Source organism: Tachypleus tridentatus, chromosome 13 (genome assembly GCF_004210375.1).
Source record: "Tachypleus tridentatus isolate NWPU-2018 chromosome 13, ASM421037v1, whole genome shotgun sequence".
Classification (NCBI taxonomy): domain Eukaryota; kingdom Metazoa; phylum Arthropoda; class Merostomata; order Xiphosura; family Limulidae; genus Tachypleus; species Tachypleus tridentatus.
The window spans coordinates 64,858,612-65,002,790 of record NC_134837.1 but is presented as its reverse complement, the minus strand read 5'-3'; the positions used below and the strand labels follow the sequence as shown (position 1 = coordinate 65,002,790).

Below are 144,179 nucleotides of genomic sequence, written 5' to 3'. Positions count from 1 at the left end.
CACCACCTACGTTTTTCTCTACTATCAGACGCACAGATGATGAATACCTTTATTTATAAGATTATTTTCAACGTCAGAATGCAGGCGCGAAGCGTCATGCATCCATTCAGTTTCATACTTGATCAGCTATGACAGTAAAACACAATATATAAACATTAGTTTGGAAGAGCGCAACGCGCTAAGGAGCCGTTGCCTCACTTATGCTTAAGACCTGCATTTCGTATATAAATAAGTTTGTTTCTTGTTATAAGTTATATATATTTATGTGTGAGTAGAAACATCTTCAGTTGCCTCCCGTCCAGCATACGCCCTTCACTCACTTTCATTGTTCAGAAAGGCAGTAATCATACGTATAAAACGAATCTGTGAAACGATATCATGTATTTGTTAGAGTGTAATCAGGAACAACAATCTGTATTTTTAATTAATTGTCTCTTCAGGGCTATACAAAGCTGAATTAACGCCGAGTTTGCCTTGGTTATAATACAGATAATTGTGAAATATGTGCAATCATACGTTTAAATAAATGAATAGTTCTAATGATATCGGACGCATTTAATGTCAGTAGGCGATTAAATTAACACTATGAAACTAATAAAATTAATACACATCAGACATTACAATTAAGCTGTAAGTTCAAGAATTATTTTTCTACTATCAGTTCTTGTTGAAATCATTAAATGATAAGTTAAAATATATATAATAGTTTGTTATAACCAAAAACAAGCTGAAACAAAAATAAAAGACGCTACACTAATTAAAAGAATCCCAGGGTACAAGTTATAATGTTTTAATCTAATTTACTTAACTCTATCGGTATTAACATTCCTTAAATATATATACCTGTATATGTATACCCATGCACACATACATGAATACATACATTTATTTATACAGGCTCGCGTACAAACATATATACGTATTATTACAAAGTTATATCTATCAAGTGTTAACTTAAATGTTCAATTCAAGCATTATGAAGAAACGAGGGGGGGATACTAGTAACTATTAAATGCACCTATCGTACCATGTATTCGTATAATACTTTTATTTAAAAGCATGGGGGAACCTCAGTAGTTGAGGCTGTAATTAGATCTAAAATTGGTCAAGAGATGGAGCCATGAGCTAAATGTTTCAACATGATAAAAAACAAAAATCAGTCCGTTCTATAAGCTTTTATGCCGCGGCTAAAAACAACTTCAATATCAACAGGACGGAGCTTTATATTTATTCAAAACTTTTGAAAGCAACCAAATTCACTATACACATGAACGTGGCAGTAATCTCAGTTTATCAAGTCCCGGTGATTTCTCCAAGCCCGTTCCCTTGGCTGTGGTTTCGCTAAGATAAAAATGCACTAACTTTTATGTACCGCACATTATCTACGTGTCAATAGTGACGTAAGGTGCTTTGTTTGTTTGTTTTGGAATTTCGCACAAAGCTACTCGAGGGCTATCTGTGCTAGCCATCTCTAATTTAGCAGTGTAAGACTAAAGGGAAGGCAGCTAGTCATCACCACCCACCGCCAACTCTTGGGCTACTCTTTTACCAACGAATAGTGGGATTGGCCGTCACATTATAACGCCCCCACGGCTGGGAGGGCGAGCATGTTTGGCGCGATGCGGGCACGAACCCGCGACCCTCGGATTACGAGTCGCACGCCTTACGCGCTAGGCCATGCCAGGCCTACGTAAGGTGCTACAGACGTGAATATTATACTTTCATCCGAATTCTGAAGAATGTATTTTTGAAACTAATTATTTGCAGTTTTAATATTTTATGCTCTACTGGTGAAGACGGATTTAAATATTGTCTGTCCTGGTAACTATGTAATTTTCTTCCTGCAGGAAATAAGTTTAAATCTAACAAATAATTTACATGGAAATTGAATGTCGCTTCCAATGATCAGTTCGGAGCTGATACTTAGACCATAATTACCAGACAGAGTAGTTCACTTTAGATTATCTTTAAAAGGCTACGAGCTCGAGAGTAAATGTTTATTTCACTAATCAGTAGAATCACTTTCACAGCATTAAAATTGCTCTTCAGCTAATAAGGTACAGTTTTAAAAAAATATATGAACGGTGAGGAGAAATAATATAAAATCAAGCTCTATAGGAATGCTACTTCTTTATTGTATGAAAATAAACTGCGCTGAAATATAATCGAATCGACAATTCAGTGTTACACCAGTATAAAGGCTATAAGCGTAGAGGCAGCCATAATGTGCCCAGTAGTAGTAGTGTAATTCCAGTCGTGGCTTTCAGGATAAAAATAGCACATGAAAAACATATAGAAATGAATTGGCTGTTTAAGGATACTGTTTCAAAAAATTGCAGAGAACTTTATGCTTCAGTAGGAGATGTAACTAAGATTCAAAAGCTGAATCTGACAGTGTTAATAATTATTTATAGAAGTGGTCAAGGTAAAAAACCAAAACTCTCTAAAAGTGTTGTTTGTAATTAAGCACAAAGTTACACAATGGGCTATCTATGCTCTGTTCACCACAGGTATCGAAACCCTGATTCTAGCGCTGTGAGTCCGCAAATATATATCCTGTGCCACTGGCTTCAAAAGTGATACCAGCCATCTAATTGTACGTTCTTTGCAGATGGTCATCGGTTGGTTACAAATCTTGTCAACAACTTTGCTTTGCTGTAAATGTAAGTATGAGTATTACGTTTTGAACAGTAAGATACACATCAGGATAAAATAATTTTAACGAATATGTAGCTTGTTGAAAAATGCTGCTGAGAAAAGATAACTAAACTGAAAGTTTCAAATGGACGTTGGATTGAACACTATGGAGTAAACAAAGCTGGAGGAGGGTGCTTGCTCTTTAACATATGAATACAACTTTTAACCGTTTATAAACATTAAATGACAACGTGTTAGAAGATGCAGAGGAGAATGGAGTCATACTGAATGTATGACATCTACAGTGAAGCATGGCGGGGATTAGAACGCATTTGAGGCTGCATCTTAGCCAAACTTGTCGATGATCTACACAGAATTGGTGGCACCCTGACTGCTGAAACGTACAGTTAAATCCTGATCTATCGTACCATTCCCTTAGAAGGAATACTCATTTTCAAGAAAGAAAACGATATCGTGACGATAAAGGAGTAACTGAAACGAATATAACCGTAGCTCAGCTTGCACATTGTCTCAGTATAAACATTCTTGACCGTATGTGCGCTTTATGAAATGTTGAGAAGATCAAAGATAGATAAAAAAATTCCGATCTTTTCAGAAGTTTTTTATTTTATTTTTTATGTACAAAGCTACATAATGGGCTATTTATACTGTGCCCATAACAAGTATCGAAACTGCGATTTTAGCATCATACGTCCAGAAGCTTACCACTGAGCCATTGTGGGGGATGAGGCAATCTCTGATTTATAAACTGCATAGCATAATGTAAAAAGCAAATAATCAGAAAAGGCAAAGGAACCATATACAAAGGAACATATTTTATAACTGATCCTCTTTTCTTTTGTATGTACTTATATTTTAATAACATTTCATACCATTAATAAATACATCATCTAGTCACTATTACTCATTGCTTGTTACTGTATCTGTGTCGCTTGCGTGCTTCCGTAATTATTTCCATTACGGAAAACGTACATTTAGGTGCCCCCTAGTGGCACAGCGGCATGTCTGCAGACTTACAACGCTAGATTTGCCAGTTCTGTTTAGAATTGTGTTAAAATACGTTTATTAGTTTTCAGACCGCCCATATAGGTTTTCCTCGCTTAATCTACTTTGATTGTAATCACCACGTAAATAAGTAGTTTCGTTTGTAAGAAGTTTCTTTTACATCAATATTTCTTTCAGGGGATAATTCGTGATTATATGGTATCTACGACCAAACAAAAATAACATACGTAATTTTAAAACTATATATATTTGTATATTAGAAATTGAAGTTGGAGCTACAAGTTATGTTTTTCGGTTTGACAAAATATCAGCGATTTGGAGTGTTTTATCTTTACTTGAAACTACAGTTGACTGATTGTAGGAACTGTATAATTCTTCTTCTCTGATTTATTTCTGTCACCATGGAAGTCATAAGTGAAAAAATTGTTGTCGTTAGAGGAAAACTTAGGCTTTCTGAATTGCTTGTTGTTTAAAAGAACCGACTTACAATTACTGAAAACTGTTCCAACAGATATACCACTTTCCACGAGTATGATCTGTTAGTTCTAGTTTTGTGGGCGTGACTTTGATGGCTAAATGATTAACTTTCTAAAGAAGATCTGAAGTTGAGCTGCGTGAAATTGCCGAGAGAACTTTTCACTCATACTTAAGTTGTAAACAAGAATAGGCTTGTTTTACTCCTCAATATCTGGTTGTCTTAAGCCTCATTTCACTTTAGTTTACAGTATGCATTTTCCCCCTACATTTAAGTTGAGACAAATGCATGGTTCTTAAATCACTAAAATAATTATTTTTTTAAAATAATTACATGATAAATAGTTTAATTTGACGTTCACGCTAATATCTAGATGGCTTAACCCTCATCACAGTCCAGTTTATATAATGCATTTTTGTTCTACATATAAAATATTGTCAAAATCGCACTTAAATCACTAAAATTATTGTTGTTGTAATAAACACATAATAGAAAGTTTAATTTGATGTTTACAATAATTTTATGGCAAGGTTCTGTTAATCACAGCCAGTCTCATAATCTGCAATACTTTTAGCCCATAGTCATTGTTCCTCTTTTGATATTAGTTTAACGTATCACTTTAGGATTTATACGGGATTATTAACATCTGTAAAATCATTATTTTGTGATCCAATATTAACATTAAAGGTTTTATAAAGTTCAAACCAAAAAAAATATAAACATTTTTATTTTTTGCTTTGTTTTTAACTTCCTTCTTGTCCATTTCTATCGCGTTAAACAAGTTAATAAAAGTGGTTATTGGTTCTTATAAACTGAAAGTTGGTTGGCTGTTTTCTTCTATTTTTCTATTCAAAATTGCAGTTTTAACCTTTAGTATTACTTTGTATTAAAGGAAGAATTTATAAGCAGAAAGAGACTGGAGATTAGTTTTCAGGTTCTACGTCGTCATTTTTATAGCTTTTTGTGATTCAAACTTCTTTTCAATTAACTAAAATGTTTTACTCTGTGGCAATTTTAGGCATAGAAATCGCGTAAAGAAATGCCAGAAAAACGTTAATCAATCTGAAGTTATTCGATTCCTATGTAAATTGTTGCTAAGGTTTAGCACGAGCTAGATTATTGGTTACTTGAAAGTGAAAGAAAATTGTAAATTGAAGATAAATGAGATTTTATATTGTCGGTTTTTCGCGTTTCATAAGTTCATTGAAAAAAACAACTAATATCCAAAGAGAATGTCTAAATTATGGAAATTCCGTTTTGCGAGATCAGTAAAAAATATGATTTATTATAGTTATTGAAAATACTCTTGTACGAAAACATCTGGAACAGTTAAATGAAAATAAATACAATGTTGATGTAATAACAACGTTATGTTACGTGAGCGAATTTTTGAGGGATCGGTTTTAGATTCAAAATAATTAATTTTCCTCTCACACACATAAAAGTTAGCTTAACTTTTCACTAGAACACGAGACGTATTCCGCGAGGATATTTTAAATTTCTGAACTTTATCTCGGCGCGAGCAAAAATAACATTCTTATCAATTTACCGACTTTTCTTGACTAACGCACATTTAAAGCAATTTTGAATTTTACGTAGTGAAACTTTGCAAAGGCTTATACTATATAGAGAAAGATTAACAATGTATCGTTGTGGGAACATTGTCAGTATTCTTCTGGTCTTGTACAATTCACTTCAAAATTAGCACAATTCACATTTTAGGAAGAATTAATAAAAGCCTGTCACATGTGCTTTGTTTCTTACTTATTAGTTCGCTCAGTCAACTGTGTATCATTTGTCCACATTAAGGTATAAGCAACAGATCTTTCAAACGCTCAATGAGTGAGTCTTCGCGCCTTTTATGGACTTTCTACGTGCCAGTTTCAGGTTGTCCTCTTCCAAATCTTTGATTGCTCATTCGTATTTTAATATTAACTCGAATTATTTTGCTGAAGATAAATTTGCTATAAAACAAATACGCTTGGGGACGCTGATGTCACAAAGATGAACAAAATATATAAATTTCCGGCAAATTTTAATTACAATTTCAAAGTTAAACACATTTCCTTATTTAATATAGGGTTTAATAAATTATAACTAACATCACTTTTCTACTCTTATAATTTTCTGGAATTTTTTTCTTATAATTTTTCTAGAATTAGTGCTTATAGGCTAAAAGATACTGGGTTTATCGTGGTTATTTCAAGAAGTAGAACAAATATATACAACAAAACCAAAACGTACAAATCGAAATAAATCCTTTCCTAGAATGAACTTAAAACAAATTGTATAAATTACGTGAATTATTTACAAGTACGGAGGTATAGCAAAAGGTATACATTAAATGAAGTCATCTTCAAATAAGTGATAAATAATAGGTATTGGTCAAATGCAATTCTCCCCAAATATGAAGGTAAAAGAAAAGAAAAGGAAAAGATCAGACTCAACCATCTCCAATTATGATGGAAACAAGTAGCAGATCAAACACAAACATCTCCAAGAATGAAGGTACGAGAAAACAAGGAGATCAAACACAACCATCTCCAAGTATGAAGGTAAAAGATAAAAAGTAGATCAAACACAACCACTTACTAGTGTGAAGGTAAAAGAAAAGGAGTAGATCAAATACAATCATTTCCAAGTATGAAGGAAAAGAAAAGGAGGAGATCAAATACAGCCATCTTCTAATATCAAGGTAAAAGAAAAGTAAGAGATCACAAACAACCGTCTCCAGGTATGTAAATATCAAAAAAGAAGGAGATCATAAACAACTATCTCGAAGTATGAAGTTTAAAAGAAAAGAAAGAGATCAAACAAAACAATCTTCAACTATAAACGTAAAAAGGAAAGCAGAAGATGAAACACAACCTTCTCGAAGTATCAAGAAGAAAGAAAAAGAGGTGATCAAACTTAACCATCTCAAGACTGAGGATAAAAGAAGAGGAATAGATTCAGCACAATCACTTCCAAGTAGGAAGGAAGAGAAAACAAGGAGATCAAATACATTCATCTCCAAGTATTAAAATGAAAAAAAGGAGAAGATCAAAGACAGCCATCTCCAAGTATGAAAGCAAAAGAAAAGGCGATCAAACACAACCATCTCCAAGAATGGAGGTAAAAGAAGAGGAAGAGATTAAACACAATCACTTCCAAATAGAAATGAAAAGAAAACGAGTAGATCAAAGACCACCATTTCCAACTATGAAGGTAAAAGAAAAGAAGGAGATTAAACAGCACCATCTTGAAGTATGAAGGCAACAGGAAAGAAGAAGATCAAAGACAGCCATCTCCAAGTATGAAGGTAAAAGAAAAAGAGGAAGTCAAACACAACAATCTAAATTATGAAGACAACAGAAAAAAAGTAGAGCAAACACAACTATCTCCACATATGAAGGAAAAGAAAAGAAATAGATCAAACACAGTCATCTCCAATTATGAAGACAAAAGAAAAGGAGATCAAACACAACCTTCTCGAAGTATGAAGTTAAAAGAGAAAAAGGAGATGAAACACAACCATCTCCAGGTATGAAGTGAAAAGAACATGAGGAGATCAAACACAACCATGCCCAAGTTTCAAGGTAAAAGAAGAGAAAGGGATTAAACACAATCACTTCCAAGTAGTAAGGAAAAGTAAAAGAGGAAATCAAAAACAACTATCTCCAAGTATGAAGTTAAAAAAGGAGGAGATCAAACACAACAATCTTGAAATATGAACGTAAAAGAAAACTAGTACTACAAACATCACCATTTTCAAGTATGAAAGTAAAAAAAAAAGGAGGAAATCAAACACAACCACTTCCAAGTATGAAAGGAAAGGAAAGGATGAGATCAAACACAACGGAGATATCAAATATAATCATCTCTAAGTATGAAGGTAAAAGAAAAGGAAAAGATTGAACACAATCACTTCCAAGTAGGAAGGAAAAGAAAAGGAGGAGATCAAACACAACCATCTACAAGTATGAAGGTAAAAGAAAAGAAGGAGTTTAAACACAAAGATGTCAATGTATGAAGGTAAAATAAAAGGAGTAGAGCAAACACAACCATCTCAAAGTATCGAGTTAAAAGAAAAGAAGGAGACCAAACACAGCCATCTCCAACTATAAAGGAAAAAGAAGAGGAGAAGATCAAACACAACTATTCCAAAGTATGAAGGTAAAAGAAAAGAAATAGATTAAACGCAATCACTTCCAAGTAGGAAGGAAAAGAAAAGGAGGAGATCAAACATAACAATCTCGAAATATGAAGGAAAGAAAACTAGTAGATCAAAATTCTCCATTTCCAACTATATACGTAAAAGAAAAGCAGAAGATCAAACACAATCTTCTCCAAGTATGAAGTTAAGAGAAAAAGGAGATGAAACGCAACCATCTTTAGGTATGAAGTGAAGAGAACATGAGGATATCAAACACAACCATTCCCAAGTTTGAAGGTAAAAGAAAAAGAGAAGATCAAACACAACAATCTAAATTATGAAGGCAACAGAAAAGGAGTATAGCAAACATCGCCATTTCTAAATATGAAGGTAAAAGAAAAGGAGAAAATCAAACACAACCATCTTTAAGTTTTGAAGGTTAAAGAAAAGGAGGAGATCAAAAACAAGCACTTTCAAGTGTGAAGGAAAAGAAAAAGAGGAAATCAAACACAACCATCTCCAAGTATGAAAGTAAAAGAAAAGAAGGAGATCAATCACAACCATATTCTAATATCAACGTAAAAGAAAAGTAAGAGATCAAACACAACGTACACAAAGTACGAACATATCAGAAGAGGAGAAGATCATAAACAACTGTCTCGAAGTATAAAGTTAAAAGAAAAGGAAGAGATCAAACAAAACCATTTCCAAGTATGAATAAAAAAGGAGTAGATCAAACAAACCATCTCCAAGTATGAAGGAAAAGAAAAGAAATAGATCAAACACAGTCATCTCCAACTATGAAGGCAAAAGAAAAGGGAGATATCAAATATAACAATCTCTAAGTATGAAGGTAAAAAAAAAGGAAAAGATTAAACACAATCACTTCCAAGTAGGAAGGAAAAGAAAAGAAGGAGATCAAATACAACCATCTCCAAATATGAAGGTAAAAGAAAAGAAGGAGTTTGAACACAAAGATGTCAATGTATGAAGGTAAAATAAAAGGAGTAGAGCAAACAGAACCACCTTCAAGTATCGAGTTAAAAGAAAAGAAGAAGATCAAACACACCCATCTTCAACTATGAAGGGAAAAGAAGAGAAGAAGATCAAATACAACTACCCTAAAGTATGAAAGTAAGAGAAAAGAAAGAGATTAAACACAATCACTTCCAAGTGGGAAGGAAAAGAAAAGGAGGAGATCAAACACAACCATCTCCAAGTATGAAGGAAAAAAGGAGGAGATCGAACATAACAATCTCAAAATATGAACGTAAAAGAAAACTAGTAGATCAAAACTCATCATTTCAAACTATAAACGTAAAAGGAAATTGAAGGTCAAACACAACCTTCTCGAAGTATGAAGTTAAAAGAGAAAAAGGAGATGAAACACAACCATCTCTAGGTATGAAATGAAAAGAACATGAGGAGATCAAACACAATCATTTCCAAGTTTGAAGGTAAAAGAAAAGTGAGAGATCACATATAATCATCTCCAAGTACGAAGGTAAAAGAAAAAAAGGAGGTCAAACACAACAATCTAAATTATGAAGGCAACAGAAAAGGAGTAGAGCAAACATCACTATTTTCAAGTGTCAAGGTAAAAGAAAAGGAGGAACTCAAACACAACCATCTTTAAGTTATGAAAGTTAAAGAAAAGGAGGAGATCAAACACAGCCATCTCCAAGTATGAAAGTAAAAGAAAAGGAGATCAATCACAACCATAATCTAATATCAACGTAAAAGAAAAGTAAGAGATCAAACACAACGTACACAAAGTACGAAAATATTAAAAAAGGAGTAGATCATGAACAACTGTCTCGAAGTATAAAGTTAAAAGAAAAGGAAGAGATCGAACAAAACCATTTCCAAGTATGAATAAAAAAGGAGTAGATCAAGCACAACCATCTTCAAGTATGAAAGCAAAAGAAAAATAGGAGATCAAAGACAACCATCTAAATTATGAAGGCAACAGAAAAGAAGTAGAGCAAACACAACTATCTCCATATATGAAGGAAAAGAAAAGAAATAGATCAAACACAGCCATCTCCAACTATGAAGGCAAAAGAAAAGGAGATCAAACACAATCATGTCGAAGTTTGAAGGAAAAAAAAGAGAAAGAGGTTAAACACAATCACTTCCAAGTAGGAAGGAAAATAAAAAAAGGAGGTCAAAAATAATTATCTCCAAGAATGAAGTTAAAAAAGGAGAAGATCAAATACAACAATCTCGAAATATGAAGGTAAAAGGAAACTAGAAGATCAGACATCACCATTTCCAAGTATGAAAGTAAAAGAAAAGGAGGAGATAAAACACAACCACTTCCAAGTATGAAGGAAAAGAAAAGGAGGAGATCAAACACATCCCTCTCCAAGTATGAAATAAAAGAAAAGAAGGAGATCAATCACAACCATCTTCTCATACTAAGGTAAAAGAAACTTAAGAGATCACACACAGCCGTCTCCAATTACGAAAATATCAGAAAAGAAGGAGATCATAAACAATTATATCGAAGCATGAAGTTAAAAGAAAAGAAAGAAATCAAACAAAACCATCTCCAAGTATGAACGTGAAAGAAAAGGAGGAGATCAGAGACATCCATCTTCAATATGAAGGTAAAAGAAGAAGAGGCGAATAACACAACAATATAAATTATGAAGGCAACAGAAAAGGAGTAGAGCAAACATCACCATTTCCAAGTATGAATGTAAAAAAAGGAGATCAAACACCGCCATCTTGAACTACGAAGGTAAAAGAAAAGGAGAAGATCAAACACAACCATCTTCAAGTGTGAAGGTAAAAGAAAAGAAGGAGATCAAACACAACTATCTCCAAGTATGAAGGTAAAAAAGGATTTCATCAAACACAACTATCTCCAAGTATGAAGGTAAAAAAGGATTTCATCAAACACAACATTCTCGAAATATGAAGGAAATAGAACACGGGTAGATCAAACATCACAATTTTTAAGTAGGAAGTTAAAGAAAAGAAAGAGATCAAACACAACCACTTCCAACTATGAAAAAAGGAAAGAATTTCAAACATAACCATCTCCAACTATGGAGGCAAAAGAAAAAGAGGAGGTCAAACACAACGATCTAAATTATGAAGGCAACAGAAAAGTAGTAGATCAAACATCACCATTTCCAAGTATGAAGATAAAAGAAAAGGATGAACTTAAACACAACCATCTTTAAGTTATGAAGGTTAAAGAAAATAAGGAGATCAATCACAACCATCTTCTTATACCAAGGTAAAAGAAACTTAAGAGATCACAAATACCGGTCTCCAAGTATGAAAATATCAGAAAATAAGGAGATCATAAACAATTATATCGAAGTATGATGTTAATAGAAAAGAAAGAAATCAAACAAAACCATCTCCAAGTATGAACGTAAAAATAAGCAGGATATCAAACACAGCCATCTCAAACTATGAAGGAAAAAGAAAAGGAGGATATCAAACATAACCATCTCCAAGTTTGAAGGTAAAAGAAAAGAGAGAGTTCAAATACAACCATCTCCAAGTATGAAGATAAAAGAGGAAAAGATAAAATTAAATTATCTCAGGTATGAAGATAAAATAAAAGGAGTAGATCAAACACAACCATCTCCAAGTATGAAGTTAAAAGAAAAGGGAGAGATTAAATACAACCATCTTCAATTATAGAGGTAAAAGAAGCGGAAGAGATTAAACACAATCACTTTCAAGAAGGAAGAAAGAGAAAACGGGGAGATGAAACACATCAATCTCCAATTATTAAGGTAAAAGGAAGGAGAAGATCAAACACAGCTATCACGAAATATGAAGGTAAAAGAAAACGAGTAGATCAAAGACCACCATTTCCAAGTATGAAGGTAAAAAAAAAGAAGGAGATCAAATACAAGCATTTTCTGGATTATGAAGATTACAGAAAATGAAGAAATCAAACACCACCATATTCAAGTATGAAGGCAAAAGGAAAGAAGTGGATCAAAGACAGCCATCTTAAAGTATGAAGGTAAACGAAAAAGAGGAGGTCAAACACAGCAATCTAAATTATGAAGGCAACAGAAATGTAATAAATCAAACATCACCATTTCCAAGTATGAAGATAAAAGAAAAGGAGGAAATGAAACACAACCATCTTTAAGTTATGAAGGTTAAAGAATAGGAGGAGATCAAACACAACAATCTCGAAATATAAAGGAAAGAGAACACGGGTAGATCAAACATCACCATTTCCAAGTAGGAAGTTAAAGAAAAGGAAGAGATGAAACACAACCACTTCCAAGTATGAAAAAAGGAAAGAATTTCAAACACAATCATCTCCAACTACGAAGGTAAAAGACAAGGAGAAGATCAAACACAACCATCACCAAGTGTGAAGGTAAAAGAAAAGAAGAAGATCAAACACAACTATCTCCAAGTATGAAGGAAAGAAAACACTAACATCTATGAAGGTGAAAGAAGAAAAGGAGATCAAGTACATCCATGTCTAGGAATGAAGTTAAAAGAAAATGAGTAGATCAAACACCATCATCTTCAAGTATGAAGACAATAGGAAAGGAATAAATCAATGACAGCCCTCTCCAACTGTAAAGGCAAAGAAAGGTGGAGATTAAACACATTTATCTCCAAGTATGAAGGCAAAAGGAAAGGAGGAGATTAAACACATTTATCTCCAAGTATGAAGGTAAAAAAAGGAGGAGATCAAAAACGACTATCTCGAAATATGAAGGTAAAAGAAAACAAGTAGATCAAATTCCATTATTTCCAAGTAGGAAGGTAAGAGACAAGAAGAAGATCAAACACAATCATCTTTAAGTTATGAAGGTTAAAGAAAAGGAGGAGAACAAACACAATCATTTTCAAGTATGAAGGAAAAAAAAGGAGATCAAAGACAACCATTTCCAAATATGAAAGTAAATAAAAAGAAGGAAATCAATCACAACCATATTCTAATATGAAGGTAAAAGAAAAGTAAGAGATTACACACAAGTCTCAAAGTACTAAAATATCAGAAAAGGAGAAGATCATAAACAACTATCTCGAAGTATGAAGTTAAAAAAAAAAGAAGTAGATCAAACACAACCTTCTCGAAGTATCAAGAAAAAAGAAACAGAGAGGATCAAACTTAACCATCTCAAGTATGAAGGTAAAAGAAGAGGAAGAGATTAAACACAATCATTTCCAGGTAGGAATGAAAAGCAAAGGATGAGATCAAACACATTCATCTCCAAATTTGAAAAAAAAGGGGTAGATCAAACAAACCATCACCAAGTATGAAGTTAAAAGAAAAGAAAGAGATCAAACACAACCATCTCTAAGTATGAAGTAAAAAGGAAATGAGGAGATCAAACACATTCTTCTCCAACTATGAAGGTATAAAACAGGAGAATATCCCACACAACCATCTCCAAGTATGGAGATAACATAAAAGAAGGAGATGAAACACAACTATCTCGAAATATAAAGGTAAAAGAAAAGGAGTAGATCGAACTTCACCATTTCTAAGTATGAATGTAAAAGAAAACTTGGAGATCAAAGACAGCCATCTCCAACTATAAAGACAAAAGAAAAAGAGTAGATCAAACACAAGAATCTAAATTATGAAGGCAACAGAAAAGGAGGAGATCAAACACAACCATCTCCAAGTTTGAAGGTAAAAGAAAAGGGAGAGATCAAATACAACCATCTCCAAGTATGAAGGCAAAAGGAAAGGAGTTGATCAAAGACAACCATCTCCAAGTATGAAGGGAAAAGAAAAGAAGGAGATCAAACACAAATATCTCTTCGTATGAAGTTAAAAGGAAATAAAGAAATCGAACCCCACCATCTTCAAGTATGGAGGTAAAAGAAGAGGAAGAGATTAAATTCAATTACTTCCAAGTAGGAAGAAAAGAAAAGGAAAAGATCAAACACAACTATTACCAAGTATGAAGGTAAAAGAAAATGAGTAGATCAAACACAACAATTTCCAAGTGCGAAGGTAAAAGAAAAGCAGGACATCAAATACAACCATTTTTAATTTATGAAAGTTAAAGAAAAGGAAGAGATCAAATACAACCACTTCCAAGTGTGAAAAAAAGAAAAGGAGGAGATCAAATACATCCATCTCCAACTATGAAGGGAAAAGAAAAGGAGGAGATCAAACACAACTATCTCAAAATATGAAGGTAAGAGAAAACGAGTAGATCAAGCATAACCATTTTCAAGTATAAAGGTAAAAGAAAAGGAGGAGATCAAACACAACCATTTTTAAGTTATTAAGGTTAAAGAAGAGGAGGAGATCAAATACATCTATCTCCAAGTATGAAAGTGAAAGAAAAGAAGGAGATGAATAACAACCATCTTCTAATATTAAGGTAAAAGAAAAGTAAGAGATCATACTCAACTGTCTCCAAGTATGAAAATATCTGTAAAGAAGGAGATCATAAACAACTCTCTTGAAGTATGAAGTTAAAAGAAAATGAAGAGATCAAACAGAATCATCTCTAAGTATGAAGGTTAAAAAAAGGAATAGATCAAACTTAACTATTTTCTTGTGAGAAGGTAAAAAAACAAAAACAGAAAAGGAGGAAATTAAACACAACCATCCTCAGTATGAAGATAAAAGAAATGCTGTATATCAAACACAACCGTCTTCAATTATGGTGGTTAGCCAAAAGTTTAAGCCCAATACAACCATTTTAAGTTTAGTGAACAAAACTCAAGTGTAACCATCTCAAGATGTAGAGATAAGTCAAGAAATGTAAGTAAAATGTAGTCACATAAATGATTCGATCATATGTTTATAATTTTGATGTATAATGTTGGAGACAGCGGTTCAAAGTGAAGGAAATATTGAAACTTTTCTGTTCCTTATACAATAAGATAAGAAGTGGCTTCATTGGAAATACTCAAGTCATAAGATTGTACATGTATAACACCTAAAAATTGCGTGAGCTAATTTCCTGTTTCCTACACCATAAAATTTTGAAAATACATTTTGTTCGTTCCCTACGATAAGGCTAATGGAATGATACAATAAAAACAAAATAAAAATGTATTTTTGGAATATATAAAATGGATTTTACTTGAATAGTATAGACACGAGTAGTTTCACCACGAGATCTCAAATACTGCGTCAGTTGAAACGAAAGAAAGGTTGCTACTCACAAACAGATGTAAACAATTAGCTTTGAAAACAATGTGATAGGAAGAACACTAAAGGTGTAGACACTTTCTATCTCTCATATATATATGTGGTGCTTTTCAAAGGGGTTTTCAATGTTGCATAAGTTAGTTTGATACGGTTTATTTATTACTTATAAGTTTAAAATTTGTTGTTTCCTCTTTCGTTTAGGGCTAATGTTTACAGAACTAGGTAATATCAAACTTGAGTTTTGTGTAAAAGGTTTACTTTTTGAACTAATGTTCACTTTACTAGACAATGATATACTTGAGTTTTGTGTAAAAGATTTACTATTTGGGACTAATGTTCACTTTACTAGACAGTGATATACTTGAGTTTTGTGTAAAACGTTCACTTTGTTCTGGGGCTAACGTTCACTGTATCTTATAAGATTATAATTCATTTAAATTATTTTTAAACTGAGATCAGAGCTACTTTGAGCTATCTGCTGTATCCACCGCCTGAAATCGAATTCCGGATTTTAGTGTTGTATATCCATCAACTTATCGCTGTACCACCGGGAGACATAATTCAGTTCGTATGTGTAAGAAAGCATCCCAACACTCGTGATGGCACCAAGTCAACATGACAGGTGCTCGTTATATAGTTGGTTAAATTTGTTTTTTCACTTGATGCTCTTGTCAAACGTCTCCTTAGGGAGAAAGGTACGTCGTATTATCTTTGTTACGTAGAGGCGGCTTACTTCAGCAGAAGAATCTGAAAGTAGAAAAGTCAGAAAAGAGACAAAAATACCTTGTTCTGTTTTATGGTTGTTTTATTATTTTCAGTCAACCCATCCAATACAATCCTTACAACAAATTTTAAAGCTAACAAGAATATTGGAATTTTTAACGAATTTCAAGACATAACGAAAGAAAAACACACGTTTGGAACAAAATATCATCGCAAAGACCAGGAAACTAGCTTCGATACTTTCACGTGTTCTATTCAGTACTACAGAATTTGCTGAAAAAAGTTTGCCGTCATATTTTTCTAATGTCAGATTGTGAAATTACCTTAACGAATCGCGTGTCTCCAGGAAACGGTTGGACCTTAAGGGATCTAATAGTGGGTATTCTTTTGATGCCTTTGTTTCAGGTGTGTTTTTGATTTCATTGCAGTTTACGGTATTGTGTTTTTTACTCTGTAAGGCATAAGAATTTATGGTTAAGTTCAAAAATCCAAGGGCTAAATCATGTAGGATTTGTTCATGTGTACAATACTTTAATATTTTGCGTATGGAACTAATGAATTCACTTGCGTTTCTCATATTCGAGGTTTCTCATGGCGAGCGTATTAAACACACAATTTATTCATTTACATCGCTCATTTATGGTTAAACACAAAGGTACATAATGGGTTATCTGTGATGTGCCCACCACGAGTATCAAAGTCTGGTTTTTAGCGCTGTAAGTCTTCAAACTTGTCATTGTGTCACCAGAGGCGCATGTATTCAGTTATGTGGAAATGTTTTTGCTAAAAGTTATAAGTTTGGAAGCTTTACAGAATATCATAATCCTTTAGAAATTTTCACATCCACATTTTACATCCTAGGATATTTTTTCAGGTTAACAGCATCAGTGTATTATATTATTATATCCAGTTAGTACTAGTTATTTAGCAGCTCCACATATATGGTATGACTTTGCGTCACGAGGAAGTTATTTTTGTTTCCATGACTATTTTCCTTGTCGTATTAACGCCTCTCATGTCTTCCCTTTCCTTGTATTATTTGTCATTTTTATCGAACTTTTATGATGTTAGAAGCTTATGATATTTGATTTTCGTATATTACAAACATATTAACGTAGTTCCCCGGTGGGACAGCGGTATGTTTACGAACATCCAACGCTAAAATACGTGAATCGATTGCTCGTGATGAACAGAGCAGATAGTCAAATGTGGCTTTGCTCTAACACCAACAGATGTAACGTACTTTGTTGTCTCCTACAGTCAAACTCTATGTATTTGTTACACGCGTCAGTTAAAGTTTATTTGACTCATTGCTACTATATTTTAATATTGTTGTCTTTGCATTACATTTAACGCCTGTTGCATTTTCTTCGATACCCCAGTTCTTTTTTTTTTCTTCATATATATCAGTTTTTAACCATTAATGTTTTAATATAGGTATTGCAACAGTCTGAAGCTACACTTTAAAGGTGATATAATGGTCAAAAAGATAAGTTCATGTTTTTCAAACAATGTCTTCTACCACAGCACTTCGGGCAGACAGCGAATGTTTCTATATCCAGTGCCTACGAGGTCTTTCGCCTGGTACTAAAGCTTCTTAGGCTTGCTGGGATACGACAAACATGCTAATGGTTCAAGCGCTAATTATATCATCAAATTTCACGAATAATGGCTATTACCATGTGGAACTTGTTAAGTAAATAATTATTATTTTTTAACAGGCACAATGTGCTACTATATTAAGAGTACATAACTCCAAAACCGACTTTTTATGTTTGTTTGTTTTTGGCACAATGAAAGGTAAAATACACAGTATTAGCTACAGCTTACTAATCTTGGTAACATAATTACCATCATAAGGGTTACTATCTACTGTAAGTACTTTACCTTTCACTGTTTATGTGTTTTTACTCTTAATAAGTGAATCGTTATTATCAGTTTTATTTATGTCATTTACAAGTCAGATTTATAGGCTAAACAGTGCTAACCCAATATGATATATTGGTCTTTATATATGATATCTATTATTTGTGTTGTCATCGTTGTTATTTTATTTAAATTAATTGTACTATCTTCAGAAGAGTAGACGAACTAGGAATCCATCCTTCTTGTTCTCGAAGAAGGTCTGCAACCATGGCACCAAAGGAAAAACAAAAGAACAAACAAAAACTGTTTACAATTCAGAGAATTAATGAGTGACAGTAAGGAAAAATATATTTATAATACGTCAACACACCACCATCACGAAATCGAAACCTTTTGCCAAACATGCTCGCCATATCAGTCGCATGGGTAAAAACATCCCAATAGTTATTGGTGTTGTTAACTGCGTTCCCTTCTTGTCCATCACTTTAAAATTAGGTACTGTAAGCACAACTAACGTTTCACATGTTTGCAATTAACATAATGCGTTAGGCGCGGCATAGCCAGGTGGTGGTTAATAGTGCTCGACTTGTAATCCGAGGGTCGCGAGTTTGAATCCACGATGCGCCAAACATGCTCTCCCTTTCATTCGTGGGGGTGTCATAATTCTACAGTCAATCCCACTATTTGTTGGTAAGAGAATAATAGCCCAAGTGTTGGCTATGAGTGGTGATGACTAGCTGCCTTCACTGCTAAATTAGGGACGACTAGCGCAGAAAAAAAGCCCTCGTGTAGCTTTGCGCGAAATAAAAAATCAACAAAAAAGTTAATATTTCATAATATGACTTTAAGTTCAGAGCGCTAATGTTTTTCTTGTTTACGACACATTCGATAAGAGAGCCAGGTCAGCATGCTTCAGAAAATCTGTGCAAGTGAGCGGAATTATTTTCTTTCTGTTCCCTCCCTCCACACGCTGCGTCAAAGCTCTTTTCATACCTCTTGAACGGCTACGTGTTATTGACAACTTGAGTAGAATGAAAGTTTTGAATGATCTTTATAAAAGAAACCGCCCGTTACTTAAAAAAAAGCAATACAAAGTTAGTCTTAAACATAATAATTACACAGTTAATACAGTAGCTATGTTAACGTCACGTACAACTGATGTTTGTGACTAACAGGGTTCTCTCTGGTTGAGTAGAGATGTTTATGTACAAGTTTCAAGTTGAATTACAAAATATCAAACGCAGAAAAAAATCACGATAAACATGTTATTAGTTTATGCGTCTTCGAAACCGTAAAAAATGAACATAAGACGTAGTGCATAAAACTTGTTATGTGTTTTAAATGTACGTAATGAATAAACTATACTAACTGCATAATATGTGTTATTTAAACCTAGAGAAGATAGCATAAGTACACAAGTTGCGCGAAGCACGCTAAGCAACTAATTACACAAAAGATACTAGTTAGGCTTAGTGTGCAAAGTACGTTAAGAAGCTAATTACACAAAGGATATTACGAGGTCTGTTCAAAAAATACGCGGACAGACGTCATAAAACAAAAGGTACTTTATTTAGAAGTTACAGGTCTGGGACCCCTTCAAAGTACTCTCCTCCCCAACGCACACACTTATCCCAACGGTGTTTCCACTTGTTGAAACAGTCCTGGCACTCTTCTTTTGTAATGTCCTCCAGCTCCTTCGTCGCATTTGCCTTAATCTCGAGAATCATCTCAAATCTTCCTTTCAAGGGTCTTTTGAGTTTGGGGAACAAGGAAAAATCGCAAGGAGCAAGGTCAGGTGAGTAGGGGGGGGGAAGAACAGTGATCGAGTGTTTGGCCAAAAACACACGAGTTCTGAGGGCTGAATTTCGAAGCAACGCGGTGCATCTTCAATTTTTCGGTCAAAATCTCGTAACAAGATCCAACTGATATCCCACACTCTTCAGCAAGCTCCCTGACAGTCAGACGTCGATTTGCCCGCACCAGGGTGTTGATTTTGTCGACGTGTGGGTCGTCAGTTGACGTGGAAGGACGTCCAGGACGCTCATCACCTTCAATGGACTGTCGACCATCCTTAAAACGTTCATGCCACTTGAAACATGCCGTAAGCCGTGTTAAGCATAGCAAAAGTTTCAGTCGCAGATGTTCCAAGTTTAACACAAAATTTCACAGCAAGTTGTTGCTCCTTCAGGTCATTCAATCTGAAATCCGCCAAACGAAAAATCGCACTTCACTTAAAACCGCGTAGCTAATACACAAATAAAGATATCTGCAATCGGGAAATGGCGTCGTAATCAGCTGATCTGTGCGAACCTAGCGACATCAAGCGGATTCCCCTGGAACCAACTGGAGCCGCGCAATTCAAACAGTCCGCGTATTTTTTGAACAGCCCTCGTACTTAGGCATAGTGTGCAAAGTTTATTAAGTAAATTGAATGCACAAAGTTTATTAAGTACAGTGCACACAGAGTATAATAAATACATTAAATGTAAAAAAGTATATTAAATAAATTAAGTTAACAAAACATATTAAGCTGGCTAGGTGCATAAAACATATTAAGGTTAAGTGCGTAAAGTACATTAAGTGACTAAGTGCATGAAGTAATGTGAGAAGATCACAACGTAGGTCCATTGGGCGTAGTTCTATGAGCACACCGGGTATGTTAACAGACTGTTTTTACAAGGTATATTAAGTAGGTTAAATGTGCAAAATGTACTGTGTTGTGTAATGACAACATTAAATAACTTACTTACGGAACTTGTTCTTGTTAAGTTCCTTGTAATTATTGTGTTTGAAAAACAAGATCTACTGAAGCACAAATGTTAAAAACAATGCCTAAAACTTTTTTTTGAATCACATTAACAGAGATGATGATCATCAGTCATTGGTGCTTGCCATTTAGTAAACAATACTATTGGTTTAATTCAAGTGAGTCTTAGGTATATCTTGTTGTGTTGGGCGATGAAATAACTGTATAGCTGTTGTAGAACAACCGGTCATCGTGGTTAACAACCATTCATGGAGGCGTTTAAATTAGTTTGTTTCGAATTTCGCGTAAAGCCACACGAGGACTATCTTTGCTAGTCGTCCCTAATTTAACAGTGACAGACCAGGGAGAAATCAGCCAATAAACACCACCCACTGCTAATTATTAGGGTACTCCTTTACCAACGAATAGTGAGACTAATGTCCATCACATTAAAACACCCCCACAGGTGAAAGGACGAGCACCTTTAAGACGGGGATTCGATCCCGCGACCCTCAGAATGTGAATCGAGAACTTTAACTACCATGCCTTTTCAGGACAGGAGGCGTTTGAATAAGCTGCTAACGTTTCAAGAACATATTATAAGTTACTTTTGTAGTAACAGAAACGCCCTTCAGAGCCATGCGAAATATAAACCAATAGACTACTGGCTACGTATTATCTGCAGCACTTTTTTTTTTCCGTGTCCAGCTGTGTCTGTTACAGAAATATCGACTCCTCCGATTTCGATCTTTGGAAACTACAATTGTGAGCCAAATTCATAATCTCTCTATATGTATAGTTTATGTGTGTTATGTCTTATGTGGTGGAGTCCAACGTGTTATTCCAGATATAAATAACTGAGACCGATAAGGGATAATCTTTGCTTGTGAAGAGCTTTCCGATCGGTGCAGCTTATATTACAGTACGATAAGACTTTTTTTTTTTTACCCTTTATGGACTACATCAACTAATATCGTTTCTATTTCCAGAAAAATATGTATAAATATTGCAACAGTGATATGCCTGTTTACATATATAAAAAAATATAGCTTACGGAAATCAAATTTATTCACAGACATTTCAAAATGTTGGTATCTGTCTCTAGCTTAGTCATTTCAGTAATTATAGTGGTTTTGATTTAATCACTGCGCCCTGCGGAAGTACATGGTCGAGTATACGTTATTGTTCAAACCCATGTTTTGTCTACTTGTGGGATTGTTTTAGTCTAACACAATGATGAGGTGTCGTGTATAGAAGTCTCCGGAATAGCTAAAATAATTAATTCAAAAATACAATAACAGCAACTTTTAATGTAGTCAAGTTTTGATTATAATGATTACAATGTTTCAACTCAAAGTATCGAGTCATAATCAGTACGCAATTTAACAAGTACAAGTTAGAGAGAGTTAATTCAGTCAATGAGTTGCTTAGTAATTCAGATGGTGAGTAAGTTAGTTAGATAGTTTGTCATGATACAAAATTAATGCCACCCAATTCAGAAACAAACATATTATGACAGGAAAAATACCGTAGTAGGCATATTAGGCTCAATTCGAAACATTTTTTAAGTCCAAGCATGGCTAGGTGGTTAGGTAGCTCAATTCGCAATCTGAGGATCGCGGGTTCAAATCCTCATTCTATCAAAGACTTTCGCCTTTTTAGCCGTAAGGGCGTTATAATGGTACGGTCACTCCCACTACTTATTGTTAAAATAGTTGCCCAAGAGTTGGCGATGGGTGATAATGAATAGCTGCTTTCCCTCTAGTCCTTCACTTCTAAATGTCAGGGATTCGAATTCCCGTCACACCAAACATGCTCGCCCTTTCAGCCGTTGTGGCGTTATAATGTGATGGTAATTCCCACTATTCATTGGTGAAAGAGTAGCCCAAGAGTTGGCGGTGGGTGGTGATGACTAGCTGCCTTCCCTTTAGTCTTACACTGCTAAATTAGGGACGACTAGCACGAATAGCCCTCGTGTAGCTTTGCACGAAATTCAAAACAAACGAATCCCTTGAACTTAGACTGCTGCGAAATTAAATTTATTTATTATTAGTACGACTCTGCAGAACCTATAAGTGTAAATTAATGTATGAGATCCTTTTTATTAGCTTTTTTTTATGCTCCAGTGATGCTAAGCGTGGGGTGCGCGTATACCAGATTCGAATTTATTACCTACCAGCGATTTTTTTTACCTCCTAATTCAAAACTGTAATCAGGTATCAAATAGGTCAAGAGGTGACGGAGCTATGAGCTAAATATTTTTATTTGGACAACACAGAACCACTTTGTGAGCCGATATGCCTCAGGTGGCATACGAACTTTTGTTGTTAGTCTGACCTTAGACAATTTGGGAAATGACTTTTATTTACTAGTTCATTTACAAACCAGATCATCATGTTTATCACTGACATATTTCTTTACAAAGAAAACTCTCCATAAAAATTAATAACACTATATTAATATGTGTTTTTTCAATAAATTGCTTCGTTCCCCGGTAGGACAGTGTTAAGTTTACAGACTTACAACACTAAAATTCGAGGTTCACACATCTACAATAGTCAACCAAAGACACAGCTCAATGGCTCCAGTTTTTAAAATTTAATGAAAATTATTTTCTTCGTGTTTGTCATCATCATCTTAGAAGATTCGAGAACTGGAGAACAAAAATGGCCTCTTCAAAACTGAGAGATCAATGTACTTTTCTTCGCCTTTTTTTAAATTTTCACCCATCACTGAAGTATTTGTGAATAATATCCTTCTTGGAACAAAACCAGGTTTAACCCATTATAAAAAAAATGCGTGCACATATATTCGGAAAGATAACTAAGTAGACAGGGAAATAGGATATTGTATTAAATGTTTTTTTCTTACCCTTCTACTTGTCTTATCATGTCTTAGAATTAAACAAGATCAATGATATTCAACACTTTCATTCTCTTTATACATTTAAGAGAGAGTCTTTATGTTGCTTTTTACGTACGCATAATATATACAGATGATGTTAAAACCCAGTTATCAACAGCTACCAGCTTTCATTGGTTGATATGTGAATATTCAACTTTGATAAAGTTACAGCTGGTAAAGACTTATATGGCTCACTTCAGGCTATAGAGTTAATGTGATTTACTGATATGTAGACGAGACGTCTAATGAAATCCTACAAAAACGGGTGAATAAAATTTAAGCTCGATGAATGTAAGCGCTATGAAATGGAATTCTCTTCATCTCCAGGGCGTAAAGAAACTTGTGAGGCGTAATGGGTACATTATGAAATCTGAATGCTTTCTTACCAACGTTGATAGCTTTCAACCATTAGTAAACATTACCTGGTGTTTGTACGCTTGCAAGTCATAAAGCAAAGTTGTGGACGTTTAAAGAAATAGTGTTGTATTTTTGTTCGCGTTATTTAACCGCCTGCGTTCACTTTTACTCTATCCTCGCTATCCCTTATCTATTGAAAATAAACCAATCACTAAAATGTATTCGAAAGATTTATAATCTATAAATGAAACAGAAAAATAACAACAACTGGGTTAACTACTCGGGTAGAAAGGAGGAATATTGGTCTAGTCATTGTTTATTGGGTGGGGGAAATATAGGTCTACTCGTTGTATATTGGTCTATTCGTTATATATCAGGAGGGAATAACGGTTTAGTCATTGTATATCGTGGAGGGATATTGGTCTATTCGTTGTATACCAAAGGGAATAACGGTCTAGTCATTGTATATCGGGTAGGGATATCGGTCTATTTGTTGTATACCAGGGGGAATAACGGTCTAGTCGTTGTATATCGGGTAGGGATATCGGTCTATTTGTTGTATACCAGGGGGGAATAACGGTCTAGTCATTGTATATCGGGTAGGGATATCGGTCTATTCGTTGCATATCAAGGAGGAACAACGGCCTAGTCGTTGTATATAGGGTAGGGATATCGGTCTATTTGTTGTATACCAGGGGGGAATAACGGTCTAGTCGTTGAATATCGGATAGGAATATCGGTCTAGCTATTGCATATCAAGAGATGGGAGAAATATTGGTATATTCGTTGTATATCAGAGGGGAATAACGGTCTAATCGTTGTATATCGGGTAGGGATATCGGTCTGGCCATTCTATATCAGAAGAGGGGAGAAATATCGGTCTAGTCATTGTATATCCCTTTTTTGCTTTTAACTTACCGAATGTTTTGATATCCCGCAGTACACTAGTTTGAGAACTCAGTAAAAACATAAACCCTCGAAAAATTAACTCTCATTTATGAATGAAAGAGATCATTGAAAGTTTCTTGTTAAATCATCCTAGTTAAGTGTGTAGTGGATCTCTCATGATTCAGGTTTCAGATTGGCGAACGTAATGAATTTGAGCACGACCATAGTTATAAAGCTGTGATGTTTTATATCACTTTGATAAAGATTTACTGACCTATAATGCCTGAAAAACGGTTCAACGGACAGTTTACAGACTTACGACAAAAAATCCGAGGTTCGATTCCATGCGGTGGATAAAGCAGATAACTCAATGTGGTTTTATTTTAAAAACAAACAAAATCGCCTGAAAACGTTTGCTGATGAATATTTTTCCTGATAAAGCTTCCTAAATCTATATCCTTCTGATAAACCTCTGCTAATCAATGTTTCTCTAGTGAAGCGTCCTGAATCTACATTACTCTGATAAACCTATATTAATCTATAAGGTTTTAATGAAAGATGTTAATCTGTATGATTCTGATATAATGTCGATAGTTTACTCCAAAACTCATAAAATATATTTCCTGTCATCTGTAAGAACCAACCACGATGTTCCTAACAACTTTCCATACCAGTTGATAGAAACTCTTAGCCTTAGGTCCAACAAGATGTTTCGTTCGTATCAGATGAAAATCAATTAATTAGAGTTCCCTTATTCAAGTGGAAAAATAATTATATTAAATACCTTAGGGCCTTAAGGTTTCTTTCTGAGATTATGAGCTAATTTTTTTTTAAATTTTATTTTGATAACAATTTTCTGTTAGTTTGATTGTTGTTAAGCACAAAGCTACACAACGGGCTGTCTGCGTTCTGCCCATCACGGGTAGCAAAATCAGATTTCTAGCGGTATAAGTCCGCATATATAGCACTGAGGCACTGAGGGGCATTTTTGTGTTTGTAAACGTACTTGTTAAAATGTAAAACAAAAACGGAGTGTTTTTTTAGAAAGAAAGCAGAGCATATATTTATGACAATTGTCTTGATGTAGGATTTTCATTTATCAAAGGTGCGAGGAGATTATTTGATTTCCATTTTTCGAAGTAGACGGAAGACTGGAATTTAACTTAATGGAAAAGAATGTAACAGTAACCATCCTTTAACTTAAAACTGACATTCTTTGTCATTTGAATATACATTATTTGAATTTTTTCATACTACTAACGTTATCTGATTTTTAGTTTTGCTTTAAGTAAATAGTTTGTTCTGATCGGAAGTTAATATTAATTATAATTGAAGGTTTTGCAGTTGAAAGTGTGTCTGAAGAAAACTGCTCAGCTAACGATTCAATTGAAGTTCGTCGTGATACTAGTGATACTATAAGATATTATTACCATTGCTCGTCAAAACTCGTGATCGAAAACGTGAATGTTTTTAGTATTCTTGATGTATAGGATTTGACTTTAATATACCTGAGTCAGCGCGTTCCATACTATGATAAATACACCTGTTTTGTTTTGTTTTTCCTTCTTCTCGTAAGTCAGGTCTATCGTACAGTAAGATAATCTAGTTAATAATTCAAATAGTTCAGAAGCCAAGCAGGATAACATTTTTATTGTCAGGAGATTGAACTCTTTCGACAACGTTTCGTTATAATTTTGTCTCAAACCGGTAATTCAAGTTTCCAGTTCCTGAGATCATGTCTTTAGATTGTTCGATAATAATTTTCAGCCACTGATGAAAGTTAAGTCTATGTCGGTTACCTTTAATGGCTTCCGTTTTAACCACCAGGTTCTCTAAATCAATACAGGTTTGTTTGTTTCAGAATTTCGCGCAAATCCAATCGAAGACTATGCTAATTAATGTTAGTTCATACAAGTATTCCATTATGATTAGAATTCAATGTATTAATTTAAGACCCTGTCTTTTCCACTTTTGTTTTTATTATTAGGAACACTAATTGTTAATAGTATTTTCATATTTAGAACTATTGAATATTCCAAAAAGAAAGTAAAATGCTTAATAGTTTGTTTAAGGAGAGATATAATTTACTTAACTAACACCCTTTGTTTTCCAAGGTAGATATTGATAGTTGTTATCACCTATTTATTTTCTGTTTTTGTTTTTAAATTTACACGAAAAATATGAAAATAAATTATATAAAATAGCATAGGTTGAATCGATTATTGTTCGTGGAATTAGCTGGGCCTCGCTTGCAATTTGCTTATGCTATTAACCTGTAGAAGGAATTTATTGCGTCTATAAATGTTTCACGGTATGTAAAACTAGACCAGACTTCCTTTTGATATTAAATTTCAGTTTCATAGATATACTTTGATTCATAGATGGATGTGATTGTTCTATTGTGGAACAAATAATAAACAAACAAAACTACTGCTAGAAGTGCGGATTCTACTGGCTTTTGTTTTGGGCTTTTATATTACGCCTGGCATGGCCAGGTGGGTTAAAGCGTTCAACTCCTAATCTGAGGGACGCGGGTTTGACTCCCCGTCGCACCAAATATGCTCGCCCTTTCAGCCGTGGGGGCGTTATAATGTTATGGTTAATCCTACTATTAGTTAGTAAAAAAGTATCCCACGAGTTAGCGGTGAGTGGTGATGACTAGCTCCCTTCCCTCTAAATTAGAGACGGCTAGCGCAGATAACCCTCGTGTAGCTTTGCACGAAATTCAACAACAGCATGTATGTTCCTCAAAAGTCTATTTTGGTTTATTCTGCTTCGCATTTATAAGTAAAAAAATAATTTCAAAGGATTTAAATCTGCATTTTAAATATTTAATGAGCAAAAGTTCATTTATGTCATTGTTTTTTTTAAAGTATGACACTACTCAGTGGGTTGACTATGTTTTACTAACTGCAGAGAACTGAACCTTGGAATTAAGCGTTGAAGATTTTCATGTTTTTAAGAGATGAAAGAGACTTAACAGACAACTTGACACTTAGTTTTTGTAATTATGATTTTTATATGTTGTTGAAGTAAAAGATGCATCAATAAGAAAAACTCAAAGTGTTAGACTAAAAAAGTACCTTAACCAAAAGAAAAACTTAAAGTGTTAGACTAAAAAGTACCCTAACCAAGAGAACAGCTGAAAATGTTAGATTAAAAGGTGCACTAACCAAGAGAACAGCTGAAAGTATTAGATACCCAAACTGAGAGAATAGCTGAAACTGTTAGACCATGAAGTACCCTAACCAAGAGAACAGCTGTAACTGTTAGACCAAAAAGTACCCTAGCCAAGAGAACAGCTGAAAGTGTTAGACTAAAAAAGTACTCTAACCAAGAGAGAGTTAAAGTTGTGAGTCTGAAGATAGCTCCATCCAAGAGAATAGCTGAAAGTGATGGTCTGAAGAAGGCCTTCAAGGCAGAAACTGAACGTCTTTGCCTGAAGATGGCTCCATCCAAGAAAATAATTGAAAGTCTTAGTCTAAAGACTGATCCTAAAGTGGAGCTGATGAGTTAGCGTAAAAAAGGTCCCATCCTAGAGAAGAACTGTCCCCTATTTTTTTTTGTCAGTTTAAGAAAACTCATTAATTCTCTGATCAGAATATTTGATTATTGTATCATTGAATAAAATACGCTTGATTTTGAATAGTTTAATGATTGAAATAGTGCATATGAAACGCTCTTAAAACGTATACGAAAGACGGACTCCTCGTTTCTGATATAATTAATATATCTATTATAGCGCTACCTTTTGGTTATCTGACACACTAAATATATGAACGAATAAAGCCAAGTCATTACAGTTAATGGAAATTGTTAACCACATGACGGATGTGCTTCTTTCTTAATAATTATATTTATGTAATACATTTATTTAAATAAATTATGCTGCGATGGTTTATTATAGTTTAGATGAGGTTGAATCTGGAAAGAGAGTATACGAACCTTTATCACATGTGCATGAAAATATGCTTACGTCATATATACCCATAATTACATAACTGCCAAATAATGTTGTACTCACAATTACATCATGGTGTATTCATAATTGCATCAGGTACATCAAAACAAGATGTTTTGATGATGTTTTAACATCTTAAACATTTACATCCCAGTGAGCAAACACGCTTTCTTTTTGCTTCATTACCTTATACTTTTAATTTTAATTTAAAATTTTAGAAAGCCCAAAGTACGGTTTCTTTATGGATTCACCTCCCTCGGCTTAGTATGGAGCTCTTTCATTGGCTAGTGTGTTTAATATGCGGCTAGCAACAAGCTACTTGATAAGTATACTGCCGATATAAGTCGGTGACATTCTTTTGCCATAGCGATGATCAACAAACACCCTGGTGGGTTACAACACGAGCGCGTGAGCAACAGTAATAACCAATCCCAGGCAAACCTACCTTTCATAGATCAGGCTGTTCCTGCTAGCTCTCTGAAGCCGCAGTAAACTAGCTGCTCATCTCAAAGTTTCCCCACACCGCAACCGAAACAACCAGTTCAAGAGAGGTACCTCTCAGCATCAACGCCCGTCGTCAAGCGAACGTGTGAGTACAATTCTAAACTTTATGTCCAATAATATACGAGACAGACTGTAGAAACTAAAAATATTGTAAAAAAATATATACACTCCAAACGTTGTTTCTATTGTTCCGTAACAATATTACTTTAAAGCATGAGATAAAGCGTTTTAGAAAGTGTTAGATTATATGGCTTCACATGACGTCATAACTATTAACGTTATGAAATAACTCAGTGGGTTGACTACGTTTTACTAACTGCAGAGAACTGAGTCTTGGAATTAAGCGTTGAAGATTTTCATGTTTTTAAGAGATGAAAGAGACTTAACAGACAACTTGACACTTAGTTTTTTATAATAATGATTTTTATATGTTGTTGAAGTAAAAGATGCATCAATAAGAAAAACTCAAAGTGTTAGACTAAAAACGTACCTTAACCAAAAGAAAAACTGAAAGTGTTAGATTAAAAAGTACCCTAACCAAGAGAACAGCTGAAAATGTTAGATTAAAAGGTACACTAACCAAGAGAACAGCTGAAAGTACTAGATACCCAAACCGAGAGAACAGCTGAAACTGTTAGATCAAAAAGTACCCTAACCAAGAGAACAGCTGAAACTGTTAGATCAAAAAGTACCCTAACCAAGAGAACAGCTGAAAGTGTTAGACTAAAAAAGTACCCTAACCAAGAGAACAACTGAAAGTGTTATCTGACACACTAAATATATTTAGTTAAATATATCAAGAACATTCTTGATAACAGTAATTTATTGTTACGCAAGAAGTAACAATACGTCAGTATTGAAAGACCTTCAAACTTGTGCTAAATTAAGGACGGCTGGCGCAGATAGTCCTGGTGTAGCCTTGCGCGAAATTCAAATACAAACAAATAAAACAAATTATTTAACACGTGACGTCAAGAATTCACGTCAGCCGTGAATATTATATCAAGGTATAATTGGTGTTAGTTGACAATAACACTCTGTCAACGTTAATAATATTGTCTAAAATGTATTCACAACGCTGGTAATCCTTATTTTCTACATTCTACAAGATATCTGGGCGAGTTACATTCTCAGTAATTTATAAAAGATACAAAACGTTCAACTACGCTAATATTTCATTAGAAAAGTAAGGAAAAGCGCTTTCATTAGTCAATGCTTAGGGCGTTTTACTTTCTACCATTTTTCAAGAGTTTATTAGAAATTGACCAATGAACGTGTTCTTAGTTTTGTACTTAAGAAACTAAAAACATTTCATTACTAAAGAATGTTTTTCTCACTTTTGTACAAAACAGTCTTACTCTCACGCTAAAGATTCCACATTTTGTTTATGGTGTAACCTAATATGTCAAAAGCCTAGCAAGCAAAGTTCTAAGTCTTCCAAGTTGAACTTATACAAAATCAACCACCGCCTACGATGTTGTTTTCGCTGTAGTACACAGTAAAAACAACGTCGGTAACAAGATTCAGAGACTAAACGTCAGCAGGTAACTCACAAGTCGATTAATATTAAACAATCTGGTGTTTTCAGTGTACTTTTTGTCTGAGATTTTCCCGGTTTAATTCGAAGCGTTTTAAGAAACTACAGGTTTCACAGCCTTCCGAAGCGTGTCATTGGTTCGAATGTTAACTGGAAGAAAATGTACTAACTTGATGACTATATAACATGGCCAGGTGGTTAAGGCACTCGACTCGTAATCTGAGGGTCGTGAGTTCGAATCCTCGCCACACCAAATATGTTTGCCCTTTCAGCCGTGGGGGCGTTATAATGTTCAGTGAATCCAACTATTCGCTAGTAAAAGAGTAGCTCAAGAGTTGGCGGTGGGTGATGATGACTAGTTGCTTTCCCTCTAGTCTTACACTGCTAAATTAGGGACGGCTAGCGCAGATAGTCCTCGTGTAGCTTTGCGCGAAATTCAAACACAAACAAACAAAACAAATTATATAACACGTGACATCAAGAATTAGCAGGAGGTAGATTAAATCTTTTTCAATAAAGTAATGGACAGTGAAGAACCGTTCTGACTTTTAACTTTCTTGAAGGTTTGTCTTATTTATTCGTAGTTAAGCGCTTAGCTAAACTATGGGCTATCTGTGCTGTACTCACCACGAGTTCGTAACCTGGCTTTTAGGACCATAAACCTTCAAACTTGCCACCAAATCACTGTGGGACTTTCTAAAGGTTTGACTTTAAAACTGTCAATTATAACTGTTTGTGTATATTAGTAATTAAGCTTTGGATTATACTTTTATTAAAACACGCATACAGTAGGTTTTTAATCAATTATTTTGCGTGTGTGTGTTTTCCGTATAACAAAGCCACACTAGGCGATCTGCTCACTCCACCGATTGGAATCGAAACCCTGATTTTAACATTGTAAATCCGTAGAGTTACCACTGTACCAGTGGGGGACTATTATTTTGTAAATTGAATGTCAAGAAAACCGAGACATTCAGGTGTACCGTAGACATTGAATACACGTATTATGAGAATAAAGTATTTTCTTGTCATTATACAGTATTATTTGTGAAAAAAAGGAATTCAGTATTTTGTAGGCTGTCTTTTTATTACGAAACGCCTTCTCTATTTTAAAACATGCTAGTGCTGTGTGTCAAAAAGACCTTCAGTCATTTCGTAGACTTCGGATAGTTGTCATGAGAAGTGATTTTCTTATCTTATCAGCAATCAGCATTAATTTTCAAAAAACACAAAAATGGAATTGCGTTGTAGACTCCTTCATAATACGGTACGATTAAGAACATTGGTTTACGTGACTTCTAGACTCTGCCATTCGTCTATTGCGAAGGTTTCTTAGCCAAATTAAACAATTATATTGCAAAAACACGTATAGAAGTTAACGGTATATTATGTTGTTCTTAGGATAACAATATGACAATGTTTTACTAAAAGGACGTTTTGGTTACTTTTGTGTATTTTATATATTCAAAGATTGTGTTTTTGAATTAAAAATCAGTAATCGTGTTTAATGGTAATGAAGTGAAAATTACGATAGAAAGGTTTCCCGACAATAAGCTCTTTGTTGTACTCTATTGTAAAATAAAATCATAAATTCTATACTCACGTGGCAACTTTATAAGGTTATGTTGCTCTTAAGCCATTTAAGAAAGTGAGTGGCCCAGCATATCCTGGTGGCTGAGGCATTCGACTTGTAATCCGAGGGTCGCGGGTTCAAATCCCCGTCACACCAAACATGCTCGCCCTTTCAACCGTGGGGGCGTTATAAGTGCGATCAATCCCACTTTCGTTAGTAAAAGAGTAGCTCAAGAGTTGGCGGTGGGTGGTGATGACTAGTTACTTTCCTTTTAGTCTTACACTACTAAATAGCAGATAGCCCTCGTGTAGCTTTGCGCGAAATTAAATTAAAAAAAAAAGAAATTGAGTCTTACTCTAACAAACCATATTATTTTAAGGTAAACAACACTGTAGATCGCTACAAAGCGAGTATAGAGGTAGTAATAATTCATAATAATAATTTTAATGTCTTCAAAGGTTTGGTTTGACTTTCATGCAAAGTTAAACAAGGGCTAGCTGTGTTAGCCGTATCTAATTTAGCAGTAGTAAACTAGAGGGAAAACAGCTAATTAACACCACCCACCGCCAACTTTTGTACCAAAGAATAGTGGGATTGATTGTACATTATAACACCTCTCACGGCTGAAAGGACAAGCATGTTTGATATGACGAGGATTCGAACCTGCGACCCACAGATAGCAAATAGAGCGTCCCGATCACTAGATCATACCATTTTGGAAGCATTGGTATGGTTCTTACTAAACGTTGGAGTATTCGGATTTTTTATATTCCTAATTATATCAAATAAGTTAATTAACCACAGGATCCTTTCACTTTATTCTGATTAAACATAATCGAAGGAGAATTTAACGTAAAATATAATGACTTCTTCCTAACATAATTTTAATATTTCTTCTAAAAATGAATTCTGTCAGCAATAAAATTTTAACGCTAAAACTCGAGTTGTTTTCCTTAATCACTAATATTAAAGCACGTGTGGAAGGATACACAGGAGATGATTATTATTCTACAGATAAAACATCTCTCTGTTTCAGTTCTATATTTAATAGCGGACTGATACAGCTGTGTCGTTTAAACATCGAAAATGACTTAAGATTCTAATTTATCAGGTTATAATTAATCTGTTTCTTCCTACATACTATGTATGTTGTAGTATATAACGACTATCGCTCCCCTCCACGAGTACAGCGGTAAGTCTACGGACTTACAACACTAAAATCGGGGGGTAAATTCCCCTTAGGGGGGCTCAGCAGCTAGCCCAAGGTGGCTTTACTATCGGAAAACACACACACACATAATGATTATTAAAATTGTACTTACTAAACCTTACGTAATTTTATAAATATTGTACAAGGTGAAAATAATAATGGAAATCGTTTTAGGTTACTTGTCTCAGGATAACGCATGTATTTTTCACCCTTGTAGGTATTCGCTTGAACACCAACATAAACCGAATACAGTTATCCCTTTTATAGTATATCTTGTTAAATGTTTTCAAGCACGTGACTTGTGGAAAAGTTTGTTAGCAATAATCTCTGTCAAAAATCGGTATAAACTACTTAGGTATTTGATGTTATGGTTTATGCAAAGGTAAATAAATTATACATTTAAATGTTACAGTTTAAAAGTCGAAAGTTGTCGGAGCATTGGAAAACAATAAGCCGAACGTTAGTGACAAAAATCACGCAAATTGCAAATATAAGAACTTTTTATTTCTAGTTTTTTCTCTAGATTTCAGCAATTTAGTAGTAAATTTTATAAAATTCTGACATAGCATACATATATTTAGTTACACACATAAACTTTTGTCCCTCATTGTCCAGCGACGCCCGCGATGTGTGGTATTGTACGAATGGCCTCTTGGGCAGTGACCTGTGGGAGACAAAAAATAAATTAATAAATGCCACCTTTATATACCTCTGATTTTGAATACTAAAAAGCTGTATTTACATACGAAACAGAACGTATATTATGTTAATCTATATTTGCGTGCAGGGAGTTTTTTGAATAAACGTGTTTGTTTCGTTTTGAGTTTTGCGCAAAGCTACATGAGGGTTATCTGTATTAGCTTTTAATAATTTAGCGGCGTAAGACTAGAGGGAGGACAGCTAGTCATCACCACCCACCGCCAACTCTTGGGCTACTCTTTTACTAATGAATATAGTGTGACTGACCGAGACGTTATAACGCCCCCACAGCCAATAATTAAGTAAACTCTATTGTTTGTTGTTTAGCACAAAGCCACACAATGAGCTATCAGTGCTCTGCCCACCACGGGTATCGAAATATAGTTTCTAGCGTTGTAAGTGGCACAGACATACTGCTGTGCCATTGGAGGACTTTAAGTTAGCACCATAAAATGATTAAGTAGTACTAAATGTTTTTTTTTTTAAATCAGTGTAAGACTTGGTAGTTTAAAAAGAGGGGAGGATATATGTAGATAGGCATTGATGGAAAAGTAAAATAAATTTAGAATAAGCTAAACGGATCACGTGAAAGCACTCGGGAGAGCGTGTGAAAAAAGCGTTACTGGAACAGTTTTGTAATTATGAGTGAATATATATCATGACTGAAAAGTCATGTTTATTTTGAGCCATTTTCCCAAGTTTAGTCATGCTGTCTGTTTCACTCCTGAGTAAATTTCATTTTCTGTTATTGTTAGAAAGATGGAAAATACAGAAAATTGAAATAAAAGCTGTGTTACAAACTGCCTATTCTGTTTAGTTTTTGTAAAGCCTTTAGTTCATTTATGCTGACGTACTCCATTAATCACGGTCAATAGACTGGCTGTTAAAGTAAATAATCCATCCTTGTTACAATTAGTACATTAATTATCACTGTAAACCACGCACCCTGGTTGCGGTCATTGGCCTAATTGAAAACGTAACCCAACCACCCTACTTTCGGTCTCTTCACTGGTTGTCAGTGTAACTCATCTACCCGAGTTACGGGTAGAAGATTGATAGTGAAAGTAACTCACCTTCCTAGTTACGCTGAGTACAACCGTTTTGGAAATCATCAACTTGCGGGGAACATTCTTTGGAATAACACGGATTCTTTCGCGGCTCGCCAGCTTCGAACTTCAGAGTTCTTTCCACCTCAGGGTTAACTCGCTCGTATATTTCGTAAATAAAATAATTTTAAAGATTTGTTTGTCAGAGAAGATTTAATACAAATTAATCACTTTCTTCTTTATTTATTTTTACTCAGAATTTTTTCGTATCAAAACCTGCTAACCCTAGTTCCATTAACGTTCATCACAGATGAAATGTTGGAATAAACTTGTACATGTTATATTTAAACGCGTTGTACAAATTCTGTTTTTATTGTTTGGAATTTCCACTTTTGTAAGCAAATGTGCCTTATTCTCTTTTCACGAAGACCTGCTTTATTACAAAGACCATTGGTGAAAAAGAACCTAATAATAGTTATGGTATCAAAAACCTTTTCTGCTATTCATTTGGCCCGGCATGGTGAAGCGCGTTAAGGCGTGCGACTCGTAATCTGGGGTCGCGGGTTCGCATCCGCGTCGCGCCAAACATGCTCGCCCTCCCAGCCGTGGGGAGTTATAATGTTACGGTCAGTCCCACTATTCGTTGGTAAAAGAGTAGCTCAGGAGTTGGCGGTGGGTGGTGATGACTAGCTGCCTCTAGTCTTACACTGCTAAATTAGGGACGGCTAGCACAGATAGCCCTCGAGTAGCTTTGTGCGAAATTCCAAAACAAACAAACAAACAAGCTATTCATTTGTCTCGCTCCTTGTCGGATTGATCTGAACTTCAAGTCTCACAGCATTGATGCAGCGGGTCCCTGGAAACGCAGAAGTATCTTTTGAAACGTCCAGTGTTTATCTCTGTGATTGAAGTCATCTTTGTGTGTGTAACATGCGACATTTCTTTCCTACGTACTTTGTTTATTTTGAATTAAAACTGTGAACATGTATTACGGCCCGGCACGGCCAGGTGGGTTAAAGCGTTTAACTCGTAATCTGAGGGCCGCGAATCCGAATCCTCGTCACACCAAACATACTCGCCCTTTCAGCCGTGGGGGTCTTAAACAGTGACGGCCAATCCCACTATTCATTGGTAAAAGAGTAGCCCAAGAGTTGGCGATGGGTGGTGATGACTAGCTGCCTTCCCTCTAGTCTTACACTGCTAAATTAGGGACGGCTAGCACGAATAGCCCTCGTGTGGCTTTGCGCCAAATTCAAAAAAACATACAAACGTAATAGGTCAACGTAAACTTCCAGTTTCTATACCATATTTCTTTTTTTCAAAATATTTTTACTTCATGATCGTTTTTCCTTTCTAGTGTTACTTATCTCTTTCAACGTACTTTTTTTTTTCTTCTCATCATTGGAAAGATAAAACAGATTCAAGAATATTTTTTTCCATTATCTTTATTTCCTTAGGGTAGCAGCCAATATTTCTCTTTCATCAACATGCCACCTGTAGCTACTTTGTACCTTTTTATTTAGTTAGTTTAATAACGGACCAAAGGTTAAAATAACAATAATGGATCTATTTCTAGGAACATTTTTTTTCTTTTGTTAGAAAGACGAGGTTTAGAAAAATATGTTTTCACAAACTTTTTCTTCAAACAGGTAAAAACGCGTTCTTATCAAAACTATCCGTAAGGTACAAAATCACTTACAAGTAATGTTGACAGTATCAGAATTTCATTAAACAATAATTATGTTTTTGTTGAGACTTATAAACACCTCCAGATAGCTTTGAAAAGGTTGGGTCAACGGTTACTTTAAGGAATTACAACACAAAACTCTGTGGTTCGATTCTGCGCGGATTTTTGAGGATTGAATAACGTTAATTTTTCAATTGCAAAGACATCTAAGTGTGTTTAACAAATGTCAAGAGTCTAATTTGTATTTTAAAATAACTGTTACTTCTGTTATACAGATACCGACAGTTAAATCACTCATAAAATTGTAACGAATTTATTTCTTAAAAACAAATCGAAAACCATTAAAGGAAAAAAAATTACCCATGTGTCGATATCTTTTATCATATTTAAAAGCTGAATTTCTACTTATGGTGTGGTTTTATAGCTATTTTACTGTTTTCTAATGCCCTCTTTTGTTCAGGAAATATGTTTCATGTTTTAGTTTTTATTTTCGGACAAAGCCACAGAGGTATTTCTGCGCTAGCTGTCCACAATTTATTAGCATAAGACTAAAGGGAAGGTAGCTATTCATTACCACCTCTATGTGTGTGTGTTTTTTATTAGCAAAGCCACATCGGGCTATCTGCTGAGCCCACCGAGGGAAATCGATCCCCTGATTTTGGCGTTGTAAATCCGTAAACTTATCGCTGTACTAGCGGGGGGGCTCATCACTACCTACTAACAACTTTTGACGTACTTTATAAACAACGAATAGTGAAATTAAATGTTACATTATAACTCCCTCACGGCTGAAAGGGCGAGCAGATTGCGAGTCAAACATCCTGATCACTTATTTATACGGGACTGTTGTTGTTCTTATCGAGCTCTGAAACTAAGGGTCATGATCTCTAAAACTATTGCCCCAGAACCACCAGGGGGCCAAGGAATCGGAGGCAAAAAAACACACAAAAACTATAATTTTATTTTTCTGATTGGTTAATTGAATTCTTTCGTCACTAGTGTTGTCTTCATGTCACTTATTCATTTAAGATGATTCGCTTTAAAAACAAAAGCGCAACGTTGAATGTAGAGCATACTTTCGGGACATATGTATTCATTAGTAATAGCTGTAAAGGCTTAGAGCAATCTTCTAATCATTCTATAAAGATGTATTGTCGCGATGACTTTTATTATGTTTCCAAACCGTGCACGATTCTCTGCTTCACTCTTTAATTATTAGGAGACTTCGTGTAAGTATGAAACTTTGTTATATATTGATTAGGTGGGGTTTGTGTGCACATGAAACGTCGTCCTGAGAGTTACAAAAAATAATAAATGTGTAGTATCTTTTAGTTGAATAGAAATTGAAATCAGACTAATCATGACAGGACAGATGTTACTTTATTTTTCCACTTCTAACCTGTACAAATAACTATGTACAGTTCTCTCATCTTTTATCTTACACACACACACACACCAACTTTCACATCTTTAATGGTGTGCATTATAAATAAAAATAAACATAGAATGTACAGGTTTATCTGAATTATGACCATCTGAATAAATACTGAATACAGCAGCTTGATATGAATTATGGCTACGTGAATAGATACTGAATACAACAGATTGATCTGAATTATGGTCATCTGAGTAAATAAAAAACTACAGTAGCCCGATCTGAGTTATGGCCACCTGAATAAATACAGAATGATGATGGCATACATGAGCTTTGAAGATCTGAATATATGCAGAATACGAATATTTATGAATATTCTTCATTGTTTATCTAATTCATTATAACTGTTTTCGAACAAAGCAAAATAAACCTTAAACAGAATAGGACATATGTAACACAGGCCTGCGACAGTTTTATTGTCTCGAAATTTTTACATGTTCTACAGCAATTCCTCTATGTTGAATCTTAGATTGATATCCATTTTTCTGCGTCACGTATAGATTTTTTACAAAACGCAATACATAAAGAAAGACCACAACAAGTAGTTTTGAAACTAAGGGACGTAAATTTCGCACAAATAATAGGATGAATGAGGATATATACTAGTTTGTCATCAGTGTTCTTTTCTTTTCTTTAGTTTGTTTGTATTTTAGCTAACAAACATAACGATTAAAAATGTTATATGTTGAAACGAAATAATAATTTGATCTAAGCAAGACTTTTTCATCTCGATTTGTAGAAAATTTCTCACGTAATAGAAAAAATGAATATTACTTTCGAAATTTTCGAAGGTGAATTACGTAAAATTATGTAAAATCCATTTTTGAAACCAAAACAACTTTTATGAAATTTAAATTCGCAGGCCTGTATAATATCATATAAATTTAGTTTTGTGCCCCCACCAGTAGCACAGTGATATATTTGTGAACTTACAACAAATAGCCCGTTGTGTAACTTTGTGCTTAACTACAAACAATTAGATTTGTGATCAAACGAATGTTATGTTAATATACAACTTTATATTTATATTAAACGAAAACTCATTGCATACGTCCAGTTTCAAATTATTTTCAATGACGTTTATTATATGCAAACATTTTAGCAATTTTCTGACGTCACGTTTATTAAAAACAGAGAGAAAAGAGCTGAAAAAAAACATCAGAACAGCAACTTGTTTCCTTAAGTTTTTTATTACGTCCAGTAATCGATACTTTACATTATTTGTACAACTAACAACATTTATAATTCCTTTCTGGCAAAGATTATTGTACCTAATTAAAGGGAACAAGCACTCGAGTAAAAGATGAAAAAACAAGTTCCTGCTTCGTTGTCTCTTAATACTGTAATAACACCTGATTGCCTGCAAACAGTGCAGATAACGTATTCTTCCATTCACTTAGTGTTTGTGTGCACACCTTCAAAGTTTGTAATTACATATAACCAGTTCCAATTCCCAACTTTTCATTTTATTATTGTATTCTACATTCTTGTTGACTCTCTAACTGTTCTTCTTTGGTAGCTGTTTTAGTTCTCTAGATTAAGTATTGCTATAATTTTCTTTCTAAGTTAATGTATTTATAATCATTATAGTTCTTTGGAATTTGTTGCTATTAAACATCCTTCTCTTTGATGTAAGTATGCTTGTAAATTTCTTTTAATTCTCTGAGATTATTATTCAAATCTCGTTATTTTAATTTCTGAGATTTCATTTGCTTGTAATTTACTGTTTCACCTTTTCGTTATTTGTAGTAGAAGCTTTCCTAGTAAATACATTGAACGCTTATTTGTTTTTGTAGAAACAAAACTGTAGTGTTCTACATCTCTCTGTTTCCTTATATATCTATAAGTTTGAGTTTAAATTTTTATAGCTGTTTATTTGATAATGTATTTGATTACATTTCATAATTTTTTATAACTTTCCTATGAATCGTTTCGTTTTTAATTGGACAGGTTTCACATTTATAATTGCTGTTTTTAATTCATTTTTGCACATATATTTACTAGATTATTTTGATATACTAGGATTGCACAGCACTGTAATTTTATAACTTTCGCTTTCTATTACTAGGCGGTTTCTTTGTTTTACTAGACTATGATTAAACAAGTTTGTAGATGAATTATTTCAATGTTCTATGATTATATATAATTATAATTAATATAATGCTCGTAGATAGTTCTCACCTCTTAAATTTATTTTTGAGTTTCTAGAGTAGTTTCAAACATTTTGCTTCTCAGGATCATATATATATTATGTTTCCAGATATTATATTTGGTGCTGTTTCACAGTTATAAATACTTTAAGTTTATTCTAATTTCTTAAACAATGTTTATGTTTATGTTTTTTTTTTATTTAAACTTCCTACACTTTTATTTTGTGGATTTTTTTATGTTTGTTTTTAAATTCTGTAAGATAATTACAACAATTTTCTTGTTTTGTGTATCTTTATAAATTAACCATTTTACCTTTTAGGATTATGTGTGTTTTATACCCTCAATTATTTTCTTTGATTTTGAATTCCATGCAAAGCTACACGAAGGCTATCTGTGCTAGCCGTCACTAACTTAACAGTGTAAGACTAGAAGGAAGGCAGGTAGTCATCACTATTCACCGCTAATTATTGTGCTTATTTTTTACCTGCGAATAGTGGGTTTGACCGTAACGTTATAACGCCCCCACGGCTGAAAGAGCGAGCATGTTTGATGGAACGGAGTTTGGAATCAGCTACTCACAAGTTGCGAGTCAAGTACCCTACCATGTCCAGCCTTTCAGAAAATGCTTACATTCTTAAAACGTATAGACCAATTCAACGCTGATATGGTATATATATATATATAGTTAAACATACGCTAACAAAATCTATTTTGTGAATACTTTTTATCTCAACTAAAAAGATGCTAACACTTCTGTTATTGTGTGGGACTTTTATAAGTTCACATATACTTACTTTTCTAATAGCTACTATATAAACCACCATTGGAGGGTCAGCGATAGCCCCCCGCTAGTACAGCGGTATGTCTTCGGATTTACAACGCTAAAATCAGGGGTTCGATTCCCCTCGGTGGGCTGAGCAGATAGCCCGATGTGGCTTTGCTATTAGACAAAACAGAACAGGGTCAGCGATAAGTCTGAAGGCTTATAAAGCTACAAATTAGGTTTCGATACCCACAGCGGGTAGAGCACTGAGAGCCAATTGAACAACTTTGCACTTAACAACAAATAAAATATTATATTTTTAATCTCTTTTTTGTCTAAGTTATACAAAATAATAATGTTTAAAGATATATAGCCAGATTTAGTGGGGGAGGTGGTGATGACATGGTGAGGTTTCAAAGGCGGTGGATACAAATTTTAATCTAATAAAAGATAAGAAAAATAACAGAGACGATTAATACTAAGACAAGGCAAATCTTTTTTACTGGGTTTATATGAGTTTCATGTAGAGCTTAAGCGACATCGAGCCATCTGCTAAGGACATTGAGTAAAGAGATAGAAACGTTTCTGATAAATGAAAGACATTTCTCACTAGTAGTTACAGCTGTAAAAGGGACAAATGTCAATATCTGTATAATTTTGTGAGACATACTTGGCTCAACTGACTAGCATGACAAGCGGGAAATTGTTATTACGGAACGCTTTCAACTGTAACTGTTTTATTTCGGTTTTATTTATACAGAATCACTTGAAGAATATATAAAAACAATTCTAAGATTGTATTTTTATCTGTTAAGGTTCTTCTGGTAGCAGAACCAAGTTTGCCAAAATAAAATAATCGTAAATGCTCATACATATATATATATAGAGGTAATATGCATTACAGTCGAAACGAAATGAAATGCCACTTCAGTCTGACGTTTAACTGTTTTCAGCATTTGGTGGCGGCCTCTGGTGAGAGAGAACTCGTGCATAATTATGTGAGTAGAAAGACAAGGCTTTCCATATATCATATTCGATGCTAAGGAACTAAGATACTTGATTTTTCCCTTGATAAGCAAAAGTTTTAAATAACATTTCGAGTAAAACGATTGTTATAACTACTCAAAATGATTGTGATTAGCAAGCCTTTTAGTCAATAAGTTCTTTTTTCTTTACTGATTATCCAGCAATTCTTTAAAGTATATTTTAAAATATTTCTTTGAAACAAGAAAACTTCACCGTCTATAAAATCTGTAAAGCAACAAGACTTTGCTTGGAAATATTGGATATATTTACATTATACGTCACACACGCTTGACAAAATCCGTGAAATATGTCAAAGTTTAAAAACAACAAAATAAACATGATTTTGTTCGGTTGACGGCCATCTAAAAGTTCAGTGAATAATTCGTAAAGATCGTTACGGTTGTCAAAAAAGTAATCTTACACAGTTACTTTTCAAAAGACACTTTACGTGCATGGAATAGACTTAGCTGTGAAAACGTATAGATATGTGTACATATATGAAATAGTCTTAACTGTGAAGATTTATAGCTACGTTTACATATATGAACTAGGCTTAGCTGTGAAGACTGATGTCTGCACTACGAAATAGGTTTAGCTATGAAGACCTAAATAGCTGTGTTGCGTATATTTTCACAGAAAAAAAAGGAAATATTACATGCGTTGCGTATAATCTTAAACAATAGTTTAAGTATATAAAACTGTCGACCGTTACCCGTTAAAGTTAAACTGCTATCGTGTTCGGTATTTATCTTTCATCACAAATCCTCATGCTTTAATACTTTAATTTCTGTTATTACATTTAAATCTATCAAGAAGTTGTTGTTTTTTTCATACAAATTTCACGTTTTAAAACGTTTTCACGGCATTCCTAATCTCTGGACACATAAACTTTCATCACTTTTCTGTGCAGACGACTTGAATAAAGTGTTTTGAACAGAAGCTGGTACATGAAATCATATACATTTATGAACTGGGAAATGTCAAAAGCCAGGCAGAAAAATGATTAAATATTTCATTTCTTAATCCTTCGAAGAGGCAAGAGGGTAACCTTTACTTCGTGTTTGATTTCAAGCTAGCATCATGTTATATATCTTTAATATTCTCCGTCGTGTTAAATTTTCAAAGAGTGGTTAAAGCTAGTTATAAATGCATTGCGAATATTTCTGCGTATTAGAGGAACAAAGTAATATTCTTCTGATAATCTGCGACGGCTAAGTCCTGGAACACCGTTCTTATGTGATGTATTTCTACCTAAAAGGAATCTCTTCTTTTCTGTGATCTATTTTTACACCAATGCTACAAATATAACTTAACAAACTCTGATTAAGAAATGTTCTTGGGAAGGAAGCTGTGTAATATAAATAAGATGGATGTCTATTGGTTTTGACATCGCCCAATCTCATGAACCGTCACAATACATGTGGAGAGCAGGAAGAAAGTCATGTTCTGCCAAGTGATAATACTATTTCATACGAACGATTTTTATATACTAGTGCAGCGGATTGAAGCAACTGGCTACATGTTTAGTACCTTTATATTTGATTCGCGGTGAATCCCTAGTTGATGGACGGTGCAATGCTGAAAAGGGTGTCTTATGGCTAAAATAATATATGGGTCACAAGTGTTTCGACGAAGCACGTTCGTGCAGTGAGATTATTAACGTAGAGATAAAGAGCTAGAAATTATGAAGAAGAAAGCCTTCCTTGTTCTACGTGGAAGATAAGAGCGTTTAGGATAACAACAGACTTTGAAATCAGACACCTCAAGAAATTTAGAGAAATGCACTCACTCTCAGAATGAAGGTATATTTAGGAAGGAGAACCCTCCAACCCCAAAAGCCATTACGATTAAGTAAACCATTAGAAAGGTAATAAACGTTTTGATTTAAGGATTTTAATACGCTCAAAATCCCAAAGTTTATATGGTTACAAAATCAACAATTGTTGTCACGAAAAGGTCAAATAAACTGAGATCTCAAAAATTCAATTTAAGCACTTTCCAGTTAATTGCAACAATACTATTATGAGGAAAAGAAAAAATAGTCCTTTTCTTAAGAAAATAAAAACAAACAAACCTGAGTACCGGAGTTATGGTTTTACCGTGTATGTTGTGTAGCCACTGTAAAACTTAATATATAGTCACATATTATTACATTATCTCTGTAAAAATATAAATAAAATGAAAAGCTTAAAAGCTTTTATAACAATTTCTACCTCTACCCCCCAAATGGATCCACATGGCTTTGTTAGCCTTGTCCCTTCCAATGGATTTTCTTGAAGTTCGTCGAGAAAGTCATTGCAATGAGTAGTACCATTAAAACTTTAGTTCTTAAACAAATGTTATTCGTGGCATGAAAGATCGCATCTTTAGAAACACACCACTGCATTAAGATATGCAAATAGCTTTTATTAAATACGATCAACCCTAACAGAGCTAGTTACTAATGGCTAACTTGTAGCTGCTGTGAAAGATATATTCGCAAGTATCATTGGTTTCGTCAAAGAACGTCATACAAAACAATCTTAAATACACAAATAATTCACTACCGTCCCTTCTCTAATGATTTCTAAATTTTAGACGTTATTCTAACGTTAATTGTTAACGGGAAAAAATTCAAATACTTTATCTTTAACGGATTGCACTCTCCACAAACTAGAACCTTTATAATAAAACAAAAAAAAACTGTTATCAACTCCCAATTTTTTACTCGTAATCGACACAAACGTCTTTATTTATTAGGGCTAACAAATGCGATTCTCAAAATAGTTTGCAATATAACAACTTATCGACTTCGAATCTCTGCTGAACTTATCAGTGTTCAGATCTCTGAAAGATTTGCCATCTCTTTTTCGCGTTTCTTTCCCCGCCCATTCAACCACCCCACTTTTCGTGTGTGCTCAATAAATAATGTCTTTAATCTTTAGAAGAAGACATTTATGTCAGTATACTTTACTTTGTAAGGTCGATTATGTAACCTTTAAGTGTATAACACTACTACATGCCTTATCGAATTGTTTTAGTAAACCAGTATTTGTTAAGCGAATGTGGTTTACAATAATTTGTATGAGCGAAGAAAAATAGGTTTATTTCAAAGACACAAGGAAATGGGCTACTTTTAGAAGTAATCAGCTTAATATTGTACTTGTAATTTACTACTTCCACGACATCCCCTGTCCAGACTCATATAATTTGATTTTTTTTCAGTGAACATCCTAAATACATCTTACCTGTTCGGTAAAAATGTTTCGTTCCTAATGTTAGTTTTTCGGTAGTTTCTGTTATGTGTTCAGTTGATCATCTTCCTGTCAGTGATGATAGGAAAAACTTCTCTACCTACAGTATCTGCCTGCTACAGCATTAGCCTGACTCCTGTTAATTCGACATTAAGACTTGATTAATTACCGTAATCTGCTAATGACATTCTTAATGACGCATGAACTTGGAGAGAGAAAGTAATCATTTTTTAACGTTGCTTCATTCCTGTTCCTCAAAAGAACCTTTAAGTCAGCAGAGAGTTCTTCAGTCAAGAGAATGAGCTTCTCCTAGAAGGGTGTTGTATAGAATGTATTGGTGTAGAGATAAACTGTAAAAACTTGGCAATGATTAATAGAAAATATCAGGTGAAGAAAATCCAAATTCGTTATACATTATCCGTGGAGCACCTTAGACAGTTTAATCATATTGTTTACTAGCAGGTAATTGTTGTTGTTTTTTTAATTTCGCGCAAAGCTACACGAGGGCTATCAGCGCTAGCCGTCCGTAATTTAGAGGGAAGGCAGCTAGTCATCACTACCCAATACCAACTCTTGGGATACTCTTATAACAACGAATAGTGGGATTGACCGCACATTATAACTCCCCTACGACTGAAAGGGTGAGCATGTTTGTTGTGACGGGGGCTCAAACCCGCTACTCTCAGCTTACGAAACGAGCACCTTAACCACTTGGCTATGCTAGGCCATGGACATATTGAACCTCCGTATTAAATTTGGAGAAGATCCATCAACAAGGTGCAAGCAGTTGTAAAAAAAAAGCGCCCAAAGAACTGCTTAACGCACTGAAAATTTGTTCGTGTCTCTACCTGGACCCAGTACCTCAATATCACATTTGTTGAATGAATGGCTATCCACAGAAGGTGAGGTAGAGGGGTAAAAAAGGCAAAACTTCCTATAAAACTCTCAAAACTAACAATTTGTATGTGTCTCCCCAAGGGTCAAATGAACCCCCATACCAAGTTTGGTAAATATCCATGCACATCCTGCGAAGTAGTTACATGAACATACAACAGACAGTGCTATTATATTTATATAGATGCATTGTATTACATAGATATAGTAAGACTAGCTGTGAACCACAAAAATTTTTTTTTGCGGTAGTTTTAATATCTTTCACATAAAATTTCCTTATTCTATAATTTTCACACATGCCATTTACGCTACCCATTCTTGCATGCATTACTTGTTAGATCATTAAATCCTGCTCTATTTGAAAAAAAAAAAAAAAAACACCGTCGGATAAACAAACTCAGAGTGAAGTAACTTAATTTTTAAAAAGTAGCTAAAAGGTTTTTATAGCAATTCATGAAACGAACTGCAGCTAAAAGCATTCCAAAATAAAGTAAATGTGATGTTGTAATAAAGGCAAGCTTAGGTGTATATACAGAAACGTCTGGATACACGATCACAAAATGAAGAACAAACGATTGCCAAAGAATTGCACAGGCGTATTTCAGAATGAAACATGTCGAGAAAACCCGTAGAAATGGTATTAATTGTAATGGTCATTTTTAAGGAAATTACACGCGGGTTAAGTGTTGTTTGTATGTGAAATACTTTATAAATAAAAACAAACAAATAAAAATTGAAATAAAAGCCAGTGGTATATGATGACATCGACAATGTGCCTTCGTGTATCCTACTGGCTACATTAAAATATTTGACGAAGCAAAAAGCAGGTAAAGTGATTCTAAGTGGAAAACTAATCGGCAATGATTCCTCGGATAAAGTCCTTTCTAACAATGTGAGATTTAGATTGTATAATCAGAAATGTGCGAGAAACGCAAATGGGTTATTTATAAAGATAAGTAGCCATTTTTTGGCATTATGACCACGATCAGTTATAAAAAGGGGCATCAAGTACATATTTAGAGGTTAATTAAGGGGTGGAAATAAATTCCTTTAACAATCACCCTTTTTTCCGATCGAGTCATGAAAAATATAATATTGGAGTTTTAAATCACAAATAATATTGTTGGGTATAAATCTGAAAAAGGTATTTGATCAGATATAGGGTTGTGTGGGTCCAGGAGCTAATCATTTTTGTAGCCTCTACATTCCATGTAATTTTACACAGAATAAAATTATCAATGGACCCTGGTGCTTAGCCCCTACCTAAATACGTCACTGTGTTTGAGGAGGGGTTAGAAGGTGGTACCATCAGATGATGTTTTCTAGAGAACGTTTAGCACTCTAACACGATTTCTCTTATTTAGTACTACTCCCGTGAGACAGTAGAAAGTCTATGGATTAAAAACGCTAAAATCTGGGGTCCGATTCCCCGCGTTGAACGCAGCAGATAACCCAATGTGCCTTTGCTCTAAAGTAAAGAAACTATTCTCAAACTTATTGACTTATACAACCAGAAACGTTAAAACCTATCATAAATACAAACAGTGAAATAACATTTACATAACACATTTAAAAATAGATTTATCTAGCCCAAAAATAATAAGTATTTTAGAATTGTGCCCTAAAATATGTTTTGTGAAATATTCCTGTCTCGAGGGTCTTGTTAGCCCTGTGCTACTATTTGTTGATAAAAGAGTAGCCCAAGAGTTGGCGGTGGGTGGTGATGACTAGCTGCCTTCCCTTTAGTCTTACACTACTAAATTAGGGACTTCTAGCGCAGATAGCCCTCGTGTAGCTCTGCACGAAATTAAAAACAAACAAACGAAGCTACGGGTTATTTTATCTCTCGTGCTTTAAAATCACGCTGTGGATTTTAATGTTTTCTTTCATTGGTAATAGTTTAAACTGGTTCCATATTTATTAACCTTTCCGCTCGATAACAAAGATCGTGCTTTATTTCAATGCTTAATTGTGTTTTTGCTAGGTAACCCGTTTCTAGATTTCTAGGTATTGGAATTCTGTTGTTTTGCATTATGGATTTACAGCAATAAAGAATGTCTTCTACATATGTTACTTGGATAAAAATGTTCTTTCATTTATGAAAATAAGTACGTAGACGGTTTGTGACTGAAATCAGTTTAGAAGCTTTTAGAATTTCTCTGTAATCCAATCCTGTTTCCAAATTTTTCTTTTGGTTACCAGCAAAAGTTACCGTGCTAAAAGACTGACGTATAATGTCCGTGCTAAGAGGATTGTTATTGTTATTTTGAATTTCGCACAAAGCTACTCGAGGGCTATCTGCGCTAGCCGTCCCTAATTTAGCAGTGTAAGACTAAAGGGAAGGCAGCTAGTCATCACCACCCACCGCCAATTCTTGGGTTACTTTTTACCAATGAATGGTGGGATTGACCGTAACTTTATAACGCCCCCACGGCTGAAAGGGCGAGCATGTTTGGTGCAACCGGGATTTGAGCCCGCGACCCTCGGCTTACGAGTTGAACGCCTTAACCCACGTGGCCATGCCGGGCCATTGCTTAGAGGAGATATGGACAATGTTTCACACATATAATGTCCGTGCTAAGAGGAGATACGGATAATATTTCACCAGGTTTTGGAACAAAACAAGACAATGTTTCATCCAAATGTTTTTTATACAGTCTACGTTTTTATATATTTGTTTATTACTTTTTAAGATATCTTGAAAGTTTGTTTGTTTGCAGTTTTAGGTATGTTGGTTTCAAAGTGAGAATCTAATTAGGTAAGTAATTATTGCTTGTATTTTTCAAGATGAGAAAATTACATATTGTTGAAAAAAATTCAGCACTTTGTTCATAAAATTGGCGTCTCATTAGAAAGAAATGGTTCTATTTCAATAAAACAATTATCAAACACATTTTCAGTCCAATACAAAATACTAAAAACTTTCAAAATATGGTTAGAAAATGCAAAATAGAGAAGACATACTTATGCAAGAAAAACTTTTTCTCATAGCTCCGTCATATGTTCGCCGATTTGAGATCTCATTTCAGTTTTGGACCCAAGAGCTCAAACTCTTTCCATTGATGTATTTGACACACCCAATGTCTTGCTCCCCGCTAATACAGCGGTAATTCTACGAATATACAACGCTAAAATCACGGGTTCGATTCCTCTCGGTGGGCTCAGCAGATAGCCCAATGTGGCTTTGCTATAAGAAAAACACACACCCACACACCTACGGTCTTATAGATTGATATACTCTAATCCTGTTTGAAATTATTTCACTTTGAGGGTAGGCTTGTGGAGATTCTGATGAGTAATAAAATCGAATCTGGTTCATGCGCGTTCCACTCTTGGCATTGTTGGCCCAAAAATGTAGTTAATAAAGAGGGAAACGAAATTCTCATTGGCTAATTTACTCTAACCCTGCTTTAAAGATTTCAAGAGCAGCGGCTATTGAGGATTTTCTCTTGATTGAGAAAAATGGTTTGGTTGTTGTGCGCAAAGCAACACAATGGAATATTCGTGTTGTGCCCCAACGAAAAAAAAGGTAAGTTCTTTGTACTGTTCACTGTGATTTTTTGTGTTACTAAGATCTCAACAGATAACCCGAAAAAAATAGGTTAAAGTGTGAACAGAATGTTAAAAATTTGGATTCATGATTGTTCTTAACTTCTGTGACATTTGAAAGCTGAGCAAAATATAGGTAAATTAGAATATGGGTAAATCAAAATGAAGGTAAATTTCCTTCGATAGGAGGAGGTTTTATGTCTATGTTCCAAAAATGTTCATAAACACATTATAGTTAGGCATAATCGTATGATATATCACTTAAGCCATTTCTTTAACCCTCACTCTTTTCACATAGTAGCTCGGCATGGCCAGATCGGTTAAGGCGTGCGAGCCGTAATCTGAGAGTCGCGGGTTCGTAGCCCTGTCGCACCAAACATTGCTCGCCCTTTCAGCCGTAGGGGCGTTATAATGTGACGGTCATTCCCACTATTCCTTGGTAAAAGAGTAGCCCAAGAGTTGGCGGTGGATGGTGATGACTAGCTGCCTTTCCTCTAGTCTTATACTGCTAAATTAGGGAAAGCTAGCGCAGATAGCCTTCGTGTAGCTTTGCGCGAAATTCAAAACAAACCAAAACCAAATTGATTTGCTGAAGCGTTTAGAGAGAACCAGAAATGTCATCATCTCTGTTTCGGAGAAGTTTAACGAATCCTCTAGAGAGGAGAAAATGTCCACATCTTTATATATAATATTCAGCTTTTGTTTCTTTACATTTTGCGCAAAGCTACACACGGGCTATCTGCGTTTCAGTGAAAATATCGAGAAATTTCAAAACTAAAGATAAAGTAGACCACTAATGGTTTGTCCATCATTACCAACACTGTACTCGAATGATTAGATACAGCTCAACAGGCTGACTGCGTCCTAGCGGTGAATCTGAGAGTTCATAGTTTGCGTCCATTTGTTGTAAAATCGCACTCCACACTTTGGAGCTGTGGGGCGTGTGATGTAAATGAGAAATAAATAACACTTTTCGATTAGAGAACGAATGTTGTTGTGTAGCTAATCTATAAGTTCGAAATTAGGGAAAGATAGCACAGGTAATAAATACTTGTACAGTTCTATGATAATATTCGAAACAAACAAACAACCTTATAACTCAGTATTAAATACATATAATATTACATAACATACATCCAGGATTCCGAAAAATAGCTTAAACATTTTTGTTGTTTTTTTGCATGACCATTAATCTTGATGATGGTGAACAAATAATAATAATGGCTTACAAAGAAAAACTCTTGTAAACTATTTCATGAAAGAAAATGATATACCAGCAAACTCAGGAAATATTGTTTTACTGGAGAATACAAATAAACCTACTTCAAAGTAATTTGCTTATGGGTGTTTTATAACACGAGTAAGGTGAGATGTCTAAAACCAAGCACGTTACGAAGTCGAGTTTAATTTGCAAATGAATGAGTTCGTCCATCATAATATAATACATTTTTATGTGTCCTCTCCAGGGGGAGGATATAAATCATTTTAGCATTTAAGGTATTTCAAAAGGTGGAATTTAAGGATTACCGCGGAAGTCTTGTTTTCTAAAGAAACTAATCTAAAATTTCATGTCTTTAACTATTCAAAACTAGCTAATGCTTTTGTTTCAGCCACACATGACGTTTGCACTTTTAACTATAGCCATTTGAAAAGAAAAATCTTTTAGCTTCAAAACTTAGAAACGTCTGAATTTAATTCAACGTTTAATTCCTTTCTTTTTAAGGAATTTTGAAGTTTAATACTTTTTGATGTGCTCTTGGTACAATGGCAGAAACCTTGGAATATCAGGAATTTCAGAAGGTTCTCTTTTTTCACATGGTTGTGAAAGATCATTTAGGGAAGACGAAGAAGAAAGAGATTTATTTCCTGCGATGTACTATAATTTATTTCTTGTTGATAGAAAAAAAAACCCTACTATTTAAGCATGCAAATCGAGATACGTATACCTAATTTGTTTTCCTTTTGTTGCTAAACACAAAACATGGTCATTGTATTAGGCCCTAGCTTGATCTAGACAAGATTAGCAAAGGGTTAGCAGTGAATGCTATTGAATACACACTGAAAGAAGGCGCGACTTTACTTTTAAGGGGGCGATAGAAATATTGATACAGGAGTGACAGTCAAAAGAAGTATGAATTCCCATCATCTGAAAAAGTAAATTCAGTCTCATTCAAATATTCTGAGAACCCGTACTTCATACCAGATAAGCTTAGTTTTAAATGCAAACATTTCGAAGAGTTATTGTCTTACAAAACAAAAGGGAATTTTCATTAATCACGGCTGTAATTAGATTTCAAATCGATCAAGAGATGGAGCTAAGAGCTAAAAGTTTGTATTTAAAAACAAAAAACTCGGAGCTATATCATGAGCCGCTATGCTGCGGCTGAAAATTATATTCATAAATCTATGTAGAAATTGTAAACTTATCTTCATGTAAGTTATTCTTTGAGATTTCGTTTTCAATTCTGTATTACTTTCACACTAAACATAATTGGTTTGCCAGTCTGTTTACAAAATCACAAATTTACGTACATAACTGGAGTGTGGATTTTTATTTGTTCTAAATGTACACCTTTAAGGACCTGAATTCTAACCTTATCAGCAATACAGAATGCATCTTACAGAATCACACCTTTTTATCTTGAGCTGAAATCTAAGTAGTGGGAATTTCAACAACTTCTCTCACATGACTGCCAGGTAATCCATTACTGCTTAGTGAAAACATTACAAAAATTAAATATTCGAAATTTCGCGTCGAAAATTGTGAGCATTCAACTAGGGGCATTGTGAAAAGTGGAATAACATATTCTATGGAAAACCGTGAGGGGGCAGACGAACCAGAGTATGTCGCCATATGCATTGTGGAAAATGAGGATACATATTTCATTTAACACTATAAACAGCAGAGGTAGGTACTCTATTCCATAATGTCTCACATCTGCAGTTCATACATGTAGAGAATTATAGAAATGTCATTGAACCTCTCTTAAATCAATAAGGTGCAACTTGTTATGAAAGGGAAGAAACGGTTGTGTAAGTTGCACAATAGGAAATTTTTTGTGAACTATACAAAGACACAGAAAAATAATTTTGTTGAATCTAAAACTGTGTAAAACATTTCACAGTATAATGGTATAGCTAATAAGATCGTTATTATTGAGATGAAATGAAAATACACTTAATGTTGTCAAACTTAGAGACCCATGTTATATTAAACATCTACATATGTAGTTTGTATAACGAGGCAAGTTCTATGGATACCGTGAACGATTTATTACAAAAATAAACAATTTTATGAGACACCTGTAGAAAGATTTGTAATTTCCACACTACATCTGGTGGCATACTCTTGTTGATTTGTCCCTCACGGTCTTCCAGGGAATATGTAGCCTCACTTTCCATACATCAGTACTTTGTTGGGTTTCCTCTTACTCTAATAACTCCGTAAGGTGACGGGACATGCTGTCGATGAGGCTATTGATGTAATATGTTGTGATTTAATCTCAACGTTTCACTAGAAGGCGCTGAAACTCTACTACAGTAGCTGTTGTAGGGTCGTGGTTAGCAATTTTCCATCTCATTTCTGCCCAACAGTTTAAATGGGATTACATTTTGGAGACTTTGCCAGCCATTACCTTCTTGTAACGTTCTCCTGATGGAGTTAACATGCGTACAATATGCGCAATGTGAGCACTGGCATTGTTATTCTGGGACAGGAAGTTATTGCAAAACCTTGCACTAGCATGTGGCAGAAATATGGTCTTCATGTGATGTCTGTAGGTGTCATTGACGTTTCCCTGGAGAATATGAAGAGCAATTTTTTCAACATGATGAATAGATGCCCAAACACGTACTGCACCATCTCCTGTGTCCTCTTCCTTCATTTTTTATTAGGTAAATGATGAACAGAAATTCTACTATTAGCTTTAATAAGCCAGAAATAGGCATCATCAGAAAAGACGAGATGTCGCCAATGTCTTAACTGTAAATTATCATACTGTTTAATTCTACTAACATGGTGACGCAATGAAGTCTAGCTAATATCGGTTTTCAGGTAGTCCTTCTTGCAAAATAACCTTGTTTAGTCAGTTTTTTTTATTCACTGTTTTATAGGTATTCTGGAATAAATGTCTTCATGCTATTCCTGTGGTAAGGTGTTGTAAGATTTCTTTCAACCTTGAAATGTTAATCTGATCCAAACAAGATCACTTCGGGCAGTAGTTTTTAAGCGTATACCAGTAGTCTTTCCAGGAACAACATTTCAGGATTTTAGATACAGTACAATGGGGGCATGGCACTGTTCCAGCATGTCCATTTGCTTCATATAATTTCTGGGCAGTCGAAAAATTTGATGTCTTGTAAAAAGAACATTGATCTGTTTCGAAAAATATTACATCAAAACCACACTTTTTTAAATACAAAACATGTGTATATCGGTGTTCCTTATAAGCTGCTGGGTTGCATGGTCGTACATCAACCAATCAGGTGCCGCGCACATTTTCGTTAATAGTGAGGAGTTTTCAACACTTTGATAGCCTTAATGACCCTCACAGTCGATAGGCCTAAGGACCAAATAACTAACTGGTAGTACTGCAAAGCGGCCTATTCATCCAATAAGGTCGATGGTGTAAAAATACCCCCCCCCCAAGAGAATAAACAACTCATATCGCACTTCTGCACATTATTTTGATAATGGTGGACAAGAAAATTAATTTTGTACATGGATTGAAAAATATTAGAGGGATGATTGATGTAGATGGGTGGCTTGACGAACAACTGATCAAAACAGCTGATATAGACCAGAAAATATGTGTTTTTTCTTACAGCAAACCCATGTCGAGCTATCTGCTGAGTCCACCGAGGGGAATCGAACCACTGATTTTAGCGTTAAAATTCATAGATTTACCGCTGTACCAGCGGGGGACAGACCAGAGTAACAACTAGTAGATGTTTGTCCAATCATACAATACTTTCTCTATTACTACTCTAGCATTTGCTCAATAACTTCTCGTGCATGTAGACGACAATATCAATATAGAAGGTTCCGGCATGGCCAGGTGGGTTAAGGCGTTCGACTTGTAATCCGAGGGTGGCGGATCTGAATCACCGTCGCACCAAACATGCTCGCCTTTTCAGCCGTAGGGGCGTTATAAGTGATGGCCAATCCCACTGTTCGTTGGTAAAAGAGTAGCCCAAGAGTTGGCGGTGGGTAGTGATGACTAGCTGCTATCCCTCTAGTTTTACACTACTAAATTAGGGACGGCTAGCGCAGATAGCCCTCGTGTAGCTATACGCGAAATTCAAAAGCAAAAACAAACAAACAATTTAGAAGAGTATGATGGTGTCCAACTATCTTGTGTGTTTTTTTTAAACTAGCTATTGGCTTTTTTAATTTTATTTAAATCTTTTATTCGAGTTTTGGACATTGTTTCGTTTTCACTTAATCTATTTTTACAATTTGTAATAATTTTACTTTTACATTTTTTACCGGTTGTTTGGCGCAGATCATCTCGTTGCTTTGCTCCAATAAACGCAAACCAACCAACCTTATGAATCTCCAAACACGTCACACCATGCATGAGTTATCAAAGCTCAGATCCAAAAAAATGTGATATGGCACTAATGTAATAACCATGGAAAATAATGACAGTTTAGTGATAAAAATAACAGAAAATGCTTAGTTTAAGTAAAACTTATTGTTCTTATTATTAGAAATTTCAATTAAACAGATTTTTCATTTTAAAGAAATAATTAAATTGGCCCGGTATGGCCAGGTAATTAAGGCACTCAACTCGCAATCGGAGGATCGCAGGTTCGAATCCCCGTCACACTAAACATGCTCGCCCTTTCAGCCGTGGGAGCGTTATAATGTGACAGTCAATCCCACTATTTGTTGCTAAAAGAGTAACTTAAGAGTTGGCGGTGGATGGTAACGACTAGCTGCTTTCCCTCTAGTCTCACACTGCTAACTTAGGAACGATTAGCGCAGATAGCCCTCGTGTAGCTTTGCGCGAAATTCAGACCAAACCAATAATTCAATATGCCCCCATCCTGTTGCTCAACAGTTATCATTGATTGATTATTTGCGATTAAGCACAAAGCCGCACAATGGGATATTTTTGCTCTGCTCACCACGGGTATCGAAACCCGATTTCCGGCAGTGTGAGTCCGCATACATACTGCGAAGTGATAAGTCCAAAAGATTATAGCACTACAGTCCAGTGTGTAGTTTTGTGTTAAATATTAATCAAACAAGCAAAATAATTTCTCATAATTCAATGATTTGTTGCGAGCAATAAAATAGTCAGAAGTCCCCTCGGTGGGACAGATGTAAGTCTAGGGACTAAACAATACTAAACTCCGAGATTCGATTCCCCGAGTCCAACGTGGCGTTATTTTACACAAAGAAAGGCAAAGATTAGTGAGTGATTATTAAGACAAATCTAAATTAAAAGTTTTTTCTTATAATAAGAGGGAATTCTCAATAGCCGTGGCAGTTGAAATTATTTTAAGTAGAATTAGAGCAAATTAATCTATAGAAAAATGGATTAATCGCAAAACCATTTTTTGAGCCGATATGCCGCGACTAAATATTAATGAACCAAATAATATAGTAGGTTGTTATGGTTTGAACGCCTTTTCTAAGTTGGCAAAGTGTGGTTATGGAACTGGGTGCCATTGGGATTTCTTTTTTTAATTAATTGTGTGTTGTATTTTTTCATATATATAAAATCAATAACAATGTTGTCATGATTGTATATAAAAGCTGAGTTAAGTTCATTCAGGTTAGTATAATTTTTTTCTTATTCATGTTACGTTTATAAAGATGTAATCCTACCATGACAAAGGTGAACCAGAATAAGTTGAACCTAAAAGCATTCTTAATAGCGCGTACGCATCCATCATATTTGAAAAGTCTTTATTGATAATATATAAGCTTTTCGCCTTTTTTTTATTTTAATCAGAAAGATTACTTTAAATTAATACGTGTTTTTGTGTGAAAATTGCTGCAGAAACTCAGTTTAAGCAAACCTCATTAACATAATTATGAGTTAATTAGTGCTGTTACTTTATTGTCGTTTGTGATTAAAAAATCGTAAAAATCTTTGTTTTTGCTCTATTATTTGTCGCCCAGTACGTCTGTGGATTCACAACGTTAGAAACCGGATTTCGATTAGTGGGCAGAGCACAGATAGCCCATTGTGTAGCTTTGTGTTAAAGTTCCCTAACTTTTATTATTATATGAATTAAAAGTGCGAGTTAACAATATACTTTTTAATTGTCCTCAGTTATATACCCCCACTTTGGTCATCAGCAGTAAGCATGAATGTTTATAACAGTAACAAGCCATCCAATGGAATAGCAGTATACTTGCGGACTTAAAATGCTAGAAATTGGGTTTCGATATCCGTGGTGGGCAGATCATCACAATATTGTCAGTTCATTTTTAGAATGTCAATATTTTTGCAATCTGTAATGGCGTTTCATTGACATAGATATTACAGAAACTAAAAATACATAGACAAATTAAAGTGTGCATAGTGGAATGAATAGGAACAACAAATAAATGTGATCATCATAACTGGAAGAGTGAAATTATTATTACACATCAGTGATCTATTTCAAACTCACGACCAACAACATTATTTTAGTTAGCATGAAGATGTGAACTGTTCCATTGAAAATTAAAATCAGTTCATTTGTATTACTTTTTGTTTTCTGTTAGGCTAATCTGTAAGATATTCTTTTATGTTTTAGAATATAAAGTTCATAAAAACCCAGTTACCCCTCAGATTGGCAATAGAGCATTTTTGTACGAACACTTTTGTTACATTCATGGGTTAGAGTGTAAAATACGTAAAGATCCTTCCATTATACAGGGTATCCCGCTGGGACAGCAGTACGATTACGGATCTACTGGTGATGACTAGCTACCTTCCCTCTACTCCTTTATTGCTAAATTATGGACGGTTAGCGCAGATAGCCCTCGAGTAGCTTTGCGCGAAATTCAAAACAAACCGAACCAAACCAAAATACAGTTAATAAACACGTGCCTGCTAATAAACAATGTATGACAAGTATCAATATTATTCAAAATAATAAATTCAGGAAAAATATCAGAAAGTAAAAACCTAATTTAATAATGAATATAGGAAACACAACATTCTCAAAATACCTTTCAATATTAATAACAATATCGATTAATATACAGCAATAGTTCCCTAACTGTATTGTTGACTATCTGTTTGGTGACTCTCTCTGTTGTTTAGTAAAGCTTCTGTCAGGGTATTTATTCACTGAGTATGTCACGAGAGTACATTTCATGTGACTATAACTTTACGTAATCGTTTGCTACGTTATAGAATCTGTGTTTTACTGGTAGGAAAGCTGGTGTCAGTTTCACCATACGTACATACAGTAAATAGAAATAATTAACTATAAGGTGTGTTGACGTTTCAATACATCAAAAAATCCATAGATAAACTAATCGATAAAAGAAGTAATAAATGAAAGACAAACACAACCATAATCATAAAAAAGAACAACATAAGCTGCTATCTTACAAGGAAAAACAAAAACAAAACTCTGTAGTTTGCAAAACTATTTCTTCATTGGAAATTTATTTATTAGGTTGTAAACCACGAGATGTCGCCAATTGAGTAACCAATTACAACCATTGTTACATTTAAATATATCAGATGTTCGCGTAGTGAAGCGAAACAGTAACATGGACCAGTTTAGTTGGTTAAATGTGGTTTATTACGTGTAATAAATTGATTGGACAGCGCGTGTTGTTGGAAATGCTGCTCACGTTTAGCGTTATAGAATTGGTTTGTTTCTGGAATGTAGATTATATCCTGTTTCAGTCAATAGTCATAACTACGTAGAGAATAATAACGCATTCAGAATGGTTATATATTAACAGCAATTTCCTGGAGAAACTACATTTTATCAAACGCGCGTTGTAATCATAATTATAAGTTTTATTTAGGAAAGTTTGCACAAAACCTGTTCAATACGGTTACCGTTATTCTTAAACGGCATTACTATGATTATCTCTAAATGTTACATTTATCATATATTGTGAAAAGCACTATTTGGTTTTAGTAACCACACTGACACGCAATTTATACAAACCAGCAGCCTCATTTTGTTGAAAGGAAAAAAGATAGTAAAGAAATTAATGTTATGGTGTGTATGCCTTTTAGAAAATGTTTGTTTTGTTTGTTTTTGAATTTCCCGCAAAGCTACTCGAGGGCTTTCTGCGCTAGCCGTTCCTAATTTAGCAGTGGAAGGCTAGAGGGAAGACAGCTATTCATCACCACCCACCGCCACCTCTTGGGCTACTCTTTTACCAACGAATAGTGGGATTGACCGTACATTATTACATCCCTACGGCTGAAAAGGCGAACATGTTTGGTGTGGCGGGGATGCGGACCCGCGAGCCTCAAATCACACTGCATAACAATATTTTTGAAAAGTTTTGCTTTCTGAAAAGTTTTTGCTGATTGTGACAAGTGCCTAGTAGGTATGCACAAATATAGTTTTAGTTTTGCTTCATCACGTAGTAACTCTGAGAAATAGACAGTTAACTGTTTACCGGCAATTACGTATTTAATTGCGTTTATGTTTCTAATACGCTATTAAGTTCAACATAATTAAAAGTGTTTTGCTCCTGATTTTTATTTGTATTCAATGTCCGGTGCATCACGTTGCAGTGTCCAACAGTAGTCAGCAAGCATTGACGGATTCCAATTGCCCTGATATCGTTTTTCCATTGTAGCAATGTCCTGGTGAAACCTTTCACCGTGTTCGTCACTGACAGCACCGAGATTTGCGGGAAGAAGTCCAAGTGTGAGTGAAGGAAATGAATATTGAGTGACATGTTGCACTTCATTGTTTTGTATGCTTTGAGAAGTTTGTCTACCATCTGAATGTAATGTGGGGCTCTGTAATTGCCAAGAAAATTGTCAACAACGTCTTTGAAGGCTTTCCAGGCAATATTTTCCGGCCCAACTAACAGATCTTCGAACAGCTTGTCACTCGTAACATGTCTGATCTGAGAGACAACAAAAATGCCCTCTTTGATCTTGGCTTCAGTTATTCTTGGGAACAACTGTCTTAAATAACGAAAACCTTCGCCTTCTTTGTTCATTGCTTTCACGAAATTCTTCATAAGCCCCAATTTTATGTGAAGAGTAGGCAAAAAAATCTTTGCTGGGTCGAAAAGCGATTCATGCGCCACGTTTTTCTATTCTGGAACTATCTTTTTACGGAGTGACCAGCTCTATCTAGAATAATGTGACTCTTTGGCACGACTGTTCCATTTACAGATAAAACAACATATAGCCGAGTTGCAGTCCCAGTAACAGAGCAACGACTTTCAGATCTACACAGTTGTACTTGCTGTACTTGATGTGCTTCAGCAACATTTACATGTTCTTGTAGGTTTCTTTCATGTGTGATGCATAGCCAACAGATATTGAAGGGTGAACGTTGTCATTGTGTAACAGAACAGCTTTGAGGTTTAATATTGATGAATAAATAAAGAGACGCTACTCTTGCGGGTCATGGTCACAACCCAAAGCAGAGAACAATCCTTCGATGTCAACACAGAAACAGATATTGTCAACTTGTGCAAAAAATTTAGTTATATCATCTAGGCGGCTTCGAAAAACAGAAAGTTTTGTACCTGGTGACAGCAAACACCATTTCTGTAGTCTCAAACCCAGCAATTTGGCTTTTGCTTTTGACAGACTCAAATCTCTGACCAGATCGTTTAATTCTCACTGTGTTATGAAATGTGGTTTGCCTGAGAAGCATGGTTAAAAATCCGGATCAATGTCACTACCAATTCCCTGCATTGCAGTTTCTTCATCTGGTTCGTCTAAGGTCCATTCCTCTGGTGGTTTCGGAATTGGAAGACTGTTGTCATGTGGTACGGGTCTCATTCCTGAAGGCAAATTAAGGTATTCAATTGACTTCTTGTTTTTTGGCAGAGAAACGAGACACATTAGTCAAACAGAAGTAACAGTCCGTCACATGGTCTTTCTGTTCTCGCCATATCATTGGGACAGCAAACGGCATTGTCTTTCGAGTGCCTCTGAGCCAAGCTCTCAGACAGACAGCACATGTCGCACAACAAATGTGAGTCGCCCATTCTTGGTCTTGATCACCAATTTTACAGCTGAAGTACAGATGATATGCTTTCTTCACAAGAGCAGTCATTGAGCGTCTCTGATGAACAACCGTATACTCGCCACAAATGATGCAGAATGTATCGCGGCTGTTACGACATTGATGAGACATATTGACCGAAACCAATTGTCCTGTAAAACGTCTATAACATCTAACTTACTTGTTATAGTGCTACTGAGGCAATGCTATATTCTGAAACAATACGTACACACTATAAGGTCTATATTAATCCATGAGCAGCGTCTGTGTATGCAAGCCACTTTTATAATCTGCTGAGACAGTGTCAAGCTGGCTCCGGCCTGCCCAGGAATGCCCGGGCTGCAAAATTCCACAGAACAGCTTCCAACTTGGCCTGATTTCATGCCTGGACATACCCAGATTGCACAAAACATTGTTCACAGGTCTCTTACAGAAACGAAAGATTTTGGACACAAATATAAGATAAAACATGACAAAACTGAAACTTTCGATGAAACGGTACGTGATGGGCAAATTTGGATGTGATATTCGGGATCAACAGCCAAAAATCTATAAGGAACACCCAACAGTGTTCAAGAAACAAACACTTTGTTGTGCAGTGTTACGAGTCGCACGCCTTAACCCACCTGACCATGCCTGGCTCGCCTTTTAGAAAATGGCGAATAAAGATTACAGTCATTATAATGTTCGTTGTGTCCCAGCCCATCTGGAAAACTCTAGATTGAGTGAAATACGTCGTCGCCAATGGATATGAGAAATATAGTGTGGTTGTAATGTTATTATTATTATAAATTATTGTAATTTGTTAAAATCTCTAAAGGACTAATTTTTTTAAAATGCGGTGCTTTACAAATGCAATAAGCCTACTACTAATGTGGTTTTTTGACAAATATAATTAAAATCCGTATTCATTTGTGGAAAAACGATTTAGGTGTACGGTGTAACATAATTTTGGAACAGTCTGTAGCGTGGCAAGGCTTCAACAAATAAAACATATCATCCTCGATTTGCCCCTAATGAACTTTGTTCCGTGAGGTCATGCATGTAGATGTGTATCTATGGGGATACTATAATAAAATAAAAATGACATTTACTCTCTAGATAATAATAAAGATCTTTTTAGGTAAGCCAATGTTTTGCCATTTCGGCTTCATTAGAGCTAGTAGTATTGCGTACGTGAATTATCAATTTTATAAGAAAACGAAATTCTCATTAATAATAGCTATCACAAACGAAAGAAACTGTCTCAACATTAACCTACCATTCGCAGAGGTGCCAGAATCAGGGGTGATACAGCACCCGTACTTTGCAGTTCTTTTCTACACAGGCTTTTATTTCTTATCTGTTTCTTGTAGGGTGCAAGAAGGAACTAATGCTACTGATTGCCTTCGGGACGATATGGGTTTGAGCCCATTTTGTTTTCACTCACTCTTGTTTGCTGCCATATTTTATTATACATGGTATTGGTATGTAAATCTTTCCTAACAGTTTAAAGGTAGAAATACTCCAGACATTTTTTTCCCAAAGTTATATTATGTACGCATTCACCGCTAATGTTCAAGCTCTGACATTGTTTGTCGTCCTACCAGTGGCACAGCTGTATGTCTACGAACTCACACAACTATAATCCGGGTTTCAATACCTGTGGTAGGAAGAGCACAGACAGCTCATTATGTAGCGTTGTGTTTAATCACAAACAAATTGTTATTACTATTAGCTTGATGTTAATTGCTCTGTTACATACATTCTATAATATGGGGTCTGTTCAAAAAATACACGGACTGTTTGAATTGCGCAGCTCCAGTTGGTTCCAGGGGAATCCGCTTGGTGTCGCTAGGTTCGCACAGATCAGCTGATTACGACGCCATTTCCCGATTGCAGATATCTTCATTTGTGTATTAGCCACGCGGTTTTAAGTGAAGTGCGATTTTTTCGTTTGGCGGATTTCAGAATGAATGACCTGAAGGAGCAACGACTTGCTGTGAAATTTTGTGTTAAACTTGGAAAATCTGCGACTGAAACTTTTGCTATGCTTAACACGGCTTACGGTGATGTTGCTATGAAGCGTACGGCATGTTTCAAGTGGCATGAACGTTTTAAGGATGGTCGACAGTCCATTGAAGATGATGAGCGTCCTGGACGTCCGTCCACGTCAACTGACGACCCACACGTCGACAAAATCAACACCCTGGTGCGGGCAAATCGACGTCTGAAAGTCAGGGTGCTTACTGAAGAGTGTGGGATATCAGTTGGATCTTGTTACGAGATTTTGACTGAAAAATTGAAGATGCACCGCGTTGCTGCGAAATTTGTGCCTCAGAACTCGTGAGTTTTTGGCCAAACACTCGATCACTGTTCTTCCCCACCCCCCCTCACCTGACCTTGCTCCTTGTGATTTTTTTCTTGTTCCCCAACTCAAAAGACCGTTGAAAGGAAGAAGATTTGAGACGATTCCCGAGATTAAGGCAAATGCGACTGAAGGAGCTGGAGGACATTACAAAAAGAAGCGTACCAGGACTGTTTCAACAAGTGGAAACGCCGTTGGGATAAGTGTGTGCGTTGGGGAGGAGAGTACTTTGAAGGGGTCCCAGATCTGTAACTTCTAAATAAAGTACATTTTGTTTTATGACGTCAGTCCGCGTATTTTCTGAACAGACCTCGTATATGTATATATGTATGAAGAGTCATTTTTCAGACAATCTATAGGTAAGTTTAAATAAACGAAAAAATATACATATTTTAAATTATTCTATTTGTTTGTTTGTTTTTTGAACTTCGCGCAAAGCTACTCAAGGGCTATCTGCGCTAGCTGTCCTTAATTTAGCAGTGTAAGACTAGAAGGAAGGCAGCTAATCATCACCGCCCACCACCATCTCTTGGGCTACTCTTTTGCCAACGAATAATGGGATTGACCGTAACATTATAATGTCCCCATGGCTGAAAGGGCGAGCATGTTTAGTGTTACGGGGATTCGAACCCGCGATCCTCACATTACGAGTCGAGTGCCTTAACCACCTTGTCATGCCGGGCTTTAAATTATTCTAATTTACAATCATTGGTTTTATAAACTGTGCTCTTATTTTTTATTCTTCTCGAGAAAAGTTTTTATCAGAAACGTAAGTCTGATTTATTCACCGTTTCGTAGAGCTTTAGATGAATAAATAAGACCTACATTCGAAAAGCAAATGTGTTTTATTTCCACTGCGTGATTTCGAGATGGTATGAAGTGCGTAGTCTTTACCGTATCGATACTTCTGTCAAAATGCAAAACCAAAATATCGATGTAACGGAGAATGATTTAGTTTTATTGTCAACCCAGTCGATTTACACTTTCTTCCTGGAGAGCTAGTTGGTAATATTTGATAAAGTATTTCTGAATGGATTTCAACTGATCCAGATCGAACGTAACTGATCGGATTTGCCAGTGAACGAAATGCTTTCTGACAAACGAGTTTATCGTTTATTCATAACATGCCAAAGGATATTATTATAGCAAAAACATCCTATTACTCTTAAACGTACGATGCACCTATTTCAACGTCGATGTTGCGAGAAGGGTAGAAATCAGAATTCTAACTACTTGATAGAGGTATAACGTTGACAGTATATTCATCACAATATATTATCTCTATTAGTATTTGGTGTATTTTATCAGTAACCGTTTCCCCAGAACTTTATTGACTTGCCGATTCTGCAAAACAAATAATTTTTTCATATTTATTTGTTTTTAGAGCAAAGTCACATTGGGATATCTACCTTGTTTCATTACGAGTCGAATCCCAGATTATAGTGTTATAAGCCTGTAAAGATTCCACTATCGCATTAGGATACGTAACATTCCATTGTAAGATGTCACGTACGGTCGATTACATTTCAAGAGGTGGAAGCGCGAACGCCTTGTGCTGAACGGTTGGAAGCATTTGAAATGTGGTATAATAGACGAAATAACACAACTGAGAAGTTTCCGGAACGTGGATAGACAAAACAAATTGCTGTACTTATGTAACAAACAGAATATGTGCTACGTTAGACATATATCTAGTTTTCAGGGAGGTTAGCAGGCAATTTGTTGGGTGAAATCGAAGAATGAAGAGCGAGAGACATACAGAATATCGATGACATTGGAAAATGGATTGAAGACGAGAAATTAGAATTAGAAAAGGTGGCGTAGGAACGAAGAATAGGGGCAGTAGTGTGAAACAACATGATGGTCGACTTATAAATTTTGCGATGGCACCAGAACTGATTAATTTAGCGTTTCCCAAACTTTTGCCATTCACGGTCTGCTTTAATAAATGCTAGAAACGGGGTTTCGATACCTGTGGTTAGCAGAGCAAAGATAGCCCATTGTGTAGCTTTGTGCTTATCTTTGAAGAGACAAAGAAACTTTAATAAATATAGTTCTTGTGTGTCCCCTCTTTTTTAAATGAGTAGAAGAATGACGGGATATAGTACAGGGATACACATTAAATTGTTATACATGTCTTAGAAAGAACTTATTACTTTCATTAATAAAAATTATATATCAAAACACTTAATTTTGCATTATTGTATTATTGAGTCCCCGCACTTTGGTAAACGCTGGATTATTTAATACAGTTTTATCAACAACCAATAAAAACATTGTTCTAAGACAAGGCTCATCTTTTGCCAGTCAGTTTTTATTCGAATGAGTAACGTTTTTAGAATATTTTGTAAAATAAGTGATGTTCTGTTGTACACGGCCCTGCATAGCCGTTAAGGCACTCGACTCGTAATTTGAGGGTCGGAGGTTCGAATCGCCGTCACACTAAATATGCTTGTTCTTTCAGTCATTGGGGAGTTATAACGTGACGGTCAATCCCCCTATACGTTGCTAAAAGAGTAACTTAAGAGTTGGCGGTGGGTGGTGACGACTAGCTGCCTACCCTCTAGTCTCACACTAACTTAGGGACGTGTAGCTTTGGCAAAATTTGAAACAAACCAAACTGTTGTACATACCATCCTTCCATAACCACCACCCCTCGAAAAAACTTTTCCAGCTGTCCGTACTAGTCTTGACACGAGAATAATAAAATCTTAAGTAGAAGTGTTATATAAAGGTGTTGCTTTTCTGTTAATTTAAACAGACATTTTGCTTGTGAGTTCAGTCTAAATAATCAACAGTTTGTTTAAAAGAAAACAAAACGATCACGTTTCTCGCTCCTCTTAAATAGCACGTGACTGGACTCGCGACAAACTCTCACATTTACAAACTCGTAACAATATGTGACCTACTTTAAGGACAAACTCACAGTAAGCACGAGAAAATTATATAGTTTTATTATGATTGTAAGATGTTGAAAATACACAAAGGCGACAGCGCATAAGGCACACAGTCATATTTTTGATAACCTATGCCAACCGTGGAGAATCGAACCCTCGATTTTGGCGTTGCAAGTCTATAAACTTACAGCTGTCTCACAGAGGGACTATAACTTCGAGAGAAACAAACAAAATATGTGAAATATAGAAATATGTACCTTACCAGCTGTAGACGGAATATACCAAACGGGTTTGATAGGTTGACACCTTTTCTTTCTCTCAATAAAACAAGATACAATTGATATATATATAACCTGTTTTAACCACTCGTACCGCTATATAGTAATGTGCTGTCAGCCAGTCAGTAGACACTAAAATGACATAACATAAAGTACGTTTAGTATTACAGTTTGTATTATCGTGACATCAGTAAAACGTGCGCATGCTATAGATCACGAGAAGAATTAAGTACTCTGTAGGTTACAGCGCTGCATGACATATAAAATTCTATACAAGAAATAAAAATATTTATTTCACTAAATTTTGGTTATATTTAATCTTGGGACAGAACATTTTCGCGGACCATGCGGAAGTGCATCTAATATATAAACATATGTACACAAACTGTTTTTTATTCAAATAAATAAATTTATCGGATGGATATGCTAAAGACTTTAAGCATTATATTTGAAAAAACAAAATTAAATTTTATTTACGTGGCCCATTCTGTGATGAGACAGGCGTGATATAGTGGCTAGTATGCGAACTGTGAATCATAAGATTCATGGTTCGCATTCCATTGCTGCAAAAATCGCGCCCTTGTTTTTGGGCCGTGAGTACGTAATAAGAGTTAAAGCCAGATTTTATACCAATATTACAAAACAATTCTATTTGTTCTACCCTTTTACTAGGGTGGGGATGGGGGTTTAACAAAAGCGTTGGTGGGGGGGTTGATTCGTCATTTAAATTCTTAATACACTGCATCAGATAACACCATAACTAGTAGGCTCGGCATGGCCAGGTGGTTTAGGCACTGGACTCGTAATCTGAGGTTGCGATTTCGAATCCCTATCCAAATATGCTCGTCCTTTTAGCCGTGGGGGCGTTATAATGTTAATAATCCCACTTTTTGTTGATAGAAGAGTAGCGTGAAAGATTAACGTGAAACAACAATGACAACTCGATAGATATTTTCTTCATACTGAGAAAAGCCTCTTTCTATCAGAGTTCGAATCTTCGTCACACAAAACATACTCGCTCTTTCAGCTGTGGGAATATTATAATGTGATGGTCATCCCCCTAGTCGTTGGTCAAAAAATGACCCAAGAGTTGTCAGTGGGTAGTGCTGACTAGCTGCTTTTCCTCTAGTCTTACTCCGCTAAAGTAGGGATGGAGAGCCCAGACAGTCCTCGTGTAACTTTGCGCGTAATTAAAAAACAAAAAAATAATTGAAGGTATAAAACACATATAGTCCTGAAAGGTAAAATAGTTAATTTATAAAGATACATAACTCGAGACAACCCTATAATCAACGGTTCGAATCCACTCGGTGAACTCAGCAGATAGCCTGATGTAGCTTTGATATAAGAAAACATACACTGCATCAGAGATAAGCGGCCCGGCATGGCCAAGCGAGTTAAGGCGTGCGACTCGTACTCCGAGAGTCGCGGGTTCGCATCCCAGTCGCGCCAAACATGCTCGCCCTTTCAGCCGTGGGAGCGTTATAATGTGACGGTCAATTCCACTATTCGTTGGCAAAAGAGTAGCCCAAGAGTTGGCAGTGGGTGGTGATGACTAGCTGCTTTCCCTCTAGTCTTACGCTGCTAAATTAGGGACGGCTACCACAGATAGCCCTCGAGTAGCTTTGTGCGAAATTCCAAAACAAACAAAGAAACAATCAGAGATAAGTTTTATGGGTTATAACCTTACAAACCAGGATTCAGCTTGTGTCCAGCAAATTCAGCCCTTTATATAGTTTTGCTCTTAGAAAAAAACGATATTCAAAATATCGATGTATTAGAATAAAAAGTGAATTGGTCACATATGATAATACACGATTTTTCAATTTAATTACTGTTGAAGGCTTTTTATATATTTTTCAATAACAAATACGAGTCAAGTAAAGCGAGCGTTAGACTTAACAGTTCCCAAAATATAGGTGTTATAAATTCAAAATACTTCGTAAAATTTAAAATCAAACTCTCAAATTATCTGGATTGTTACAGATCTAAAAGTTGTGTGTTATTTTTTCAAACAGTTTACGTATTTTTTTAATGTTGGCGCTGATTCAATCGTAATTAGATATTTTGCACAAGGTTTTAATAAAGTTTCACTTGATGTTTTTTTTATTTACGTAAAGCACAAAGCTACAAAATGGGTTACCTGTTCTGTGCTCATCCTGGATACTGAAACCCGGCTTTTAGTGTTATAAGCTTTCAGACTCATCGCTGAGCCAATAGGGGACGCACTTGATTACTCAATTGTAATTTATAGCATAGTATAGTAATATTTTTGTGTTATCTAAGTTTGAAGCAACCCGATGTATCTAATTGTTTAAAACGAACCATCCTATTATACTTTATAGCGATATGTTTAATCTTGGAAAAAACGGCCCGTGGGCTATGAATACTAGTGTGCCAGAACTGCTAGTTCAAGGAGCTCATGGCTCGCGTCTTGTTGCTGCTAAACGCACTGTACGTCATCCAGGTGAAAGTCGAAACCAATTATTCAGTTTTACAAACGTAGCCTAAGAATTAGCGGTGTGTAATGTTCATTAACTACCTTCTCTGTAGTCTCTCAGTTCAAAATTGGGAGAGTCATGAGGATATAGCGTTCGTGCAGTTTCGTAGAAAATGATAGATCACGTAAGTGTGAGACATTATAGTACAAGGGACCTATTGATCAACCTCAGTCACCCTCTCCTCCAAACTAAATGATGAACTGTTAAAAATGTTAAGGCCTGACCACATCATTAATATAGTTAGCAAGTATTCTCTTGAGCTCACTTAAATTGAATGCCTCCACAACATCTGAAGGTAACCCATCCAAAGGTCAACAACCCTGTTAGAAGAATAAAACGATCTTAGCTGAAGATGGCTCCTACCTTGTCAAAATTTATATTCCTGTTCTCAGCTCCTACTATGCTCGCCTTTAAGTATGAAAAAAAATGCGTTAACACTATCAATTCCTTTAACAGTCTTAAATACTTCAATCAGATCTCGATTTCTCCATCTCAGGCAGCATTCTAGTAACCCTTCTCTGAACCATTTCCAACGGTTCAATGTCTTTCCAAAGATAAGAAGCGCAAGACTGAACAAAATATTTCAAATGTGACTTAACCAATGACCTTTACGACAACATTTTATCCTCTTTAGACTTATAATCAATATTTTTGTAGATACTACCTAAAATTCCTATTTGCCCTACCACTAGCAACAGCACACTACTTGGATGGCTTAAGACTGATCAACCATTACATCAAGATACCTTTCTTTCTTGACACTGTTAAGGTTTTCTCCATCCAAATTATACTTATAGTTCAAATTATGATAACCCACATGCATTATCTTGTATTTTTAAAATTAAAACCCATCTGCCATTTATTTGCCCAACTCAACTCACTAAATGATCTAAATCCTTTTATAAATCAACAGCATCCTCTTCACAACCAACAACATCCAAGATCTTAATATAATCACCAAATTTAAGTAACTTATTGGCTATTTTCTCATCTGTGTCATTAATGTAAATCATAAAGAGTAAAGACCCTAAGATACTCCACTTGTGACAATAATTCAGTTTAAATGAACTCTATTTGTGGCAACCATCTGCTTTCTTCCATCAAGCTACTCTTCTATCCGATTTCTAACTTATCCCCCACACCTACAGAGGCCATTTTTAAAAGCCTTTTATGTAGCACATCGTCAAATTATGCCTGAAAATCTAAATAAACCAAATCTACACCTTTACCCTCATCTACATAAGCAGTAACTTTTTCAAAATATGTCAAAAGATTTTTCCTAGATTAAACCATGTTTACTATCTAACAAAATTCTAAATTTCTTAAACGACTTTGTAAAGCATCTTTTACACACTTTCTAATAGGCCTATAATTATCGGGACAATTTTTATCATCCATTCTGAATCAAAGTGTAACATTAGTTAGCTTCTAATCCTTTGTTATTTGTCTACTACTAAAAAACTTACATCCATGTAATTTCTTGTTCCGATCTTATAAGAAAGCTAACTTCGTTCACTTTCTCTTCAGGGTTACGCAAAGTGATTGAAAAAGAAACTGGTAAACATCTATATGAAGAAAAATAGAGATTCTTAAAGAAACAAAAAGGCGTTTCTGTAGATAACCTAGATGTAATACATTAAGTCTATTCAATCTAACGAAACGTTAAAAGTAAACTAAACTAGACGTAGTTTCGCAGGACTCTCGAAAGTGTTCTCTTTTAACTAAGCCCGGCATGGCCAAGCGTGTTAAGGCGTGCGACTCGTAATCTGAGGGTTGCAAGTTCGCATCCCCGTCACACTAAACATGCTTGCTCTTTCAGCCATGGGGACATTATAATGCTACAGTCAATCCCATTATTCGTTGGTAAAAGAGTAGCCCAAGAGTTGGTGGTGGGCGGTGATGACTGGCTGCCTTATCTCTAGTCTTACACTGCAAAATTAGGGACGGCTAGCAAAGATTGCCTTCGAGTAGCTTTGTGCGAAATTCAAAACAAACAAACAAACTCTTTTAACTTGTAGCTCCGTCATCTTTTGGCCAATTTCAGGTCTATTTATAGTCTTGGACTCGGGAGGTAAAATCCTTTCGATTGATCTACTTGACCACAACTAATGTATCGTAGATTAATTTACTTTAATCCTGCCAAAAATAATTTCAAATTGAGGATAGGTTGATAGAAATTCTGACGGGTAACAATATTCGAATTGGATAAAAGCGTGCACTACGTATGGTATTACTGACGCACAAAGATATAACTAACAAAATGGAAAAAAAATCTCAGATTAATTTACTTCAATCCTGCCAAAAATAATTTCTGCGGTCGTTGAAGATTTCTTCTTGTTATTTTTTGTTTTTGAAGTTCATTTGTCATGCTGTGTTGTAGCCTTCAGAATCCATAATTATTTTTGTGATTCATGGAATGCACACATTTTAATGACACATCACGACAGTGCAAGTTGCAATGTTAAGTGTCCCTTATACGACGTGATTTTAGTGTCTACTGACTGAATTACAAGCAATACACTACTGTATGGTGGTGCAAGTGGTTAAATATGGTTGCTTGATTAGGCTTGAATGTCAAAGAAAAAAAACCACTGTAAGTTTTATCAAGATACTTAAAAACGCGTAATTAAAAAGTTATTAGTCCGTACAGCCATCAAAGAAATAAAGAAACTTTATCATCTAAGCTCCCTGGGTAATAATTTAAAAAGAAAATGCCAGATACTTGCTTGTTTCTTAAACGTTTCCAGAAAAAAAGTGCTTCATAACACTCATCTGGTATGATATTTAACAGTGTGATTAAATAGCGCACTTTCGATATAAAGCGATTCGAACCATTAATATGTGAAGTGGAGTGATGTGATAAAAAATTATCTGTCTGGTAAGAAAAGTCCTAGATTCGAATCCAGCTCGATTTTACTTTACATTTCTCAAACATCTGTATTAATTATTAACAATCGTCAACAGATTCCGAACATTGCAAAGAGCTTATTTGTTTGTTTTATGAATTTCGCGCAAAGCTACATGAGGACTATCTGCTTCAGCCGTCCCTAATTTTGTTGTGACAGACCGCCAACTCTCGAGCTACTCTTTTACCAATGACTAGTGGGATTAACCGTGACATAAAAACGCCTCTATGGCTCAAAGGGGAAGCATGTTTGGTGTGAGAGGGATTCGAACCCGCGACCCTCATATTACAAGTCTGAGGACTCTTAGATTTGTGCTTAACCACACAAACGAAGTCGAAACGTTGTTCTCTCCTTATCAATAAAAGTGTAAAAACCTATACCAACCGTTCTGAAATATATTTATATTTCAAGTGGGTTTCTTGTTGTCAAAAACTACGGTGCATATATGTTTGTCATTTTGTGTCAGAATTTCTTTTGAAAAAAGCTGTTCAAGATACACCTACACGTTATCCATCCCTTATTTTGAGCTGATAGAAATGGCAGCTCAGCAACAGCATCTACAGATTCAGTTAATCCTTTTCGACCAAACAGTTCGGGTTGACCAGCTATCGCTTTTAACTCTCAACCACTACTATAAATAAAATGCTGGGTGCCTTTTTTTCAACAACGGGTCGAAACCCAAAAATTCTCTGGTTCGTACTCCACGTGTTAAACCTCTAAGGAACATTGGTCAAAATCCAAGGCTTCATAGAACTTTATAATGTTCAACAGTCCCGATCTTTCTTCACACACTACACATTGGTTAAAGTTTAGAGGACACATAGAGAACGAGGTCACATGATTAAAATCACTCGATATTTTTATTAAAGGACTTAGAAACAAATCATTTCAATATACGTAGTTTACCATGGAATAATAAGTTGGTGAATGGGTCCAGCATGGCCAAGTGGTTAGGGCGCTGGACTCGCAATCACAAATGATCACAAAATTAAATATCCGAGTCGAAATCCAGTTGAGTTAAGCCTATAAGATCATTGCTATATCATAAATATTTTGCCGGACCTGTTATAGAAAATTATATAAGTAATATATTTGCGTCTGTCTGTCCAGAAATTTTCTCACAAATTTTTCTAGCAAACACTATAAATTTCACATCATTAGAAAGGCCTTTATTTGAGTAGTACAGCTCGGCATGACCAGGTGGCTAAGACACCCGACTCGTAATCTGATGGTAGCGAGTTCGAATCCCCGTCACACCAAACATACTGACCCTTTCAACCGTGGAAGCGTTATTATATGTCAATGTCACTATTAGTTAGCAAAACAGTAACCCAAGAGTTGGCGATGGGTGATGATGACTAGGTGTTTTTTCTCTAGTCTTACACTACTAAATTAGGGACAGGCAGATGGCCCTTTTGTAGCTTTGCGCGAAATTCAAACCAAACCAACTAGACTGGGAGAAACAGATTCGGAAAAGAAGTAGCTGGATACGTGTATTTTATTTAACGGTTATTAAGAAAAACTGGTTTAATAGATAATTTGCTCCCACTCTCTGAGGTCAGGTCCAGACAAATACTGTCCACTTATTGAAATATAGTAAGTAAAAACTGCGTAGATATCAGAAATGGTGAAAGATGTGTTGTTGTTTTTGAATTTCGCGCAAAGCTACACGAGGGCTATCTGCGTTAGCCGTCCTTAATTTAGCAATGTAAGACTAGAAGGAAGGAAGCTAGTCATCACTACTCACAGTCAACTCTTGGACTATTCTTTATCAACGAATAGGGGGATTGATTGTCACGATGTAACGCCCACACGGCTGAAAAGGAGAACATGTTTGGTGCGACGGGAATTCGAACCCGCGACCCTCAGATAACGAGTCGAACGACTAAACCCACCTGGCCATGCCGGGCCTAAAATAGTGAGCACAGCTGAAAGTATTAGCATGTTTGGGGTGACGAGGATTCGAACGCGCGACCCTCAGCTTAGGAGTCGAGTACCTTAACCACCTGGCCATATAAAGTATAATAGTCAAAGAAGAACTGATTTTCTAAAATAAGACCTTCAATATCTTCGAAGATCAATAAAACCCTGTAATATTTAAACCTCTGGTAACTAACGCAGCTGTTTAGATCTTTAAAACTACATCAACCATTATTTTAGTCGAAGATGTAAAATGAGGAAAAAAAACACGAGGTAATTTATTTTCCCACCAACTCACATGAAATAAAAGAAACGTATCGATATTTTTCCTCAAAAATATGAAGTTTAACTAAGCAATCAACTAAAGAAAGACAGTTTGTTCGAATTACTTTATAAGTTGTTCTATACATGCATAGTCTTTCGGTTGAAGTACAGGTTCACGTTTTGTAACTGCATGGCCCGGCATGGCCAAGTGAATTAAGGCGTTCGACTCGTAATTCGACAGACGCGGATTCGAATACCCGTCACACCAAACATACTCGTCCTTTCAGCCGTGAGGGCGTTATAATGTTGGTGTCAATCCCACTGTTCGTTGGTAAAAGAGTAGCCCAAGAGTTGGTGGTGGGTGGTGATGACTAGCTGCCTTCCCTCTAGTCTTACACTGCTAAATTAGAGACGGCTAGCGCAGAGAGCCCTCGAGTAGCTTTGGGCGAAATTCAAACACAAACAAATAAAACATTGTGTCCATGGGGAACTACATGCAAATTTTTTGTTTCACATTTTGTGATTTGCAGCTTTTATGGGCGCTTTAACGTCTTTTACAATTACGTATAAAGAAAGTAATTTGAATGTCCTAAGATAATCTTTCATTAATTATGAATTTACGTGCGAGTCAACAATATGATTAAACTGTCTAAGGTGCTCCACGGATAATGTATAACGTATTTGTATTTTTTTCACGTGATATTTTCTATTAATCAGTGCCAATATTTTACAGTTTATCTCTACACCAACACTAAATTAGGGATGGCTAGCGCAGATAGCCCTCGTGTAGCTTTGCACGAAATTGAAAAAAACAACAAAAACGATTTTGCTTCGTGCTAGTACAGCGATAAGTCTGCGGATTTACAACGCTGAAATCAGGGATTCAGTTTTCCTCGGTGGGCTGAGCAGTTAGCCTGATATGGTTTTGTTATAAGAAAAACACACACACACACTACGGCCAGGTGGTTGAAGCACTCGACTGGTAATCCGAGAGTTGCGCGGTCGAAATCCCGTCATACCAAACATACTGGCCCTTTCAGCTGTGGGGGCGTTATAATGTCACGGTCAATCCAACTATTCATTTGTAAAAGAGTAGCCCAAGAGTTGGCGGTAGGTAGTGATGACTAGCTGCCTTTCCTCTACTCTCACACTGCTAAATTAGGGACGGTTAGAGAAGATAGCTCTCATGCAAAGGGCATGAAAACTTCCGCAAATGTTTAGCGGGTCGCGGCTTGTGCTATATATAGAAATGAATTATGAAATCCTCAAACTATATGCGGAGAGAAATAAACGGTTGAAGTAACTTCAGTTGATAATTACATAATATATGTAAGTACATGTAAATTTATGTACGCGGATTTGTTTATTTTTTTCGGCAGTGTGGAAAGCGCTTTTGCCGTAACGAGTTTGTTTCTTTTTGAATTTCGCGCAATGCTACACGAGGGCTATCTGCGCTAGCCGTCTCTAATTTAGTGGTGTAAGACTAGAGGGAAGGCAGCTAGTCATCATCACTACTCTTTTACCAAGGAATAGTGGGATTGACTGTAACATTATAACATTCCTTTCAGCCGAGAAGACGTTATAATGTGACGGTCAATCCCATGTGGCTAGGGCTCTCAACTAGTCATTTCGGGAAAGAATTATTCCAATTCTTTCATCTGCGCGTTCGTATAACTTAATACATTCATTGTTCAGATAGGAGCTTGCTTGCCTAATAGTAGTATCGACCAATCGTCTTTACATATCTTCAAAAATACGACTTCATTTAACACAAGCTAGGTACTGCTAAATGTGTTTAGTGAATCGTAAAGTTGTTGAATATTTCTACGAACGTCTTGGAACATTATAACGCTTGAGACAGATGAATAAATCAAAGACAATAACCGTAGGAAAGAAGACAGAGTTTCTGTTTTTATTTTTCATCAAGCGTCAGGTAATGAATTACATTGTCTTTTATTAACAGTTGCAAAAGTGCGAACTTCAAAGTGCAAGGTTTACTTATTAGACTTTTTGTAATTTCTGTTTTTAAGTATTTTACGTGTTATGAACGGTTTTAATCGTAGTTACAAAAAAGAAACACTAGACAACAAAGCATTAATGAACTATACTCTCTATTTTTTTATAACTCTATCAATGTTTCTGTAGGAAATGTTGACATATTTATATTCAATGAACGTTCTTAAATTTAGATTCAAATGAAGTTAGTTTGTATCACAAATAACACAAGCTTAACACGAACGCTTGAATTTACTGACTCGAAATTGAAGTTAAGTTATAAGCGTGCTTAAACTATACAATTATTCAGTCTGTTGGCTTTAGTTCATAAGGGGCGTGTGCTTTCTTATAACAAAGCCACATCGGGTTATCTGCTAAGCCCATTAAGGGGAATTAAACCCCTGATTATAATGTTGTAAATTCGTAAATTTACCGCTGTACTAGCGGGGTGCAGTTTATAAAACCAACGTATTTCTTTTCTGTGCAAAATTACCGCAACGTTTTGGATTAATACTGATTTTAATTTGACAGTATTTCATTACATGTTTTTAAACATTATAACTCATGCTACATTTTTCAAGTGTTTTTTTGTTATTGTTCCAAACTTTTATATTAAAAATGTTCTGAATGTTAAGTGTTCCTTTGTTCCATGGAAATAAACACTACAACTGAGCAGCTAATAGTACAGAAAGAACTATGTAAATATACGTAAGATTGGATTGTTTTGTCCTGATTCTCTTTCTACTTGGTCCTATAGCGTTCAGTCAGTCTATATACATCACTCGTGTGATTAAACGGTATACGGTATTATATTCCAAGTCACACTAAAGCATGGCTCTCTTAACTTATGTGGCTTGTTGCTCTCGGGTTTTAAATATTATTATAGTTAATAGCCTATGTAGTCGCTAAAGCATAATTATTAATTAACCATCATTGTTTAATTACTATCTATGGATCATAACTAGTTATTATCTCACGTTCTGGTTACTAATCGATTGTGTTTTTCAAGAAAGTTCTAAGATCAACCCCTGAAACAAATAAGCTGCCAACAGCTTGAAAATAACTATTTCAAGTGATTCACCCATCTGACAATTTCACAATAAGTCTTTCCTGAAGATGGCAGCACGATAAGAATTACTTCTAGTAACTATATAGGAATTAAGAAAATTAGTAACTGATTAATAATTATATTGGCTGATCGTACAGGCTTTCAGCCATGACAACGGGGAATTTATATAATAAGCATAGATTCATTAACGGTGAATAGTTAGTTTTGACGTGTTTTTTTTACGATATACATTTATCATAGTTCGTTGCTGAACAAAATCTACCTCAGAAGTAGTTGGATTCGATTTAACTTGTCTCTTGGTAGGTCAGCGGTAAGTTTACGGTCCTACAACGCTAAAATTCAACGTTCGATTCCTCGCTGTGGACACTGCATATAGGTGGCTTTGGTCTAGAACAAACGAACGAATCAATTTCACTAAAGATAATTACCTGCACGATGTCTTTAGGTTAACAACCAATACGCTTGGGCTATTACTTTATTATATGTAAAGTTGACAGTAATAATATACTGCTCAAAAAAATTAAAGAAACAAGCACATATTTCAATATATTTTTGTCATAATTAAATTTATGTTTGAAAAACATATCTGTTCGTCTACAATTTTATTTTTTAAGTTTGCGAGTAAAGTTTGAAGCAACTCAAACGAAACTCACCTCACCCAAGGAGAATACAACTCAAGGTACCCTATATAAGGCTGTTACATGAAACTATGCATTCCTCAGTTATTCTCGAAACAAATACCAACTTAGATCTTTTGTGGCTCGTTTTGTCAGTGTGTACCTTCATCTTGTGTACTCAAGCAGTCAGGCGCCATCTGACAGAGAATGAGGTGGCCAGGGCGGTCCAGATGCTGGAGGAGGGCAGACCCAAAGGAGGGTGGCACAGCGCGTCGTTGTGTCACCAAGCGTCATCAGTCGACTTTGGCGACATCACCAGGAGACAAACTCTTATGGCAGGAGACCAGATCAAGGCCGTCATCGCTGCACAACAGTCAGAGAGGACTACTACATCGTGACTACTGCTCTGCGGGATGGGTTAGCTACAGCTCGGTCACTGCGAAATGACCTTTAGCATTCCACTGAAACTCGTGTATCGACCCAAACAATTCGCAATCGTCTGCACGAAGGACGCCTTTGAGTCAGACGGCCTGCAAGAGGAGTTATTCTGACAGCGCAACGCCGTCCAGACAGGTTGGACTTTACTCATCAGCACCTGGACTGGGAACTTCATCAATGGGACATTGTGTCTCGTGCTGATGGACGTGCGAGAGCCTGGAGATGGCGAGGAAAGCGATTTTTCGCCTGTTACATTGTGCACGTCGACGCCTATGGAGGAGGTTCTGTAATGGTCTGGGTAGGCATATGCTTGGGTGTCCGCACGGACTTACTCATACAGGACAGGGGTGCTCTGAACGCACGACGATATAGAGACGAAATTCTGGAACCCATTGTGAGGCCTTTTGCCAGTGCTGTCGACGATGGGTTTATTCTCATGCAGGTTAACGCGCGAGCCCACGCCGTCAACCTGTGTATGGACGTCTTTGACAAGGAAGGAATAGAGACTTTTGAGTGGCCCACCAGATCTCCAGATTTAAAACCGATTGAACATTGTTGGGATATGTTGTCGAGGCGTGTTAGTGAACGCCAACACCCTCCTTAGGAGATACAGGAACTCCGACAAGGTCTGGTAGACGAGTGGGCTGCTATACCCCAAGATAACATCGATAGACTGATTCGAAGTGTGCCAAATCGGTGTCAGGAGGTCACACTAGGTATTGAATGTTTCAAACATTTCTTGAATAAACGCATGTAAACTGTTTAAAGAATTGTTTCATATGAGATATCAGTTTTGATGATATTAGTCATTTTTTAAAAAAAATATTTCTCCGTGTTTCAATTACATAAAATAATGTGGAACACTGAGATAAATCATATAACAAAACGTATTTGTTCCTTTAATTTTTTGAGCAGTTTACTATTACATTTAAACAAATTAAAACAAAACGTATATAATCAAGACAGAGATTTATACGGCCCACTGTGACAAAGAGAATTTTTAAACGGGTTATAGAAGTACTTACTATTTCCTACACTACCTCTTGTTTTATGTTTTTTGTTAGTTTCTATACAAAATAGACAAAATTAACCGAAACAAAAATGCCACAACTGAAACTGCTTTTGTTTATGCCTTATCACACTTCCTTGTATTAACAAATGTTTAACTTGACTCTCACTAGTCATGAAATGATTTATTAACTTAGATGAAGCTTGCTTGTTGTTATATTTTTAAAATATTGCGCAAAGCCACACTAGGGTTATTTTATCTGCGCATAGTCGTCAATACTTTTAAACTGGTAGACTACAGGTAACGGCTACATCCAACCACTATTTGGTTATTTTTGTCTGGCTGAATAGTGGAATTTGATCGTCATTCTTATAGAGAACCCACGGTCCCAAATACAGATTGTTTTTGGTGTTTGTTTTCAGCGACAAGTGGGCGTAAACTTGGAACTCTCGGTTCTACAGTTTGGGAACTCTAACCAATAGGCTACGCCCGGCCTGAAGAAAGAAAGAAACTCTTCCAATGCTCAACAGAGCCAGAAGCTAATAAAAATGAAGTATCTTCTAGGCTACACTAACAACTAAGAAAGTTATCAGCGTCTACTAGTTTATTACATAATGTAAATTGGTGCCCTTTATGCGAAAGTAAAAACTATGAATATATTGGAGCTCACCTATTGTTATTACGGCTAACCATATTGCGATGCCGTTTGGTGGTTCTGAAGATCGTAGAGTTGTTTTTCTGATAAAGCGTTTAGCAAACATAACGCAGCATCATATGGCTAAAACTGAAAGTTCACAATATAGTAGCTCTCTCCAGAATAATTCGGCCGATTATGGTAGAGTTTCGGGCTGGGGATTGCAATATCAAAAGTTCGAAATATAATGCTACTGAACATGCTTTGTACGTTCAGCTATTTGGCTCGAAATTTGTTTGTTTGCTGTTAAGCGCAAAGCTACACAATAAACTGTCTATGCTGTACCAACCACGTGTATCGAAATTCGTTTTTAGGGTAATAAGCCTTCAGATCCACCGCTGAGGGACTAGTGGTTAGGCTTAAAGAATCGAACAGGTTGTGGTAGCGAATGATACTTCTGGCTGCCTTCTGTCTGGTAGTGGCGAATTTAAGATTTTGTGGGCCTTACATCCCATGTAATTTTACAAAAAATAAAATTATCAATGGGTCCCCATTAAGTCCATGGACCCTGGGGCTGACCCCCTCCGTAAGTACGCGACTGCCGTCTGGTTAGAAGTTTGATTGTGTAGATCCTTCCTCCCTAAGTCATTTTTAAAGTGAAAACTATACTGATGAAAAAAATCTTCAGGGTGCTAGATGGCTAGAATAATTGTCTCGACCCTATTATATGGTTGTACTATCATCATATGGATCTATTATTACCATATGGGTGTCGTCATCATATGAGTGTATTGTCGTCATATGGGTGTACTATCATTATATGGATCTGTTATCGCGATATAGGTGTACTATCATCATATGGATCTATTATCGCCATATGGGTGTCGTCATCATGTGAGTGTATTGTCATCATATGGGTGTACTGTCCTGGTATGAAGGACAATATAGCCTAGACAAACGTTTTTTCTTAGTTAAGTTTCAAACCGTGATGTTGGGGCTAAATTTACAGCGCAACGATTTGTTTAACAGCTTACTAGAGTAAAGAAAACCTTTACCAAAACGGACGTAAGAGTAAGGATGGCTAATATCAACCCTTCAAAAACAGTGTAAACAAGATGGTAGGGATGACATTTGTATCATCGTTATATTATAGCTCACAGTGTAATAATGTTAACAGACAAAAACAGAATAAAATAAACTCATTTGTGATTGAATGGTTTGATATATATATATAATTATTTGTTATTTCTTACCTGTGCTATTATGTAAGGAAGATGCAAATACCATCCCTTCATCTTGTTTGTATTGTTTTTGAAGGATTGATATTAGCCATCCATACATTCACTTTCATTTATGAAAATATTTTTCTTTACTTGTTTTTTCAATACAGTGTTTCAATAAACATAGGAAGATTGTATTTATAACCACGTTCTAAATACAGTGAGGGTTTCCACTGTATTATTTGTTGTTTATATAATACTGGCTTTTTTAAAAGAAACACCTAAATTTATACATAAAAAATAACTTGAAGGAGTAGTGATAAAATCGTTTACACTAGAATTATATATTTTTTAGAATTACAACTAGATATTAATCACACTTATAAAAGCTGGTACACCATTTAAACTGTCACATCAGTGAAACTGGTCGACACCAATGTTTTAATTATTATGTAATTAAAACAAGAACTGGATGAAATAAAAAGTTCAGACTTTGTTCTATAGTATTTACAGACATTACCAGAACTTGTAACTCAGTTATTATATAGATATTGTTATAAAATAAACACTGTATAGTGATGTAAAGTTGTGATGACCTACTGAAGAGATATTCAAAACACTATTTCGATGAACATTATCAGTCATTCCTACATAAGCAGTGCTATCGTCTGCCTGATATTATTTTAATAAATGCGAAATGTCGTAAAATCAGAATTATGTTTTACCCTGTGGATATGAAATGTTACAATAATGACTTTTTATATATGCTGAGAAACTTTCCTGTGGTTCGTCTCACAGAGGGTAAAGTGAGAATGAGTTGAATACCCAATGGTTTCAAATATTACGAATAATGAATAAACCCAAAATTTACTTAATGGAATTTTTATAATATTTATACCGTCACTGGTGAAATTTACAAAATATATCTAGAATATTCTGCATACGCGTAGCCAAAACATGGCACTGTGTAAACTTGTAGAGATAAAATATGGTATTGCATGAACTTGTAGAGACAGAATATGGTATTACCTGAACCCATAGAGACCCAGTATGGTATTACCTGAACCCATAGAGACAGAATATGGCATTACATGAACTCATAGAGACAGAATATGGTATTACCTGAACCCATAGAGACAGAATATTGTATTACATGAACTTTAATCTAAGGTAGCACTGCATGAACTCATGAAGAATGCAGTAAGAAAGGGTTCATGAAGTTAGAACGTGGGATTACATAAGCTTACGAAGACAAGAAATGAGTTACTAGATGGGTTCGTGGAACTGAAACAAAATATTTATTAGAGTTCGTGTATTAAGAACGTGGCATTGCAAGCGCTCGTGAAGTCAGAAGGAAGAGTTGTTTAGCATTTGACATTAAAATTGCCAAGGGCATGAATTCTTTTTAAAAAAGAAATGAATATGCGGTTGTTATAAATATATAAATTGAAAAGACTCAAAAATAATAAAACAACAATATTTATTGGAATTACATTAATTAAACCGATTGCTCTTTTTTCAAAATTCGTCAGCGAATCAGATAATCATTCGTACCTTATAAACCTGGACTTTGTTTTTTACGAGACTTACAAAAATAGATCATTCTAAAAACCACGCTACGTTCACACTTATAAACTGTTTAGAACAAAATCACAAAACATTTTCTGGCGAACTGAATGGTCCTGTCTCTAAAACAGCACATATCAACCACATAACGATGAATACTTGTAATATTAATTAATTAGTAGCTGCATTTAACTTTATAGGTGGAGAATGGGTGTAATACTATTTTAGACAAAGTAGTAGAGATTTTATTGTAGTGTAATTTGTTTGCTGTGTTATTGATATAGCTTTATTAATTTGAGCTTTTTATATCATGATGGAAACTGAAATATCGAGTTCAGTTGCTAAGTTTCTCAAACTTACAACCTTTGGTAGGACTTTTTCTTCTTATTATTAGTTTTTTATTTTGAAAACAGTCACCTTCTCACAACTGTCTACAGACAGTGAAGGGAGGTATAGATGTGGGGCGTTGTGGGCTTGGAGCCCCCATTTTGCTTTTTTATCTTTCTTCTTTCATTTAGCCCTTTAATTACTGTCCTCTCTTTACACGTGAAACTTTGGGAACGAAGGTTAACATTGATAGACTGTGTATCCCCACCACTATGTGGGTTCCACTTCCACAGTCACTTCGAAACACCAGATCAAGTGTTACACTCGATATTATAGCCTGTTCCTTAGAGACTTTGTTCTTTTTTTTTGCAGCGTTTTGGTAAAGGCTTGTTTCTTATTGTAAATATGTCGTGTGTGTGTGTGTATATATATATATATATTTACATTATTATTTCCTATGAAGATTATATTTTATACAAGTTGCTTTATTATTTCTTTAAACTTTTACAATTATTTAAAATTCTTTGTTCTTTAAAGAACCGGTTTCGCCAGTTTCACCTTGTTTTTATACTTAAATTTTTTTACCTAATGAAATATAAATCCCATACAGTTCTAGTATACATTTCTAATGTACTTAAGATTTATGACAAACTAAAAAGGTAAAAATTATTAGTTATACATCTAGAAAGTGTTTTATATATATCTGTATAACGTACATATATGTGTGTATAATATATATACATATATCTGTATAACACATATATATCTGAAATTGCGATACTAGATCTCTGAAAAGCAAGTACGTTCAAATAATTCTAAAAGTTGTGCTGAAGAGTGAAGCGAACCATTTTATTTAATATACAGATGTACATATACTTCGGTAAGCTTACTTAAACTGTCCAACACGAACAGAATAATAAACTTAATAATAGCATTGAGCTTGAACTGACAGTATTAATTACTGTAACGTTCTTGCTGTATATTTTCGCATACACATAGTACACACTAACACCTATCGGAACTTGTTTTGAATATATTTAAAGTAATGTGTATACTCCATGATAGCATAATTTCATACCTACACCTGGTCGTCATGACGTGCCTGTTTCTCTCGTTCTCTATTTCAGGGTATTACTGGTATATTTATATGTATTAGCTCGCATTAAATTCTTAATAAGATGTAAGCTTCTGTTTTCACGAATCATCAGTCGTGATAGTTTGGAAGTGTAGTTCTGCAGTATATATTTACAATACCCAAACTAGCATCGTTTAAATGGTCAATTACTTACACGAGATTGAAGACAAATGCGAATTAAGGATATTAGAATATAGTTCGTTCATAGACGAAGAGAAGAAAAACAAACAAAATTAATAGCAATAAATCTTCTTCGATGAGGTAAAATACACGTGATACACCTAAGGTAAAGAAATAATTATCAACATAAAACCTTGAGTGTAACAGATATTAATCTGTGTGTACCATGTAATAGACTACAATATTGGTGATCACTGAATAAAAATAAACAGCATAATGGTATTAGATCTTCCCATAAATTGTTCGTTTATTTGTTTTTGAATTTCGCACAAAGTTACACGAGGGCTATCTACGCTAGCCGTTTCTAATTTAGCAGTGTAAGACTAGAGGGAAGGCAGGTTGTCATCACCACCCACCGCCAACTCTTGGGCTACTTTTTTGCCAACGAATAGTGGGATTAACCGTCACGTTATAACGCTCCCACGGCTGAAATGGCGAGCATGTTTGGTGTGAGGGGGATTCGAATTCACTAACCTAAGATTACGAGTCGAGTGCTTTAACCACCTGGCCATGCCGGGGTCCTTCCGATAAATATTGCTCTTTAAAGAAATATATTGTAAATCTATGAGGAGCAAAATAGTGGAAACGCAATAATTTCTGCAACTGAATAAACGATAACTTCGGTTAACATACTCATTTTACCAATCGAAGCTTTAATACCGTTAGGTATTGTAATTAATTGACCAATCACAGTTATTTTTAGTGGATATGGCTTTGTTTCTCTGAACTGCTGTTAGGTTATATAAAATAAATTGTACATGTTACGATAGCTATTTCTAATTTTAGATATCGGTTTTAGAGTAAATATGCAACATGTTTCAGGGGCGAATTGAGGTTATTTGAGACATAACGCCTCTTCCCATGTTTGATACCAGTCTAGTACAGGCGTTTTCAAACTAGTATTTAAATATAATTAATTGAGACATAACGCCTCTTCCCATGTTTGATACCAGTCTAGTTCAGGCGTTTTCATACTAGTATTTAATTATAATTATTTGAGACATAACGCCTCTTCCCATGTTTGATACCAGTCTAGTTCAGGCGTTTTCATACTGGTATTTAGTTATAATTATTTGAGACATAACGCTTCTTTCCATGTTTCATACCAGTCTAGTTCAGGCGTTTTCATACTAGTATTTAATTATAATTATTTGAGACATAACGTCTCTTCCCATGTTTGTCATTTATTTCAGAATATTTGCATAAATGAGGTTCTATCTCCACGTTTTCATGGAGTATCCACAGCCTCAAAGATCGTTTATGGGGCAGCGGTACGCGATCCATAAATCCTACTGGTTCATAGTTCGAGCACGCTGATCATGTTATGGATTAAGAATTATCTCGAAAGAGTCTCTAATATATTATGTTACGTATTACGAGTTGAAATATTATGAAACCATGTAAAATGATAATTTTAATTTAGATGTTAATTAAATGTTAATATGTATTAACTTTATGATATTTGCCAATAAGTTTCGTACGCATACTTTCCTTTTTTTAATATCAATATATTTTAATAAACAAACAATAATTCAGTTTATAATAACGGTTATTACAAATAATTATGTGTACACAAAAGTTTTACAAAATTACAAACAATAGTAAATCTTCTGTATGATTCGGAACTTGCTTAATGTCTTATCGAGAATTCACGATGAGCGAATTAATTTCGAGCTTATAAAGATACAATTCACTTGACTGGAAGCTAGCTAGCTCTTCGCTGATCACTCACGAGTTTTTCACAGCTAATGCTATATAATGTTTTCGTAAAAATATTACTGTCTGATGTTAACCAGCTGGAGTTAAACGGTTTGAAATGTTCGAAGTCTACAAACGCTCCCAATTAATAAGCGTTAATTACAGTTATAGCTCCTGCGTTTTATAGTATACCAACTGCAAAAAAAACAGTAATGCGTCTGTCTCTTAACGCGTCGCGTTGGCTACGTTTTATAGGCATGAGGAGAGTTTCTAGAAATTACAACCTGCGCAATAATACTTATGATACACTAATGCTTTCATTCACACATATATGTTGATTCTAGCATTCGAGAAGTTTCTACAATTTTAGTGAATAGGCGGGAATTTCGTAATACAGACTTAACAGTATAAATTATATACATTTCTAAATATATATATAACTGAAACATACATCAATATTAAAATAGTTAGGTAATAGTAAGTCCGACACAATTACTAATGCCCGTCGATTTCAAGTAGTTTGATTTTGGTATTTATTATACTTTATTACTTTAAATTCCGTTGATTGTGCAAAGAATTGTATTTTTACAATAATTGTAAAACATATGCATGATATAATGTAGTGATGGGAAGTTAATCTAAACGTCCGTTAAAAGTCACGTGATTAGGATAAACTAGGGCTTAAAGTAATACATATTCAATATACATTCAAGTTGTTACAATAACTTGATTAATTGCAAGTTTAAAATATTATACCTTGTATTAATATACCTTTCCGCATTTTCTCGTTACAAATTGTCGTCATAAGCTTGCTGAAGCAATTTAATAAAGTTTGATAGAAGAATTCAAGTGAAAACTTCTAATGATTTAGTTTAAATAGCTAACTAGTCGGGCGAATAATTCGAGTTTTTAAACTATTTCAATGTTTACAACACGAAACTGATGCCTAATGAAAGTGATGTGTAATGTCTAATGTAGCACGAGCGCTCCAGATGAACATTTTATGTGTTTTTAACATTTCGTTATTTTTTTTATTTCTTATGACGTCTACTTTTCTTGCAGTCGGTAAGCCTACCTGACGAATAACTCGTCGTCCTTGGGCTCTATAAAAGTAAAAAACTAAATGTCTTTGGTAATAGGAAATATTATACTTGATACTTTGGTACGAAAAAAATGCTATATTTTATCTCTCGAAACTCCTTGTAGTGTCTGAGAAAAATAAGTTTTCGCGACAATACGCGATGTATTGATTACTCAATAATAGTGTCAAACGTAGGTGAAGAATATAGCACACTGTATAATGTCACTTCTGAAAGCGTTCAAGGTAAATAAATTGTCGTTAAATTGGTGGAAAAACAAACAGTTGTGTGTGACTGAGTTTAGTAGTTTTAGTTTTTCATGTGAAATACGTTTAAATACGTAGCAATATGTTCTGTATAAAAATATCTCATCATAGAACAGTAAGTGTTGTTTTAAACGTGGAACCATGCGTTTATCATATTTTGCGGTAAAATGCCCTGAGACAGTAGGTGATTCAGAAAGACACTATGCTGTTTTAAATGGAGAACCACATATTGAACATAAACATGTTTCATGGCAGAATGTCCTGAAACAGGAGACAATTCAAAGAGTTACAGTAGCCATCACGAAGATTTTAGTTATTGATAATATAGTTTACAAAATCGATATTTATCATCAAATTTTCAATTTATTCAAGAACTTTTCACAAACAGTTCTAATGATTTAAAAATAATCCTTTTTTTTTTCATCAAAGTTTCACACATTTTTAAGATCCAGCAACTTTGATAAACACTGAATGAGAACGAGTTTTTTCGAAATTCGTTGAGAAGTGACATAACCATCTGCTCTTATTAGGTCAGTAATACAAGTATCTTTCCTTATTTGTTCGAAGTTATGCCCATCTGATAACAACACTTTATGTGTTTTGATCTCTGTAACCAGCCAAAACTTACTTTCGAACCCTAACTGGCCCGACATGGCCAAGTGTGTCAAGCGTTCGACTCGTAAACCGAGGGTCGCGGGTTCGAATTCCCGTCGCACCAAACATGCTCGCCTTTTCAGCCGTGTGGGCGTTACATCGTGACGATCAATCCCACTATTCGTTGGTAAAAGAGTAGCTTAAGAGTTGGAGGTGGGTGGTGATGACTAGCTGCCTTCCCTCTAGTCTTACACTGCTAAATTAGGGACGGCTAGCACAGATAGCCCTCGAGTAGCTTTGTGCGAATTTCAAAAACAAACAAACAAACAAAACCATAACTACGTGTTCAGAATCAAGTCTCAATAACTTCTCGCTTGATCTACGAGATATCTGTTCCTTTTTTTTCTTTTTGAATTTAATTTCCTTTTCTACCAATTCAAATCGCTCACGTTAGGTCGTGTTTTCTTTCAGAAGGAAACTAAGAATCCATCTTATTTTTCGTTGAAGTCTTCGAACATTCGGATTTACAGCTGCCAGTTTCCATCCTGTTCAATTGTATCTCATTTTTATGCTTCTCGTTTGTATACAATACATTATAATAACAAACTTTACAATCCCAGTCCCTGAGTTAAAAATATCGATCACGAAATCACGACTCATTGAAAGGGAATTCAATAGCTCATGAACAATGCTTTCTCTCTTTTGTACCTTACTTTAAAACTAAATATTAGATATATTTAGTAAGATTTTTAAAATAAATAACAGCACAAATCAGACGGTGTTTGAAACAGAGAAATAGGTGAAGTTTTATAAAGGCAGCACCACTTAAAAAGATGTTCTCGTGATAAGGTTCTTATACTAGAAAGTGCTTATTAAACATAAATATTATATCATTAAATCTTGGAGACTAAAATGCTTGGATAACGTAACAATGAACTTAGCGGTTTCCTGTGCACATCAAAACTAAGCATGGAAATTTTTCTTTGTTAAGTTGTTCTTAGCCAACAATTATGGAAGAGCACATTTGCAATTGCTTGCAGTTTGAACGTACGTATACTTGTATTAAAGTCTAATGTACTTTCAAGCGACGCTTTCCAAGTAATATTCTGCTATTTACTAGAATTACTAACAATGAAGAGTTGTTCTTACATGGCGTAGGCTATTGTTTTTTTTGTTGTTTTTTTTTAGTTTTGCGCAAAGCTACACGAGGGTTATTTGCACTAGCCATCCATCATTTAGCAGTGTAAGATTAAGGGAAAGGCAGCTAGTCATCATCACCTACCGCCAACTCATGGACTACTCTTTTACCAACGAATAGTGGGATTGACAGTCACATTATAATGCCTTCACGGCGAGCATGTTTGGTGCAACGGGGATTCGAACCCGCAACCTCAGATTACGAGTCAAACGCCTTAACCCACTTGGTTATGCTGAATCCAACAGAACTGGTCTTCGCGTGGAGAGGTAAACAGTTCTTGCGATAGCATTGTCACCTGACATTTCAACCAATGAAACATGTTTATACAGCCAATCACAGCACACTTTCATCACAAATTAACAAAAATGGTGTACTCAATGTCTGACGCCACGCTGTCAATAGTTTTTTTGAAGATGCAATCTAGAAAATTAAAAATTCTTGTGTGGTAAATGACAACCATCTCAAGAACCTTTACGTTTAACAAAGTACGTTTTTTTTTTAAATATTTAATCCTCTGATTCCAAAACTCGAGGCTCGATTCTACTCGCTGATCACAGCAGATAGCTCGACGTGTCTTTGCTCTGAAGACAAACAAGCAACTCTCTAGTATAATGGAATGTTTCATTTCCTGCCTTGATGTACTGAGGGGTTAGTCTTATGATGTATATTTTAAACTGTTTCAAATATTTTTGTTTGAATTGTACATAGTAGCACGATAATGATGTAATAAGCTGACGAAATGAAGCCTTTTGAATGATACAAATGTAAATACCCAATGCTATCACAAGATTATGCAACATATTCATGACACAACGATATTTCCAGCCTTGGTGCGTTATAATGTGACAGTTAATCCTGCTCTATCATTGATAAATTAGGAATGACTAGTGCAGATAGCTCTTGTGTAACTTTGCGCAGAATTCACAATAAAAAAGATACAGCGAACTCTGTGTTTTTGTATTTTTGCCATAAACTCTCCTTTCTTTATTAATGGCCAGGTGGCGCTCAACTCGCAATCTGGGGTTCGCGAGTTCGAAATCTCGTCAGGTCAAACATGCTCGTCATTTCAAACGTGAGGGCGTTATAACGTGATGGTCAATCCCACTATTCGTTGGTAAAAGAGTAGCCCAAGAGTTGATGGTGGGTAATGATGAGTAGTTGCCTTCCCTTTAGTCTTATACTATTAACTTAAGGACGGCTGGCACTGGTAGTCCTCGTTTAGCTTTTCGCGAAATTCTAAAACAGACAAACAAAAAATTCTTTATGAAGTGCAGAAACAAAAAAAAATTATTGTTTTTACTTTTTAGGATTTTGTGCTAATTTAGAAATACGCTAATCATTATCCTTCCCATGTATAAAACCATTTTAAAAATTCATCGCACCAATCGTGCCCCTTTGGTGGGTCAATGGTAAGTTTACGGACTTACAACCCTAAAATTCGGGGCTCGATACCTCGCTGTAGATATAACTCAGATAGCTCATTGTGTAACTAAGTGCTTGAAACAAGCAATCGTACTAGTTATATTATAACTAGGTCACTCTTTCATTTACTAGTTCGATAAATACATATTTTCGGTCCCTCGCTAGTACAGCGGTAAATCTACGGATTTACAACACTAAAATTAGAGGTTCGATTCCCCTCTGTAGACACAGTAGATAGCCCGATGTGGCTTTGCTAAAACAAACACATACAGCCATATATATTTCTGATGCAGTTTTATCAGCAAACAGTCTTGTACAGAAGAAATTGGTCAGTTTGAAAAAAAAAAAATTATACAACAAAACTAAACAAGAAACATTCCGTTTCTGACATGCTTAAATTAACCGTGTTATATTTTGTCATTAGTTAAAATAATTGGTTGTTAGATAAGTGTTTGCTTAACTGTTCGATTACAAAAACCATAATGGTAACATACTGAGTTTAATGCACTGTTATTACAGAACGGTCTTGCTGTATATGGTTGTTTTAGATAGATATGTTTGGGGGGAAGTAACTAGTTGGCAGAAAATTATTGTCTCATAAAATACAGATAATGCGATACACATTTATCAAGCGCACTTGTCCTCAGTAGATACCTATTTTGAAACAACTTTTGGAGTCAACATTTAGACGTCTAAAAAAGATATAATCAGAAAATTTGTTGTCTCAGTACTGCTGTAGTTCTCCGACAAAGCCAAATGGATAGATAACTGTGCCACCTCCTTCTGTATAATTTTCTTGGCCTTTGCTTTTCTTCTTGCCAAGTAATTCCATGTCCCTAAACATCCTTAAAGTAAACTCTCCAAGCTTCAGCAAATGTCTTCGATTTTGGTATAAATTACATCATCAGTTCATATTTTGGCTCTTCACTGCTAAATATGTGTATGTTTCTCGCTTCCATTCATGGACTGCATCAATAGCGTCCTCCTCTTGGGCTGTGAATTCAAGAATTAGTACTTCCGTACCTCTGACAGGCCACAGAACCATAGATTAATTAGCAGGCCTTGTCCAAGTCAACACGCGTATTTCAGATTCTTCCCATAGACAGAACTTCATACCATTACACGAATCCCTAATGGCATATTGGCTTTAGCCATTTGTTTCTCTATTATCTCTGCCATCTTCCCATGAACTCAATTGTGAGTGAATAAGACAATGGTAAATATCCGAAAGCGGCAGCCACACCACAAAACCCACATTTATCTCTAACTGCTCGGAACCATTTGTATGGGTCGGCAAGTTTCTTCTCCATAGTTCAATCCGTGTAATCTTTCTTCCCTCGTGTCCACCGTCCCTACTGTGATTGGCTAACTAACTGGATTATACGACCTTTATCCTACATGTGGTGGACCTTCTCCACTATCAGTTCCCTCTTTTCCCTGTCTACTGCCTTTAAAAAACATTCAATTTCTACCCAGTCATTGGTAGTAATTAATAAATTCTAATTACTAAAAATTGACGCTTGCACTTTGGACTCATTTCGACAAGAATTTTTTTTTTTAATAAACAAGGAACTGTAAATGTATTTGTGATAGTTTAGTTTTAAAAAGGTACTTTTCATAACCGAATGTCTTTTTTTTTCGTTGTTGTTTAGCACAAAAACACACAATATGCTATCTGTACTGTTCCCATTACGGGTAACGAAACCTAGTTTTTAGCGTTACAAGCCTGCAAGTTTACCACTGAATCACTGGGGATAAAAATCAAAGAAAGACACAAAACATATGGAAACGGTTAAAAATCTTCCAAACGCTCTCTTCCAAAACACATGAACAACAAATTGTTTAGTTAGCGTTATGTACGTTTCTATTTCCAACTTATTTATGCCTTGATTCTCGTGCAATAATAAGAAATAATGCAATAATTGTTTGACGTACACAACATTCATATGCCATTGTTTAATATTAAATTGTTGAAGTAAAGGAACTTTTATCGTGGGAACATTGTCGTTTTTAAAATGTCATTACCAACCTGATACCCCTAATCATTTAATGTTCTTTAACAGTATAAGTGTAATAATTGATTTGTACGTAAACTTCACAATACCTTATAATGATTAGAGTTTTAAAAAAACATTTGCTTATGATAACAAGAAAAGTGCGGTAGCAACATTGATATCATGGTGGTATAAAAGTCATTATATGTATATACTGTTCTTACATTCAGTCATAATGGGTATTTATCGTTCTTAACCTATATTCACTCATTCTGGTTATTTATAGTCCTTACTTTAGATTCAATCATTCTGGATGTTTATAGTCCTTACTTTAGATTCAATCATTCTGTATATTTATTGTCCTTACACTAGGTTCAGACATTCTGGATGTTTATTGTTCTTACTCTAGATTCAATCATTTTGAATGTTTATTGTCCTTACACTAGGTTCAGACATTCTGAATGTTTATTGTCCTTACACTAGGTTCAGACATTCTGGATGTTTATTGTCCTTACTCTAGATTCAATCATTCTGTATGTTTATTATCCTTACTTTATATTCAGACATTCTGTATGTTTATTGTCCTTACTTTAGATTCAGACATTCTCGGTGTTTGTTTTTCTTACCTCTTGTATGTTTTCTGTTTGTTTTTTTGTTTTTGAATTCCACGCAAAGCTACTCGAGAGCTATCTGCGCTAGCCGTCCCTAATTTAGCAGTGTAAGACTAGAGGGAAGGCAGCTATTCGTCATCACCCACCGTCAACACGTGGGCTACTCTTTTACCAACGAATAGTGGGATTGACCGTAACATTATAACGCCCCCAAGGCTGGAGGGCGAGCATGTTTGGTGCGACCGGGATATGAACCAACGACCCTAGGATTATGAGTCGAACGCCCGAACACACTTGGCCATGCCAGACCCTGTATGTTTCCTATCATTCTATTTAAATTAAACATTTATCGATATATATCATGGAAAAAGAGTTTATTTATTTTTTCAATACAATAAATAAAATTGTTCATCGTTACTTCTAGTCATTTAAATCAAGTTTTGAATATTTCACATACTTAAGGGAAGCACAAATTCAAGTAATTTACCCATCAATATTTATAACATAAAGGTTTCATCTATTTTTTATCGCTTGAAACAAATCAAATAATAGTATATTTAAACAGGCCTAGCTTCGATCGCCCAAAATATCTACAAATCAACCTAGTATATGACTCAAATTACCCCTTTAATTCTAAACTTTGACGTATCTAAGAGACTTGATTCCATACGTAAAAAATAAAATTCTTTTCTCAAATTATTCCTTTAACTCCATATTTCAGAGCATTAGAAAAAATTTAGTTCTGTACGTAAAACATACAACGATTTTATGTATAATCCAACGGTTCCTTTCTTCAAATATCGTCTTTTATTATTTGTCAAATGAACTTTGGTTATTTTACTTTGTAGTAGAGCAATAGTCATGTATAAATGTATAAAATATTTTTTGAACTCTACCGAGTAATTTGTCTGTTATAGAGTTGAGTTTTAATATGTTATTATCACGATACCATCGTAGTAATCAGTAAAAAGTTCATTGTAATTTGCTTTGTCTAATGAGGGGATCGAATCTTTGATTTTAACGTTGAAACTCAGGGAATGTGCCGCCGGCCCGGCATTGCCAGGTGGTTAAAACACTCTAGTCGTAATCCAAAGGTCGTGGGTTCGAATCCCCGTCGCACCAAACATGCTCGCCGTTTCAGCCCAGGGGCGTTATAAAGTTACAGTCAATCCCACTATTCGTTGGTAAGAGAGTAGACCAAAAGTTGGCGGTGGGTGGTGACGACTAGCTGCCTTCCCTCTACTTTTACACTGCGAAAAAAGAGACGGCTGGCGCATATAGCCCTTGTGTAGCTTTGCGCGAAATTCAAAACAAACCAAAGCGGATTCCAAATTTGGCATTGAAATAGATCAGGTAAATGATTAGGCCTACCAATTACCGCTCGTATCTTGGGTACAAAAATTAAATTTGTATTATAGCAGCATTGATCATCAAACTGAAAGTGTGGGAAACAGTAGTTCGAGCATTACGTTTTTATTAAACCAGCCCTGTAAATGTGGGCCACAGACTCAGAGTTCGCTATTGCGTAAATAGGTGGCGTTTCAACAGGAGGAATTAATTTTGAAATTTCGATTTATTTTACTTGAGGTTCTCACAATGAAGATAATTTCAAAGAATCATTATTAATACGGATATTCCGCCGTTACCGTTAAGGTTAAGTAACCTTCAGATATTTGTAAATACTATTAGATATCAAATTATGAAAAATATCAAAAATTTACGGTATCATAGAGAATAAGATAAGTAAATATACGCAGTATATTTTGAGATAAAGTCCTTCTTTGCTTAGCATCTTTTCACTTTGTATGTTGAAATTCCTAGCTATTTAAACACCACATAACAAATGTAATTTTTCTGACCACTAAAGTGCACGTGAATTCCCTAATTAATGTTTTCTTAGCATCACTGTATTGTTAAAGTTTTCATGTTCTTCTTTCTTTTACCAACTTCTGATTAGAAGTAACTTTTCTAAAATTCACTCAATCACTGATGATATAAAAAATGGAGAAAGTTAAATTATACGTTTCTAATTGATTTTCAGCCAAAGAAACTAGGTTGAAGAACGCAGCAATAATTATATTTAACATGGTTAATTTGTTGTTTTGGAGAGAATTGTGTATCCTTTAATTATTTTTCTAAATGTTAGTACTGTGTATATTTTTATACCTTTTATGGTAGCTTTTGAAAGGACTAGCTTATAGTATGCACAGTGTATAGAAAATTGGATAATTTAGGACTGAAGATAAACCAAGGTTATGAGCCAAGTTAAAAGTTTTTAGTGGGATGGGGGTAAATGACAGGTCAACGATCAAGATTACAGCAATATCACAAAAACCCAAGAGAGTCCCTATCTGTTAGATTAGGACCGATTTTTCACACTATTCTATAACTCAGTAAAAAATTAACGTATTTTGATGAAACTTCGTAGACATGTGTAGAGTATTATTCCTCATCGTTCTGTTAAAAATGTTTCGTTTCCGTGGCTAACGACGAACATAGAACAGATTTTCATTTTAAGATCCAGTATGATTAACGCTAATTTTTAGATTATGACATCTACTGAATACATTTTGATTAACGCTGATTGGTGGATGTATGACCTCTACTGGATACAATAATGTTAATGCTGATTAGTGGATGTATGACCTCTACTGAATACAATATGGTTAACGCTGATTGGTGGATGTATGACATCTACTGAATACAATATGGTTAACGCTGATTGGTGGATGTATGACATCTACTGAATACATTTCTACTTGATTCTCTGCTTCTTTTCCTGTAAACTTCTTGGTATTTTTTTAGTTCATTAATAAGAAAAACGTTCGTTTTATTAAACCCGCAGCTGCAATAACTGCTTTTAATAATTATTCTGGGTAAGACTGTAAAATACATAAATATCTAAGAGTATGTCGTCTCCTCGTTTCAGTTAGAAGGACATAAATATTACTAACTTTGATAAATGTTATGACATGCGATTTCACTAACAGCAGGAGAGCAGTTTACAGATGGGAAAGTTGGGTTTTTGGTAATGTAAAAGAATAAGTTTCTTTGTTTTAATGTCCACGGGAAACCCGGATTAGTTCTTTGATAGACCAGCAGACGAAGTGCAAATGACAACAAGAACAGCACGTGAGATTTCTACTGCGTCAATGATGAATGTTTCTGAAGAAATCTTTTAGTCGAACTTGTAATGTAAACATAAATTAACTTGGAAAACAAGGATTGTGGTTATTTCTTAAAGTGTATCATATGAAGTTTATATAGTTATGTAATCAAGGATCCTATGACGACTGGGTTATTTAGTCCTTCCAGCACAAAGGCGGGTTAGAGTGGGAGAAATCTTTCACATTATTTTTACATATATTTAAGAATACCTTATCTATATGACTTATCATAATGTATCGTTGTTTGGTAAAACATGAATATTTACGTAATGGACTAAACACTAAATATTCTATTACTGAACAAATCTACGTTTAATAAAATGATGTTAGAAAGTAACTGCATATGATCCGAATCTGAGTTGATTTTCTAGCGAAGTGGTTCTCAGTGTATCTGCTGAAAGTCTGCTCCATCTAATTATCAGATTTCTAAAATTTCTATACAGGTCTAGCTAAACACTTGTTTGGCACTTCTATTTTTGTCTCTTTTGTCTTTTCTTTACTTAATTGTGTGATATCATCAACTTATTAAAGCCCAGGTTCTTGCGAAGACTTTAATGGGCTTGTAGCGAGCCTTTATGACTATGCCTACGGTTCATTACATAAGTTTAACTTAAACAATTACTTTGTAATAAATGGAATGTTCTATGGAGAAAAAAAAAAGAGGCCTCATATTTAAACAGTTATCAGCTGTATTGTAAACAACAGGATATAGAAAGTTGAACACTTGGAAGTGTTATGGATGGCTTATTTACACTATTGTTCCTTCTTGTGGCTTTTCCTCAGCCAGTTTCATGTTTGTAATAACTTATTTTCAAGTGAATTTCTATAATGAAAATTGAAATAAAACACATGACAAAGACATAACAGATATTTCAGGTAGAGTATTCTGCAGATGGGTTCAGTTTGAAGAATTTCGACGTCTCCCACACTAGAAACTGAATTTTTAACGAGAAGACTCATTGCTTTGGATAATAGAAGGTAGGGCAGTTACTTGAATAAAAAATTAAGAACCATATCGAAACTGAACTTTTAATTAGAAGACTCATTACTTTGTATAATAGAAGGCAAGTCAGTTAGTTGAATAAAAAATTAAGAACCACATTTAAACTGAACTTTTAATGAGAAGACTCTTTACTTTGTATACTAGAAGGCAGGTTAGTCAATTGAACAAAAAATTAAGAACCACATTTAAACTGAACTTTTAATGAGAAGACTCTTTACTTTGTATACTAGAAGGCAGGTTAGTCAATTGAACAAAAAATTAAGAACCACATAGAAACTGAAATTTTAATAAGAAGACTCATTACTTTGTATACTAGAAGGCAAGTCAGTTACTTGAATAAAACACTGAAAAAACAGCTGGGTGATAAAAGTAACGGACGATGCGTAGAATGTGTGTGTTTTCTTATAGCAAAGCTACATCTGGCTATCTGCTGAGCCCACCGAGGGGAATCGAACCCCTGATTTTAGCGTGGTAAATTCGGAGACATACCGCTGTACCAGCGAGGGGCTCGATGCGTAGAAACCATGACATACCTGTCAGAGTAAGATGGGAAAGTTGGGCTTCTGTTACTACGAAACAAAGACCTTATTTTACTCTCATGTCTACCAGAAATCTGGTTTAGTTTATGTCTAGAGAAGAGTAGAACGATAGAAGAGTGCAAGTGACGACAAGAACACTATTGTGACAGTACTTAACAGTTATGGACGTTTTAAAGAAAATATTCAGTCGAACTTATGACTTAAATGTAAATATTTAATTTGTCTGTAAAACAGGAATTGTGTTTATTTCGTAGAATACTTCATATGAAATCCATAGTCCCACTGATACCCAAACAAGTATTTAAACTACTTTAAATTATTTTTACAGTACCACTGACACCCAAACAAGTATTTAAACCACTGACATTCTGACAAGCCTTTGAGGTATTTCCATAGTACCACTGACATCCAGGGAATTTTTAGGTCATTTTTACCTGTGTGACCTCTTGACAGAGGCAAGAGAGAGAGAGAAGTCAATGTGTGTTATTGCTTGTCCGTGTGAAATTTTAAAACGAATCCCTTGGTAGGTCAATGGGTACGTTTGTGGACTTACAACACTAATAACATTGGTTTGATTACCCACTGTGGATGTAAGGCAGATAAATAATTGCCTAGCTTTATGCTGAAGAGCAAACAAATAAAAAACAGTAAGTCTCAAAGCCGTAGGCTTAGGGAATCAATGTAGCCAGTAGGTTTACAATATTCAAGCTACACGTCATGCTGTTTAATACAAATGATAATGACAACACAATGTTTTACTTCATTTGCACTAAGACTTGATGAACCAGTTGACGCTGATAGCACATGTTATTCCTTAAACGTGTGTATATCGTTAACAGGCACGGTAACGAAAACGTCATTAATTCTTCATTCTCCTGAAGGCTTCTGGCAACGTTCTACCCTAGACTAGTAGCGTATTCTCATAGGAAGTAAACCACAGTTAGTGATTCAATATTATAACGCTAAGGTTTCTATACCCACAGTGACAAAAAAGTCCATTGCGTAATTTTATGCTTTACCAAGAAAAGAAAAAATAAAGAAATTTTGTAAGAAACAGGGCTATTAAAAATAATCCCCTTTTTCGTTCTGTCCAAATTATCGGTATCTTATTGAAATATAATTATGTTTAAATAATAACTTGATAGATCTTGTTAATACATCGTTGAAAAGTCGGATAAAAATGTTTTAAATAGTTATTTGTAGATGAAGTGGGTGTATAAATAATGGTTGATGATCGTAAGGAATGACATTATGAAAGGCTAGTGGGACAGTTATCGCCCAGTTTATTAGAAATAAATGTATTTCGTCAGGGTCACCGAAAGTTAATTGTTTCGATACTAGATAAAACCAAAGTAAAAACTAACAAATACTTTGTTTTTCTTTCTTGCTTTTGAAGCTCACGTGTCGTGTTGTGTTGTAGTCTATTGAGTGCATAATTATTCTCGTGATTCATGATAGGCGCACGTTTTACTGATGTCACGACAGCACGAACTGTAACCTTGAGCGTCCCTTATGTGACTTCATTTTAGTGTCTGCTGAGTGACAAACAGACAAACAACACATTATTGTGTAATGATGCGATTGTTTGAAACGAGTGACCATTACAAGCGATCTTCAGCCCCTCTCGACGGGAAATAAAATGTAAAATGCTACTATACAAGCGACAAATCAGAAAATTCCTCTTGAGGTAATCTACGTCGTCACTTCCTTTAAACAGGAATATGTGAGATTTCAGACAACATTTCTTAAAACCCTGAGAAACTAGCGACACAAAGTCATTGATATGATCGTTATACGTGAATTATAGTTTTCGTTGGCCATTACGTTCATTCGCCAAACGCTAAATATTTGATGTTTTTAAACTAAACGTGTCCTTATATGACATATGTGTTAAGCGACTACGTTAGTTTCTTACATTCAGATTCAACTATATCTAACTTAAAACATCTTACCAGAGGAAGGGAAATCATGCGGACACTCTTAGCTAAGTATATTGAGCCCTCTGATCTACGAGGACCTGTCCCAATAAAATCCACCATTTTGAAAAAAGGAATTTAGGCAATAAGTTAGTATTTTTATAAACGTTTCCATTTTTATTGTTAAACAGAGATTGAGCACGTTTTACCGAAATGATTTTGCAGCCTCGCACGTGAAATTACTTACAAATGATCAAACAGTGTTAAAATGTAGTTATGATGCACGCATTCTACCCGCAACTTTATGGACTTATACAGCTAATATTCTGTGTTCGATTACTCACGAACACGTTTTACGTTCGATGGACGTAAAACAGATAAATAATTACTTATCTTTATGTTGAAAAAAACAACCAACAACAAAGAAACATAAATAAATAAGTTTTAAAGCATTAGGCTAAAGGAATCAACTTAAACAGTAAGTTTAAAAAACTACATGGAGGCGATGTTTGTCACGTGATTTGCTGGTTTGCATACTTTAAAAAATATCGCACTCAACTTTCTGTTTAAATAATAAGCAGTTTTAACCGTATTTACTGAAGTAAATCCTCGTTACCACTAAGGCATTTTATCGTTTATATATACTATAAATCCTGTTAGTGTAGACATAACATCTAATGCACAACTAATGCTTATTACAGTATAATCATGTTTTAGATGTATTAACTCCAACACCTTTGCTCAATAATAACACTAATATGAAAAAAGAAGTTATTGAATTTTATACACAGTAAAATTCTCTGTTTACGCTCAGTGACATCCTGTTTTTGTTGACAGAAGCTAAAAATATTGTCAATGTGAAATAAAAAAGCTAAGTTAAAAAACGAAACACTATCTGAACTGGAGATATCATACACACAAGTTAACTTTCAAGAAACAGTTGAAGTAAACTTGTAATCTACTATTTCTTTTATTATTTGTAGGATTACTAGATGTACTTCCGCAGGGTCCCCAAAAGTGTTCTGTTTTAAGTATAAATAAAACCAGAATTACAAATAACAAATATCTTATTTCTTGCTTTTCAAGTTCATACGTCATGCTGTGTTGTCGCCCTCAGAGTGAATAATTCTTCTCGTGCTTCATGGCATACGCACGTTTCACTCACCTCATGATAGTACAAATTACAGAGTTAAGTATCCTTTTGTCTGATGTTATCTTAGCGTCTACTGACTGACACGAAGAGAACACACTGTGGTTAAAACAGGTGGATATATTATTATTATTATAAGATTTGGAACAACGTTGAAACTACAACTCTCACTTGCATGAAGACAAGTTAGAAAAAATAAACGGAGCATTAATGGCCCACCCAAGGAAATGGGCACAGTTGTAAAAGTTGTGTGAATCGGGTAAAAATAACTTTGAATCTGACTTTTCCGTTTTACCAACTGCAAAAGTCAAAATGTCTCTGTTTATATGTTTGTTTGATTGCTTGTTCGTCTACCACGTTAATGCGTAGGACACACTTTACTTACGTGAAGGCTCTTTAAACGACAATTTTTTCCGTTGATATACTTGACTATCGTCTGCTAGCCGAACCAATAATTTTATCGTTAACATATACATTACACGAATAAATTCTACGCAGACTTCGCGTATTTTGGTATGCTTGAGTGAACATTTAATTTAACGCATAGCATTATAGGCCTAGCTAATTATAGATCACTAATCATACATCTACTAGCACATTATATATTTAACCTCAAGCACGAAAGAAATGTATGCAGAAGTAGAATGTTGAGTGAAAAAGCAAACACTAGGTCCAGCCTATAAAATAAGATTAGGCTGCCTGCCATAAAATAGACTATGTGAAAAGTTTGTTTGTTTTTTTGAATTTCGCGTAAAGCTACTCGAGGGCTATCTGCGCTAGTCGTCCCTAATTGAACAGTGTAAGACTAGAGGGAAGGCAGCTAGTCATCCACCGCCAACTCTTGGGCTACTCTTTTACCAACGAATAGTGGGATTGCTCGTCACATTATAACGCCCCCACGGCTGAAAAGGAGAGCATGTTTGGTGCGACGGGGATGCGAACCCGCGACTCTCAGATTACGAGTCACACGCCTTAACCGATCTGGCCATACCGAGCCACTATATGAAAAGAGTAAGGCTTAGCTAGTAATACTTATTATGTAAAATGAGATTAAAGTCAAGTCAGCGAATCTGTTTTGATTTACCTTTTTTATATCCTGGTTGTTTGATACTTAGAAGTTGATTTTTTATTTTGATAAATTATCAAAAATAATATTGAATTCCATTTGTAATGTTTTATACAATATCATAATCTGAATACGGTATCACATTCATAAAAATATATTAGATTTTTATTAAAGTAAATTCAACATAATACTACATAAATATTTACGTTGGAAATTTTGGTATTTGAGGAAGGATGATGGGAGATTGGGGGGGAGAAATAGAGATAAGATTATTCCCTTCTCCAGAACGGATACTCATACGTGTACATGGTAATCTAAATTTTATCCATAAGGGCTTATTTACCGTTGTAGATGAAGGGAAAAACCAAAAAACAACAACATCGTTCATAAGGTTTATTCGTTTTTTTCATTTCGCGCAAAGCTACACGAGGACTATCTGCGCGAACCGTCCCTAATTTTGCAGAGGGGAGGCAGCTAGTTATGATCACCCACCCCAACACTTGAGCTACTCTTTTATCAACAAACAGTGGGATTAACCATCACTTTATAACGCCCCCATGGCTGAAAGGGCGAGGTGGTGTGACGGGATTGAAATCCGCACCGCTCAGATTACGAGTCAAATGCCTTAACCCCTTGGCCATGCATTGCTTCGTTCATAAGAAAGTCCGGATTTAAAACAGTTTCGTAGTTTACTTTTAAAAATATAATTTAAGCATGTTTTGCTTTTTTTTCAGAAATTCACAAAATATGTGACAGGGAAACAGAGAGAGTTTGTTTTGTTTTTCAAAGCCCGGGCAACGCCAGGAAACATTACTAATAAACTACAGTTTTGTTCATTTTTTTTTTCATTTTTGTGTACATTTCTCTGAACGTGAATATTATTACATAAAAAAATAATCTACACAGCCTCATTGTACAAGGTTAAAATAAAAATGTATGTTGTACAGAAGGTGTACATGACCACGACTAATCAAATAGGCATGGATAAGATGTTGTCTTGCATAAGATGTTGACTTCTTAGGTCAAGGCTAAGCATGATTTACTAGATCAACCTCAAGATTCCTTCTCTACAGGCCTAGCATGATCTGGTTGTTAGGGCCCTCTACTCGTAATCTGTAAATCTCCATCATACAAAATACGCTCGTCCTTTCAGCCTTGGGAGCGTTACAACATCACGTTCAATCCTGTTTTTCGTTGGTAAAAGAGTAGCCAAAGTGTTGGCTGTGACTAGCTGCCTTCCTTCTTGTCTATCACTACAAAATTCTGGACAGTTAGCGCAAATAGCCCTCGTATAACTTTGCGCGAAATTCAAAATAATTAAACAAAGCTAACCGAATTTCTAAATTTGCAAAATATTACCTTTATCCCAGTGTCTGGTAAAGTCTGTTTACCCTCAATGTCCTGTTATTACGATAAGTACACAGAACACAAAGTTCGAATGGTCTTTACCAATTAAAATGTGTTCAGAAACGCTAACCCAACAACCTGTTTAGTATTCTTTATCAACTAACCCAACAACCTGTTTAGTATTCTTTGTCAATTTCCCGCCGAAAGCTTTGTAGAAGATGCAAACATAATAATTGAAGTGTGTTGGAAATATCTGGGTTTCTTTTATATGAAATAACAAACATGTGTCTACGTTGCATTAGAGCGATTACTCGAGTGACGCCTTAACACATAAACTTATATTCATTTTCCTTTCGGTGTTCCACTGTATCTCTCATGATTGGGTCATTAATCTTCGATAATCTTTCTCACATGCAAGAAAGGAAAAAAAATGGTATTCTTGCTATCAGGTGTTTGTTAATCATTGTGATACATGATTCGCTCGGTATTATTATTATTACATTTCAAAATATTGTTAATAAGTTTGATGAAAGACGGCACTGTAATACCGAACAAGAACGTGGTTAATTAAAGTATTTGAATAATGGTAGCGCCTGGTCTTGAATAACGCTTTTGTTGGTGGTTTTTTTTTGATATTCCTATTAATTCACTAGGCCTATTCTTTTGCGAATGTCTGTAACGTAGTATTACCGGTGTGGTTTTCACTCTTTTTGTTTCACGTAAAGGAAAAATTTCCTAAACGAATAAAATGAAAGCCTAAAATTCATAGCTGGATTTCGTTTACTCTGCTTTTTTATTTATTGTTACTCATTAGCAGTCCCCTGTTGGTACAGCAGTAAGTCTACGGATTTGCAACGCTAAAATCAGTGGTTCAATTCCCTTCAGTAGACTCAGCAGATAGTCCAATGTGGCTTTGCTATAAGAAAACACACACACTCATTAGCAACGATGGTACCTTACTAACTGCATCAATGTTCCCTATGTGATTTTCAAAGTTAATTTCTTATGTTACGAAATGCATAGTACTTCACACAAATCACATGCTAATGTTGTTAACTACAGTCGCAACTCGCAGTGGCACTATCCACGTTTTATGTAAATATAAGACTGCCATTTGATTTCAGAAAATTTATTTATGTGCATGAATTAACGTTCCGGACGACTGACACTTGCTGGAGTCCACGGAAAACTTAAAACATATTTGCAAAGAGAAATAAACTTGCCAGAGAACTCTGAAATCCAATATTATATGCTACAATTTTTGCCATTTAAAATATCGACATTTCGTATCTCAGAAAAAACATTCAAGAGAATACCTTTACTACTGCAGTTTTTTTCTTTCTTTTTCTCTCTGTTAGACAGTTCGTAACCTAATGGTTATCATGCTCAGATTATGAACCAAGGATTCATGGCTTACAATCCACAGAACAATATCGTGAGAATTGGTGGCGAATTGATTGATTAAGGTATCTCTACTTTATCAGTTTCAAATTAGAGACGTCTATACACTTATTGTTTGGTTATAGATTTGGACGAAAGTTCAGAAATTCTGTCTGTTTTGACCGTTAGGACTAGGTTAACACCTGTTAGTAAAATTCCTCAGTGGTTTAAAAAACAAACAACACTTAAGTCTTAACACTATACGCAGTGGTTTGGTAAAGTTGTCTGTCAAATATAATTTCACACAATGTAATTTTTTGAAATTTTATTTTAAAGTTTGTACCCCTTCTGTAGGAACGTATAAAATCTTGTTTCTTTCTGCATTGTTATACAGGGAGTGCGGAAAGTCACTATGCACTTATATATTTATTAACAGACATGTTTCAATATAGAATACAGGAGGTAAATATGAATGACAATTATAAACAATGTTGAAAGTGACCCCCGTTGTCATCAATACAGGCCTGGATCCTTCTTATTTTATTTCTAAACACTGCTATCAGTTGCTAGCTTGGAATAGACTGAATAAAATATGATTACAAAACTGCACAGTGACTTTCCGAACACCCTGTATAAAACATGGCTATAAATTTCTACACTTAGGCCATTTGATGTCTTTTAAAACACCATAAACGCTCATTGTGCTTTATAAGTAATATATATTATTTTATTTATTTAATTTTTACTAACATTAATAGAATTGGTTAGAATTTTGATACGTTTTTTTTGTTGTTATATAGGTAAGTTTGCATTGGTTTGGTTTGTTTAGAATTTCGCTCAAAGCTACACGAGAGCTATCTGCGCTAGCCATTCCTAATTTAGCAGTGTAAGACTAGAGGGAAGGCAGCTAGTCATCACCACCTACTGCCAACTATTGGGTTACTCCTTTACTCACGAATAGTGGAATTGACCGTCACGTTATAGCACTCCTACAGCTAAAAGGGTGAGCATGTTTGGTGTGACGGGCATTTGAACCCACGACCTTCGGATTTCGAGTCGAGTGCCTTAACCCCCTGGCCATGCCGGGCCGATAACAAGAGTACCAGACATAAAAAGTTTTCAGACAAGCACTGCTCCTAGTATCAGTCTAGTTCAGCTTTGTCATGTAGGAAAAGAAGGCGTTGTTTGCATTCTTAGCTCAGTATATAAACTAATTACATTTCCTAAGTTGGCCGATCCTCATGAGATATTATTTTATTTCTAGTTGAAAATATCGTTATTGATAGTGAATAAAGTACCTTCTTATCTTTCCAAGCAGGAACGCTCTATTTAATTAACTATTTACATTGCCGGGTTGAATTCTAATTCGGATACATGTAGTTTGATTAGAACTTAATGATAATTAACTAAGACTGAACTAAGATCTAACGCAGAACCAGTTTCATTATTTACTTGTGTCTTACTAACACGTGGGAAACAGCGAGTGTCATCAGTGTTCTTTTATGTTATTTTAATCATGACATAACCCAACTCTAGGGTTAGTTGTCACCAGCTTGAGTTTATTACGGTTGTTTGACAGTTTGTAGCTAAGAAGCTTAAAAGCATTCAGACAACCCGAAACTAAATAGGCACCCACTTCAGAAAGACAAATGTGAAAAATGGTGTTCAAATTACCATTAGCATTTTTGCTGTATCTACCGTTTTCAATATTTAAGGCAGAAATAAATTGCACATCTGAAATCTAGGCCCTATTTGACTCCACTCCATTAAATACAAAGGAGGTCTTGTTCGGTAACTGTAGTGCATCCATCACTAATCACCCCTCTTTCAGCACACCATCAGCCACCCAATTGTCACCCAATAAATGACGGAAGTAACATCTTCGTTTCTCGTGTTTTGCCGACAGTTCAAGGAATATTCCTGGAAAGATAATCAACAAACTGAGGTATTCCGTGATGACGAGAAACCAACTTGAAGTAAAACTATATTCTTGAGACTACTGGTATGGGTATTAACACTTTAATTAAAATGAAGTACAGAACAGCGTCTCAAACTTCTCAGGTCATCTTCAGGTTAACAAACTAGGGTATGTCCGCTGTCGTAGAAGAAAAGTCTTCAAACTTGGGTGTGTCCACTGTTCTAGAAGAAAAGTCTCCAAACTCAGGTGTGTCCACTCTTCTAGAAGAAAAGTCTCCAAACACGGCTGTGTCCATTGTCCTAGAAAAAACATCTCCAAACCCGGGTGAATCCACTGTCCTAGAAGAAAGGTCTCCAAACCCGGGTGTGTCCACTGTTCGATAGGAATAACTATAAACCATTGTTGTTCCACTGTTCTATAATTGTACAAATATAAACTCGTCAATACAAAGAATAGTGCCCTTAAGGGAAGCAGAGTGAAGTAAGTACCTTTTGTGATGCTCACTACTGTTGCCTCGTTATATTTCCTGGAGTGAGGAATGGCTTCCGTCTAGTTACTCTGTTATTGTAGTGCATGTTAAAAAATATAACTTTTGGTGGTATTGAGGCCCTCTTAAACGGTCTTGTAATAGTAGAAGCCGTTTGATGTGGCTGTTATTCATACTATTCCTCACATTAGAGACCACTTTCTCTTATTTTGGAGCACCAGTCTTGTGCAGAATCTGTGGTTTTCCGACGTGATTAGAACTTCATTGTCATTCTGGTCACTATTGAAAGGGACACTTCGTGTGACCTTGCAATTTCTCCCTGGCCTTTGACTCTTTCCTATCATCAGTTGTGCAACCTCATGAAAATATGGGTTATTACTTGGATTATTTTCTGTGATCTGTGTCGATCTGTACGTCTGGATTATTTACAAATGACATAATATTTGTTATTTGTTCTGTTTCTGTTTGTTTGTTGGTAGACTGTATCGTTACTCAAATGGTATTTGTAAAAAAACTAGACAGAAAAGAAAAACCGAAAGCGAATTCAAATCTACACTGAGCACGAAAGCAAACTTCTTTTTTTTTAGATCAATATCCAAGCTTTGCATTTGTTAACCAAGCAGAATATAAAATGGTTTTCAGCTATGATTAGAACCTACTGACCTAACATTTATTAAGTCTCTCGATCTGGATTCGAGCCCTTGTTAACATTTACAATATGAGAGAAACACTCACTTTGCAAAGGCCCGGCAAGGCCAGGTGGTTAGGGCTCTCGATCGTAATCTGAGGGTCGCAGATTCGAATCCCCGTCGCACCAAACATACTCGCCCTTTCAACCGTGGGGGCGTTATAATGTGATGGTCAATTCCACTATTCGCTGGTTAAAGAGTAGACCAAAAGTTGGTGATGGGTGGTGATGACTAGCTGTCTTCCCTCTAATCTTTCATTTCTTAATTAGGGACGGCTAGCGCAAGTAGCCCTCTTGTAGCTTTGCGCGAAATTCAAAAACAAACACTTTATAAGACACAAATCCGTTCATCTGCTGATTAGGCAGACAGTTTTTAAATGAGTAAGAACAACCACTCAAGAATACTTTACATTAATTCTGTAGCTTTTAGTTATCACAACTGAATGTCTTTCATTTATTTATAGACAAGTATACAGCTAAAAAACAGAAAATAATTTCGCTCACTCCAGTAATTTATCGTGTAATTGTCAATGAAACTTAATTAGTTTTATAAATCTAACTACAGACCCAATGAAACTTAATTAGTTCTATAAATCTAACTACAGGCAATTTTCTCAGCTTGTCATCTTTACTACGTCACGTATTGTTGAGTAACTATTTGTTCTTACGTTATGGTTTTACAGAGCACGTTCGTTACACATCTCGTTCGCGTAAGAAGTTGAAATTTGAGAAACTTGTGCAATTTAAAACCATACGTACGTTTCACATTTTCCGAGTATTTTTCATCACAATATAACATTTTCAGCGTCTTGGAAAATAATTTTGAACATGAAAGAAAGTGGAATTCTAAAACAGATATGCAATTTGACTGAAAAGTAACATGGAAATATTTTCCCATCTTTGTTGCACTCACGGCCATGTCTCGGTAGCTGGGTGCTCAACACGTGATACGTATGTGCTCAGTATTTATCTGTTAGATGTTGCGGTCTATGTATTTTAAATTTGTAAATGTAAGATTTTAATTTTTCACATGTTTAATATTGACGTACTCAGTGTAGTATTGCCGCCTAGTGGCTCAGCGGTATATTTGCGGACTTGCAACGCTAAAAACCGGGTTTAGATACCTGTGGTGGGTAGAGCACAGATAGTCCATTGAGTAGCTTTGTGCTTAATTCAAAACAACAACAACAACAACAGTGTAATATTGGTACTTTAATTAAATAGGCGTATTTTTACTATGAAGTTGAGAAATGTGTACAATAAATAGACATCTAGAAGAAGATATAGACAGAATAAAAGCAACATGATTGTTTAACGAAATGAATTGTAAAGTGTTATGTTTAGTTAAGTTGTTTGTAAAGTGTAGTTTTTAGTTAAATTATTTGTAAAGTATCGCATTTAGTTAAATGGTTTGTAAAGTATCATGTTTAATTAAATTATTTGTAACGTATCGTATTCAGTTAAATAGTTTGTAAAGTATCATGCATGTGATCATAAAGGGAAAAAAATACAACCTTTGAAAAGGTTAGCTCTTAAAACCTGCTTGTCTTCGTAAATTTGAATAAGATCAAAGGTGCAATGAGAATCACAGATTTGTTTGTACACGGTACAGAATGTACCACGTTAAACCCACATTTCTAATTTATCTTTCTTTCAGCAACACGAGATTAGTGATTTGCATAACTGCATTCAGAATAGAGAGTAGTGTGAAAATCGATGAACGTAGTCTAGAATAAGTGATGCTTTAAGTGGCTTCATATGCTGGCTGAGATTATTGGGATGAGTGTCGAACATTTTCTATAACAGGTTTAGAAACACTAGACCTCGTCCAAACTTTTCCAAAGAAAACTTATAATCCTCTAACTACTTCTTATGAAATTCAGTTCTTTTAGAAAAGCTGTTCCCAAGATGTAATTGTTCTAAACACTGTGCTTTTCCTTTCAGCTTCACTGTAGGTTAAACGAAAGAGTAACATTACATCTATTCAATTACAAGGTGACCAATCGTAGAAAACTATATATTTTAAAGAAAGAGCTTAAATAGAAATTAATTTGTTCACTCTTAATCTCGGAATTAATTTGCAAATTTATTTTCTTATATGTTTAAGATCATTTTCTTCGTGAGAAGTCATCATACGCATATACGGCATTTTCAAAGTTTCTGTAATTTACAAAAAGTGTCTTCCGGGCCCGGCATGGCCAGGTGGTTAAGGCACTCGACTCGTAATCTGAGGTTCGCGGGTTCTGATCCCCGTCGCACCAAACATGCTCGCCCTTTCAGCCGTGGGGACGTTATAATGTGAACGGTCAGTTCCACTATTCGTTGGTAAAAGAGTAGCCCAAGAGTTGGCGGTGGGTGATAATGACTAGCTGCCTTCCCTCTAGTCTTACACTGCTAAATTAGGGACGGCTAGTGCAGATAGCCCTTGTGTAGCTTTGCGCGGAATTCAAAAACAAACCTTTACACCGGAAACATGGCATTTGACACTATTGAACAGTCTACTGGTGGTCAAACTGTACTTCTGAGTTTTTACGTCCTAGGCCTTTTTCTCCTTTGTTGTGTTAGGTCCAGCATGGCCAGGTGGGTTAAGGCGTTTGACTCGTAATCTGAGGATCGCGGGTTCAAATCCCAGTCGCACCAAACATGCTCACACTTTCAACCGTGGGGGCGTTATACTGTGACGGTCAATCCCACTATTCGTTGGTAAAAGAGTAGCCCAAGAGTTGGCGGTGGGTGATAATGACTAGCTGCCTTCCCTCTAGTCTTACACTGCTAAATTAGGGACGGCTAGTGCAGATAGCCCTTGTGTAGCTTTGCACAAAATGCGAAACAAATATAGAGTATTTCAAATACATTTGTATAAGTTATTAATAGACCATGTTGTTTGTGGATCAATAAATCTCTTGGTTACTGAGTCCATAGTAACGTATACGTCATTGATTACTGAGTCCATAGTAACGTATACGTCATTGATCACTGAGTCCGTGATAACTTATATGTCATACAAAAAAATAATTTTGCGGTTAATGATGTTCGCTGCGAATTTTACCAAAAAATTAATTATTTCAATTCTTTTTACTAAGCATTTTAACAACCATGTATATACAATACGAATTTAGGAGAATTTAGTTAGGAATCCGTTATCAGTCCTTGTTGTCCTTGAAGTCATAACGCATAATGCATGCACTAATAGCTCTCAAATGCTTTGGGAATATCCCAACTTTCCAAATACTGTTGTTAGAGTGGTTTCATTTGAACTTTTGGAATAAGAAGATTATTTAATGATAACTGTTTTCCCACAACTGACAGTGAAAGGTATTTGGAGTTGAGACGCTGTGGGTATAAACTCTTAACTCTGCATTCCCTTAGTTGTTTTTTCATGATTACTGACTAGCTTAAAATAAGCGTTTGGATTCTGTCTGATAGATTGGATATTCCGAATGCATTTGGAAGCTATTACCACAGGTATTATACGTTACGACCTTAAGGTCACAAATGGAATTAACTTTTTTCTTTAATAAAACCTTCTAAATATTTATTTTATATTAAGTTCATTATTGTTTTGGTTGGTTTTTTTATAATTTTGCGTAAAGCTACACAAGGGCTATCTGCTCTAGCAGTCTCTAATTTAGCAGTGTAAGACTAGAAGGAAGGCAGCTAGTCATCACAACCCACCGCCAACTCTTGGGCTACTCTTTTACCAACGAATAGTGGGATTTACCGTAACATTATAACGTCCCCACGGCTAAAAGGGCGAGCATGTTTGGTGTGACGGAGTTTCGAACCCGCAACCCTGAGATTACGAGTTGAGTGCCTTAACCACCTGGCCGTGCCGGACCTTATTATTGTTTTATAGCACTGATTTTAATCGCCTATTAACAATTAATGTAATTAATATTATTGAGGTATTTTTATTTCATTATACGTATGCATGTGTGTGTATATAAGCAATCAATATTTTAAAATGTAGTTAAACAAAAAGGTAAACAAAATCAGGTTTGTAGCATTGTAAGTCCGCAGACAGTAGAAAATATAAAACAAGTTGTATTTATATACTAACGTTTTTTAGCCCTTATGATGTTTCATCGCATTCTTTATGTCTCTGTATAGTTTACGCATCAATAATTTTGTCATTTGCTTCGTGAAAAATAGAAATACCTCATTGTGTATGTGAAATGGACGTCAAAAAATATATATTTTGGATTGTCCGTTCGGTAGAGCAGATTTTATTTATCGGTACATCTGAATACTTTTCAAAAATAAAAATATTTTCTTTATAATTTATTATGAAACATACTAAGAATTGAAATGTCCAAGTACAAGAGTTCTCGTTTGTTCAAATATTTAAAAGTTAAGTAATGTTATTAAATATCTGAATTTAACAATGTTTTGTAGTTCATCATGACGAGAACCCCACTTGAAGTAAAAATGTATCTCAGAACGGCTAGTGTGGGTATAAACACTTTTATTGATAAAGCAGAGAACAACGTTTCGATCATCCTAGGCCATCTTCAGGTTAGGAAAGTCGAAACGTTGTTCTCTGCTTTATTAGTAAAAGTGTCAATGCTCATACCAGCAGTTCTGAAATATAATGCTCTATACTATTAAAACCACTATAAAATCTTAAATCTAAACTCCACGTTCAATTTCACCCTCTAGTCTTACGCTGTTAAATTAGGGACGGCTACCGCAGATAGCCCTTGTGTAGTTTTGGCGAAATTCAAACATAAATGGTTTCACCCTGGGTGGAAGAAAGCCTCTAAAATGACATTCAAATAAAACCAGTACAAAATCTTAAACATAAACTCCGGTTTTGGTGTTGCGCCCTATGTAGGAAAAATATAAAACCCCTAAATCTACGTTCAAATAGAGCCGTTACAAAATCTTTAGACCTGAACTCCATGTTCGATGTCTCTCTGGATAGAACGTAGCCCCTAAATTTATTTTAAAATGAAAGAATTTAAAGCTTCTTAGTAAATAAATAGGTAACAGAATAATTATCAAATAATGTTCTATAGAGCGAAAACTGTGGGTTAATTTTATTTTACAATCGATACTTGAAACCCCTACGATTATTGTTTTTGGTGTAAATTTCGTTAGTTATTGTTTTTCTATCACCCCTAGTGGCATAGCGGTATGACTGTGGACTTTCCACGCTAAAAAACGATTTTCGATACCCGTGGTGAATAGACCACCCATTGGGAAGTTTTGTGTTTAGTTCCAAACAAGCAAATATTTATTTCTGTGAATTGAAAATGTTAATACGCAAGTTTTACTATTATCCCTAAGTATGTGTGTATGAAAGCCTTTTTTTTTTACTGTGGTCGCAACTTTGAAGTTCAGTTAATCATACTAAAATAATAGAATAAAACCCTTAATGTTATTATAATTAATTTCAAGTCTTATGAGAACTATTCGATTCCTTTTTGACTGGAAATTATTGTACTTACGAAGTAAGATCTGTCAAGAAATGATTTGTGCTATAGTGTTTAAAAAATATAAGTTTTTCTTCTGCAGTTGTGGAATAAAAACATTTAAAAGAGAAAAACAAACAAACATAATTCGCAAGTTTTCTGTTTTAAGTTTTTCTATAGATTTATTTCGTAACTACATATTTATTCTAGAGGAAATCGAACCTTTGCTGCCAATCTTTCATCCCAATCCCACTCCGAAAATATATCGATCTTAGTTTGAAACGTGGGGGAGATATCAGAGTGAACCCTAGGACAGCCTATTTTAAACATGTCACATATCATTAGTCACGTACCACGAGCTTCATTCGCGGCAAAACTTCTACCTCCTCTCTTTCTTTTGATCCCTGCTTTATTGGTTGTTTGTTATAAGCCTTCCTTCCTGAAAGAGGATGAAATAACTTATAGTTGGACTTAAAGAGAGTTCCAGGCTTAACCCTGATGACTTTGGTAAAATATGAAGTCTTGAAAAACGACAACAAAAAGAAGAGCGAGATTAAACATTTTTTTTAGAACCAAGACTGTCCAGTGACAGAGCACGAGATGTATGTTAGTCACGTTATAACACAAACGTCTGTTTATAAGCTGAACTAAATTACGTGATTTTCGGCCACATCTTAGGAATGAGTAAACTTTCTTTTATAACCCTTTGATCATTGTTATTCCTTCTTAATATATTTAAATAATTTGAATCGATGATTACGCCACATTGACATCGGGCGTTCTCAAATACACTTTATTTATTCAGCATTCCAAAAGTTACATTTTTTCGCTCACGCCACCGATGTAGTCTTGCTCGCTGTTTGTTTTGAATTTCGCGCAAAGCTACACGAGGACTATTTGCGCTAGCCGTCCCTAATTTAGCAGTGTAAGGCTAGAGGGGAGGCAGCTAGTCATCACCACCCACCGCCAACTCTTGGACTACACTTTTACCAACGAATAGTGGGATTGACCGTCATAGTATAACGCCCTCACGGTTGAAAATGCGAGCATGTTTGGTGCGACTGAGATTGGAACCCGCGACCCTCGTATTACAAGTCGAATGCCTTAACACGCTTGGCCATGCCGGGCCCCATCTTGTTTGCAACAGAGACAGATAAATTATAAAACTAAACTTGTTGCTTTTATTGTAGAAATGTAAAGCTTTCATTGAAGAAATACAACAGACAACATTCTTGGCATAAAATGCATCTCAGTTGCGCGTGCGGGTTTATTCTACGAAACAAGGTGCGTAGTTTTTGCAATTAATAGCTTACGTTTCACTAGCACATTAAAATTTATAGAAATACAAAACAACCAACTTCAAACAATATCAAATTAACGACTCGTTAAATACTCGTTTTGAAGAAAACGAAGTAAAATTATTCCTTGATCGTGCATACAAATATCAAGGACCTTTGAATACTTGAATAAGGAGTTAAACAACATTTCTAGGCCCCCAAACTGGTTTTTCTTGCGTATTCGATTGGTCGAATAATTCGTGTCTGTTTGAACAAACGAAAGTTTATTAAACTATCAACTTACGAAGCCTCTAGGTATTCACTCGGTATAATCATATACCGGGAGTCCCAGTATGACACTCAACTCTTAGTTTGAGGGTCATGAGTTCGAATCCAGTCACCGAACATGCTCGCCTTTTCCACTATGAGGGAGCGTTATAATATGATTTTTCGTTGATAAAAGAGTTGGCTGTTGGCGGCGCTGACTAGCTTCCGTCCCTGCTTTCTATCATTGCTATACATGTATGTATATGACATAAATGCTCTTTATTTCACAGTTTGACCGCCGGAGAGTTGTAAGCTGGATGATTTCATATTAACTCAGCACTCGCTGCGTCAGGACGCATGTGCAGAATCTCAAAGTGTAGATTTGCAGACCGTACTGATCTAACTTTGTTGTATGGCGAGAATAGATACTAAGGTTCTGCAACATATACCACTTTTGGCAGCATATTTGTTTGTTTGAATTACACGCAAAGCTTCAAAAGGGCTATCTGCGCTAGCTGTTCCTAATTTAGCAGTATAACACTAGAGGAAAGGCAGCTAGTCATCACCACCCTACACCAGCGCTTTGGCTACTCTTTTACCAACGAATAATGGGATTGACCATAAATTATAACACCCTCACGACTGAAAGAGCGAGCATATTTGGTGTGACGGAAATTCAAACCCGCAAAATTAAGATTACGAGTCGAGCGCCCTAACCACGTGGCCATGCCGGATCTTTTAGTAGTAACCACCTAGACAGAGGTACATGTCCAAGACTAAGATAACCAGACTAGTGAACACATGCCTACACGCCGGCCCGGCATGGCCAGGTGGTTAAGGCGCTGGACCCGTAATCCGAGGGTCGCGAGCTCGAGCCCCCATTGCACAAAACATAATCACCCTTTCATCCGTGGGAGTGTTATAATGTGACTGTAAATCCCACTGTTCGTTCGTAAAAGAGTAGCTCAAGAGTTTGCAGTGGGTGATGATAACTAGCTGCCTTTTCTCTAGTCTCACACTGCAAAATTAGGGACAGCTAACGCAGATAGCTCTCGTGTAGCTTTGCAAGACATTTAAAAACAAGCCTTTACATCGGAAACATAGCATTTGACACTATTGAACAGTCTACTGGTGGTCAAACTGTACTTCTGAGTCTTTACGTCCTAGGCCTTTTTCTCCTTTGTATACAACCCTACAAGTTCCCTCCAATTCTCTTCCTAGAAAAGTACCTCTACGTAAATACGACTAACTATTCCACCTTATCCTTATTTAGAGTATTATACCCTCCTGCTTGATCTTATCTTTGATAACGGAGCAAATGTTACTGTTTGATAAGTCCTCAAGCTACAAACTTAGAATTAGCCTTTTTATGGAAAAATAGAAAATAATCAATTGGTAGGCTTTTATGACTATTAGAAAGTCACTATAAAGTTATCTTTATTATTGCATATTACACTATGTAACAAAATTTTTACTTTTTCTTGTTCCTTGGTAGAAAGTGTTATTTCCCAATTGCTTATGCCTAAAGTAAATGGAAAAGACTTATTTTTCTCTTCAAACTTTGCTTTTGTGACTTGGGAGCGTATAACGAAAACATATTTTCTATATCTGGGGTCTGATACATGAAAGTGATTTACATTACAGTCGCAAATCTCCAAAAACTACTCACTTTTAAACATTTTTATATAACTTTAGTATAAACACATGTAAATCTTGATTCATATGTTGTTTTATTCAGACCTTATGTAAATGATAATGTGCATATTTGTCCGTTTTTACATAGAAAATAGGTTAATTTCTAAGTTTGAAGGGAATAATGGCCATTTTCTGTACTTTTACAACATAAGCAATTAAAAAATGACGCATACTATCCAGGAACAAAATTTGTGTTACATAGTGTTATCAGTGCCCCTCCTGTTCATGGTTCACGGCCTATTACCACAAAACTAGTTCTATCGTTTAGGTGCACTATAAAAGTCAAATTAAACTAGTACACCTAACAAGAGTAACTTTAGAACTGGTGTTAAGTGGTGTTCATCGTCTGTCCAGTCACAATTAGGGACGTGCTTGTTCGAATTTTTGTTGCTTTTTTTTAAAGTAACCCTTTTCATAATCTTGCATGAAAATTCTTTATAACAAGCTCTTAACTAAAGGTGTTTTCACGTGTGGAAACATAGCCTCAGGAAGTCGATTTTTCTTCTGTTTATTTTAAACAAATTAAAATTTATGTTGGCTGCTTAACTATTACACACAGTTTTCGTTGTTAAGTACTAATAAGCCTATTGTGTTGAAGTTATTTTGAAAGCGCATAGTTGAGAAAGCACTCTTTGTGCGGATGTATAATATACTTGTTTTGTTACATGCGTTTTAAAGATTCACTTTTGTGTATCAGACGTGGCGTCCTTTCATCGTAGAAACATTGATCGTGACTTTGAAGCTAGCAGTGCTATACCTGTAATAGATTTTAACCATACCAAGAACAAACAGTAGCAACAACCAACCAACATTTCATCGATACGTCATGTTGTCATAGTAACGAATAATCCAAAATTAGAAGATAAAGTGCAAGTTTTTAGTCCACAAAAAACTCTCTATATTTAACATGTCTTGGTGGTTCAGTAAATTTCTCACATTATGCTTGACAGCACTTAAATTAAGGGAAATTGTGACAAATGACTTAACTATGTCGTAAGTTTAGGGAAGATTTTTTTTATTAATGTGTTTGTCATATTACACCGTGATGAAGAAAGAGTCGGTAATGACTGCGGTCAGTCATCCTGGTCAACTCTAGAAACATTTTATAAAAAAACACTTTTGAATAATATCATTAGATCCCCGGATAATGTCTGTACATTCATTCTTCTAAAACATCATCAGATCCTCGAATAGCTTTGTACATTCCTGCTTTCGGAGTATTGTTAGGTCCCCGGATAGCTTCTGTACATTTCTTTTTTTTGGAACATCATTACGTCCTCGAATAGCTTTGTACATTCCTGCTTTCAGAGTATTGTTAGGTCCCCGGATAACTACTGTACATTCCTTCCTTTGGAACATCATTAGGTCCTCAAATAGCTTTGTACATTCCTGCTTTCAGAGTATTGTTAGGTCCCCGGATAACTATTGTACATTCCTTCCTTTGGAACATCATTAGGTCCTCAAATAGCTTTGTACATTCCTGCTTTCGGAGTATTGTTAGGTCCCCGGATAACTTCTGTACATTTCTTTTTTTTGGAACATCATTACGTCCTCGAATAGCTTTGTACATTCCTGCTTTCAGAGTATTGTTAGGTCCCCGGATAACTACTGTACATTCCTTCCTTTGGAACATCATTAGGTCCTCAAATAGCTTTGTACATTCCTGCTTTCAGAGTATTGTTAGGTCCCCGGATAACTATTGTACATTCCTTCCTTTGGAACATCATTAGGTCCTCAAATAGCTTTGTACATTCCTGCTTTCGGAGTATTGTTAGGTCCCCGGATAACTTCTGTACATTCCTGATTTTGTAATATCATTAGATCCCCGGATAACTTCTGTACATTCCTTCCTTTGTAATATCATTAGGTCCCTGGATAACTTATATACATTCCTTCCTTGGGAACATCATTTGGTCCCCGGACAACTTTTGTACATTCCTCTATAAATGCTTTCATGCAGTCTTCAAGATGTATGATCATTCCGCAATCTAGGAGCTGTTCAGTTTGTTTTCCTACCACAAACTTATGGGAATTATGTTACATATTATGGAACATAATATGAAAGCCTTTAATAGGAGTGTAGTAGGCCAGATGTGGATCACTTACACAGGAAGAGTGATCTTATTATACTTGTTTTGATTATTTAGGGTTAACTTGAAGTATTCTCTGAAACATCGAGCATTTCGTTTCTAATTTTTTGATATGATTGTGGTGCATGTTAGTAAAATTCAACGTTACTTCTTTTGTTTCTCAGCTTCGTTAGGTACTTAGTGTCTAACGAGTGATATGGAATTGCTCTATAGATGTTACATTTAGTGTTACCTGTGTAGTATAAGATTTGAAATGTTCTATAACCATCCTATTAGGATGCTTATAAACCTGGTCTGTTGTATATCCGTTCAGATAAGGGGTTCTTAATGTTCGTATGTATTTATTTGTGCTAACAATGCGCTTTCATACGTTCATTTGTGGTTTATCTGTTTAACCTAGAGCTTATAATATCTATCTCTACAAAATCCTTTTATCGCAGTTTTTGAGATGTTTTAAATTACATAACCAGCCTAGCAAATAGTTTATACTCTTATATAACCAGTCTATAACCAGTCTAATAGCACTCCTGTAACCTAAATGTGTTGTAAAACTAGTCAAGTAGCACTTTTGTAGCCTTAATGTAATTGTCAAACCAGTCTAGTAGCAATTTTGTGGCCTTATTATATTTATAAAACCGCTCTCATAGTAATTTTGTGATCTTAATGTGTTTGTAAAACCAGTCTAATAGCACTTTTGTAACCTTAATGTGTTGTAAAACCAGTCAAGTAGTGCTTTTGTAACCTTAATTTGTCGTAAAACCAATCTAATAGCACTTTTTCAACCTTATTGTGTTGTAAAACCAGTATAATAACACTTTTGTAGCCTTCATGTTTTGTAAACTTAGTCTAGTAGCACTTTTGTAATCTTAATGTGTTGTACAACCAGTCTAGTAGCACTTTTGTAACCGTAATGTGGTGTGAAACCAGTCTAGTAGCACTTTTGCAACTTTACTGTGTTGTAAAACCAGTCTAGTAGCACTTTTGTAACCTTACCGTGTTATAAAACCAGTCTAATAGCACTTTTGCAACCGTAATGTTACAAAACAGTCCAGTAGCACTTTTGTAGCCTTAATGCGTTGTACAACCAGTCTAGTAGTAGTATTCATATATCACATTGAACTAAAACGTAACCTCAATACTTTAGATAAATGTAAACCTCATCATTAAACGAAAAAAAAACAAACTTTAACACTTTCAGTAAATTAGACGAGAGTATGTAAGTTGCAAAAATCGAAACGTTGTTCTCTACTTTATTTTGATAAATGTTTTAATTACCCATACCAGCTGTCTTGATATACATTAAAAACTTCAAACGGGTTTCTCGTCATCACGAAATGATAGGTCTATTCTAAAACTAAGGTATATAACTTGTTGTTTGTCGTTAAAATCTAAGTCTTTTTCGCAATTATAACTCGCTTGTAATGAGAACGAGTTAGGTCTTTCAAGTTCTAGAACTATTAATTTTATGCCACTGGTCTTCATATGAATCAAATGTTGTATTTCATTATTCTTTGTCAGTACCAACTGTCTGAACCGAAGGTTAATTACCAGTAAATGTGTGAAAGTGCAGAAGTGGTTACAGTTAATCTTACCTTTAAATTTATTGCGAAATTAAATTGAAATATATGAAAATACGTTTGTCAAATGTCAAGTTTATCTAATCCCTGGTCAATTATATTTTAATCCTCGTCCTCCCCCATGACTTAGCGGTAAATCTGAAGGTTTATAACACTGAAAACCGAGTTTCGATACCCGTAGTGAATCCAACACAAGATATCTCATTGTTTTCTTTTGCGCTTAAGAACAAATAAACATTTTACGATCTCTATTTGAATTTTTTTGTGATGTCAAGTCTTTGGCTTCTTATATTTGCTTGTTTTTTTGTTTCTTTTCGTTTTGACTTCCGTCAGTTAATTGTTTTAGAACATTTTTAACAATATGTTAAATCTTATTTTTATGTATTCTATAATAGTTGTTCTAAACCTTCAATATATTATACAAGAATACTTACCGTTCTTGTTATCCAGATAGATTAGCTGTAAGATTGTGGACTTACACCGCTAAATATTGAGATTCGAGACTACACATTGGACAGAGTGCAGAGAGCCTGTTGGGTAGCTTTGCACTATGAATATGACAACAGCTTACTGTACTTACTTCATATTATATGTGCAACATTTTGGGTTTCCTTTCACTTATCTTACAAGGACAATTAAAAATCGCTTAAACTTTATAAACACAAGTAAGTAACGATATATACGTGACCTAGCTATGGTAAGAGTTTTAATGCCACAAAATATATTAAAACAAGTAAATCAAACTATAGGCTCCCCAGTGGCTCAGCGAAATGTTTGCGGACTTACAACGCTAAAACCTGGTTTTCGATACCCGTGGTGGAAAGAGCAGAGATAACCTATTGTATAGCTTTGTGCTTAATTTAAAACAACAACGAAACTAAGATAATTAAAATATTTTTAAAACATTGTTATTTTGGTAAATAACTATTTTTGTTAGTCTAAACTTAAGTAAGATAAGTTTGCAAGCATTTCAAGTAAGTCAGTTTTTGACTTTCTTGTTTTAATACAATTTGTAAACTTTCTACATTACTACAGCTAGTTAGGCTATGTTTATATCAATTCCTACTTTTAACTATATCTGTTTTTTTATTAGCTATATTTTTCTGCGCTCGAACACTCGATTTGCACGATGACCTATCTGTGTTCTGCCCATCATATACCCCTGTGCCACTGAAAGGAAACATACTAAATGATAGGACTTGAAAAAGAATACCTGTGTAATTGATACTACCAACTTATAAGTTAAATTATCCACCAGACAAACTGTTTAATATAACTTGGGCTCAATATTTATATTTTACTGGAACTAGTGTTTTGTTTTCAGGATACACTAGGAAAAGCAATTCAGTACATCTAAGACCACAGAAAACTTCTTTATTTTACAATACATTCTGTAATATATCTAAGTTAATAGTTTCTTAAAGCGCTTGTTAAATATAGATGTATTATACAAACTCCCACAGCTTTACAGGTGGCTCTTAGTACCTTTTGAACATTGTAATTGGTATATTTTTCAAGAACAGAAAAAACGTGTTGAGAGTGTAGCAGATATAGACTGAGCACACAAACTTCATGTTGAGTGTGTAGCAGCTGTAGACTGACCACATAAACATCTTGTATGGTGTTTAGCAGCTGCAGACTGACCACATACACATCTTGTTGAGTGTGTAGCAGCTGTAAACTTACCACATAAACATCATGTTAAATGTGTAACAGCTGTAGAGTGACCGCATAAACGTCTCGTTGGGTGTGTAGCAGCTGTAAGCTGACCATACAAACATCATGTTGGGTATTTAGCAGCTTTAGACTGACCACGTAAACATTTTGTTGGATATGTAGCAGGTGTAGACTGACCACATAAACATCTTGTTAAGTGTGTAGCAGCTGTAGACTATCCCCCAAACATCTTGTTAGGTGAGTAGCAACTGTAAACTGGTTACTTGGTCTTGCAACAAAATAATGGACGTACAACAGTTGACGACTGACTGCTTGGTCCAGGTGTGATAAGCTGGATCTTTCTCAGCTTTCTTTTCTTTTTTTCACCACCTACTAAACCTACCTAATGTTTTATGAGCAGTTCCATATATTTAGTTTGTGTGGTTTTTGTGAAGCTTGTAACTACATGCATGTTTAATAGAAAGAAAAAAAGAGAGTGTTACTGTAATATATAAACTCTTACACCATAGGGTTTTAATCACATTTGACAAATTGTTATGGTATTCTTACTTAACAATGTTTTTTTATATAACGTTATATGACTATGCAAATACGTAACTAATATAAGGTTAGGTCTATTTGCCGATCATATCACTTAAAAAGATCAGATATATTAAATACTACATTTTCGTGCCGTGCTTATAGCAATAAACTTATAAACAACATTTGTAGATATTTTAAACCCTGTTTTTTAGCTCTTGTTCTATTCAGATTTTTTGTTTATGACGTAAAACTTAAGGACTTTTAATGGTACACATTGTATAATGAAAAGCATAGAAATGACGTTTGTAATAGATTAGATACTTTCATCACATTTTGCATGGTTCTGATATTACGCTGCCCTTAACCGTTGCACCATTTCTATTGAGGGGTAAAATCCCCCGAAACTGGTATAACTCAGTTACAAGTATAGACTGCAATGGCAGATTGGGCTTTATTTGTTTTGTTTCTTCTTAAGTAGAAAGTTACATAATGGGCTTTTCAGCATTGTGAGCCTTCAACTTATCTCTGAGCCACTGGAGGGGGACCGTTTTACAGACTGAGCTTCATGTTTATTTTTACTTATTTGCTTCATGCCCAATTTCTGCAATTGCCTCGTATTTTAGTTTCAAACACTTCTACTTGAAGCCCGTACGCTCTTTCCATTATTTTTCTCGCGTCCCAGAATGCTTTCACGTCACTGTCTCTCTTCCACTTTCTTTATTTGTGTGTTTGTACTTCACGTCTTTTCTTGATAAGTGTTTTTAACAAAATAGAAAATTTGTATGAGAAGGTGAACTCCGTCTCGAGCACGTGGTAAGTGTTTGGATAACTCCAGAAATTCTCGGAGACTCTATTCTTCTTCACTGACGTTAGAAAAGTTTTCATTGCGAGGAAGGGTGCGAGGACCCATTGAGAGAAATTATAGTCCAAGTATGAGAAAGAAAGAACGCATTCTGTCGCGGTTATGTTAAAAAGTGTTAACGAAACGAAACCCAGCATCAATATGTGCATCTGTTTAGATACATAAAATTAATTATTTGTTGTTAAACATAAAGATATAAAATGGGCTATAGTTGTTATGCCCACCACTAAAGCCGATTTGTAGCGTTATAAGTTTCAGACTTCCCGCTGAGCCACTGAGTGAGAGGGCATGATTGCTTTAACCACAGTTCTTATCACATTTACAACAGGTCTATCAAGATATCTTCAAAGCCAACAAACTAAACAGTAAGCTAGACCACTAAATTCTACAGATTTTTCTAAATTTCAATACTATGATCAGGTTTTCCTGAACTGGATGACGTCGTATTTTTTGAAAGTGAGCTAATAATAAATATCATACAAGTGATGAATAAGAATACCAAAAATATGGAATTTACATCTTTAAATATATTCACACATTTATATAGCTTTCCGTGAACTGTTTACAAAGATCCAATGTAAAAACAGTCTTCCACCAAATAACACCACCAAAATGCGCATAGCATTTTAGAGTCCTTGGTCTTTATTTTCTGCAGGCGATGACCACATCTGATAAATGACTTGAAAAGAACTAAGAAATGAACCAATTAACACTTGAGGACACGAAAGGATGAGAAAAGAGAACAGGATATAGAAAAATACACCAGTAAGAAACTGGGAAGATATAAATTTAACTCATTTCTGGTACTGGAGAAACGAAAAATATATAAGAAGACACTAGTATGGAGGGTTTGCTTGTTTATGGATTTATCTGCACTAGCTGTCCTTAATTTAGCAGAGTAATTCTAGAGGAAAGGCAGCTAGTCGTCACAACCCACTGCCAACTCTAGGGCTACACTTTTCCCAACGGATAGTGGGCTTGATCGCAACATTATAACGCCCCCACGGCTGAAAGAGCGAGGTTGTTTGGTGTGATAGGGATTCGAACATGTGACCCTCGAATTACGAGTCGAGTGCCTTAACCACCTGGCCATGGCGAGCTCGTAGTATGAAGGGAAAATACTGAAAATAATACAGATGGGGTAAATAGAGATAAGATGGGTATTTATATAGTAGGAATAAAGGTAAAAATGATTATTTAAAGAGAAATCCGATATATTTCTCTCAAAATCTTCGCGAAAGGATTTAATAAAATCAGACAATGTTTTAAAATGCACAGCAGTTGAACAAACAAATAACAATTTTAAAAGCTTTTATACATTTTGTCGTGAAATATGATCCATCATCTTCAGAAGATAAGAATGATACAGAATATTTTTTTTATATATACCTAAGTAAATATTCATGTACAATTTGCATGTTACAAAGTGGCGATATTTACAGAACTGATTCCTGCAAATTCACCACCTTGGAAATAGGACCTAAATCTCTAATTAAAATAATGTTGATTTTAACAATTTCTATTTTTTTAACTTCATTTCTTTAAGTATTTTTACACCAGACTGGGCATTATTTCGGAGTATCTAAGATGCAAGATAGCATGACTGTTATTTATTAAATTTTGTTTCGGCAACAAGATGAAACACATTAGTGGATGGTGGTGCCACCTGAACACACTTATTATATTCCACAGTAATTAAATCCGTCTCGTCAGTAGCAGTCAAAACATCATGAATTATAGGGTCAGTTCGAGCTCCCTTAAATCTGCTTCAAGTAAAATATCTCTAAAACCAACAAGGTTACTGTGATTATTTTTTACATCATTACTTCCATTAGATTGAAGTCTTAAAAAAGTATCCAGTTTTAATTTCTGGGTAAAATCATCCGTGAAGGGTAATGTTTGAGAGAATTATGAGGTTATTCCGGGTGGTCATTTCCCATCTGTAAGTTGTTCCATAATAGCCATCTGTGCCCGTGACACATAACGTTATTAATCACAAAAACTTGACCCCCATGAAACAATGTCAGTCCTAATATAGCTATATAGTTTAAAACCTGCCATACGCAGAAGTAGAAATAGGACTGCGTCTTTCCACACCAGGTGGCCTGTGTTCCATATATGATTGATGACTGTGTATTTGTTGTGAACGTTTGTGTGTCCGTACATGTAACGCTCAACAGTTTAGATATCATATGATAATTCGATTTCGGGATTATTTAATTTTATGGATAGAAGACAGGACTCTTAACGCCCTATTGCCAAGATTAGAGTCCATTATTTGACATTTGAATTTAGCGAGGATAACTTTGGTCCATAAATGATGAATACCTTCTTTATAAAACAATTTGAGCTAAAGTAATACCTATATTCTTTTATTTCTACTTTCAACCACTAGAAATCGTCAACTACTGCTTCTGCTGAGGAATTTATTTGATTAATGACAAAATAAATAATTCTAGCACATCTGCAGCACCTTAATTATACACAGCTTCTTGTGTGTGTCATAGCAAAATTAAGGTAAAGCAATAATAACAACAAATTACTACCAAATATGTGTGACAAAACTATGTAACCAGCATAATAAAAAAAGATTATGACATTTTTCTATATCTGAAATATTTTCTTTTCTCAGTCTGTGCTGATGATATGTTTTACGTGTTAGTCATTTCAGTTCATCCATCACATATGTTTTAGTTTTTGTTTCTCATTTTTATATGTTCGCCAGTGTAAAGCCATAAATCAAAACTGGAACACAGTGAAAAACTAAATTTTTGGCACATTTTTAATACAAATTTTAAACATTAGTAAGGAGATATTTCATTAAATAATTTAATTTTAAAAATTACATCGCTTTCCGTAATATTTATTTTGACAAAAGACTGTGTGTGTGCGTTTAGAGATTATAAATACTGATATATTAACACTCTATATTTACAATAATTATATATTTTTCAATAACTAGGTTTTTAAACAAGTAATAAAAGTTCCAATGGGAGCTAACTGTTCTACGTGTGTAGCAAATGTGTATCTTCACTTTCAGGAGAAGAGATTCATTGAAAACTACATAAACCCAGACATTTTATTTTAACTCACAGACATATTATGATTTAATTAGTATAAATAACACTGAAATTAATAATATTATTATCGCTATTTATCCAGTAGAATTAGGAATTGCAAATACTTCATTATCTAATACACATTATTTAGATTTAGAAATTAGAATAATTGATAAGAATATCAATGTGAATATTTTTTATTAAAAATATTTTACCTTTCTAATATATGGTTAACCACTTTTTTTAATGGTAATATACCACACCTTTCTGTTATAAACATTATAACTTCGCAATTATTCAGATATTGTAAAATTTGCAATAAATTACAATATTTTATTAGTAATGTTGAAATAATGATAACAATTTAATAGTTCATTAATTTAATAAAGAAAATTTAAATAAAATTTTTAAACTTTTCTGTGACATATATAAGAATGTATTAAATAAATATAAAGAAATGAAAACTTAAAAACCTTTACTAAAAATTTCTAATAACTATTTTTAGTTATGAATAAGGTTATTTAACAACATGGCACTATTTTATGCGGATATACACCTTATTGCATATAAAGGCTTGTTTAGAGCATGTTAGTTACAGTAGACTTTATGGGTGGTGGTTGAGAGTTATACTAGTTAATTTAGATAACTGAATGGGGGTCTTCATACTAGTATAATTATTTTACTGGGCTTCCAATTAGTGCCTTTCTACCATAAAGGGGGCTGGTATGATAATTTTAAGAGGTAAGTTTATTCAACTTAATTACCACCAAATGGTAGTTCCTATTTTTATTTTTTCTTCTTCCTATTTACTTCGGAGAGCAGTCACTTTCCCACAACTGTCTATAAGCAGACAAGGGTAATATAGATATGGGACGTTGTGGGCTTGAGCACCCACATCTCGCTTTCCTAATTTCTAATCTTCTACTGTGAAACTAGCAAATTGGAGGTTAAGATTGATAGACGATGTAGCCCCACTGCAATAGTGTCCCACTCCTACAGTTACCTCCAAAACCTAGAATACATTTTATAATCTCACGTTGTAGCTTGTACCCTAGGATCTTTTTAAGATATTTTGTTTAATTTTAATGTATTTTGTTTATGGCTTAAGAAATTAATGGTTATAATATATATATAAATATGAAAAAAACCACCAAGTTCAAAGGACTGGTTGGAAGCGCTTTCGAGGCCCGGCATGGCCAGGTAGTTAGGGCACTCTATTCGTAATCTGAGGGTCGCGGGTTCGAATCCCAGTAATCCCAAACATGCTTGCTATTTTGACCGTGCGGGCGTTATAAGGTTACAGTCAACCCCACTAATTGTTGATAAAAGAGTATCTCAAAAGTTGTTGGTGGGTGGTGATGGTTTGGTTTTTGAATTTCGCGCAAAGCTACTCGAGGACTATCTGCGCTAGCCGCCCCTAATTTAGCAGTGTAAGACTAGAGGGAAGGCTGATAGTCATCACCACTTACCGCCAACTCTTGGGCTACTAGTTTACAAACGAATAGCGGGATTGACACTCACATTATAATGCCTTCACGGCGAGCATGTTTGGTGCAACAAAGATTCGAACCCGCGATCCTCAGATTATGAGTCAAACGCCTTAATCCACCTAGCCATGCTGGACCTAACACAACAAAAGAGAAAAAGGCCTAGGACGTAAAAATTCAGAAGTACAGTTTGATCACCAGTAGACTGTTCAATAGTGTCAAATGCTATGTTTCCGGTGTGAAGATTTGTTTTGAACTTCGCGCAAAGCTACATGAGGTCTATCTGCGCTAGCTGTTTTTAATTTAGCAGTGTAAGACTAGAGGAAAGGCTGCTAGTCATCACCACCTACCGCCAACTCTTGGGCTACTATTTTACAAACGAATAGTGGGATTTACACTCACATTATAACGCCCCCACGGCTGAAAGGGCGAGCATGTTTGGTGTGACAGAGATTCGAACCCGTGACCCTCAGATTACGAGTCAAGTGAGTTAACCACCTGGCCATGCCAAGCCAGATGGTGACGACTAGTTGCTAAATTAGGGACGGCTAACACAGATAGCCCTCATGTAGCTTTTGCACAAAATTTAAAAAAAATATTGTGTAACTTAGACAGCTTTCCGATCAACCTAATTAAATACAATAGATAACAATTGTTAACAAAATTAAAATTCTTACATAGTAAATACACCCCAGTGATAACAGTTTAATAGGATTGTAAACGGCTTTTATTTTATTTCAAATCCATAAGCAGCGTCAATATAAGTCAGTTATTACTTATTTTAGTGTTTTATAAATATCCAAAGACATGTTCGTACTTACACATATATACACACACACATGTATTTGTATTTTAACAAATATATTTGAGCTAATTACCAAGTACTGGAATTTTTCTGTTTATTTCCATTTTTTTGTTATATTTTAGGCCCAGAAGATCATCAAAAAGAAAGGTGTAACAAGCCCAGTTCTAAGCTTTTGTGCTGCATATGTTTTATAGGTTTGTTGACACCTAACACTGTTTGAAATTTATTATGGATTACATAGATATCCAAGTGGAATCCCAAGACCTAACGGGAGAAGAAGAGGTTCAGAAGACGACGGAGACGTTTTTCGTTTCCACTTTTGGCCTTCTCTGTAATACTACGATTACCAATTTGTCTGACTGTAACATCAACGGTAGCACCGTATCAGGCATGCTCGCAAACATCGTCAATTCCCAACTGGAACGGATCGTTAGTGTCGTGGTTCCCATTCTTTTTGGAATCATCGTAATAGTTGGTTTGATCGGTAACTCTCTGGTGGTCGTGGTGGTCATATTCAATCCTCCAATGAGATCCACGACTAACTTGCTTATAATCAACCTGGCCGTGGCTGACCTCCTCTTCATCGTCTTCTGCGTGCCCTTTACGGCTTTTGACTACGCTTTGCCCTACTGGCCATTTGGCGACATTTGGTGTCGTATAGTTCAGTATCTGGTCATCGTTTGTGCTTATGCCAGCATTTACACTCTTGTTCTGATGTCTCTGGATCGTTTTATGGCCGTCGTACACCCCATCACCTCGATGTCAATCCGCACAGAAAAGAACGCCTATATTGCTATCACAGTCACGTGGTCCCTGATCCTCTTGGCCTGTTTGCCTGCTCTTCCAGCCCATGGGGAGGTGTCCTACGATGTGGGATCAAACAAATACTCCATGTGTGTCTTTCTTCAAGAAGGCTATAATTATCCGGCTTATCAGACCTCTTTTTTTCTTTCTTCCTACGTGGTTCCGCTCGTGCTCATTTTCTGCCTCTACGTGATGATGCTGAAAAGACTATGGTTCCACGTGGCTCCGGGGGGCAAGGTGAGTGCCGAGAGTCACAAGTCCAAAAAGCGGGTTACCAGGATGGTAGTGATAGTGGTGGTTATCTTTGCCGTCTGCTGGTGTCCCATTCAAATTGTCCTGCTTCTGAAGAGCCTGAACAAGTACGACTTGAGGGAACGACCAAGTCGGGTTGTATTCCAGGTGGCTTCACATATTTTGGCTTACATGAATTCGTGTGTTAATCCCATCTTGTACGCCTTCTTGTCCGAAAACTTCCGAAAAGCTTTTCGCAAAGTAGTTACGTTCGTCCCCACCAGGCGGCGATTGAAGAGCAGCAGACAGGCCTACGAGCCTGCCGAACGAGAGACAGCAGGTACCAAAAACACATCCGCCACGAAATTGAATAACGACATCATGTGAGGACCATCGCACACAACCCTTTATGCGTGTCTTCGATTTTGCAATCCAGTTTGAACTTCATCTGTCGTTATGTGCTTTCATCTGGTGTTCTTTTGTCTTGTGATAAAAGTAATTATGAACCTCTATCATCAAAGTTCAATATTATGTGCTTACAAACAGCGTAAAGACTCGAGACGATGCTCAAACAACGTTACGGATGATAACGAGGCACAACACTCAGCTGTTCTGGTATGACGCATTATTATGTGTGTGTTTCTCTATTATATATTTCAGGTAGTAAGTGCTACACTGAACAAGATCGTAACCAATGATTTGACGTATTCTCCGACTTTCAGAGAATAAAATGACGAAATACGGGGATTTATCTCACTTCTATAACTAGTGCGTCCTGCGGATGAAACGATCCATAAGACAGATCGTACTGTTGTATCATAGCCATAAACATCTAACAGGATCTTTAGACCCGTCAAGACTTTCCTGCTTACTTAGCTAATTTCAATATAATTCACTCTTAAAAGTTGAACACGTGAAATATTCACTATAACACACGTGGAAGTGACGTGTGCAAACACAGTGTTCGTAGCACTGAACAAAGTGTTTCAAAAGTGACTTGAATTTGAAAATCCTGGTTAAAACTATTCTACTATTGAGTGACATTGATAACTCTCTTTAATTACAAAGTTGTTGATGACACGTGTAAATGGTGCGTAAAATACTGTAATAACCTTTGAGAGATGTAACTTACATTCTAAACATTGTTACGTTGAAAGAAATGGTAAGTAACAATTGTAATAACCCTTGAAAGTTGTCGTTTGTATTCTAATTATTGTTGTGTTGAAATATATAAGTAAAAAACTGTAATAACTTTTGAGAAATGTCGCTTGTATTCTAACTATTGTTGTGTTGAAATATATAAGTAAAAAACTGTAATACCTTTTGAGAAATGTCGCTTGTATTCTAACTATTGTTATGCTGATTGAAATGGCACGTAAAAACTGTAATAACGCTTAAGAGATGTCGCTAATGTTCTAACTATTGTTTTGATGAAAGAAACTGAAGGATAAGAAGGACGAAAGTCAGAACATTGACAATATATATATGGACGGTAGTGATAAATGTTTCTCTAGAACGTGTGTTTAAATGTCAAATCAAGAAGTTTTATTGATATTTCATCTTGTCGTTCTTTTATTTTATATAAGTGAGAGTAAATTTCTATATTAAATGTTAAATTAAGTATTGTTGTTATTATAAAGAAACGTTCTACAAGTATTATGTTGTTGTAACTTCTGTATTATCTAAGTGACGAATTAAGGTTGAGAATATCTCTTTTTAGTGATTTGGTTTCCTCGTAAAAATGGGGCTCTACGTGAGAAACCAATCTGACTGGGAGATTAATGACGTCATAAAGTAAAGTCGATTATTCTGAGGTTAGAATTTATCAAAACTGGACAGCGTCGGCAAATACTGAAGAAATTAAATGGAGAATCTGAACCGTTTGGTGAAATATATCCGTTTTATCGAATATTGATCTATACGTTTTATTTATGTAGATGTTGACCTTTTGTAACTCGTTGTCTGCTTGTATAGTGTAATAATGTTTGTATTATGTAGAAATGCTTATAAATAAAGTGCTTCAGTTACACTTGACTGTATCACTTCCGAAAGTTCTCGTGTGTTGTTTGATCCAGTCAGTCTCGCATTATCTCGTTTAAAACTTGATTAGTTTGAGGAATTCAGAAAAGGACTTGAGTAGGCTTACATTGCTTGCTTACCAAGTATACTGACAGCCATTTTAATTTCAGATATAAATTTAAGCAGAGCACACTACACTTAGGTTTCATACATAAAAAAGAACCTAGCATGGCTAGCTGATTAGGGCGCTCGACTTCCAATTTGCGGATCTCAGGTTTCAATCCTCGTTACCCAACATGCTTGCCATTTCAGCCTTGGGGGCGTTATAATATGACGGTCATTCCCATTATTCTTTGGTAAAAGCTAGCCAAATGTTAACAGTGGGTGGTGTTAATTAGCTGTCCTCCGTCAAGTCTATAACTGCTCAATTAGGAACGGTTAGCGCAGATGATACTCCGATAGCTTTGAGCGAAATTCAAAAGAAAGCAAACAGAAAATAAGTTTTTATTTACACGCTTGTTCAAACTACAATATAAAAATTCAGTATACCAAAAAATTACAAAAATCAAACAAAACAACATATGAACAGTACACGCATGTTCAAACTACAATATAAAAATCCATCACACCAAAAAAATTACATAAATCAAACAAAACAACATATGAACAGTACAATAGTCACTCTTTCATACAAACGAGAACAAGTCTTTAAGCGATAGTGGCACAGCGGTATGTCTGTGGACTCACACTGCAAGAAACTGGGTTTCGATACCCGTGGCGGGCAGAGTACAGATAGCCCATTGTGTAACTTAGTGCTTAATTCCAAATCAATCAACTCAAGCGCTTTTTATGATAAAACAATAATCATGAACATAGAAATAAAACACAAACCAGTTTCACAAGTTAATATTTAGTCTACATACCATTGAATTTCAGTACTGCTCCACATCAACATGACATACTTTCAATAAGTTTGTACAGATATTCCTGAGTGGTTGACTGCCATCCTTCTGTGAGTATTTCAAAAAGTTCATCTTCCATGCTTGGCTTGCGATCTTTCGTTAATCGGTTTAACTCATACAATAAATCTTCAATCGGATTGGTATCAAGTGAATGACTTGACCATTCAATAACATCAGTTCTCTTATTTCTAAGTTTTCTTTTAATGATTCAACAACTGCAGAGAATCTTGTTTGATCATTTTGTAGGCTAACTATAATAAGAAGATCTAATAAACTACACCACATGCACAACACATTTGATGAGAAAATGTAACTAAAATCATGAAAAGTTCAGATATTTACGAAAGCCAGTGTTAACATTAGGATTTAAGATCGTATATAAACAGTTCTTGTCAGGTAAGTTCTAAAAATATATGTTGTTTTATATAATTGTCTGTTATATATTAAAAGATATAACAAACTAACAACATTTTTTTGGGGAGGCCTCTTTGTTCACCCCCTGTAAGTCTCTGGAATGGTTACAAATATACATTATAATGCTATCAGCTTATGTCCCTAGTATGACATTATATAATACCACTGTTTATGTAACAAAACCCAGATGAACATTAGACCTACATGTGTAGTTGCTTTTCGTCCAGTTTTATGAATATTGGTCTTTCGGAACTATAGCCTTTTGGAATATCAACTGTAACCAGAGAAACAGTCATTTTCTCCAATCAGATATTGTTTCTTAACTGAGTTATTCGATTTCGAACACGACTGAAAGAAATTATATTATACATTGTAGAGCTGTCCATCTTAAGCTAACCAATGATGATGGTAGAATCACTGTTGTTCCTATTAAACACGTGCCTATTCTGGTTAAATTAATGATGGATTTTCTAAAATATTTAAAGGCTTAGTACTACGACCTTATTATACTTTTGTACAATTACATCTAGAGGCTTACGTTTCGGCCCGCCATGGCCAAGTTGTTAAAGCAGTTGGCTCGTATACCGAGAGCCGTGAGTTCGAATCCCTGTTACATCAAACATGCTCGCCTTTTCAGTCGTGGGGGCGTTATAATGTGACGGTCAATTCCACTATTCGTTGGTAAAAGAGTAGCCCAAGAGCTGGCAGTGGACATTGATGACTAGTTACCTTCCCTCTAGTTTTATACTGCTAAATTATATACGACTAGCGCAGATAGCCCTCGTGTAGCTTTGCGCGAAATTCAAAAAGAAACAACAAAAAACAATAATCACAGCTCTTACACATATCAGTCATGTTCTATAAAATACCCATATTTACCATAATCGGTCATTAGTTTGTGCCTAAATTTTAGTAGCATACGCGTCTATATTAAAAATTGTAAAATAAACATTGTTGAAGATTTCTCAGAGACTATAGTTTTCTATTGTTTGAAATAATGTGTTGAACTTTTTCACTTCTACCATTGCGTTGTTATTTCAAACACCTAGGAGGGTCCAGCTTATTCACGTCAGGGCTAGTCTAAAATTACGCTGACCGGTCCATTTAGTGGGCTTTTTATTGGTCACCAGATTTTGGTAGGAACGGCTGTGTGAGATTTACGTGTTAACGAACATTTAGCTAACAATAATACGTTAAACAACCACCAGCGTTTATGTGTTTCGTAAGTTATGTTCTATTGTTTAGTGTTGCTTTCAGCAACTATGTTAGTTGAAATGTTTAATGTATATTTCTACCATTTTTAATTTTTATATCTTCTTTTCATTACAGAGACTATTTCTCATTGTTAGCTTAGTATATACTAACTTTAGAACTAACACAAAACTCTTTAGACTGACTGAACGAATACTGTAAGATATTATTGGGTTTACTGCCGAAAATACCGCCTATGGAAAGTGTAGACAGCTGATGAAATAGTTCATGCTAATCTTTATAAGTAAAAACAGTGTATTTACTCAGCTAAACTCGTTAGCAGGTTGATTTTCAGTTTTAAGGTAAGAAGGTTGTTTGCTTTGACGAGAAATTAATGACAACTAAACAAAGATTTTTCATAAAGACTGAGATATGAGTTTTCTAATGTATCGTTGTAAGACAGTTGTTACGATATCCCCCGTGGTCGACACATCACAAATTTGTAATTTGGTAGCTTAAAACAACCAGTAGACATTTGTTTCAATAATCATAAAAAACACTTTCAGTAATTTATTTAAAAAAAGACAAACATGAGGAAACCAAAGAGGGTGTAAAACATTTTTTTTTTTGTAAATACAGCGGTGAGTATATATGTTTAAATAAAAGCCAAATTGGTCTATCTGCTGTGTTCACCGCGGAAAATAAAACCCTGGATTTTAGTGTCGTAACTCCGTATGCTCGACGAGTTACAGCAACTCCTGTTTACTACAGTTGAAGTTAAATTTCTCTTTAGACATTTTCATGTTCTTCTGTTATACATTTAACAAATACACTACATTTGTATTTGTGGACACCCCTTCTAATCAGTGGGTTCGGCTATTTCAGCCACATCCATTACTAATAGGTGCATAAAATCAAGCATAAAGTCATGCAATCTCCATAGACAAACATTGGCGGTAAAATGGGTTGTACTAAAGAGCTTAGTGACATTCAACGTGGCACTGTCATAGAATGCTACCTTTCTAACACGTACGTTTGTCAAGTTTCTGCCCTGCTAGAGCTACCCCAGTCAACTGTAAGTGCTGTTATTGTAAAGTTGAAACGTCTAGGAACAACAACAGCTCAGCCACGAAGCGGTAGGCTGCACAACCTCACAGAGTGGGACCGCCGAGGGCTGAAGTGCATAGCGCATAAAAATCGTCTGTCCACAGTTGCAACACTCACTGCCGAGTTCCAAACTGCCTCTGGAAGTAACGTCAGCACAAGAACTGTTCGTCGGAAGTTTCATTAAATGGGTTTCCATGGCCGAGCAGCCACACACAATCCTAAGATCATTATGCGCAATGCCAAGCTTCGGCTGGAGTGGGGTAAATCACACCGCCATTGGACTCTGGAGCAGTGTAAATGTGTTCTCTGGAGCGATTATTCACGCTTCACTATCTGGCAGTTTGACGGGCGAATCTGGGTTTGTCGGATGCCAGGAGAACGCTACCTGGCTGAATGCATAGTGCCAACTGTAAAGTTTTGTGGAGGAGGAATAATGGTCTAGGGCTGTTTTTCATGGTTTGGGCTAGGCTCTTTAGTTTCAATGAAAGAAAATCTTAACGCTACAGCATACAGTGATATTCTAGAGAATTGTGTGCTTCCAACTTTGTGGCAATAGTTTGGGAGAGGCCCTTTTTTGTTTCGGCATGGCAATGTTCCCGTGCACAAAGCGAGGTCCATAAAGACATAGTTTGCTGAGGTTGTTGCGGAAGAACTTGACTGGCCTGCACAGAGTTCTGACCTCAAACCCATCGAACACCTTTGGAATGATATTGGAACTCCAACTGCGAGCCAGGCCTTTTCTCTTGGCATCAGTGCTCGACCTCATTAATGCTCTTGTAGCTGAATAGAAGCGAATCCCGCAGTTATCTTCCAAAATCTAGTGAAAGACCTTCCCAGAAGAAAGGAGGCTATTATAGCAGCAAAGGGTGGACCAATTCCATATTAATGCCCATGGTTTTGGAATGAGATGATCAACAAGCACATATTGATGTGATGGTCGAGTATCCACATACTTTTGACCATGTTGTGTATCTTAGAACATATAAGTAACAAAATCATGCTCACCCTTTCAGCCGTAGTGGCGTAAAAGTGTGACAGTCAATTCCTCTATTCGTTAGTAAAAGAGTAGCCTTAGAGTTGGCAGTGGACGATGATGACTAGATGTCCTCCCTCTAGTCTTACACTGCTAAATTAGAGACAGCTAGCGCAGATAGCCCTCGTACAGCTTCACTGAATTCAGAAAAAACAAACACTATTAGAAGTGCTAACATAACCAAATCATTTCAAACTACGTGTAATCAAATTGATGTGCTTCAAAAACTTGTAAGGAGCTCAATTTTGATAGTTATTTTTGGTATATCAGACAGACATCTTTTTAATGAAACGTTGAAGTAATTAACAGAGTTTTGGCTGTTTCAGTCTTCTATCTTTCTCTCTCTTTTTTTTTTTCTCATGCACAATGGCGTCAGTTAAAAACAGGGTGCCCGGAAATTAAGTTAAAAGTGTTTTAAAATTTATATATGTTGCATCAGGAGGCCATAAAGAAGTGTGTGTTGAGAAGTATTTACTGTTACAAATTTATTTTAATCTCTGCGTCTTTTTCAGTTTGATACATTGACGAATACCATTCGGTGCGTATTGCGCAAGTCCCGCCAGTTCTCTAAATTTGTAGAAGATTATCGAGAAAAAGAATCAACAATATAGGGTTTACGAAAATACTAACGTATTTTTGAATATTGTTGAACTTTCGAAAATCTCGCCTAATGAGTATATAAAAGCGAGCCATCACAAGATTCCGAGAGACAGCAATAGAATATTGTTGATCAGCTACAGTCGGTATAATATAAGCATCAGAAGCTAAAACTGTGATTAATACTTATTAATTGGAAAACTACAGACATTTGATATGGAACGTTTATAGATTTCTAAAATTACGAACTTCAGATTACTAACTTTGAACATTAGTTTTTGTACGAAGTCATCGCAGAATTTCAGCATAAAAAACTCACATGTGAAAAATAGAGCTGGCTAGCATTTCCATCATGTGAAATGTATTTGCGTAGCAATATAAAAGTAATTTGCGTCACTTGGACCTGGACTGGCAACAAAATTTTAGGTTTCAGACAAGAAGACTGAATATTGTTTGCGTGAAATCTAATAAATCAAATCTATGTTAGCTTCCTCTGGTGGAAACTAACTCGATTCGATATCATAGGTTTAAAGACAGTCAGTGAACGTTTTTTTAATGGGTGTGACTTACTCCATATCAATACAGCCTCTTCCATATAATGGAGGAGTAAACATATTACTATTACTACGGCTAGGTAACTTGAATCCTTTTTTAATACAGTTCGTTGTTGTGTTTAGTTCTGATGTCGTCAAATTTGCCTATTTGATCCTTTGTACAACGAACAGTTCTATATATTATAAGTATGTTCAGAAAAACTAGCGGCATGTGCCTCGTTAATTTTACTTTATTACACAAAAATGTAGATCTACATCCATTAGTACGTCTGACAGTAGCATTCCATTCAAAATTCTTGTTTCGAATATACAATAAACGTCTCTAACTGGGATCAATTTGAAAGAATAGAACGGCGAATTTTTATTACTTATAGAAGTAAAATTAAGTGACAAGACGTAAAAGGAGGATATTTGTAACAAAGCGAATCAACCTGTCTTATTCGGAGTAAATGGGAACAATTATCTTCAACATCCTAAATGGGTCTTAAAATCGCATATAAAAAAAACTATTATTTGAGAGAAGAACAAAGAATACTTATTCTTAAGTGATACTGACAAAGTTAATTTAAACTCCAGTTGAAAGATGTTAGGAAAGATGAAACAATATATTTATATCCATAACTTACAGAGTTGAGAAATTGAGTACTAATTTATTTTGCGTAGTAACACTGCTGTTAAATAGCTATGTTTAATAAAACAGCTTTTAATTAAAGTTTCTTCTCTCCTACACCAACTTCTTTCTTCAATCTCATTTCAAATATCTCTGTTAAATAGCGGGAATGGCTGTAATATTATAACTACCCCACAGTTGAAAGGGCGAGCATTTTTGGTGGAAGGGAGATTCGATCACGGGACCCGCAACTTGCGAGTCGAAATGTTGGGTGTAGTAATATTTCACAGGGGGAAACATAGTAATTTGGCTACGTCAATAAAACAATGTACTCTCCTTAATTTGGGTTACCCACACTTTAAGTAGAAAATAGTTATCAGAACTCCAGTTGACTTTGCTGACAGATACTAAACATTAAGGTTTCGTCTTATTATATCTCCCTCCATTATGTTAAGTACTGACTTCATTTGTCAAGGATGAAAATCAAAAATAGTTTCACAAAAGATTGATGTGTCTTTGGTCCAAAACAAAACAAGGAAACAAAATGGTTAACGCGTTTATTCTACCACATGTGAATCCATTAGTTTTGGTACGCTTTTTGTAATTCTTAGCCCAAAACTTTGATTTTTTGTTACATTTGAGTATCGAGTTTCCTTGACTAATTTTGTATTATACAAATCAAACCATCACTGCTAAAAGATTTGTGTTAGTTTTAGATTAAACACTAAGCTACAGAGTGTGCTCTGCCCAACAACTAACACAGATCTTTTAGCAGTGATGGTTTGATTTGTATAATACAAAATTCGCCGAGGAAAATCGATACTCAAGTATAACACAAACAAATTTTTCAGTTCACTACTTCTTGAAATCAATACTCAACTTTTCAGTGTATATTTTCATTCTTTCCAACCTGAATACTTTGAGATGGAACATCGAATCACGGCAGTAAAAAGATTTTCCAAAATTCGATTAAGCTCTATCCAACCGTGTGTAAGGTTACAAAATTGAACATTTTTATGAGCAGTTACGTAAGAAAGAAGATTTTATGCTTTTTAACAAGGCTGAAATAACATCGCGACTGAAACATAGCAGTTGCCAATCGTCACCGAAGCTTTCTTTTTAATATAACATAAATACGAACTGTCGAAATAATATTCTATATTCACTCAACTTACACGTATCTATATGTACAGACACAAAAAATTCTCATCACAGGGATTGGATTAAGATATATTTCAGAGCAGAAAAAACAGCTTCCAAATTTTAAATAAGACATGTGTTTCTAATTATAAATTTAAAATAATGTGCATACCTGTTGTTTGTTTATTAAGTTCAATAAAGTTGTGATCAAGTAAATAGGTAACTTCTTTATTATACGAGTTTGGATAAAGAATCTAAAACTTAGGAGTTTAACATACAGGTATCTAGAACTTAGGAGTTTAACATACAGGAATCTAAAACTTAGGAGTTTAACATATAGGAAACTGAAAAGTAGGAGTTTAAAGTATTGGAGTCTAAGACGTAGGAGTTTAAAACAGGAAAATGCAATGTAGGAGTCTAAAACATATGAATGTAAAACGTAAGAATCCAAAATGTAGGAGTCAAAGACGTGGGAGTTTAAAATATTGGAGTCAAAAACATAATTAACAACAAAGTCAGTCTTTTTATTATTTTCAGCATCACCTTTTATTTCACGCCTGCTCTCATCCATCAATGCCATGTGGTCAAAATAAAATACGGTCTTTTTTATAGTTTGTACTTTAAAAAAGTTTCACAACAAAACAATAATAATTATGCAGGTCTGCAATTTGACTATTTGTTTAGAGTGATAAATTACATACCCAGCTCTGCCCTTGGTGAAAACCAAATTGATCCGGTGAAAGTCTACAAGTAAAAGTGAACTCTCTGTTCATAATGGATTTTCTTTTCGAATCTCTTGTAATGAATTTTAAATGTTCTATCTTAAAGTTTTAAAAGTTATTTTAAGAAGACTGCTGCATTTCTTCAATGTTGTTCTCTTGAAAAAACGCGAAAACCTTTCATAAAGTGGCTACAAACGGATAAAGTCTTTACTAGAAATTACAGTAACGTTTATTTCCAAAGAGAAAAGTTATTACGGGAAACAAGCCAAAAAGCTGAAAACGTTATTTAGTCTTTGACTTGTTGAAGTTTGTTGTGGTGTGAGTTTTGTTCAAACACAACGGTGTACAATAGGTACTGTAGTAACGATATAAGGACTCTTCTATAAAATACTTTAATTCTTCAACATATGGAAACATTTAATAAGAATTTGGTCTGATTCTGGACTATTGAGCCAGCATGCCAAGTTTGACCTGGAGTGGTCAACTAGCATAGGAGAAGAGGCGTCCACAGACAGTAAGAAAATTTTTGATATTAGATACTCACCACGCTGGTGTGAATAAATATGTGTAGTGCATGCATAAAGAACGCCTGTATACTGCTCTTCCTTCGTGTGTTTGCACCTTGAAAAAGTTCACGATAAGAGAATAATAACAAATGGTTTGGTTTGGGTTGTTTTGAACTTCGCGCAAAACTACTGGAGGGCTATCTGCGCTAGCCGTCCCTAATTTAGCAGTGTAAGACTAGAGGGAAGGCAGCTAGTCATTACCACGCACAGCCAACTCTTGGGCTACTCTTTTACCAACGAATAGTGGGATTGATTTACATTATAACGCCCCCACGGCTGAAAGGGCGAGCATGTTTTGTGTGACGGGGATTCGAACTCGCGATCCTCGGATTACGAGTCAAGCGCCTTAATCATCTGGTCATGTAGACTGTCGGCAATATTGATGTTTACATTTTTAGGATTAGTCTTATACTTCAAAGTTAGGGACGGTTAGTGTAGAAAGCTCTCGTGCAGCTTTGTGTGAAATTCGAAAAACAAACCGACAGTCTTAGCCTTATATAAGTAGGAGATCAAATTTTATAACTAGTCCATAGAATCATGTGGAAATTAGAAAGAAAAAAAAGGAATAGCTCAAAAATTAAATTCTCAGTGGCGGACGTTTAAATACCCGGATCCCATTTTGTTATATTGAATATAATAAACGTAATAAAATCGACTATATCATGGTTTAGGAAGATGTCTAACGACATGTTTTGAATGCTGTATAATTAGATATATGAAAGTAGTTTTTGTTGTTAAAGAAAATTGTCAACATTTTGCTCTAATTACACATGATGCATCTTCAATTTTCCAGACAATGATTTCTCAAGTATATGAAGATCAAAGACTGGCTAGTACCAGAAAAGACAAATAATAATGTTTGTTTGTTTTTTTTAATTTCGCACAAAGCTACACGAGGGCTATCTGCGCTAGCCGTCCCTAATTTAGCAGGGTAAGACTAGACGTCATCAACACTCACCTCCAACTTTTGGGTTACTCTTTTACCAATGAATAGTGAGAATGACCGTCACATTATAACGCCCCTACGGCTGAAAGGGGGAGCATGTTTGGTGTGACGTGGGATTCGAACACGCGATCCTCAAATTACGAGTCGAGTGTCTTAACCACCTGGCCATGTCAGGCCTTGTTTCTTAATTAGACGCGTAAATAGAAAAAAGGTGTTTCAGTCATATTGTTCAGTACTCTAGAATCTCATGTAAATTTATGTTTAATTATTATAAGCTCACTGAGCACCAATTCATGAAAATTATGTTAGCAGAGTGACTTAAATGTAACAAAATAAATCAATGCGGGTTTTTGTTTGTTATTCATAACAGTTCACAAATAAAATTTCAGCAAATTAAAATACCGTAATGACCCGATTATAAGGCGATTTTTTTTTTGTGTGTGACTGTAAAATTTATAATCGCCACAAGCTCTTTCCTCAAAATACAATATTGTTTAGATAGAAAAGAAAGATTATCAGTGCTGTGTTACTTAATAACTTGAGTGGATTTATGTGTATTATACTAGATTCTGCATAACATACATGACACTAAAATCACGTGTGGTCAATAAACTAAAACTACAATTCTGATACCCAAACGCTTTGGGGCAAATGTACGTCTTTATTGTTGTTTTGTTTGTTTGTTTGTTTGTTTTTTTTAATTTCGCACAAAGCTACACGAGGGCTATCTGCGCTAGCCGTCCCTAATTTAGCAGGGTAAGACTAGACGTCATCAACACTCACCTCCAACAATAAACTAAACGTTCGTTCGTTCGTTCGTTCGTTCGTTCGTTCGTTCGTTCGTTCGTTCGTTCGTTTGTTTGTTTGTTTGTTTGTTTGTTTGTTTAGAATTAAGCACAAAGCTACACAATGGACTGTCTATGCTCTGCCCACAACGGGTATCACTGGTATGTGATTACATTATGTATCTCAGAATGGCTGGTATGGGTATTAACAGTTTTACTAATAAAGAAGAGAACAACGTTTCGACCTTCTTAGGTCATCTTCAGGTTAACAAAGAAAGTTTTCAACTGATTGTTGCCGGGCACATGTCTTAGGGACGAGAGTATAAATGGGTACGGGATTGTAGGGAGCGTTGTAGTTGGATGTTATGTTATTAATTAGTATAGGTATAAAGTTATTCCTTTATATTGATTGATTCAGTTTCGGTTTGAGTTATTGTATAAGTAGGGCATCTTTGATTTTGTACTTTTTTATATTTGTTTCCCTACTTACATCTGGGTGTTTTCTATGCTTATGTTGTGTTTATTTGATTTGCAGTGTTCAAAAACATATGAAGGTGATTCTTGTGTTCTTTTAATCTGGTTTGTTTGTTTGTTTGTTTGTTTGTTTGTTTGTTTGTTTAGAATTAAGCACAAAGCTACACAATGGACTGTCTATGCTCTGCCCACAACGGGTATCACTGGTATGTGATTACATTATGTATCTCAGAATGGCTGGTATGGGTATTAACAGTTTTACTAATAAAGAAGAGAACAACGTTTCGACCTTCTTAGGTCATCTTCAGGTTAACAAAGAAAGTTTTCAACTGATTGTTGCCGGGCACATGTCTTAGGGACGAGAGTATAAATGGGTACGGGATTGTAGGGAGCGTTGTAGTTGGATGTTATGTTATTAATTAGTATAGGTATAAAGTTATTCCTTTATATTGATTGATTCAGTTTCGGTTTGAGTTATTGTATAAGTAGGGCATCTTTGATTTTGTACTTTTTTTATATTTGTTTCCCTACTTACATCTGGGTGTTTTCTATGCTTATGTTGTGTTTATTTGATTTGCAGTGTTCAAAAACATATGAAGGTGATTCTTGTGTTCTTTTAATCTGGTTTGTTTGTTTGTTTGTTTGTTTGTTTGTTTGTTTGTTTGTTTAGAATTAAGCACAAAGCTACACAATGGACTGTCTATGCTCTGCCCACAACGGGTATCACTGGTATGTGATTACATTATGTATCTCAGAATGGCTGGTATGGGTATTAACAGTTTTACTAATAAAGAAGAGAACAACGTTTCGACCTTCTTAGGTCATCTTCAGGTTAACAAAGAAAGTTTTCAACTGATTGTTGCCGGGCACATGTCTTAGGGACGAGAGTATAAATGGGTACGGGATTGTAGGGAGCGTTGTAGTTGGATGTTATGTTATTAATTAGTATAGGTATAAAGTTATTCCTTTATATTGATTGATTCAGTTTCGGTTTGAGTTATTGTATAAGTAGGGCATCTTTGATTTTGTACTTTTTTATATTTGTTTCCCTACTTACATCTGGGTGTTTTCTATGCTTATGTTGTGTTTATTTGATTTGCAGTGTTCAAAAACATATGAAGGTGATTCTTGTGTTCTTTT

The 144,179-nt window shown here is 35.3% G+C and overlaps 1 pseudogene across 2 annotated transcripts; it reads left to right on the top strand.

The window, feature by feature from the left end:
- The first annotated feature begins 29,177 nt into the window (after nt 1-29,177).
- LOC143238820 (allatostatin-A receptor pseudogene) lies at nt 29,178-131,973 on the top strand (annotated as a pseudogene). 2 transcript variants are annotated; one of them, XR_013020795.1, is made up of 3 exons: nt 29,214-29,430; nt 129,007-131,081; nt 131,640-131,973. The product of XR_013020795.1 is annotated as an allatostatin-A receptor pseudogene, transcript variant X2 (transcript). The 2 variants fall into 2 exon arrangements; XR_013020794.1 differs by having other exon boundaries at nt 29,178-29,430; nt 129,007-131,973.
- Nucleotides 131,974-144,179: the final 12,206 nt, after the last annotated feature.